Genomic DNA, 118,921 nt, shown 5'->3' on the forward strand with positions numbered 1-118,921 from the left:
GAAGGGAAGGAGATTTCTAGGCTATGGGCCACTGCCCACTCCTTGGTCTTTTAACAGTGCCTTGGAACTGTCATGGCACCTCTGCATGTGCCATTTCACTTGCTGATCGAGGATCAAGGTCTAGTCTTGTCTGCCATCTTGGTCCCATTTGATTCTAATCGGTTTATGTTGGATCACTTGGGCTATGTCATTCTTTCAAAAGTTGTGCCCTGCCCCTTTTCCTCCTGTTATATTATTACTTGTGTTAATAAACACAATATTTTTTTGGAGAGCTAATTGGTTTTATAAGGCAATCATGGCCCACGTAGCAACTAGAAGGATACTCTGATGGGTTGTACAAAAAGGAACTCGAGAAGAAGGGTGGGGCAAGGATGATATTAGCAAAAGAAAAAGATTACTTTAGAGACAGTATCTTGGGGGTGGGATGGGAGGAAGGGAATGGTGGAGGTTTTATCAAGTAGATTGCTCTTCTTCCTGTGGGGGATGGAGAGGGCATTAGTGACAGATTACCTCATGGCTGCCAGCCAGAAAATTCTGGAGTCGTTGATTAAGTTTCTTCAGAAGGCCAAAACTGCACTTAAATCATGGCTTACTGCCATAAGGAGTAAATGACTCTATTTTGGGCCTATTCTTTTTAACATATTCATCTGTATCACCTGAAGTCTTCTTAAAACACTGATACATGGACCTTGCTCCCAAGGTGTCTGAGTGTTGAACTGAGAATTAGCTTTTCTAATGGGTCCTTAAGTGATGCTGATGTACAGAGTGTAAGGTATAGTTCGGGCCAAGGCAGAAAGAGGAAAGACAACCTCAGCAGAAGTCAGTTTAGTTCAGTTCAGTCGCTCAGTCGTGTCCGACTTTTTGCAACCCCATGAATCGCAGCACACCAGGCCTCCCTGTCCATCACCAAATCCCGAGATTCACTCAGACTCACGTCCATCGAGTCAGTGATGTCATCCAGCCATCTCATCCTCTATCATCCCCTTCTCTTCCTGCCCCCAATCCCTCCCAGCATCAGAGTCTTTTCCAATGAGTAAACTCTTTGCATGAGGTGGCCAAAGTACTGGAGTTTCAGCTTTAACATCATTCCTTCCAAAGAAATCCCAGGCTGATCTCCTTCAGAATGGACTGGTTGGATCTCCTTGCAGTCCAAGGGACTCTCAAGAGTCTTCTCCAACACCACAGTTCAAAAGTATAAATTATTCAGTGCTCAGCCTTCTTCACAGTCCAATTCTCACATCCATACATGACCACAGGAAAAACCATAGCCTTGACTAGACGAACCTTTGTTGGCAAAGTAATGTCTCTGCTTTTGAATATGCTATCTAGGTTGGTCATAACTTTCCTTCCAAGGAGTAAGCATCTTTTAATTTCATGGCTGCAGTCATCATCTGCAATGATTTTGGAGCCCCAAAAAACAACGACTGACACTGTTTCCCCATCTATTTCCCATGAAGTGATGGGACCGGATGCCATGATCTTCGTTTTCTGAATGTTGAGCTTGAAGCCAACTTTTTCACTCTCCACTTTCACTGTCATCAAGAGGCTTTTTAGTTCCTCTTCACTTTCTGCCATAAGGGTGGTGTCATCTGCATATCTGACGTTATTGATATTTCTCCCAGCAATCTTGATTCCAGCTTGTGCTTCTTCCAGTCCAGCGTTTCTCATGATGTACTCGGCATATAAGTTAAATAAACAGGGTGACAATATACAGCCTTGACGAACTCCTTTTCCTATGTAGCTCCATGTCCAGTTCTAACTGTTGCTTCCTGACCTGCATACAGATTTCTCAAGAGGCAGGTCAGGTGGTCTGGTATTCCCATCTCTTTCAGAATTTTCCACAGTTTATTGTGATCCACACAGTCAAAGGCTTTGGCATAGTCAATAGAGCAGAAACAGATGTTTTTCTGGAACTCTCTTGCTTTTTCCATGATCCAGTGGATGTTGGCAATTTGATTTCTGGTCCCTCTGCCTTTTCTAAAACCAACTTGAATATCAGGAAGTTCATGGTTCACAAATTGCTGAAGCCTGGCTTGGAGAATTTTGAGCATTACTTTACTAGCATGTGAGATGACAACCCAAGACGGGCGGGTCATGGTGGAGAGGTCTGACAGAATGTGGTCCACTGGAGAAGGGAATGGCAAACCACTTCAGTATTCTTGCCTTGAGAACACTATGAACAGTATGAAAAGGCAAAATGATAGGATACTTGAAAGAGGAACTCCCCAGGTCAGTAGGTGCCCAATATGCTACTGGAGATCAGTGGAGAAATAACTCCAGAAAGAATGAAGGGATGGAGCCAAAGCAGAAACAATACCCAGCTGTGGATGTGACTGGTGATAGAAGCAAGGTCCGATGCTGTAAAGAGCAATATTGCATAGGAACCTGGAATGTCAGGTCCATGAATCAAGGCAAATTGGAAGTGGTCAAACAAGAGATGGCAAGAGTGAATGTCAACATTCTAGGAATCAGCAAACTAAAATGGACTGGAATGGGTGAATTTAACTCAGATGACCATTATATCTACTACTGCGGGCAGGAATCTCTCAGAAGAAATGGAGTAGCCATCATGGTCAACAAAAGAGTCCGAAATGCAGTACTTGGATGCAATCTCAAAAACGACAGGATGATCTCTGTTCGTTTCCAAGGCAAATCATTCAGTATCACAGTAATCCAAGTCTATGCCCCAACCATTAATGCTGAAGAAGCTGAGGTTGAACGGTTCTATGAAGACCTACAAGACCTTTTAGAACTAACACCCAAAAAGGATGTCCTTTTCATTATAGGGGACTGGAATGCAAAAGTAGGAAGTCAAGAAACACCTGGAGTAACAGGCAAATTTGGCCTTGGAATACGGAATGAAGCAGGGCAAAGACTAATAGAGTTTTGCCAAGAAAATGCACTGGTCATAGCAAACACCCTCTTCCAACAACACAAGAGAAGACGCTACACATGGACATCACCAGATGGTCAACACCAAAATCAGATTGATTATATTCTTTGCAGCCAAAGATGGAGAAGCTCTATACAGTCAGCAAAAACAAGACCAGGAGCTGATTGTGCCTCAGATCATGAACTCCCTATTCTCAAATTCAGACTTAAATTGAAGAAAGTAGGGAAAACCACTAGACCATTCAGGTATGGCCTAAATCAAATCCGTTATGATTATACAGTGGAAGTGAGAAATAGATTTAAGGGACTAGATCTGATAGATAGAGTTCCTGATGAACTATAGATGGAGGTTCGTGACATTGTACAGGAGACAGGGATCAAGACCATTCCCATGGAAAAGAAATGTAAAAAAGAAAAATGGCTGTCTGGAGAGGCCTTACAAATAGCTGTGAAAAGAAGAGAAGCGAAAAGCAAAGGAGAAAAGGAAAGATATAAACATCTGAATACAGAGTTCCAAAGAATAGCAAGAAGAGATAAGAAAGCCTTCCTCAGTGATCAATGCAAAGAAATAGAGGAAAACAACAGAATGGGAAAGACTAGAGATCTCTTCAAGAAAATTAGAGATACCAAGGGAATATTTCATGCAAAGATGGGCTCGATAAAGGACAAAAATGGTATGGACCTAACAGAAGCAGAAGATATCAAGAAGAGGTGGCAAGAATACACAGAAGAACTGTACAAAAAAGATCTTCACGACCAAGATAATCATGTTGGTGTGATCACTGACCTATAGCCAGACATCCTGGAATGTGAAGTCAAGTGGGCCTTAGAAAGCATCACTATAAACAAAGCTAGTGGAGGTGATGGAATTCCAGTTGAGCTATTTCAAATTCTGAAAAATGATGCTGTGAAAGTGCTGCACTCAATATGCCAGCAAATTTGGAAAACTCAACAGTGGCCACAGGACTGGAAAAGGTCAGCTTTCATTCGGATCCCAAAGAAAGGCAATGCCAAAGAACGCTCAAACTACCGCACAATTGCACTCATCTCACATGCTAGTAAAGTAATGCTCAACAAAAGTAGGTTACCTTTATTCAGGCAAGGAGGGGCGACAGTCGGTCTAACGACCAGGCTGAGCGCAGAGAGGGATCAGGGAGGCTCCATTTTTGCAGGGAGGCTTGTGGAAGCGATAAGGGAAACGTTAATCAGGTGGGACGTTTTGGGTATTTTTTAGTTGAGATGGCATTTGTAGTTGGGCAGGGGGTGATAAGTCTTCTGGGCAGGTGTAAGGGGTGGAAGGTTTCTGGACAGGGGGTGATAAGTCCCAGATAGATGCAACCGTCCTGGGGCATCAGGTTGGGACCTAAAGTTCTGTTTTGTTTTCTCCGAAGTTAGATGATTCAGCAAGGGCCTTTGAAACTGTTGTTTTCTTTTCTAGGCCCAAAAGACTCCTTCACGGAGAGGAAACTGTGAGAAGGTGTTCAAGGAAAGCCAGGCTGCCTCCTTCCTAGCCCTGGACCATGGGGCTGTTGATCTGCAGACTCAGAGAGCAGCAGAGTTAAGGTTTCTAATGGACAGCCCCTCCTCCACCCCCAGTCTCTGCAGTGATCCAAGCGGGCTCAAGTCTATAAGGACCAGACCTAAAAAAAAAAAAAAAAAAAGGACCAGACCTCTACTGCCAAGGACCACTGTGTGAGCCCCACACACTGAAGCTATGTAGCCATTTGCTTCTTTTGCTTGGAAGTGTAATTAAACAAGAAAGCTATCAGACAGAGTTGGTTCCAATGCTTTAACTGCCTTGTAAGCAAAACAAAACTTGAGCCAGAGTAAATTCTTATAAATGTCTCCAAGGAGAGAAATAGAAACTTAAGAACAACCAATCACAAACACCCCTTTAGACTTTCCCAAATAAGGCTGTCCCTTAAGCTACAACCAATGGAATTATTTCCTTACTTTGCTTCCCTTCCTGTTCTCCAAAATCCTTTCCATTAGTTAGGTTTGGGGCTGTCCAGTTTGAATTGATGTTTGCTCAAATGATCTCTTCAAAATCTTAATGTAGGACACTTATCTTTTAACAGACAACAATGACATAAAAACCCACAGGGCTTATCCTTGCTCAGTGGCGCTCTTATTAAGGAGGACTTACTGTTTCCTGTGCTATTACATCCCATCCCTTCTGCTCAGCAAAATCACCTGTTTCCATTGCACCTACCATATTCTAACATACTATGTAATTTAGTATCTCTTATTTTTTGTTTTTTGTTGTTTTCTTTACGCATAATAGAAGCTGCACCAAAGCAGGGCTCTTTGTTTCTCCTGTGCCTGAATTTCTCCCATGCACCTAGAAAAAGTTCCTGAAACTCAAGTGTGTGCTCAATGATCATTTGTTAGAGCAGTGAATAAACATGATGTGGTGACCCAAGGATGAAAGAGCAGATAACCAAGGAGGGTCTTGGAGTGCAGGAATGGAAAAACCAGACCCTTATTGTCCTTCCCTCCCCCATGTTGTAACTATTAATGGAAAAGTATAACCCGTTTCGGAGAAGGCAATGGCACCCCACTCCAGTACTCCTGCCTAGAAAATCCTATGGATGGAGGAGCCTGGAAGGCGGCAGTCCATGGGGTCGCTGAGGGTCGGACACGACTGAGCGACTTCACTTTCACTTTTCACTTTCATGCATTGGAGAAGGAAATGGCAACCCACTCCAGTGTTCTTGCCTGGAGAATCCCAGGGATGGGGGAGCCTGGTGGGCTGCCGTCTATGGGGTCATACAGAGTCGGACACGACTGAAGTGATTTAGCAGCAGCAGCATAATCCGTTTCCCCTCCTACCCATAGGGAGAAGATATTTGCCTTATTCCCCATTCCTCCCCCCCCAACCAACTCAGTATAAGTGCCTCATCCAATCAGCAAATGACCTGCAAGATCCCTATCCCACTCCTTGTACCCTGGGTATAAAATTGGACTAAGAACGTTCAACGTCGGTTTTCCCTTGACCTGGCCCACTATTCTAACAGCGTCTCCCACTCTAATAAACTATTTTCCTCTCATCCTGTCTCCTGTCTGGAAATTCTTTTCCAACCCGTGCCCAGACCACGACACATGATACCTCAGTTTCCCTCTTATTTTTACTATTCCAAATACTCTTAATGTCCTCTTTAACTCTCACTGCAAAGTAGTATTGCTCCATGTTTTCAGGGATGAAGAAGAATCACGTTTTGGAGACAAAATTTATACATTGAACAAAGTTTAAGACAGTTACATGCTCAGCTTGATTCTGTATTTCCTGACTTCACAGAGCCTCCTCCAAACCTTGAGGTGTTAAGTTTTTTCAGCCTTTACTGATGTGTCCTTAGAGCTATTTCTGCTACTATCTTTGTTGTTGTTTACTAAGTCGTATCTGAGTCTTTTGTGACTCTGTGGACTGTCATCAGGATCCTCTGTTCATGGGATTTCCCAGGCAAGAATACTGGAGTGGGTTGCCACTTCTTTTTCCAGGGTATTTTCCTAAGCCCAGGATCCAACCCAAGTCTCCTGCAGTGGCAGGAGGGCTCTTTACCACTGAGCCAATAGGGAAGCCCCGCTACTATCTTTAAAGAACTACATAAACATTATTAACTACTTTCTGAAATGCATATTTTGTGACAGTTTTTCTGAGATAATCTCAACTTCACATACAAAATGTTACACCAAGGCTTGCAGAAATAATGATCACTACCTAGAAGATGAAATCCATGGGTTCAGAAACCCTTTTATTTCAGGGTTCAGATGCTCCCTTTTGCACATGCACTCCAACTGAAAATCAAAGCTTCTATGTAGTGCCCAAAACAATTTCAGTCTAGTTGATTTTTGTTTGATTGCTCAGAGGAACTGCATGTATCTGGGGATATGAATAGAGAGTATTACAATAGATAAAAGTGTTCCTCAATGAGTGAGAAAATTCCTAATTGTACAGGCAAGAGAGAGGTTTTGTGTAGGATCAGAAGCAGACCTGGTTCTGCTTCAGTGACCCACCATCTGTTCACAAGAAAACCACAGGCTTAATATGAAGTTACTTATGATAGGCCATGACACCAAACCGGGCCTTAATACCTAACCTAATCGACGCTTCAACTTTCTCTGGAAATGTAGCCTTAACTAATCAGTTAAGAATTTTCTGGTTGAAATGAGGACCTATTGTTGCAGGAAGGGGGACCCCTTCCAAGGCCCAAAACTGGGCTCTTGTCTAACACTCGGAAATGAATTGTCCGAGGAGACACATGTGCTAACAAAGCAAGAGATTTTATTGGGAAAGGGCACCCAGGTGAAGAGCAGTAGGGTAAGGGAACCCAGGAGAACTGCTTTGCCACATGGCGCACAGTCTCGAGTTTTATGGTGATGGGATTAGTTTCCAGGTGGTCTTTGGACAATCATTCTAATTCAGTCTTTCCTGGTGGTGCATGCATTGCTCAAGATGGATGCTAGCGAGAGGGATTCTGGGAAGTGGACGGACACGTAGTGTCTCCTTTCAACCTTTCCTGAACTCTTCTGGTTGGTGGTGGCTTATTAGTTCTGTATTCCTTATCAGGATCTCCGGTCATAAAACAACTCATGCAAATGGTTTCTATGGTGCCTGCTCAGGGTGGGTGGTTTCAATCAGTGTGCTTCCCCTAACATAAGTATGGCTGAGTCCCTTTACTGTTCACCTGAAACTCCTACAACATTGTTAATCAGTTATACCCTAAAACAAAATAAAAAGTTTAAAGTTTTAAAAAAAAAATAATTTTCTTGTTATTACCAATGAAGTAATATGTCACATGAGGCCCTCTCCAACACCCTCAAATGAAGATGAGGCAATCTGGCACCTAGACCCCTTCCATTCTCCATAGGTAGGTTATCTAAACCTGAAAGCATCCTATTTATTAATGACTTCCTTTTCCTATTTAAGAAAAAACGTTTTCCTCTCTGTAGCCCTTCAGAATTCCCCCCTGCTCGCTAGAAGGGTTGATGCTTAATTAGTGAACCAATCAATAAAGACAATTAAACTTTTTAAATTTACCCAGTTGATTTTTTTTTTCTTGCCAGTCAGGACCTGAAAGGGATCTTTTCTGTTGTTCCTAGCAATTCACACTGAAACTCCCAAAAGTGACTCTAATGCTTGAGGCTACAAACATTTGAGAGCAATAACCAGTTTTCTGCCAACCCACGGATTCATTTATGCCCAAATGGCTCTATTGAACGATGTCCCTCATACCTCAGTTGTGGATTGAAGCGGAAGACACAACCCAAAAGTTGCAAGTTGTTCTATTCAGGGATGTTACTCACAATTTTAACTCTAGTAACAATCTCTCACACAGCTCTGAGGAACTGCTCCATAGAGGTAAGGGAGAAGCTGGGATATAGAGAAGGTGCTTTTTGTTTTTTGCTTTTTTGCTGGAAAAAACAGGCAGTTGACCATTAAAGGATCACTGATAATCACAAAGAACAGACAACTCAAGTTAATGATTTTAGTGCTTTTCTTCTGTGTGTGAGAGGATGCAAGAATCTGGGCTTCTTAACACTAGTCCTTAGATATGCATCTTAACTATCAAGGCTCATTGTCCCAGGCACAGAATGCTTCCTGCCTGGCTGCATCCTGATTTCCCCTCAGGGAACACCTTTGGGGAACAGCAGCCGTGGCTGTGGCTTTGTTTCTTTTAGAACTGGAATGGGATCAGGAATGTGGGCAACATTGCCTGCCCACAGTAACAGAAGTTGGAAAAGTCTAATAGACTTGTCCTCTGAGAGCAGGATGAGCTTGGGAGGAGTCTAAATGAATGTCTCTTCACATCTTTAAGGAGTAAAGCTCCTCCCTCTGGGGAGGAGAACCATTTCCCCAAATTCTTCGGGTAGCTGACAGGAAATGCTCTGGAAGTTAAGGATGGCAAACACCCTTTCACGGGGTCTCCAGAGCACCCAGAACCACACTACCAGGAAGAGCCTAGGCAGAGCGACATCAGCGTTGAACCAATGAGGGATGAGGATGAAGACTTTCCCCCAGTGAGCATGCGTCAGGGGAGGGATTTCCGGTCTCCTCGCCTAGCGCTCAATCTGCTTAGAGCATCCTTTGGAGGAGGGTAGGCTACCGGGAAACCGTTGTGCTCCGTTGGGTATGGTTGTCCTCATGGAATGGTGAGGAGCGAAGGGGACACCCGCCTAGCCAGCCTGCTTGCCCCTTTTTTTGGCGTCTCTCCTGTTGGCTCGCTGGTCGGGGACGGGAAGGTCTGAGAGAAGGCACTGTCCCGGCTGCACTCGCCAGACCCGGGGTACGGACCAACACTCCCGTCCCTCGCAAGGCAGAGTCCGATGGCTGCGGCGGCGCTGCGGGACCCACCTCAGGTAAACGCTCTTCTCCCGGCCCTCACCGCCCTCGCCCCGTGCGTATGTGCTAAGTCGCTTCAGTCGTGTCCGACTCTTTGCGACCATATGGACCGTAGCCCTCCATGTCCTCTGTCCATGGATTCTCCAAGCAGGAATACTGGAGGGGGTTGTCATTCCCTACTCCCGGGACCCGACACAGGGATTGAACCCGCGTCTCCTGTGTCTCTTGCATTGGCAGGAGGGTTCTTTTTTTGGGGGGTGGGTGTGGATCCCTAATACATAAGTTGTGCATCAGTTCTAGGGAACAAATGGAGAAGGGACACGTGTTCTTCGGGAATTTAGGGGGGAGGAAGGAGGCAAGTGTGTACAGGCGTATGACATTCAAATAGATAATTTCAGGGTAATTTTGTTAATAACTATATATATAAAGGTTGTTAAGATAGCACTGAAAAAGGACATTGTTTTAAAAGTTCAGGACAGTTTTTTTGAGTCAGGTTTAGAAAAAGGAGAAGTATTTTGCCGAGTGAAGTAAGAAAGAAAATACATCCTGAGCAGAGGGGCTGCTGCTGCTAAGTCACTTCAGTCGTGTCCGACTCTGCGACCCCATAGATGGCAGCCCAACAGGCTTCCCTGTCCCTGGGATTCTCCAGGCAAGAACACTGGAGTGGGTTGCCATTTCCTTCACCAATGCATGAAAGTGAAAAGTGAAAGTAAAATCGCTCAGGCTTGTCCGACTCTTTGCGACCCCATGGACTGCAGCCTACCAGGCTCCTCCGTCCATGGGATTTTCCAGGCAAGAGTACTGGAGTTGGGTGCCATCGCCTTCTCCAGAGCAGAGGGACTAGAATATGTAAATAGCAATGATAGTAACAACGGTCACAAAAATAACATAAACACACAGTGCTTACCATGAACTGTTTTAAACCCTCAATATATGTTATTTAATCTTAATAGTAATCGTGTGAAGTAGGTGATAACTGTTTTATAGAGAAGGAAACTTTAGCACTCTCCCCCCTTCCCTCTCTCTTTCCTCTCCTTAACCCTTCCTATCCTTCACCATTTTTCTAGTCTCCTGGTCCTGGACGCAAGAATCTGGTCGAAGGGCCCTCAGCCTGAGCTGAGGATTGGAGACTGATCACCTCCTCTTGGCAGAGAACTCGAATTCTGGTTCTGGTCTGGTCTGATTTGTGGTAGGGCCGAGTTCCAGTCCTCCCATCTCTGGAGGCCCAGGGAAAAGTCCCATAACGCCTGGGTATCTGTAGGTGGCAGGAGACATTTGTAAGGCCACCCCTTTAACTCCCCTCTCCCGCCTCCTCCCTCTTCTTCTTTCAACCTGGCTTCCTTTCCTCCCTTTGAAATCTTTGATGTTAGTACTTGGATCTGAAGTTCTGTGTCTCTATAGGAGGTTTTCTGAGAGACTGTATTCTTGTATTTAAGGGCTTCCTTGGTGGCTCAGAGGTTAAAGCATCTGCCTGCAATGTGGGAGACCTGGGTTCGATCCCTGGGTTGGGAAGATCCCCTGGAGAAGGAAATGGCAACCCACTCCAGTGTTCTTGCCTGGAGAATCCCATGGACAGAGGAGCTTGGTGGGCTACAGTCCATGGGTCGCAAAGAGTCGGACACGACTGAGCGACTTCACTTCACTATTAAGCACGTTGTAGAGACTCATAGCTGGTGTCCAGTACCCTAGAACTTAATCTCAAGCAGTCTGCCTCTTACTCCATGGTGTTGTTCTAAGGAAGGAAAGCAAGAGGCTATATTTAATACATTTTTTTTTTTTTCCAGTTCCAAGCTTCAGACATAGAAAAGGCTTTCTGACTTACAACACATTTTTAAATTTTTATCTATTTATTTTAATTGGAGGCTAATTACTTTACAATATTGTAATGGTTTTTGCCATACATTCACATGAATCAGCCATGGGTGTACATGTGTCCCCCATCCTGAATCCTCCCTCCCACCTACCTCCCCATCCCATCCCTCAGGTCATCCCAGTGCACCAGCCCTGAGCAGGGTGATTCTTTACCACTGTCGCCACGCTGGGAAGGCCATGCTGCACCAGACACTTAAGTCTGGGGCCCATACTCACTTGCCTGCAGCTCAGGCCCCGGGATTCAGGATGGTGAAGCGGTTATCAGGTCATTTCTGACCGCATGGTGGCTAATGGGAGAGCGTGACAGACAGAGGGACCCCGAAATGCAGAGGCTTGTAGGTCAGACTAGCCGGAACCCTGGTACAACTTCTCTGTTTTCCTTTAGAAGCCAGATGTGGTGAGGCCAGAGTCAGGCTTGCAGTGTTGCTGCCTGAGAAATTGGCAATTTGTTATACAAGTAATGAGAGGTTTGAATTGCAGGCAGGAGGTAGTCTTACCGAAATCAAAAGACACTCCAATTAGTTGCAGAGAAGAGAACAGACTATAGAAGTAAATAGGGGGAGGGGTAGCAGGAGGCATGGAATGATTAATTGTGGTAGCCTAACAGTTAGAACTGGACATGGAACAACAGACTGGTTCCAAATAGGAAAAGGAGTACGTCAAGGCTGTATATTGTCATCCTGCTTATTTCACTTATATGCAGAGTACATCATGAGAAACGCTGGACTGGAAGAAGCACAAGCTGGAATCAAGATTGCCGGGAGAAATATCAATAACCTCAGATACGCAGATGACACCACCCTTATGGCAGAAAGTGAAGAGGAACTCAAAAGCCTCTTGATGAAAGTGAAAGTGGAGAGTGAAAAAGTTGGCTTAAAGCTCAACATTCAGAAAACGAAGATCATGGCATTCGGTCCCATCACTTCAAGGGAAATAGATGGGGAAATAGTGGAAACAGTGTCAGACGTTATTTTGGGGGGCTCCAAAATCACTGCAAGTGGTGATTGCAGCCATGAAATTAAAAGACGCTTACTCCTTGGAACGAAAGATATAACCAAGCTAGATAGCATATTCAAAAGCAGAGACATTACTTTACCAACAAAGGTCCGTCTAGTCAAGGCTACGGTTTTTCCTGTGGTTATGTATGGATGTGAGAGTTGGACTGTGAAGAAGGCTGAGCGCTGAAGAATTGATGTTTTTGAACTGTGGTGTTGGAGAAGACTCTTGAGAGTCCCCTGGACTGCAAGGAGATTCAACCAGTCCATTCTGAAGGAGATCAGCCTGGGATTTCTTTGGAAGGAATGATGCTAAAGCTGAAACTCCAGTACTTTGGCCACCTCATGCGAAGAGTTGACTCATTGGAAAAGACTCTGATGCTAGGAGGGATTGTGGGCAGGAGGAGAAGGGGACGACAGAGGATAAGATGGCTGGATGGCATCACTGACTCGATGGACGTGAGTCTCAGTGAACTCCGGGAGTTGGTGATGGACAGGGAGGCCTGGCGTGCTGCGATTCATGGGGTCGCAAAGAGTCGGGCACGACTGAGTGACTGAACTGAACTAAATTGAGTATTCATGGACCAGAGGGACTGCCCTTGATGTCTCAGGAATTCTGGATCCATTTTTGGAGACGGGCCAAGCCAAATTGTGAGTCTTTTTGGTGACAGAAAGGAAGTAGCGATGGATGACCTTCAGGGTTCCTAGTAGATGAAGGGATGGAAGGCCCATCAACTGGATGGGGACCTTAACAGCAGATTAATTTTCCTTGGAAATATTATGTTTGTTTTCGCTCTGTTAAGAGTCTGAGATGTTTCAGAGAAGACTGAGTGTAGGCAACAAGTGGGCAGTTGACTAGGCAGGTCTGGAAAACTGGGAAGGTGTTCAGGAATGGAAATTCTCAAAAGTGATGACTGTTGTGTGGAGAAGCGTGGAGCTGTGGATCACATTTAGCAGGGGAATGCAGGTTATAGTAGGCATGATATTAGTTGGTCAGAAAGACAGGTGTGTCCTGAGAAGTGGTTCTTTTGCTCAGGGCCTGGATATGTTTGTGGGATGAGTGGAGGAAAAATGGCTGAGGAGACCCAGGAGTAATTGAGACAAGAAGGCAGTGAGGCTGGGGCTACTGCTTATTTAATACTATATGGCTTCTTCAGGATTTTGTGATGAATTTTGATGGGATCTGGGATGTTTTAGTCTTGCTAGTGGATAAGGTCTGGGGCAGATGTCATTTATGAGTCACTACGTCTGGCTTAAAACTCAACATTCAGAAAACTAAGATCATGGCATCCAGTCCCATCACTTCATGCCAAATAGATGGGGAAACAATGGAAACAGTGACAGACTTTATTTTCTTGGGCTCCAAAATCACTGCAGATGGTGACTGCAGCCATGAAATTAAAAGATGCTTGCCCCTTGGAAGAAAAGCTATGACCAACCTAGACAGCATATCAAAAAGCAGAGACATTACTTTGCCAACAAAGGTCGATCTAGTCAAGGCTATAGTTTTTCCAGTAGTCATGTATGGATGTGAGAGTTGGGCTATAAAGAAAGATGAGCAGTGAAGAACTGATGCTTTTGAACTGTGGTGTTGGAGAAGACTCTTGAGAGTTCCTTGGATTGCAAGGAGATAAAACCAGTCAATCCTTAAAGAAATCAGTCCTGACTATTCATTGGAGGGACTGATACTGAAAATCCAATGCTTTGGCCACCTGATGCGAAGAACTGACTGACTGGAAAAGACCCTGATGCTGGAAAAGATTGAGGTGGGAGAAGAAGGGGATGACAGAGGATGAGATGGTTGGATGGCATCACCAACTCAAAGGACATGAGTTTGAGTCCACTCTGGGAGTTGGTGATGGACAGTAAAGCCTGGCGTGCTGTAGTCCATGAGGTCGCGAAGAGCTGGACACGACTGAACTGAACTGAAGTGATGTCTTGTGGGGAGATTTTTAGGGCTGGGTTTTTTACAAAGGTTGAGTGGAGAGACAAGTGTTGTGGTGGTTGAAAGGGCAAAGCTGGCAGTAAAGAAGTTGAAGAAAGCTGTGGGGATGTGAAATTCATGTCTGGTTTTAGGGTGGCAAATATGGAAGGAAGGACTGGTGGCAGGTGGTGAGATTGCAGGCCAAGCTCAGAGTTTAGATGGCATCTGTGTGCACCACCACCCCTTCCACCTAGTGACTGCTGAGGGCTGAGCACATTGGTTAATGGGCTGTGAGGAGACAGTGGCACCAGGGCCTGGCATTTTCTCTTAGGTTGGGAGCTCTGGTGGAGAATATCTGGAATAGATTTGTGCAGACGTGGATTGTGGGTTCTCAGAGGGATAATGTTCAAGCTTTCATCTGTCCCCTTCATGACAGGGTGGTGTGACCTTTCCAGATGTTGCTGTGCGCTTCTCCCAGGGGGAATGGAGACTCCTTGATGAGACTCAGAGACTCCTGTATCTGGATGTGATGCTGGAGAACTACATACTTATATCTTCACTGGGTAAGACTCAACTTCCCCAGTGACCTGGGCTGGGCTCTGTATCCTGCCTCATCCCACCTTTCTGAAGGAGGTGCTCTGGCCTCACGTGGTATCGGCACTGCTAGTTTTCCCAGGTTTCTGTATAGTTGTGGTAGGTAGAAGGCTGGGGTGTTGGCACTGCCCTCTTTTCTCTCCAACCCCAATCCTTGCTGTACTGAACTCTCATAGGGCAAGTGATTTGGTTATACATATATATGTATACATCCATGTGTTTTCAGTTCTTTTCCATTAAATAGTTTACTATAAGTTATTGAATAAGGTTCCCTGTGCGGTACAGTACATCATTGTTTATTGTATACATGGTAGTGTGCATCTGTTAATCCCATACTCCCAGTTTATCCCTCCCTCACTTCTGCTTTGGTAACCATGAGTTTGTTTTATCTGAGTCTGTGTCTATTTTGTAAATAAAGTTCATTCGTACTTTTTTTTTTTAGATTCTATATATAAGTGACATCACATATATTTGTTTTTCTCTGACTTACTTCACTTAGTATGATAACGTCTAGGTTCATCCATGTTGCTGCAAATAGCATTATTTCATTCTTTTTATGACTAGTATGTAATACCCGGCCCCACCCCCACCCCCCACCCTCACTCCTCCCCGACCCACCGCTCCCAGACACACCTCACACCTTGAGGCTTTGGGATCTTAGTTCCCTGGCCAGGGATTGAACTTAGGCCCCAGCAGTGAAAGTGCCCAGTCCTAACTACTGGACCTCCAGGGAATTCACTGTAATTGCTTTTTGACCATTTTATTATAATATGCTTCAATGAAGTTTTTGATTGAACCTGTGAGCCTCATGTATCTGGATGTGTACTCTTTTCTCTCTAGTTAGAGAGTTTTCAATCATTGTTTCTTTAAATGTGCTTGCTACCCCTTTCTCTCTGTCTGCTCTTTCCAGGACTCTGAAAATACAAATAGTGTTTTGCTTTTTGTTTCATAATCCGTGTATGCTTTCTTCACTTCATCTTAGTCTCTCTTTTCTCCTCACTGGATAATTAGAACACCTGTTTTCAAGTTCCTAGACTTATTTTGCTTAATAAAATTTGGCTATTGATACTGTCTTCATGTGCTTTATTTCATTGTATTCTTCAGCAGCAGAACTTCTGTTTGGGTCCATTTGTTTGTTTGCTTTCTTTTTTAAAACACATTTTTATTTGGTTAGTTTTGGCTATGTAGGTCTTTGTTGCAATGAGCGGGGACTGCTCTTCCTTGTGGTGTGTAGGTTTCTCATTGCAGTGGTTTCTTTTCTTGTGGAGCACAGATTCTAGGAGCATGGGCTCAGTAGTTGTGCAGGGGCTCAGTTGCTATAGGCCATGTAGAATCTTCCTGGACCAGGGATCTTTGACAGGTGGACTCTTAAAGACTGGACCACCAGGGAAGCTCTTGTTTGTTTCTTTTAAATGAGTGTCATGATTGTATTACTAAGGTAAACATAATCCCCAACAGATGAAGGTAATTTTACCAACTCAGAGTTTTTGCAAGTACGTGAAATTTCCATTTTTATTGTATGGTTTTCTGAGACTAGTCAGAGCATTTCTTAATTATATTCCAGTGTAGCTGCTTTGGAATGATTTTTAATAGCCATAACATAAGAATGTACCAAGGACTTTCAATCTAAACAGAATTCCAAGTGATTGACTTTCAGTTAAACAAGGTAAGAAATAGGGAGGCTCAACAGGGAGGGGATATTCCTATACATATGGCTAATTTACTTTGTTGTACAGCAGAAATTAACACAACATTGGGAAATAATTACTCCCCCCAAAAAGATTGATAATATCATCAGATTATTGATACTACCCCTTTTCAACAGATATTTATACTCTTCTTCTAATACACCAGTTATATGTTTGAACATTCGAAACACAAAGACAGCACAAAAAGACAATAAAAGCTTAAGCCCATAGTCATAATTTTTTGACAGAAATTTAATTATCTTTCCTGCAAATCAACTGGGTCTCCCATATTTCCATCTAGTTTTCACTTAGTTAAAAATAGATGCCCAAGGGATATACATTGCAAAGAAACAAAGGAAAACAATAGAATGGGAAAGACTAGAGATCTCTTCAAGAAAATTAGAGATACCAAGGGAACATTTCATGCAAAGATGGGCTCAATAAAGGACAGAAATGACGTGGACCTAACAGAAGCAGAAGATATTAAGAAAAGGTGGCAAGAATACACAAAAGAACTATATAAGAAAGATCTTCATGACCCAGGTAACCACGATAGTGTGATCACTCACCTAGAGCCAGACATCCTGGAATGTGAAGTCAAGTGGGCCTTAGGAAGCATCACTATGAACAAAGCTAATGGAGGTGATGGAATTCCAGTTGGGCTATTTCAAATTCTGAAAGATGATGCTGTGAAAGTGCTGCATTCAACATGCTAACAAATCTGGAAAACTCAGCAATGGCCACAGGACTGGAAAAGGTCAATTTTCATTCCAGTCCCAAAGAAAGGCAATGCCAAAGAATGTTCAAACTACTGCACAATTGCACTCATCTCACACGCTAGGAAAGTAATGCTCAAAATTCTCCAAGCAAGGCTTGAACAGTACATGAACTTCCAGATGTTCAAGCTGGATTTAGGAAAGGCAGAGGAAGCATAGATCAAATTGCCAACATCTTGGATCATAGAAAAAGCTAGAGAATTCTAGAAAAACATCTACTTTTGCTTCACTGACTATGCCAAAGCCTTTAACTGTGTGGATCACAACAAACTGTGGAAAATTCTTCGAGAGATGGGAACCCAGACCGCCTTACCTGCCTCCTGAGAAATCTGTATGCAGGTCAAGAAGCAACAGTTAAAACCAGACATGGAACAATGGACTGGTTCCAAGTTGGAAAAGGAGCACATCAAGGCTGTATTCTGTCACTCCACTTATTTAACTTGTATGCAGAGTACATCATGCAAAATACCAGGATGGATGAAACACAAGCTGGAATCAAGATTGCTGGGAGAAATATCAGTAACTTCAGATATGCAGATGATTATAGCAGAAAGCGAAGAGGAACTGAGGAGCCTCTTTATGAAAGTGAAAGAGGAGGGTGAAAAGACTGGCTTAAAACTTAGCATTCAAAAAACAAAGATCATAGCATCAGGTCCCATCACTTCATGGCAAATAGATGGGGAAACTGTTTCCAGTGACAGACTTTATTTTTTATGGCTCCAAAATCACTGCAGATGGTGACTGCAGCCATGAAATTAAAAGACGCTTGCGAAGCTTTGACCAACCTAGACAGCATATTAAAAAGCAGAGACCTTACTTTGCTAACAAAGGTGCATCTAGTCAAAGCTATGGTTTTTCCAGGAGTCATGTGTGGATGTGAGAGTTGGACCATAAGGAAAGCTGAGCACTGAAGAATGGATGCTTTTAAACTGTGGTGTTGGAGAAGACTCTTAAAAGAGTCCCTTGGACTGCAAGGGGATCAAACCAGTCAATCCTAAGGGAAATCAGTCCTGAATATTCATTGGAAGGACTGATGCTGAAGCTGAAGCTCCAATACTTTGGCCACCTGGTGCAAAGAACTGACTCACTGGAAAAGACCCTGATTCTGGAAAAGACTGAAGGCAGGAGGAAAAGGGAATGACAGAGGATGGAATAGTTGGATGGCATCACTGACTCGATGGACACGAATTTGAACAGGCTCCGGGAGTTCATGATGGACAGGGAAGCCTGACATGCTGCAGTCTATGGGGTCACAGAGTCAAACATGACTGAGTGACTGAACTGAACTGAAGGTGTATACTTCATATATATACCATCTTGGTTCTCATAACTTTAGTTATTCAAGTTTTTAATACCCATAGAAGTCCAAAGGTGTAAGAATACATAAATTGTTCTGGTAATAGGTAAGAGCAGACTGTAAAAGCATAAGTTGTTTGCGCTATTTCAGCATAGTAGAATGTTTTCTTTTGGAGACCAAGTAGAATAATTCTGCTAAAGGATCAGTGCAATAAGGACAGTCAATGTAAAAACAGCCTTTCCCATGTACTAGTTGACACTCGACTGGTATTAAGAGGATATAGTTGTTCTGTGTCTGCATGAAAGTGTTTGATTATAAATATATGTAATGATCTTGTATTGTTCCATTTCTTATTTTGATATGTCTTCTTAGCTCCCTGTTGTATCATATTAAGAATCCCATCAATGATGTGATAGGGATTTCCCACATATTCATTTATCAATTTATCTGTTGATTCTTCACATCTATGGGCCTTTTTGGAGAGTGGGCATACCAGAACCTCCAATATCACTGGGGGCGATTCTTCAGTCCTGTTCCTCTCAGCCAACCTTCATGAGTTCAGTGAGTGCCGGTATCGTTAGTCACTTAGTCATGTCCGACTCTTTACGACCCCATGAACTGTAGCCGACCAAGCTCCTCTGTCCATGGAATTCTCCAGGCAAGAATACTGGAGTGGGTTGCCATTTCCTTCTCCATGGGATCTTCCCAACCCAGGGACTGAACCCAGGTCTCTCGCATTGGAGGCAGAATCTTTACTGACCGAGCCACCAGTGAAGACCTGCTTTTTCATTTTTGTCTCTTTGTTAAACAACTTGCTTTGTTTATATATTGTTTACCTTACTTTGTTGAATTGTTGCTTTGTTGTTGCTTCACTGAACTGTGGTCAAACAATTATTTTGAACTCTTTGACCCTTTATAGGTCTCCATTTCCTTGAGTGTGGTTTCTGATAAATTATGGTATTTCTGTATTGGTTTCATGTTTCTTTGATTTTTTGTGTGTTTCCTGTAGCCTTGCATTTCTTTACGCTGATTTGATGGTTTAGTCATTTCTTCCAGGCTTCACATTACAGTTTTTGGTGTGGGAAGATCTCAATCTGTGGTGGGTTCAAGTTTGGGCTGTGGCCATTCTGGCTCTGTGGAAGACCCAACTATGTTGTTCTGTGTGCAGCTTCTTCACCTGAAGTCTGTCAGTAAAGATAATCAAGATTCCTCAGTCAGCAAAGCTGAGGGTGTCCAAAGTGGTGGAGAAGGCTGCTAGCGAACTCCTGATCTCTTTTCTCCCAGAGGACTTTGTCACCAAGGGGATCCTTCTTGGTGCCTATCGACTGTTGGGTACCTGATTAGTTGTAGTGGCACTGGTGTCTGAGGTGTGTGCATCTGTTGAGGATCCACAGACCTGGGGTGTTGTATGCAGGCACTTTTGGAGTGACAGTGGTTCTGGGGTCTGGGTGATTGGATAGCCTCAGCAGCCTTGGCTTTTGTTTGAGATATGTGGCTGTGCAGGGAGCAGCCATGGAATCTGCCTGGCTGCACATGTAGACAATGGCTGTGGTTCTGTCAAACTGGCATGTCTATAGCGAAGTTGTTTCTAGTGCCTGAGACACAGGAGTACATGGTGTAGTGGTGGAGTCAGGGTCTGAAATGCTGGCACAGGTTTAGGGGGTGTGGCAGCCCTGCTTCTGGATCAGCACAACAGCTCCTGCCAAGGGTGTTAACCAGTAGCTTCATACTCACCAGGGTATCCACTCTGACCATGAGCGTCAGATAATTCAGTGGCAAAAGTTCCAGTGTCCTCTGTGGAGCAGGCAGCTATGTCTTCTGCAGCAGAGGCCACTGGGACTGCAGTGGCCCCTGCCCTGTGGCTGAGAGAAATAGGTCAGTGGCAGCCCAGCCCTCATTTCCTAGTCATTTCCAGATGTCTCTTTTAAGACACTTTCCAGTGATCCTTTCTGTGTGCTTCTTCCTTCTATGATGTTTCACTGTGGTGGTGGTGGTGGTGGTGGTGGTGGTGGTGGTCAACAGGTAGGTTGTGTCCTACTCTTTACAACCTCCTGGACTGCAGCACTGCAGACTCCTCTGTCTTTCACTGTCTTCCGGAGTTTGCTCAAATTCATGTCCATTGAGCCAGTGATGCTATCTAACCATCTTATCTTCTGCTGCCCCTTTCTCCTTTTGCCTTCAATTTTCCCCATCATCAGGGTCTTTTCCAGTGAGTTGGCTCTTCGTATCAGGTGGCCAAAGTATTAGAACCTCAGCTTTAGCATCAGTCCTTCCAAATGAGTATTCAGGGTTGATATCCTTTAGGATTGACTAGTTGGATCTTCTTGCAGTCCACAGTATTCTCAAGGGTATTCTCCAACACAATTCAAAAGCATCAGTTCTTTGGCACTCAGCCTTCTTTATGGCTCAACTCTCACTTCCATACATGAATATAAGAGTCAGTTCTTCACTGGACTCTTGTGTCTTCCAAGGCTGATTAATGTCCTTCATGGACAGCTGTTTATTTTTCATTGGTGGTGAAGGGTAGTATCTCCTATTCTACTATTTTATTGGTGTCATTCAACTTGTGCTCTTTCCTGGGTCTGCTGTAATGCTGAATTGCTCTGGAACACTACTAGCCTTTCCGTGTTTCTTTTCTTTTTTTTTTTTTTTCCTTCAGTGCTCCATGTACCCAGTAATTGTGGTTATGACTTTCTTAGGGAAAGGAATCCTTTGTGCATAATGGGATGGACATGACTCTAGCCATGGCATGGTGAGCTCAGTGGGCCTGGTCCTGCTGAAGTATAGCTGGGGAGACTGTGACATCAGGGCATTGTTAAAAATATACCAGGAAACTGTCTTTGTTCAGTGAAAACTTTGGTACTATTGCCAGTGACCACACCCCATTTCTGCCTTTACTCCTCCGCTGTTGACTTTTTGCTGACCTGTCATTTCTGTTACTTTGTCATTTCTGCTATGACTTCCAGCACAGGGATCAGCTCCACCTCTCTAGACTCAACATCTTACCTGTTTCTCTTACCATGCTTTCTCTATTACTCTCTGAACTTTGCCCATCATGCATCATGCTGCGAGGTGTGAATATATCCTTAAATTGACCTTGAAAAACAAATGATATGTGATTGTGTTTTCATGGCCGTGATCACACCCTTCTACTGAGCTTCACATCAGTAGTAGAAAAGGTCCTACAGGAAGCTGTGGACAGGGAAACAAGCACTAGACCCTGCTTCTTTTCCTTGTGTCACACTCTATTTTTGTATCCTTTTCTTGTTGAGGTCTCCACCAGTTTCAGTCCCAGTAATGCACAGCAGCTGCTGCTTAAACTGATTTCCAACTCCCTAGTCTTTAAAAGTATCCCATTTCTTTGAAGGTCATTCTTATATGAAATGGCTATACATTTATGGTGAACTAGCTCCCTCCCTATGAAGTCAACGTGCACTTCACTAGTGTTTCTTTGCATTCAGGTTGCTGCTGTGGAGCAGAAGGTGGGGAGACACCCTGTGAAAAAACTGTTCCTATAGGAGTCTCATGGACTGGATCTCCCACAGCAACTCCATTTTCTCAGAAGACCCATCCCTGTGAGAAGTGTAGTACAGTCTTGAGATATGTTTTCCAGTTGGTGGAGCAGCAGGGAACAAAATACAGCCCAAAACTGTTGAGGTGTGGGGCGTGTGCAAAAAAATTTTATATATCTTTGAGAAGCTGTGTACATGAGGCTTTATCTTTTAAGAGCCCCAGATTCCATGTGTCAGGGAAGCCTCTTACTTCTGGGAAAATTCTGGCCAGCATGGGACATCTGCAGGCCACTTATACTGTGGAGAAGCTGAATACAGTCACCCAGTACAGATCAACTTCACCAAGCAGAAATCATACCTCCGGAAATTGCGAGAAAGCCTTCAGCCCTGAACACACACTTGTTCAGGACTGGAGTGTCTACACTGAAAGGCCGTGTTTTGTGTGCAGGGAATGTGGGAAAACATTCAGGTACAAATCAACGTTTATTATCCACCAGAGAGTTCATCCTGGGGAAAGACTTCATTTGTTTATCAAAAGTGGCAAATCTTTTAGACAAAACTCAACTGTCAGTCAGGATCAAAAAATTTATACTCGTTCAGGATCAGAGAAGTGCAGCAAATGTGGGAAATCCTTAAGCCACAAATCAGTCCTCGTTTCTCCCCAAAGATTGCACAATGGAGAGAATAGTTCTGTGTGCAGTGACTGTGCAGAGTCTTTTTACGACAGCTTTGTGTTCATTGGACATAAGAGAGTATTTTCTGGAGAACGTCCTTATAGGTGTAGTGACTGTGTGAAATCTTTTACATGTAGATCTGCCCTCATTTATCATCAGAGATCTCACACAGGAGAAAGACCTTATGACTGCAGTGAATGTGGGAAATCCTTTACCACTAACTGCATCCTCCGATCTCATCAGAGATCTCACACTGGAGAAAGGCCTTATAAATGCAGTGAATGTGGAAAATGCTTCACCTCTAACTTCAAACTCCGTAATCATCAGAGATCTCACACAGGAGAAAAGCCTTATAAATGCTATGAATGTGGGAAATCTTTTACCTCTACCAATTCTTTCCAATGTCATCGGAGATCTCACACAGGAGAAAAGCCTTATAAATGTTATGAATGTGGGAAATCTTTTACCTCTACCAGCGCTCTCCAATATCATCAGAGATCTCATACTGGAGAAAGGCCTTACAAATGCAGTGAATGTGGGAAATCTTTTATGTCTAGATCCTCATTCATTTGTCATAATAGATCTCACACAGGAGAAAGACCTTACAAGTGCAGTGAATGTGAGAAATCTTTTATCTCTAGGCCTTCCCTCAGATATCATCAGAGATCTCATGCAGGAGCAAGGCCTTATAAGTGCAATGAATGTGGGAAATCTTTTATTACTAGTTCCCATCTCCATCGTCATCAGAGAATTCACAGTGAAGAAAGGCCTTATGTGTGTGTTGAGTGTGGAAAATCTTTTACCAGTAGCACTAGGCTCCATTTTCATGAAGGCACTCACACTGAAAGGCCTATTGAGTGCAGTGAATGTGGGAAATCTTTTATTAATCCTGCTGTTTTTCATTACCATCAGAGAATTCATTCTAGTGAATGGCCATATAGGTGCAGTGAGTGTGGGAAATCTTTTACCTCAAAATTCAACTTTCGTTATCATCAGGGGATTCATTCTGGAGACAGGTCTTATGTAAGGTGCAATGAATGCAAGAAATCATTTACTACTATCAGTTCTCTCCGTAATCATCAGAGAGTTCATTCTGGAGAAAGACCTCATGAGTGCAGTGAATGTGGAAAATCTTTCATGTATAGGTCGGTCCTCAAGCGTCATCAGAAATCACATGCAAGGGAAAGGCCTTTTGAGTGTAGTGAATGTGGGAAATCTTTCATGTATAGGTCGGCCCTCGAGCATCATCAGAAATCACATGCAAGGGAAAGGCCTTTTGAGTGTAGTGAATGTGGGAAATCCTTTATCTTTAGGAGTACCTTAATTGAACACCAAAGAGTTCACACAGGGAAAAGTGCTTATGTGTGTACTGAGTGTGGGAAATCTTATAATAGTAAGTGTAGGCTTACTGAACACCAGAGTATTCACAAAGGTGAAAGGCATTATGAATGCAGGGAATGTGGAAAATCTTTTAACTTTAACTCTGCCTTGTACTATCATAAGAAAACTCACGCTGGAGAAAAGCCTTACAAATGCATTGAATGTGGAAAATCTTTTATTACTAATTACCTCCTACGTGTTCATCAGAGAGCCCACACTGGAGAAAAGCCTTTTGAGTGCAGTGAATGTGGGAAATCTTATACCCTTAATTACTACCTTCGTTGTCATCTTAGAGTTCATACTGGAGAAAGGCCTTACAAATGCACCAAATGTGGGAAATCTTTTACCACTAGTTATCAGCTCCGTATACATCTGAGAAGTCACACTGGAGAAAAGCCTTATGAGTGCAGTGAATGTGGGAGATCCTTTAGCAGCAAATCTGGCCTCTGTTATCATCAGAGTGCTCACACTGGAGAAAGGCCTTATGAGTGTGGTGATTGTGGGAAAAGCTTTGTCCAGAGAAATCTTCTCATTATACACCAGAGAGCTCACACTGGAGAAAGGCCTTATAAGTGCAGTGAATGTGGGAAATCTTTCACTCGTGGCAACAGCCTCTATTATCATCAGAAAGTTCACCGTGGAGAAAGGCCTTTTAAATGTAGTGAATGTGGGAAATCTTTTATTAACACCACTAAACTGCACTGTCATAAGAAAGCTCACACTGGAGAAAGGCCTTAGGAATGCACTAAATATAGGAAATCTTTTACGAGCAAATCACTTTGAACATTTGAGAGTTTACCCTACAGGAAGTCATAAATGTGCAGTGAATATGCAATTTCCTTGTTGAGTTTAGGGACACTGGAGGAAATTGAGGGGCCATTGGTCTGAATTGAATCTCATTTCAAGTGTTTCTGAGAGCAGCATGAATCTTTATTCCTTATTCAGATTAGAGATTATAGAGTATTGAGGCACTGTTGAAAAGTAGGTATTCTCCAAGTCTAAAAGAACCTGATGTGTTTCCTGATGTCCACAAATCTTTGAGCTAATCTCATTATTTGTATAATCTCATTATTTGTATGATCACTGGGTCCAAGGGAAACCACAATTGGTACAGAAACTCTGGTTTAATAGGGAGCGGGGGGAAATTGCAGGCAACCTGATGGAATGTGCCTCTCCTAAAAGTGCATCCTGATGTTTATATGACATTGACTGTGCAGTATCAGTTTATATGCTGATTCTAGTGAATTGTACTTTAAGGACCTTACTGCAGAGGCAGGAAAGGAAAAGGGGATGTGACTCTTGTGATCTAGGCAGCATTCCTGCTGACTCAGGCAGAAACCCTAACCCCATCTTCGCTACCACTGATAGAAGACTGATCTCCAGAGAACATGAGGAGTGTGTTGGTGGGTTCAGCATACAGTTGCAGAACCTTTTTTTCCAAAAAGAGTAGGACATAAAGGTTTTTTTCATTTTGAGCCAATCTTTAAAGCTATATCAAAGTATAATTTACATGCACCAAACTTCAGCCATGAAGTCAGACCATTTTTTCTTGGCGGGAAACCAATGACAAATCTAGACGGTGTCCTGAAAAGCAGAGACATTACTCTGCCGACAAAGATTTGTATAGCCAAGGCTATGGTGTCCCCAGTGGTCACTTACGGTTGTGAGAGCTGGACCATAAAGAAGGCAGAATGCCAAGGAATTGATGACTTCAAAATGTGGTGCTAGAGAAGATTCCTGAAAGTCCTTTTCACAGCAAGGAGATCAAACCTTGAATATTAACTGGAAGGACTGATGCTGAAGCAAGTTTTCACCTAGGTATGAACCTCTTGAGTCCTAATAATGCCCATATCTGTTAATGGTATGTTTACTTCTCCTTGCCCTTCCCACCTTTCCAATAACCATTGATGTACTTTCCCTTAGAATAGATAATATGTGCATTTTCTTGAATTTATCTGATTGGAGTCATAAACGGCTTACTATTTTTGTTTTCCTTTGTTTCATAATTGTTTCAGATTCATCCATGATATATACAAGTATCTCATCTCTTTAGTTTTTGGTGAGTAGCGTTCTTATATTTAGATGTACAACTGTTTATCCATTCATCTTTTTCTGAGCGTTTAGGTTATTTCTAGGTTTTCATTCTTGAAAATAAAGCTGCTGTAAACACTTGTGTCAGTTCTTTATGTGGATGTATGTTCCTTTTATTGATAACTCAGGGGAATGTCTGGGTCACTTTGGTAGGTAAATTTTAACACCTGATGAAACTAAGAAACTCATTTAAAATGACTGTTCCCCTTTGCATTTCCATCTGCATTGTAGGAGTTCCAGTTTCTCAACATCTGTACCAGTCATTAATATCAGTCCTCTTAATAAGTGAGTAGTGCTGTCTCAGTGAGGTTTCAATTGGTTTTACTACATTTCCCTAGAGATTCATGATTTTGAGCATTTTTAATGTGCTGTTTACCAGCTGTATATCTTCTGTATAATTGCTGATTGCATCATTTGCCTTTTTTAATATGTATCATCCCTGTTCCCATCACTTAAGTCTAGGCTTTCAGTGAAACAATAAACCTAGCCCTGCTTTGTAGCTTTTGCCAATTTTAAAAATTCTTAGTTTGTGAAAGTGGGATGTACTCAGGGAAGGAGCTGATAAATTCTGCTTGGGTCCTCTGGGTGTTCGGTGGAAAACTAAACTTAGCATCCAGTTTCTTATGTTGTTCAGTCACTCAGTCGTGTCCAACTCTGAAACCCCATGAAGTGCAGGACACTAGGCTTCCCTGTCTCACCATCTCCTGATATGGGCTTCTTACGCTCTGAATGCTCTCTTCAAGGTTCTTGTCATCTTTCTCTGTAATTAATGACTCATGGCATCGGGTATTTTCCCTACGTGAAGTTCACCAACACTTGGGATGTTTTTCAAAGACTCCAGTTGGTTGATGGGGCCACTGTGGGTCTCTCCATCCCTGGTGAGACTTCTCAGGAAATCTAGAGCCCAGGAAGTTCCCCAGCGGAACCTGGTGTGGCCTTTTTGTCCAAGGCCCACATTCTCCAAACCACTGGCCGTGTTTTATTGGAGGTGGCATCTCAGGAGAGGGAAAGGGGTGAGCCAGGTATGGTGCAGAGCAGGAGGTGGCAGGAAGGTAGTGGTGGTAGTGGGGACCCAGGAGAAACCTAGGTGTGTTGGCACCCACCAAGGGAATTTAGGTAGGACCATTCAGGCTGAGTAACCAATTCTCTTGGGGTGAGGTTACCACGGCTCATGCCTAAGGTGATGCACTGCCCAAAGTCACAGATCCCTCTTGCCCTTGGAGGTTCCTGAGCAATGCAGGACAGTGAGGGCAGGATGCAGTCTTGTTGATCTGCTGGCAGGCCCCACCCACCTTGTGCCCAACATGTATGGTGTAAATGCCAATGATTTCCTTGATGAGGCAAAAAAACAAGGCAAGAATCAAGAGTTTCTGTCGTTGGAGCAAAGTGGAGACTCAATCGTGGTATTGATTAGGTTGTCCAAGCTACATCATTAAGGGAGAAATTAATGTCAGACAAGAAAGCACAAATCAAGAACTTTAGTACTAAGCAGGATAAATGGTAATAAAAAACTACATGTAGCCATCAGTTTGAAACTCCAGGAAATTAAGGATTAAAGATTAAAAACTACATGTAGACATCATTTTGAAATTAAAGGAAATAAAATATTTCAGTGACTTCTTGTGGTACAGTGGTTAACAATTCACCAATTTCAGATTGGGTGAAATTGGTCTTACAGTGCAGGTGGCATGGGGTGGATTCCCTGGTCCTGGAAGATCCCATATGCCACGGGGAAACTAAGCCTGTTCTCCAGAACAAGAGAAACTAAGGAGAAGCTCTCTCACCACAAATAGAGAGCAGCCCCTGCTTACTGCAACTTAGAGAAAGCACGAGGCAACAGAGACCGCCACCACAGCCACCACCTCAACAAAAGGGGGGACACTTCCCTGGTGGTCCAGTGTTTGGGAATCTGCCCGTCAATGGAGGGGACATGGGTTCTATCCCTGGTCTGGGAAGATTACACATGCCAGGGGCAGGTAAGTCCACGGGCCACAACTGCTGAAGCCTGAACGCTTTAGAGCTTGTGCTCTGCAACACAAGAAGCCTCCATAATGAGAACGCCCTCCCACAGCAACTAGAGAAGCCCCCACTGGCTTCAACTAGAGAAAGCCTGTGTACAGTAACGAAGACCCACTGTAACCAGTAATAAATAATCTTCAAAAATTGTGCAGGGAAAGCAAAGCCTTTTAAAGACAATCAGCTATACTCCAATGTAAAATAGTTTAAAAAAATAAAGAGAAATAAAAACGGATTTTTTTTTCCCAGTAAGACTACCATCTTGGTTCATTTGGGGTGTTATAACAAAATACCACAGCCTTGTTAGTTGTTTTTGTTTGTTTGTTTTTTGTTTTTAATGAATATTTCTTATTAAGTTGGAGGCTGTGGAGTACCAGATCAAGATACCAGAATGGATGAGTTTTCTGATAGCAACCCACTTCCTGGATCTTAGTTGGTGCTTTCTTGCTGTGTCCACATGTGATAGAGTTAGGGGTCTCTCTGGAGCTTCTTATAAAGGCATTAATACCACTTCCGAGGACTCCATCACCCTATAACGGAAGCATCTCTTAAAGACCCCACTAGCACCTTTGGGACTGTTCTTTCAACACACAACTTTTGGAGGACTAACTCAAACATTCAGACCATAGCATCTGCCTTGCAAGAAATGTGTAAATTTCATTAGAGAGGAGCAAAATTGTATAGGTCAAAAAGTCCAATTAAAGAAGAGCACTGAAGAAGGAATAAAGGTAAAGTTATTTTTCTCATTTTTAATTGATCTGATAACAATTTGTTTGAAATACTAATACCAACACATTCTATTATGTATGCTTATGTGTATGCATATCCTGTATATGTATGCTTCTATGTAATTAGAATTGTTTAGTTGCTCAGTATGTCCAACTCACTGGTCGGATTGCAATATGCCAAGCTTCCCTGTCCTTTACCATCTTCACCAGAGCTTGCTCAAACTCGTCCATTGAGTTGGTGATGCTATCCAATCATCTCATCCTCTCCTCCTGCTATCCCCTTCTTCTGCTATCAATCTTTTCTAGCATCAGGGTTTTTTCTAATGAGTCAGCTTTTTGTATCAGGTGGCCTAAATATTGGAGTTTCAGCTTCAGCACCAGTTCTTCCAGTGAATATTCAGGACTGATTTCCTTTCGGGTGGACTGGTTGGATCTCTTTGCCATCCAAGGGACTCTCAAGAGTCTTCTCCAACACCACAGTTCAAAAGCATCAATTCTTTGTCACTCAGCTTTCTTTATACTCCAACTCTCACATCTATACATGACTAATGGAAAAACCATTGCTTTGACTAGATGGACCTTTGTTGGCAAAGTAATGTCTCTGCTTTTTAATATGCTGTCTAAGTTTGTCATAGCTTTTCTTCTAAGGAGTAAGCATCATTTAATTTCACAGCTGCAGTCACCATCTGTAGTGATTTTGTGGAGTCCAAGAAAATAAAATCTCTCAATATTTCCATTGTTTCCCCATCTAGTTGCCATGAAGTGATGGGACCTGATGCCATGATCTTTGCTTTTTGAGTGTTGAGTTTTAAGCCAGCTTTTTCACTCTCCTCTTTCACCTATGTTGAAAAGCTCTTTAGTTCCTCTTTGCTTTCTGCCATAAGGGTGGTGTCATCTGCATAGCTGAGGTTATTGATATTTCTCCTTGCAATCTTGATTCCAGCTTGTGCTTCAGTCCAGCCCAGCATTTTCCATGATGTACTCTGCATGGAAATTAAATAAGCCAGGTGACAATGCCTTGATGTGCTCCTTTCCCAATTTTGAACCAGTCTGTTCCATGTCCGGTTCTAACTGTTGCTTCTTGACCTGCATACAGATTTCTCAGGAGGCAGGTAAGGTGGTCTAGTATTCCCATCTCTTTAAGAATTTCCCACAATTTGTTGTGATCCATACTGCCAAAGGCTTTAGTGTAGTCAGTGAAGCAGAAGTAGATGTTTTTTTGGAATTCTCTTGCTTTTTCTATGATCCAACTAGATGTTGGCAATTTGATCTCTGGTTCCTCTGCCTTTTCTAAATCCAGCTTGAGCATCTGGAAGTTCTTGGTTCACACAGTGTTGAAGCCTAGCTTGGAGAATTTTGATCATTACTTTGCTAGCATGAGAAATGAATACAGTTGTTCAGTAGCTGAACATTCTTTGGCACTGTCTTTCTTTGGGGTGGGGATGAAAACTGACCTTTTCCAGCCCTGTGGCCACTGGTGAGTTTTCCATATTTATTGGCATATTGAGTGCAGCACTTTCAAAGCATTGTGTTTAAGGACTTGAAATAGCTCAGCTGCTATTCCTTCATCTCCACTAGCTTTGTTTGTAGTGATTCTTTCTAAGGCCCCCTTGACTTCACATTCCAAGATGTCTGGCTCTAGGTTAGTGATCACACCATCATGGTTATCTGGGTCATTAAGATCTTTTTTGTATGGTTTTTCCCTGTATTCTTGCTACCTCTTCTTAATATCTTCTTCTGTTAGGTCCATACCGTTTCTGTCCATTATTGCGCCCATCTTTGCATGAAAATTTCCCCTGGTATTTCTAATTTTCTTGAAGAGTTCTCTATTCTTTCCCATTCTGTTGTTTTTCTCTATTTCTTTGTATTGTTCACTTAAGGTTTTCTTATCTCTTCTTGCTATTCTTTGGAACTCTGCATTCAGATGGGTATATCTTTCCTTTACTCCTTTGCCTTTCACATCTCTTCTTTTCTCAGCTATTTTTAAGGCCTCCTCAGACAACTATTTTGCCTTTTTGTATTTCTTTTTCTTGGGTATGGTTTTGATCACTGCCTCCTATACAGTGTTATAAACCTCCATCCATAGTTCTTCAGGCAGTCTCTCAGATCTAATCCCTTCAATCTATTTGCCACTTCCACTGTATAATCGTAAAGGATTTGATTATAAGTAGAATAAATGACATTAATAATTCAAGGAACTACAGGGAAGAACTGGGATTGTTGTATTATGAGGTACACTATCTGTGAAATGGAGAATATTATTTGAAAGTGGACTTGGTTTAGTTGTCAATGTTTACTTCAAACTCTATTGTCCATGTGCTAAGATGCTTCAGTCGTGTCTGACTTTGCAACTCTATGGAGTGTAGCCCACCAGGCTCCTCTGTCCATGGGATTCCTCAGGCAAGAAGACTGGAATGTATTGCTATGCCCTCCTCCAGGGGATCTTCCTGATCCATGGGTCAAACCCATGTCTCTTGTATCTCCTGAATTGGCAGGCAGGTTCTTTATCAGTGCAAAGAAGTATAACCTGATATGCTAACAAGATAGAATGGAATCATAAAATAATGAAAGCCACAAAAGCAGGAAAAGAGTAGAAAACAAAATTGGAATAAAGGGACTTCCCTGGTAGCTCAGTGGTAAAGAATCTGCCTGCCAATGCAGGAGATCACTGGTCCAGGAGGATCCCTCATGCCACAGAGCAACTAAGCCCGTGTGCCACAACTATGGAGCGTGTGCTGTACAGCCCGGGAACAACAACTACTGAACCTATGCACTTCACATACTTAAGCCTGTGCAACCTAGAGCCTGTGCCCCACAACAAGAGAAGCCACTGCAATGAGAAGCCCACACACTGCAACCAGAAAGTAGCCTCTGCTTGCCATTACTAGAGAAAAAGGTCATGCAGCAACAAAGACCCAGCACAACCAAACATACATTTAAAAAAAGAAAAAATTTACTTTAAACAAAGGAAAAGGGCAATGAATACAAATTAGTAACAAATATGCTACAGTCCATGGGGTCGCAAAGAATTAGACATGACTGAGTGACTGAGCACAACACAGCATGGTAGATATTAATCCAACAATCCAACTATCTCATAGTCACTTTGAACAGCAAAAAACTAAATACAAGAGATTTCCAGGGTAGGTAGAAAACCAAGATCCTAAGTATTATCTACAGAAACGGTCTTAATCTTCTAAATTTGTAACAGTTTGCCACAGGGGCAATAGAATATGAATCATGGAATTCCCTGGCAATCCAGGAGTTAGGACTCCACCTTTCCACTTCTGGGGCCCCGGGTTCAGTCCTTGGTGGGAGAACTAAAATCCTGCATGCCTGTGGCTTGGCCAAAAAAAAAAAAAAAAAAAAGAAAGAAAAAATGCATACTGGGATAGAAGTGAAAGAAATGAAATAATTGAAAAAGACAAATTAGCAAACCAAGACAGGACTTATTTCTGATTTTGTGACATTGGTGTGGTCATGTCACATGGTAAATATGTAGTAAATAAACCTCTTTATTTACTATGGGTTCATTGCTTAACAGTGTCCCTTAGTTATCTGTCATCAGACAAAATAATAATGATATATTAATATTTCATTATACATTAACATTAATAATGTTATATTAATGCTTCCCAGGTGGCATTAGTGGTAAAGAGCCCACCTGCCAATGCAGGAGACATAGGAGATGCGGGTTCAATCCCTAGGTCAGGAAGATCCCCTAACCTAGGGGATCTTAAGTATGACATGACAACCTACTCCAGTATTCTTGCCTGGAGACTCCCATCGACAGAGAAGCTTGGCAGGCTAAAGTCCACAGTGTCACAAAGAGTTGGACACTACTGAAGTGGCTTAGGAGAATGTTTCATCATAAAATTATTCAGTTATGACTGGGTTAGAAATGACTTTATGACAAGTGGGGGCAAAAGTTAGTTGGTGAACTACTTCGCTAGTTGGAAATCATTCAAGTCTTTGTGCTTTACTGAAATATACCCTTGACTCTATTGTAAAGATTCTGTAAATGGAGGAATAGGAAGGACACAGCCTCATTACAGCTTATTGAGAAGTGCCTGGTTGCTTAGTCAGGTCCAACTCTTTGGGGCCTCGTGGACTGTAGCCCACCAGGCTCCTCTGCCCATGGAATTTTTCAGGCAAGACTACTAGAGTGCGGTGCCATTTCCTCCTCCAGGGGGTCTTCCCTACCTAAGGATCCAACCCGAATCTCTTGTATTTCCTGCCTTGACAGGCGGGTTCTTTACCACCTGGAATTTAATCCCAATAAATATTTACAAAGTGTATAGAAGTTTAGAAACACACAGTTATACTCCCAGTATAGTATGTGGGTTTAGAATTAAGCTTTTAAATCCATCATTGGAATAGAGGTAGATATGTAGGCCAATGGAACACAATATATAGCCCAGAGATGAATAGGTCCACATACGGTGAATCTGCTTACATCAAAGCCATCAAGAATAGACAATGAGGAAAGGATTGTCTTTTCTAAAAATGGTTTTGGGGAAAACTGGAGAGACACATACAAAAGAGTGGAACTGGATCCCTATCTTACACCACACACAAAAATCAACTCTGAATGGATGTAAAATTTGAACACATAACCTGGAATTATAAAGCTTCTAGAAGAAAACATAGAGTGAAAGCTCCTTGTTATTTGCCTTGGCATTGATTTTTGGGGGGATTAACACCAAAAGCAACTAATAAAAGAAAAATATTAATAAACAAGTGGGACTACATCAATCTAAAAAAGCATCTGCACAGCACAGAAAACCAAAACTATCAACAAAATGAAAAGGGAATGTACAGAATAGCAGGAAATATTTGCAAATCATACATCTGATAAGTGGTTAATAAGTAAAATATAAGAAGAACTCATACAACTTAATAGCAAAGTAAATAATCCAATTAAAATATGAACAGTGGAACTATATAAACATGTTTTCCAACGAGAGCCTACAAATGGGCAACAAGTACATGGAAATGTGTTCAGTATTACTAAATACACAAAGAAAATTGTAATGAGATATCATCACACACATTAGAAAGGCTATCATCAAACAAAGGATAATAAGTTTTAGAGAGGATGTTGAGAAATGTGAAATTTTTGTGCATCAATTCTGGGAATGTAAATTAGTGCAGCCACTATGGTAAAGAGTCGAGTTTTCACAAAAAAAAAAAAAATAGAACTAACCTAGTATCCAACAATTCCAGATACAGAGCTAGAGAAGACTCTTCAGAGTTCCTTGGACTGCAAGGAGATCAAACCAGTCAACCCTAAAGGAAATCAACCCTCAATATTATTGGATGGACTGATGCTAAGCCTGAAGTTCGAATACTTTGGCCACCTGATGTGAAGAGCAGACTCACTGGGAAAGATCCTGATGCTGGGAAGGATTAAGGGCAGGAGGAGAAGTGGGTGACAGAGGATGGGATGGTTGGATAGCATCACCAACTCAATGGAGATGAGTTTCAGCAACTCTGGGAGATAGTGGAGGACTGGGAAGCCTGCAGTCCATGGGTTTGCAAAGAGTTGAACATGACAGTGACTGAACAACAACCTAGCCATAAGAATGAAGGAACTCTTGCTATTTCTGACAACACCAACAGACCTTTAATGCATTGTGTGAAGTAAAAGAAGTGAAACAGAAAGACGAATACTCTGTGGTATCACTTTTATACAAAATCTTAAAAAGTCAAACTCATAGAAATAAAGAGTATAAATGTTGTTACTGGTGTGAGGCGGAGTGGAAGAAATAGGGAGAGGTTGGTGAAAGGGAGCAAACTTCCAGGTATAAAATGACTAAGGTCTGAGGATCTAATGTAAAACACCATAAGTAATGTTGATAAAACCATACTTTATAATTGATATATGCAAAGAGAGTGTAATATAAATGTTCCCTCTCTCATATACACGATGACTCTATGAGGTGATGATGTATTAATTAACTAGATGAAGGAATGGTTTCACATGGTGTACATATGTCAGATCAGCAAGATGTACACATTGATACATTACAGTTTTATATTATAACTCAATAAATCTTATTAGGAGAAGGCAATGGCAACCCACTCCAGTGCTCTTGCCTGAAAAATCCCATGGGTGGAGGACCCTGGTAGGCTGCAGTCCATGGGGTCGCACAGAAACAGACACGACTGAAGCGACTTAGCAACAGGAGCAGCAAATCTTATTAAAAAATAAATAACAAAATAAAACAATAAGTCAACCTCCTAGACATGTCTTTCTTTATTTAAGGTTTATTTTTAATTGAAGGATAATTGCTTTACAATATTGTGTTGGTTTCTACCATACATCAACATTAATCAGCCATATACATATGCCTGATAGTTATACATATGTCATCTCCCTCTTGAACCTCCCTAAAATGCATGTCTTTCTTGATCAAACTAACAAATACCAAATCTCTTTGATACTTGCTGATACTTGATATCTGACAGATTTGTAGAAAGACCCCGATTCATAGGAAGGGAGTCACATGAATCATTCACTGAAAAGAGGAATCTAAGCTTATTCTAAATCTTACAGAGATTCATGTTCCTCAACTAATTTTATGGTGCTAGAATAACAGTCTCATAAAACTTATTAAATTCAGCTGTGTTTCCAGAATGTAATACAAGTTGAAAGCATCTCAGTAACTCAAGAATGGTTTAGTATTAGAAATACATTAACAGATTCAACATAATACTAATGAATTATAAAACATGTTTATATTAATAAGTGCAGAAAAATAGATCTGTTGCAGGAAGGGGGACCCTTTCCAAGGCCCGAAACTGGGCTCTTGTCTAACACTCGTAAATGAATTGTCTGAGGAGACACATGTGCTGACAAAGCAAGAGATTTTATTGGGAAAGGGCACCTGGGTGGAGAGCAGTAGGGTAAGTGAACCCAGGAGAACTGCTCTGCTGCCTGACTCACAGTCTCCGGTTTTATGGTGATGGGATTAGCTTCTGGGTTGTCCTTAGCTGATCATTCTGACTCAGAGTCCTTCCTGGTGGTGCACCCCTTGTTCAGCCAAGATGGATGCCAGAGAGAAGGATTCTGGGAGGTGATTGGACCTGTGGTGTCTGCTTTTGACCTTTCCTGAACTCTTCTGTTTGGTGGAGGCTTATTTATTTAGTTCTGTGTTCCTTACCAGGACCTCCTGTCAATACAACTCATGCAAATGGATCCTGTGGTGCCTGGCCAGGGTGGGTGGTTTCAATCAGTGTGCTTCCCCTAACAGATCCATTCATGTTAGAAAACAACACAACTATACAGAGAAATATATATATAATTAGTCAAAATGTACCAAAGAAAACACTACAATAAATTAACATTCTAGTAATTAAATAAGAGGGCTTGGTTTAAAATTAGCAAGCAAACAAGGCTCTCATTATTGGTGCTATATCAAAGATACTATACATTCTAACTGGTGCCTTAACACAGACATTAAAGAATTTAAATAATTGAAAACCCACTTGGGCTTCCCTGGTGGCTCAGCTGGGGAATCAAAGAATCCGCTTGCAATGCGGGAGACCTGGTCTCAATCCCTAGGTTGGGAAGATTCCCTAGAGAAGGGAAAGGCTACCCACTCCAGTATTCTGGTCTGGAAAATTCTATGGACAGTATAGTCCATGTGGTCGCAAAAAGTCCGACACGACTGAGCGACTTTCACTTTCTTTCACTTTCAAGCCTATCTGGAAATATGATTATCTACATAGAAGAGTTTCAAAAAATAACATGAGTATCTGGCATATTTACGACACTTTCACAAGTTTGCTATATTTAAGATTAGTATCCAAAAAGAAATTACAATTCCACAAATGAGAATCGTAAGGGCATAAAGGAAACTTTAAAAAAATATTTGCCTTATAACCAAAAACATTTACAGATACTCAAGATAAAATTAACAAAATATTTTGTGCGAATTTGCATTGGCGCCCTTGTAATTCATGGCATGGATTCCTTGGCGCTCAGTTGCAGAACGCATCCCTACCAATTGGTATTTGGCCCCTTTAAAGGCGTCGAGTCACTGCTCCGGCGTGGCTTGGGAGAGGTCATTTCCTGGCGCCTTATGAGGTGGACGCAGGCCTTTTCTCCTGGCACCTGGAAACTACAAGACCCAGAGTGCCCAGCGTCGAAGGCGACGCTGCTGAGGCAATGATGGCGCAGGAAAAAAGCTATTTCCGCTGGGGCACAACACTAAGGGGCGGGACTTCCGGCCCCCTCCTCGGGGCGGACATTTTAACTCCGCTGGTCCTGTTCGGTGTGCGAGGGCTGTCAGGACCCGAGTGACGGGAACAGGAAGGTCCCAGAGGGGGCGCTGTCGTTGCTGCACAGAGACGGGCCTGAACCTCGGCGGCACCGCCCGGGGTCCGCCGCTCCGGGTCTCCCCGCCTCTCCTAGCCCTGCTACCCCCAGAGTCCGATGGCGGCGGCGGTGGCGGCGGCGCTGAGGGAGCAGCCTCAGGTAAACGCTCGTCCTGCGGGCCCGCACCGCCCTCATCCCATCAAACACTGAAGCCCCACGAGGCGGCTGCTCGCGCAGCCCAGGCCCTGGGCTCCAGGATGGTCAGGCGGTGCTGGGTGGAGCCCTGCCTCTCTCAGACAGCGTGATGACGCTTGGGAGATGGGGACAGGCGGAGGGACCGGTAGGTGCAGAGGCTTGGAGGTCGGACTGAGGCGGGGGGATTCCGGAAACCTAACATGAGCCTTCGGCTTGCCGGAAATAAGAGTGTTAGCGCAGTCAGCCCCGGGTTAGTGCATTAACGGGATGTAATCCTCAAGAGCTGTTTAAAGGAAAAACGGGGTGGAGAGGGTTGATGAGGACATTGAGGTCCTGGGAGGTTGAATCTTCCTTCAGGGCCCCACAGCTGGTAAGACGCAGCACTGAGCATTGAGGCCCAGAGGTTAATCAGCCAGCCTGAGGTCAGCTGGCTTCCAGGGCCAGGCAGGAGTACAGACGGTGAATGGTGGAATCCCACACTGGATGCATTCCTATCTCTTCACACAATTCTCAGGGTTAAAGAAGTGCTTATGGAACCTAAACAGGGAAGTAGGGGGTGTCCCATTGCCTCACTGGCCTGCTCTCACCCCCATGTTCCCTGGACTTGTTGTCGCCCCGAGATGCTTAATGGGCTTCCCTGGTGGCTCACCGTAAAGAATCTACCTGCAATGTAGGAGATATAGGAGACACGGGTTTTATCCCTGGGTTGGGAAAATCCCCTGGAGGAGGGCATGGCAACCCACTCGAGTATCCTTGCCTGGAGAATCCCATGGACAGAGGATCCTGTTAGGCTACAGTCCATGGGGTTTCAGAGAGTCAGGTATGACTGAAGCAACTTAACACACATTCACACAGGAAACGCTTAATGTCCTTTATCCCCTCCTTGAGTCTGAGGTTCCTGAAAAACGCCAAACCTACCGTCCTGAGTCCATGATAGAGGTTAAATGGAGAGGTGTTCCCATTTCTGGCAGTCATGGTAAACGTGCGTAAGGTCAACCTAACCCAAGATGTGCAAATGACTAGAGGTAAAACTGAGATCAGGAATATTCAGGACCCACAGGTCTCCTCTCTTTTAGGTAGGACTAAATAGCAGGTGGGTTGGAGTCAGGAGAGGAACAACTGCCTGAGATGTGAATTTTTGTGTTCTAAAGGAAACTAGAAGTTTCGGTTGTGGGATGGAGGTGGTGTGGTTAAGGCTTTATTTGGCTTTAGAGTGGAAAACAAACTGTGAGCTTGAGAGAGGAAGAAGGACCATCATTGTGGAGGGTACTACCATAGTCCAGGTGAGGGTTAATGGAGCAGGGACATGCCTTGGAAAATGTGGCTGTATTCTGGCTGCGTGTTTTAATTTTTATTTTTTGCCATCCCATGCAGCATGTGGGATCTTAGTTCCCCAATCTGTGATCTTGCATGTTCCCCCTGTGCTGGAAGCACAGAGTGTTAATGACTGGACCACCAGGGAAGTCCCTAGCTGCATGTTTTTAGAGGAGGCAGCTAGATTTTGTAAAGTGGGTGGTGAGGGAATGAAACGCAGGTACCAGAGATGACCCCTGGCTTTGCAGCTGTAGATTTGGAAGCTGCATCAGTAGAGATAAGCAGGTTGGTAGTAGGTGTAATATTCATTGTGTTTATTCAGAGCTTTGTTTTAACCATGTTAAGAGTCAGATATTTTAGACACCAATGAGTGGAGGCATCAAATGAACATCTGACATACAAGTTTGGAATTCTTGAGAGTGATTCAGGTTAGAGACATCCAAAATGTAACTACAGTGTAGACCAAACTGAATGACCTGTGTCTCAACATTTGGAAGAGGCAAGCTTCAGGCTGTGGTGGCAGATCTTTTAGGGAAGAGGTATGGAAGAAGGGGGCAGAGGATTGGGTTTCTTACTTGCTTCCATGCGTGATTGTGTCATTTACTTCATAAACATAAGTAAATGGCCAAGAAGTTTTGATGTATGAGACAGGATAGTCTGGCAGGCAGCCAAAGCTTCCAAGAGAAGAGTTAACATGAGGTAGATGAAGAAGCAAGGGGTAATTCATCCATATGACCAGACTCAGGCCAGAACTTGTACTTCTTTACCACTTTATCAGCTCATCAAGTTTTGTGAGAACTTCGGTGGTACCTGGCGTGTTTCATTCAACCTAGTTATATGGCCACGAGCAATAAAGTCATCTGTAAGAATCACTAGGCTTGGGGTAGGCGAGTAATGGGGCTGGAGTTTGAATGAGAGTAAGGGAACAGGGAAAGGTGGTCATTGCTGACTTACATCAAGGACAGTACAGAAGTACCATGAGACTATGCGTATCTGAGATCCACACACGGTTCTGTTGTTTTAAATCTGAGACAAGGATCAGAGTCATGCAGTAAGGCCTTTATAGATGATTTCTGATACTGCCATTGGGAATTGTTGAGAGTTCTGTGGTCATACTGGGTTCTGTTTGACTTTGCCATTTGTATTGTGGATACTGCCTGCCAAGTTGTGGTATAAAGCCTAACTAAGTTCAATGTGATGTGCTTCTTTGACATTTGGTGAAACTTGGGTGCCTTCAAATGACCTGAGTGCAAGTTCCCTTCCTCACAGTGTTCCTATGGATAATGTCTCTTGGCCTAACAACCATTTTTACAAAGGAAACCAGATACTTCTAGGTAGCAGTAGCCCTCAGAATTATTCAAATAAGGTAGTCACATCCTCCTTGGAGCATCCCAACCCCTTCATCCCACAAAGATTCCTTCACACAGACCCTGATTGTGCTGTTTTTTTTTGAGTACTGCTCCCTGTGGGCCCTTGTGGTGAGTGGTGAATTTATGTGATTAATATGTTACCGTCAGTTGCATTTGTCCAGTCTCAGATGTCATGTGTTAGGTCACCATCATAGCCTTATGCTGGGATTAGGAGAAAGTGATTTAAATACAGATAAGGTGTGGGAAGTGTAAGGAGATGTCTATGGTATGGGAGAGTGAGGTTTTGGTGGCCATCGTCATGTATGGCTATGGGATACAGCGACTGAGGATGTGCAACCCAAGGAGTGATGTGTGCTTGAAGAGAGAGCATGTCTGATGGTGCTAGCATGTCCAGGGCAATGCCCATACCAGGGAAAATTGCTTGTCAGCAGGGGGTGGATCCCTCTATGCCAGGCCTATAGTTGAGATATATGTTCATCCAGCTGCCTCTTGTTCCTGGTGGTTATACATAGTGATCAGTGAGCCTGTGGGAAGACAACCACACTAAGGTGCCAGGGTGTGATTGCTTCTCTGAATTGGAAGGGCTGGGTGATAGACAGTCAAAGGGTAGATGTGTGGGGAAATGGACTGCAACTCTTCAGAGGTGTACTCTTTGTTGTTTCATCTGTCACCATCATGGCAGGTCAGTGTGAACTTTGAAGATGTAGCTGTGACCTTTTCCTGGGAGGAATGGGGTCTCCTTGTTGAGACTCAAAGATGCCTGTACCATGATGTGATGCTGGAGAACTTGGCACTTATAACCTCCCTGGGTAAGAACCTCAAACCTTTCCTCATGACCTGAGGTAGTCTCTGTGCTTTCCTTTTCCCCAGAGACAAACTTGTCCTTCTCATGTCAGGACCATGGTCACTGCTTTTTTTTTTTCCCCAGTACTCTAGGTTGGTTCTGTGGTTGGTTGGGCTGAGGTATTTGCACTGCCATCCGTTTTCCTTGAAGAGGCCCCACATATGCTACCTGCAGCCTCCCCTGGAAGGATCCAGGGTCAGGAATCTTCCATTCAGCCTAATATATCCCACCATACTTGCCCTCTTCCTACTGGGTGACATCTAGATGCAAGTAATCTGTGCTCCTCAGGTTCTACTTCTTTCTTCTCATAAACATTTCCTTGTAACTGCTTTTGCTGGGAATTAATTCTATGGTGTAGAGCATGCACTTCTTGCAAGAACCTTTCAAAAGTTCTCTTAATAGTATTTAAATGTTTTCCTCTGGTTTATGATGTGATGAATATGGGTCAACTGAGCAATGTGGTATCTTTCCCCTTGTATTTGCATCATCCAGGTCCCATACACTTGTTCATTTTGGAAGTGGAGTGGGGAGCTCTTATTTGTCCACAAGCTGGATATGAATTCCAACTCAACCAAGTAGGCTCAAAGGGCTGCTGTACAGTAGCACCCTATGGGAGTGCATGATGCTAGTTCAAGTGATACGAGGAATTTGTTCTGTTCGACTTGAATTTTGATGGCTATTTCCAGTGACCACAACTTTTTTCTCCTTTTTTTCCCCCTCCATTCTTAATAGTGCTGACTTAATTCTGCATTGTGGTTCTTCTACTTGTAGTCCAACCTGTGGCTAATCCTTATCTCTGAACTCCCTATATCACCCATTTTCCTCCCTGCTTTATCTGTTCATTCTGTAACATTGGCCCATATATTTTCTATAGTCAAACATACCCATTCTTAAAATGTTCCTGACCAAAATCTACTGTTTTGCAGTTCTTTTCTCTTGGCCCTGGAAATACTCATCTACATTGCAGTCATGTGTTACCAGCAGACACTGTCCTGCTGGCAGTTGTTTGTAACTAATTTATTTATTTATTTTTCCTTTTTTTTTTTTTTTGTTAATGGCTACACTGGGTCTTCATTGTGGCACATGGGCTTCTCTAGGTTGCAGCTCATGGGTTTGGTTGCCTGTGGCTTATGGGATCTTAGTTTTCCAACTAGGGATCAAACCCATGTCCTCTGCATTGTAATGCAGATTCTTTACCACTTGACCACCAAGGAAGTCCCTGTAACTGATATTTTAACTGTCAACAATTAAGTAATTTTTCACCCTGCCTTTCTTCTCTATGACATATCACATGGTTATCTTTTTTCTCATGTGGTCTTCCCCCATCCTGTGGCCTTTATAGCCCAGTATTGCTCATGATAATGTCATCAAGAAGCCAACTCCCTGTTCTTGTAAATAATCACACGGACTCATTCATGAGTTTGTCAGACACACACTGGTGTGTGGGCTCCCCCCTGCCCCACTAAAGTCAACATGTGCTTCACCAACATTTCTTGCTTTTAGGTTGTTGCCATGAAGTGGAGATCAAGAAGACTTCTTTTGAGCAAAATGTTTCTTTTCAAAGAATGTCACAGATCAGGACTCCCAAGGCAGATCTATCCTCCAAAAAGGCCCACCCCTGTGAACTATGTGTCCAAATATTGAGAGACTTTCTGTACTTGGATGAATGTCAAGCAATACATTCAAAGCTGAAATTACATAGGTCTGGGAAACAGTTGTATGTCAGCACAAACCTTCATCAGCATCAGAAGCAGTGCATAGGGGAGAAACTCTTCAGAAGAGATGTGGATAGAACTTCATTTGTGAAGAACTGCAAATTCCATGCGTCAGGAAAGTCATTAGTCTTCAGGGTGGTTGAGAAGGACTTCTTGACCAGGTCTCAATTTCTCCAGCAAAGGGCTACTAACACCTGGGAGAGGTCAAACAGAACTGAGTGTGAGACAGCCTTTCAGAGGGGAAAAACTTATCCTAACTGGGAAGAAGTTACCAAGAAGTCACACCTCATTGTACACCAGAGAGTTCATACCAGGGAAAGGCCATATAAATGCAATGAATGCGGGAAATCATTTAGCCAAAATTCTATGTTCCTTCAACATCAGAGAATCCACACTGGAGAAAGACCTTATGAGTGCAGTGAATGCGGGAAAACTTTCAATCAACGTTCTGCCCTTCATCAGCATCAGAGACTTCACACTGGTTCAAGGCCTTATAAGTGCACTGATTGTGGGAAATCCTTTGCTGATAATTCCACCTTCATTAAACACAGGAGAATTCACACTGGAGAAAGGCCTTATGAGTGCAGTAAATGTGGGAAAGCGTTTTCCCAAAGTTCTTCACTCCTTCGACATTGGAGAATTCACACTGGAGAAAGGCCTTATGAGTGCAGTAAATGTGGGAAAGCATTTTCCCAAAGTTCTTCACTCCTTCAACATTGGAGAGTTCACACTGGAGAAAGGCCTTATGAATGTGGAGAGTGTGGGAAATCATTTAGGCAAAAGCCCAACCTTATTTAACATTGGAGAATTCACACTAGAGAAAGACCTTATAAGTGTAGGAAATTATTTAGCAATAAGTCCCATCTCGACCTCCAAAGAGGTCACACTAGAGAAAGGCCATTTGAGTGTGGGGAATGTAAGAAATTCTTTGGCAAGAAGTCCTACCTCATTATACACCAGAGAGTTCACACCGGGGAAAGGCCATATAAATGCAATGAATGTGGGAAATCATTTAGCCAAAACTCTATGCTCCTTCAACACCAGAGAATCCACACTGGAGAAAGACCTTATGAGTGCAGTGAATGTGGGAAAACTTTCAATGTTCTGCCCTTCATCAGCATCAGAGACTTCACACTGGTTCAAGGCCTTATAAGTGCACTGATTATGGGAAATCCTTTGCTGATAATTCCACCTTCATTAAACACAGGAGAATTCACACTGGAGAAGGGCCTTATGAGTGCAGTAAATGTGGGAAAGCGTTTTCCCAAAGTTCTTCACTCCTTCGACATCAGAGAGTTCACTGGGAAAAAATCTTACAAGTAAAGAAAATTTGAGAAGCTGGTTAGCCCAAGCTGTTTTTCAAAATCAGAGAACTCACATTGGATCAAAGCCGTGTGAGTGCCATGAGTGTCAGAAATACTTTGCAAAAAGCTTCAGGTTCATTAAACACAGGAGTGTTCATACTGCAGAAAGGCATTATATTGTAGGAAATGTTTGAATTCCTTTACCTACAACTCTAGTCTCATAGAACACCATAATGTTCACACTGGATAATAGCCTTGCGGATGTAACTAATGTGGGAAATTGTTTTTTTAGCCAAAACTCTAGCCGACATACTGGAGAGTTCACAGGCTTCACTCTTATTTCATTGAATACCACAAAGTTCAGAAAAAATAGTTGTGCAGGGATGAATTATTGGTCAGTATAACACTGGGGAGATCCCTTATGAGGGTGTTGTCTGCCTCTGTTGACCTCATACATGCAATAAACTGCCGGAGTCCATCTCCAGCAGCCAGGGATTCAACCTGAAGGGGTGAGCGGTGTTGGCGAGAAACTGAGGCAGCCTCTCTTTTTTCTTGGACTGCCTGTTTATTTCAAGCTTGTGATTCTCTTTTATACTTTTACAAAAGCATTAGGTCAGAGGTTTGATATTTTTAGTTCCCATTGACCCAGATTTATTTTTCTCCAAAAATCATTGTTGCCCCTCAAAAGGAGCTCCTTCCTCATTGATTCTCTTATCAACTTCTTCTCATGTGTCCTTGTGAATACACTGTAATTCATGCTAATGTCTGGGCTGCATACCACATTCCTCAGTTTAATTCTTATCTTTCTAAGTCCTGTTTGCCCCTAGTATCCTAAGCTCACTATTTCGTAGAAAGGGCTTCTAGCTAATAATATCTCTAAAGTCCCTAATTTCTATAACCTATAGTAGAATATGCTAACATTACAGCAATCCTTAAATCTTTAGCTTCTAATTATTTTAATTATTCCTAAGCCCTAAATTCGGAGAAGGCAATGGCACCCCACTCCAGTACTCTTGCCTGGAAAATCCATGGACAAAGGAGCCTGGTAGGCTGCAGTCCATTGGGTCGCTGAGAGTCAGGAACAACTGAGCGACTTCACTTTCACTTTTCACTTTCATGCATTGGAGAAGGAAATGGCAACCCACTCCAGTGTTCTTGCCTGGAGAACCCCAGGGATGGGGAAGCCTGGTGGGCTGCCATCTCTGGGGTCGCACAGAGTTGGACACGACTGAAGCGATTTAGCAGCAGCAGCAGCAGCAAGCCCTAAATTCAGCAAACTCCTTTGCCATAAACACTTTTCTCACAAATGGGCTTCAGATAGCAATCCCTCCCATGGCTTCAAGCTGTGGCCTGTGTGCTCACCCTGCAACACTTTTTTGTAAAAGTCCTTGAACAAATGTCAGTGTTTAACTTTATGAATTATTCTTTGAGCACAGCTGCAGAAGGCTTTATGCCTTCTCATGCTCCTCTCAAAAACAATAAGCACCTTAATACTCTCTTCAGTCAACTCAGCCGAGGGAAGGAAAAAACAAGTCAGAATCACAAAGCCTAACTCCTTCATTCCGGGTCCATGCCTACGGAACAAAGGGAAGGGGGTTAGGGCCGTGCCTCCATTTTGTCAGCAATGCCTAACACGGCTCTCGACATCAAACCACTAATATTCCAGGTTTATGGGAGCTTCATTGCATTTCTTAACCTGCCCAGAACCCTTACCAGATTTATGTCATTGCCAGTTCTATAGCAAAAGCCATTTCACCACTGTTGTGTGGCAGGTGTTCATGATGTACATATTTGAATCACCCTGAGTCCAAGGAAGAACATTTTGATGTTGTCCCATTTATGGGAGCCTTCATAATAAATCTGAGCACTCATTCCTTTCTAATTCCTTTGATGGGTTACATCTCTGAGTTGACCAGTTTTTGTCCTAGACTACTCTGCTGGTGACTTGCAAACTGAGCCTACTTTTCTCAGTGTCTGTTGTGACTCCTGTGATGAGATATTCCTCCTCTTCATGCCTCAAGCCCAGGAATAGCCTGCGTCCCATTGTACTGGTTTGTGTGAAAAATGAAGACCTTACTCTTTTTTTTTTTTTTTTTTTTGACAGCTCAGATTTTTATTGAATATGTTACTAAAGAGGTTTAGTCAAAAAGACCAAAGCCCATGTCATCATCAGATTCTTCAGATTCTTCTTTCTTTGCTTCTCTCTCCTCCTCAGCTGGGGCAGCAGTGATGGATGGGGGCAAGACCTCCTGCTGGTGCAGCACCAGCTGCCATGGCAGGTCCACCAGCCCCCACGTTGCAGATGAGGCTCCCGATGTTGACATTGGCCAAAGCCTTTGCAAACAAGCCTGGCCAGAAAGGCTCAACATTTACACTGGCTGCTTTTAATGAGGGCATTGATTTTATCCTCCGTGACCATGCAGAATGAGGGCAGAGTAGATGCAAGTGAGCTCTGAGATTGAGGCCATGGTGAGGGCGAATGCTAGGTGGGGGCTGCCAGGCGCAGTGCTAGTCACCGGATGAAGTGAGGGCCTCATCCCAAAATGGCCTTAGCTTCCTCAGAAGAACCAAGCACCTTAGCAGCAGAGGAGGAAAAAGCAAGACCTTACTCTTTAAGTTCCTTCAATCTTGGGATTTTATTCACTCTGGTGACTTGAAAACAACTGGGTTCTAGCAGCAATCAGGGTTGAAAAGTTTTTTTGTGGAATTGCACACTCTGTGCCTCAGAGGGAACAGTATGCTGTGAATGTACCTCTCTCTAGTTTTGTCCTAGTTGCCATTGCTGCCCAGCGCCTCCAAGAAAAGACTGCAGGGATTTGTGGTTCTTATTTGTAGCCTGGATCCATTGGTATTTTGTTGGTTCAGATCAGTCGTTAGACGGGCAGTTGTAATACCGTTGCTGCTTCCTAAGTCAAGAAAATTTTCTTGTTCCCAGGGATCATGGATTGCGTCCAGTTAGTGAGATAAGTCTGTTCCCTAGGTCCTGCAGTGGAGCCATGTATCCTCATATCTAGAATTCAAGATAGTGGCAGCATAGATTATGCAGTACAGACAGGGGGAATCATCTGTTAAAGGAACACTGGATTTGTAGGGAGGCGGAAGGGCTACCACAAGTTTGTGGAAATGTGTCTATATTGAAGGGCCTCCACAATATTCCAGCTATTAGCTGTGAAGGATGAGCCAGTGCAGAAATTGTCATGGCATTCGGAACTATGTATCTTGTATAGGGAAGCTGTTGTGAGATGAAAATATCAGTGGTTTTGTAGTATCTATGTGATTTCACTTCAGATGTGTTGCTGTGCAGGAAAATGAGGATAGTGAGGATGTGCTGTCCCCACTGAATGCAGTGTAACCCCTGCATTCCTATTAAATTTTGGGGGGATTTCCTAGCAATTCAGTAGTTAGGGCTTGGCACTTTCACTGCTGAGGGCTCAGGTTCAGTCTCTGCTACAAGCTGCAACCACAAGATAATTAAATAATAAATTTTTTTTTGAAGTTTCTGTTTTTTTCCTAACAAAAAAGATAGTGAAACAGCAAAAACTTATGTTGGAATTTTATTTATTTTTCAGTGATGTGACCTCTCTGGCATAAAAAATAATTGTTTTTTTAATGTGGGAGTATTTCATAAACACTTTGTGTACTGTACACAATGCAGTAGCCACATACAGCATATACTTTTAAAGTTTAATCATTAATATTCTTGATCACTTAAAAAAATTTTTATTATAGTATGTGCCAATCTGCTGTACAGCACGGTGACACAGTTATATGCATATATACATTCTTTTTTAAAAAATATTCTTTTCTACTATGATTTATCACACAGTATTCAATATAGTTCCCTGACCTTGTTTCTTGATTCCTAAATCTAGATACTCAACATTTTCAAGCCATGACTTGTAGCTCTGAATAGATAGGCCGTGAGTGCTCTCATTTGGCTGGCCAGCTTTATTTCCCCAAGTGTAAGTGTAGTCAAAATTCTGTGTTATAAATTGATTTGAAATAGGTTTTGACTATGTGATTATACAAGTATTCATTTTATACAGCATTTAGTTTGTTGTATTTCATTTTCCATTTTAGGTTATTGACATTTTAGCAACAAATGGATCTAAGAAGATACCCTTAACTAACATCTTTAAAGGAGGCATTGTTAGTCTAAATTGCATTTGGAAGCCTCATCACACCATGTATGGGAAGTGGTCCATTGGTTAATCAGAATTTTCTTTTCCTTGTGAGTAAACAATACTGTAGGAACCACTTAGGGGGACTTCAGTTCAGTTCAGTCGCTCAGTCGTGTCCGACTCTTTGCGACCCCATGAATCGCAGCACACCAGGCCTCCCTGTCCATCACCAACTCCCGGAGTTCACTGAGACTTAAGTCCATCGAGTCGGTGATGCCATCTAACCATCTCATCCTCTGTCGTCCCCTTCTCTTGCCCCCAATCCCTCCCAGCATCAGAGTCTTTTCCAATGAGTCAACTCTTCGCATGAGGTGGCCAAAGTACTGGAGTTTCAGCTTTAGCATCAGTCCTTCCAAAGAAATCCCAGGGCTGATCTCCTTCAGAATGGACTGGTTGGATCTCCTTGCAGTCCAAGGGACTCTCAAGAGTCTTCTCCAACACCACAGTTCAAAAGCATCAATTCTTAGGCGCTCAGCCTTCTTCACAGCCCAACTCTCACATCCATACATGACCACAGGAAAAACCATAGCCTTGACTAGACGGACCTTTGTTGGCAAAGTAATGTCTCTGCTTTTGAATATGCTATCTACAGATAGTAATCCTCAAACATCTGAGTGCATTCTCTTCAAGAAGGGACGCCCCACCTCAGTCTCTGGACTTAGGTTGTTATTTTAGCAAATCTCACAGTGTAGCTTCGCCTTTTCTCCTGGACGTCAGGGATAATTCAATCGGGACCTTGGTTCGTGTATCTGTGGGAAATACATTACCCAGGCGGCTGTGCGATGGGTGGCTTCGACGATCAGCCAATTAAGACAAAGAGAAGCCGCATTTTCCTGTGAGGCAATAATGTCTGGGCGGGACTTCCGGCTGCGACGCTATGAGCGTCATTTTGAAAGTGCTAGAGCTTTTTCATAATTCAAGCGCTTCGGTTACTCGTGCTGGGAAGCGGGGATGAGACTGAGAAGGTACCCGCTGCAGAGAGGCGGGCGTGAGGCTCGGTAACGCGGCCCAGGGTGCGCCGCGCTAAGACCCGGAGGGGCCGCGCCGGGCGGGGTACTCCAGCTGCTCCCGGCCCCGCTCCGCCCACAGAGTCCGATGGCGGCGGCACTAAGGGACCCGCCTCAGGTAAACGGTGGTCCCCCTGGGCCTTCACCGCCCTCACCCCACCTGACACTAAAGCCCCGAGCGTCGAGGGGGTTGGGGGCGCCTGCTCACGTGCCCACAGCCCAGTCCCTGGGATCCAGGCCGGTGAGGCCGACTTGGGTGGGGCTCTGTGTCTGACAGACTGTGAATGCGCGTGGGAGAGGGTGACGGGCGGAGGACCTGCAGGCGCAGAGATTTGGAGGTGGTACTGACCAGGGGCTGCTGCTGCTGCTAAGTCGCTTCAGTCGTGTCCGACTCTGTGCGACCCCATAAACGGCAGCCCACCAGGTTTCCCCGTCCCTGGGAGTCTCCAGGCAAGAACACTGGAGTGGGTTGCCATTTCCTTCTCCAATGCATGAAAGTGAAAATGAGGTCGCTCAGTCGTGTCCTACTCTTAGCGACCCCATGGACTGCAGCCTACCAGGCTCCTTCCTCCATGGGATTTTCTAGGCAAAAGTACTGGAGTGGGGTGCCGTTGCCTTCTCCAGACAGGGACTAAGGTATAGCAATTCTCCATCCTCCTAGCAGTTTCTGCTAGGAGCAAGTTGCAGCTGGACCAGTCAAGGTTGCAGTGTTGCTGCAAGAAAGGTTGGCCATTTATGGAAATTTCCTGGCAGCCCTGTGGTTAGGATTCCGCCTCTCTTGGCCGAGGGCCCCGGTTCAACCCCTGGTTGGGGAACTAAGATCTCACAAGTCCCACCGTGCGGCCAAAAAAAAAGAAAAGACCATTTATCTCATAGATAATAGAGGGTTTGAATTGCAAGCGGGAAGTGATTGCATGCAGACCAAAATAGGCTCCCTCTGACTGGCAAGAAAAAAAAAAAAAAAAGTAGGAGAGGGAGGAAGGAGACAGGAAGCACAGAGGTATTAATTGTAATAGCCTGGGTGTGTATTGATGGGCCAGAGTGACTACCTTGGATGTGTGAAAAGTGGTTGAATTCTGGATCAATTTTTTGAGAAGGTGTTACCAAAATCGCAAGTCCTTGTGCCCCACACACAGTCAGGCCCATCAATATTAAAACAGAGTTTCGAACAGAGATTTACTACAGATTTGTACAAGGAGATGGGTGGCTTATGCCCTAAGAGCCCCAAAGTTACTGAAAGCTTTCAGCAAGGCCCTTTAAAAGCAAAAGGTGACGTGGGACGTGGTTAGTTGTTGTAAATTTCTCATGTCAGATCCTTTGTTCTTGGGATCAGTTCATGGTCAGGTAAGGATGTTCCTATAAGTCTCTACCAGATGAATGTTATTCTCTGTCCTGACAAGAAAGGGCAAAGTCCCAAGGCACAACTTTCACCCGCCAATGTCTCAGTCCTAGCTAAGAGGAGGCAGATTGCAGTTGGCAGCTCCTTCAAGGCCAGGTTCCCCAGACTCGCCCCACTGTCATCCCTGAGGGAGCCAGGCACCCAACCCAACTGGCCCTCAGTCTCTTCAGTTCAGTTCAGTTACTTAGTCGTATCTGACTCTGCGACCCCATGGATTGCAGCATGCCAGGCTTCTCTGTTCATCACCAACTCCCAGAGCTTACTCAAATTCATGTCCATTGAGTCGGTGATGCCATCCAGCCATCTCATCCTCTGTCGTCCCCTTCTCCCCCTGCCCCCAATCCCTCCCAGCATCAGAGTCTTTTCCAATGAGTCAACTCTTCGCATCAGGTGGCCAAAGTATTGGAGTTTCAGCTTCAGCATCAGTCCTTCCAACGACTATTCAGGACTGATTTCCTTTAGGATTTACTGGTTTGATCTTCTTGCTATCTAAGGGACTCTGAAGAGTCTTCTCCCAACACCACAGGACAAAAGCATCAACTCTTCAGTGCTCAGCTTTCTTTATAATCCAACTCAGGCTCTTCCGACTGCCCAAAGTGGGAAACCAGTTCTCACAGACTGCAAACCATGTAACGGCCACTGCTGTTACATCTCAGAGACAAGGATGGGAGAGAGGTTCACTACTGCCTCACGGCCTGGGCCACGGCTAGTAGAGGGACTTACGAGGGCGCTGAAGCCCTGCAGGACGTAATCCCCAGCCTGTTTCCTGGACTCTCCAGGTGACCCACTGGCCCAAGCCTGGTTGCGCTGGAGGGCCTCCAGAAGAAGGCCTGAATCTGTGTCCTAGCTCACTCGCCAGCTGATGATCACCACACCACTGACCCTTGACTGAATCACTTCCCTAAAGGTCACTCATTGACAGTTGGTTGCTTGTGGGGAGGGTCCTCTGAGGCACTGACCAGTGGCTGAGCAAGACTTGTTGCCTAGTTACAGAGCGCAGAGTAATGAGGCACAGCCATGGCTGCCTGCTAAGGGTTGTTCTCATCCTGCTCTCATACAAAGGGACAAATAAAATTGTGGGTGTTGTTGGTGACAAGAGAAAGGCAGTTGTAAGGGATGACTCTTGGGTTTTGGCCCTAGTGGTAGACCCATCAACTGGATGGGGACCTTAGCAGCAGGTTAATTTTCCTTGGAAATATTATGAGTTTGTTTTGGCTCTCTGAAGAGTCTGAAATGTTTCCGAGAAGACTGAGTGTAGGCAACATGGGCAGTTGACTAGGCAGGTCTGGAAAACTGGGGGACGTATTCAGGAATGGAAATTTTCAGAAGTGATGACCATTGTGTGGACACAAGTGGAGCTGTGGATCACATTTAGGAGGGGAATGCAGGTTATAGTGGCCATGGTATTAGTAGGTCAGAAAGACTAGGGTGTGTGCTAAGGAGTAGTACTTTTGCTCAGGGTTTGTAGGGCATTGCAAACCCAAGTGAAGTGAGAAGTGGCCGTGGGACCCGTGGAAGAGAGGTCAACTTGGCAGGCGGCCAAGGCTTCAGTGGGATGAATGGAGTCTATGATAAGACCCAGAAGTAATTGAGACAAGAAGGCAGTAAGGCTGGGGCTGCTTCTCATTTAGTACTGTATGACTTCTCCAGAATGTTGCAGTGAACTTTGACAGGGACTGGGATGTTTCAGTCTTGCTAGTGGATAAGGTCTGGAGCAGATGTCATTTGTGCGTCACTATGACTGGAGGGGAGATTTTTAGGGCTGGATTTTTTTTTACAAAGGTTGAGTGGAGAGAGGCACGTTGTGGTTGTTGAAAGGGCAAAGCTGTCAGTAAAGAAGTTGAAGAGAGTTATGGGAATGTGAAAATCATATGTGGTTTTAGGGTAGGGAATATTGAAGGAAGGACTGGCAGCAGGTGGCAAGATCTAAGCAGCATGTGTGGCTTAGTCTGGTGTCAGATCCATCAGAGGGCTGGGGTTGTAGTGACTCTTCTTTAAATTCTCAAGCATCCTCTGGATGCCAAGCACCAGGTGTGCGTGTATGTTCAGGAAGAATGCTGTGGTGTGGTGCAGGGAGATGGCAGTGCTGTGGAAGTGCAACTGTAGAGTCTGAAATTGTGAGAGAGTGCTACCTACAGAATGATGTGCCCATTGAGAGGAAGTGTGAACTGATGGCCTCAGGTTCCTGAAGTTGAGTATTTACAGGTGAAGCATGAGCTTATCTTTGGCTGTGTCTGGATTCCCATAATTTGGGAGACTCTAGGGGAATTGCTTGGTTTGGAGGGACAGGACATTGCAGGCCAAACCCAGAGTTTAGATGGCATCTGTGTGCACAAAATTCTGGAGAAGCCTTGTAGTACTGCCCCCCGCCCAGTTACTGCTGAGGGCTGAACACAGTGAGTAAAGCAGTGGTGAAGAGAGAGAAGGCATCAGTGGCACCAGTGGAGGATGGGAATGGCATAGGTGTTTGGAGAGATGTGTTGTGGATTCTTAGAGAATGTTCAAGGTTTCATTTGTCCCCCTTCACCACAGGGTAGTGTGACCTTTCCAGATGTTGCTGTGTACTTCTCCTGGGAGGAATGGAGGCTCCTTGATGAGGCTCAGAGACGCCTGTATCTGGATGTGATGCTGGAGAACTATGCACTTATATCCTCACTGGGTAAGACCTTCAGCCTCCCTACTGACCTGGGCTGGCCTCTGTATCCTGCCTCACGCCCCAGGAGGTGCTCTGTCCTCACATGGTGTAGGCACTGCTTGCTTCCCCAGTGTTCTGGGTAGTTGTGGTTAATAGGGCTGGGGTGTTTGCACTGCCCTTTTTTCTCCCCTACAGCCCTAATACCTGCTATACTCAACTGTCACAGGGAAGGGTTTGTGGTTCATAGTCTTGCAGTAAGGCCTTTGGGTGCAGCTTGCTCGCCCTTTCCCTGAATGGGTCAGTGTGTCCAGATCCATGCGGTTGCTGTGGCCCCTCCTTTAGCTGACAATTCTGTTTCTGCCTGTTTATGGAATTGCAGCCGTTGTCATGGGGACTACTTACGTGAGCATTGGCTACTCTTGATCTCTCTCCTATAAAGTTCTTTTTATGATGTTTAGACCTCTTGTTTCCATTTCGTCCTGTCGTCCCAACTTTATTGAGATATAACTGATAAAATTGTATGTACTTAATATATATAATGTAGTGGTTATATATATATATATATAATGAAACAATTATCACCATGAAATTTATTAACACACGTATCACCAGACATAACTTTTTTTTCTTTTGTGTGTGTGAGAATACTTAGGATTTGTTAGCAAATTTCAATTATACAATACAATATTAATGACTATAGTCACTATTCTGCACATTTGGTTCTTAGAACTTACTCATAACGTAATGTTTTTTACCATCTCCCCGTTTTTCTAGCTCTCAATATTTGGCATTCTACTTTATGCTTCTCTAAGTTTGACTTTTTTAAAGATTCTATATTTAATAAACTATTTGTTCTTCTCTCCGTGGCTTATTTCATTTAGCATAATGTCCTCTAGGCTCATGCTTGTTGCAAGTGACAGTTTTTCCTTTTTCTTGTCTGAATATTCCTGCACACATAATCATGGGAAAGTTGGTACATGTTTGTGTGTGTACCATATTTTATCACTTCATCCAGTAATGAACACTTTAAAATGTTTCTGTATCTTGGCTCTTTTGAATAATCCTGCAAAGAATATGCACATGCACCTGTTTCATGAAGATACTGGTTTTGTTCCTTGGGATATATACCCAGAAGTTGGTGTGTTTGATAATATGGTAGTTCTACTTTCAATATTTTGATGAATATTTGTGGTATTTTCCATGACTACGTTAATGTACATTCTTTGCAACCATGTGCAATGGTTCCCTTTTCTGTGTGTCCTTGCTAGCATGTTACCCCTCATTTTAAAAAGAAATTGTTTTTGGCTGTACTGAGTTTTGTTGCTGAGTGAGGTTTCTCTAGCTGAGATCAGTGGGGGCGACTCCAGTTGTGACGCACGGGCTTCTTTTTTTTAATTGGAGGCTAATTACTTCACAATATTGTAGTGGGTTTTGCCCTACATTGACATGAATCAGCCATGGGTGTACATGGGTTCCCCATCCTGAACACCCCTCCCACCCACCTCCCCATCCCATCCCTCAGGGTCATCCCAGTGCACCAGCCGTGAGTACCCTGTCTCATGCATCAAACCTGGGCTGGCGATCTGTTTCACATATAATATGCATGTTTCAATGCTATTCTCTCAAATCATCCCACCCTCGCCTTCTCCCATAGAGTCCAGCAGTCTGTTCTTTACATCTGTGTCTCTTTTGCTGTCTCGCATATAGGGTCATCGTTACCATCTTTCTAGATTCCATATATATGTGTTAATATACTGTATTTGTGTTTTTCTTTGTGACTTACTTCACTCTGTATAATAGACTCCAGTTTCATCCACCTCATTAGCACTGATTGAAAGACGCATAGGCTCCTTACTACAGTGCCTTCTTCTGTTGGGGAGCACAGGCTCTAGGGCAGGTGGGCTTCACTAGTTGTGGTGCTTGGGCTCAGTTACCCTTCAGCACATGGAATCTTTCTGCACCAGGGGTCAAACTTGTGTCCCATGCATTGGCAGTTGGATTCTTAACCACTGGACCACCCTGTGCGGGGTGAGGGGGGGGGGTGTTAAATTTTTTTTATAGATTCGTTTATTTTTGGCTGTGCTGAGTCTTCATTACTGCATTTGGACTTTCTCTAGTTGAAGCAAGCAGGTCAACTTAGTTCCTTGACCAGGGATTGAACCTGGGTCATTGCAGTGAAAGCGCTGAGTCCTAACCATCAGATCTCTAGGGAATTCCCCTAGCTTTGTTTTCTTGAATTTTTTTGTTTATTTTATAATAATCCTTTGGCTATTTGCTAAGTTTTGTGGTTTTATATATAAATTGTCAGATTTTTTGTTCTATTTCTGTGAAAAATGTCCTTGGGATTTTGATTGAGATTGCATTCAATCTGTAGATTGCGTTAGGTAGTATGGACTTTTTTTTTTTTTTTTTCAAGTTTTTTTTTTTAATTTAAATTTAATAATGTTAATTCATCCAGTCAGTGAGCACGTAATTTCTTTCCATTTGTATCTTTTTCAATGTTTCAACAATGTCTTAGAGTTTTTCATGTATAGGTCTTCATCCTTCTTGGTTAAATATTCCTAGGTATGTTATTCTTTTTGTTGGAATTATAAGTGGTATTGTTTTAATTTTTTTGCTAGCTCACTGTTCAAGTTTAGAAATTGAACTTCTTTTTGTATGTTGATTTTGTACCCTGCAACTTGGTTGGTTATTTCTAATAGATTATTGGTGGAGTCCTTCGAGTTTTCTATGTGTAAAACCATGATATCTGCAAATAGTGAAAGTTTTACTTCTGCCTCTCCGTTTTGGATGCGTTTTTTTCCTTTTTTTTTCCCCTCCCCTTGCCTGACTGCTCTTTGCTAGGACTTTCGATATTACATCGAATAAGAGTGGAGATCGTGGACATCCTTTTCTTGTTCCTGATTTTAGAGGGATAGCTTTTGACATTTCACCATTGAGCTTGATGTCAGCTGAAGGATTTTCCATCTGTGATTTTTATTATGTTGAGGTATGTTCCTTCTTTACCCACTTAATTCAGAGTTAATATTTTGTTCAGGATTTTTGCATCTGTGTTTATCAGAGATGCTGCCCTATAATTTTCTCTGTGTTGTCTTCATCTGGCTTGGTATCTGGTGATGTTGCCATTGTAAAATGAGCTAGGAAGCATTCCTTTCTCCAATATTTTGAAAGTTTGAAAAGGGTAGGTATTTAATCTTTTTTGAATGTTTGGTAGAAGTCACCTGTGAAGCCAAGATTTTTATTTTCCTATATATGCCTACAGTAAGCAGTTATTGCTCTAAGTTTCCCTCTTTGAACTGCTAAGGTATTTTTTGGTTTCTTCTGAGATCCATTATTTTTCCATGATTCTGTTGTTTAATTTCCACATATTTGTGAATTTTCCCAGTTTCCTCCTTGTTACTGATTTTTTGCTTCAATCCATTGTGGTCAGCAAAGATACTTTATATTATTTCAATCTCCTTAAGTTTGTTAGACCTGGTTTTATAACCTATAGCATATGATCTGCTCTGGGCAGTGTTCTGTATGCAGTTGAGGAGAATGTGTATTCTGCTGCAGTTGGACGTTATATTTTGTATATGTCCATTTGATCTAAAGTATATGTTCAAGTGCAAAGTTTGACTGAATTTCTGTCTGGATGATCTACCTATTGTTGAAAGGAGAATATTGAAGTCTCTAGCTCTTTTTTTCCCCCCCTAATTTTATTTATTTATTTGACTGTGTCAGGTCTTAGTTGCAATACACAGGATCTTTTTTGTTTATTCATTTGGAATCTTTTGTTAAGGTACATGGACTCCCTAGTTGCGGCGCATGGGCTTCAGTATTCACAGCACACAGGCCCTCCACTGTGGTGAGCTGGCTCTGGAACTCATGGGCTCAGAAATTGTAGCATGCCAGCTTAGTAGCTCTGCAGCATGTGAGATCTTAATTACCTACTGGGGATCAAACCCCTGTCCCCTGCATGGCAAGGTAAATTCCTAACCACCAGACCACCAGGAAAGTTCTATGAAATCCCTTGTTATTGGGTTGTTATTCCTGCTTTTAGATTGGTTAACATTTGATGCATACATTTTCATGCTACGATGCTCAATGCATATACACTAACTATTGTTATAGACCCTTGATTAACTCTTTTATCATTATATCGTGATATCATTTGTCTTTTGCAGCAGTTTTTCACTTAATGTTTGTTTTGTCTGAAGCTATACAGTATTTATGCTGACTTCCAGTTTTCCATTTGCATGGAGTATCTTTATGTTGCCTTCATTTTGAGCTCTTTGTGTCCTTAGTACTGATGTGTGAGTCTCTTTTTGACAACATAAGATTCGGTCTAATTTGATTGCTGTTTTTGTTTTAAGATTTTGATGTGGACTATTTTTAAAATCTTTATTGAATTTGTTACAGTATTGTTTCTGTTTTCTGTTTTGGTTTTTGACAGAGGCATGTGGGATATTAGCTCCCCTACGAGGGATTGAACCCACACTCCCTGTATTGGAAGGTGAAGTTTTAACCACTGGATCTCCAGGGAAATCGTGGCCACTGTTTATTGTTTTCTGGCTGTTTTGTTGTTGATGCAGATACAAATTTGTGATGAGCTTGACCCTTCCCTGTAGTCAATATGTACTTCAGCTGCATTTCTTTCTGTTCAGGTTGCTGCTGTGGAACAGAGAATGCAGAGGCACCTTCTGAACAGATCACTTCTCTACGAGTGTCACAGGCTAGGACTCCGAAGGCAGCTTTGTCTACTCAGAAGATGAACCCTTGTGAGATTTGTGGTCCAGTTTTCCGCTTGGCTGAGCACCATGAAACACAACACATCCAGAAACTGTTGAGGTGTGGAGCATGTGTGAAACAATTCTGTTTTAGTGCAAACTTTCAGCAGCACCCGGAGCAGCACATGGGAGAGAAAACCCTCAGAAGCAGTGTGGACAAGGCCTCGTTTGTGAAGAGCTGCAGCTTCCATGTGTCACAGAAGCCATTTACCTGCAGGGATTTTGAAAAGGACTCCCTGACCATCATGGTTCACCTGCAGCAACAAGCTGTGAAGAAGCCAAACATAGTCACTCAGTGCGAGTCAACCTCACATGGCAGGAAAAGTCATCACACATGGGAAGAATGCAAGAAAGTCCTTAGTCCCCCACGTACACTTGTTCAGGACGAGGTTGTCCGCACTGGAAGACCTTGTTTTGTGTGCAGTGAATGTGGGAAAGCATTCAGGTACAAATCCTCATTTGTTGTGCACCAGAGAGTCCACGCTGGAGAATGGATTCATGTGTGTGGTGAATCTGGAAAATCCTTCAGGCAAAGCTCAACCCTGTGTCAACATCAAAGCATTCAGACTGGGGCAATGCAGTACAAGTGCAGCAAATGTGGGAAATTCTTAAGCCACAAATCTGTCCTCATTTCTCCCCACACATGGCACAGTGGAGAAAACAGTTATGTGTGTAGTGAATGTTCGAAATCTTTTACCTCTAGCTCAGCCCTCACTTACCATCAGAGATCTCACACAGGAGAAAGGCCTTATGAGTGTAGTGACTGTGAGAAATCTTTTGTCTCTAGGCCTGCCCTCAGGTATCATCAGAGATCTCACACAGGAGAACGGCCTTATGCATGCAGTCAATGTGGGAAGACTTTTACCACTAGCTCTAACCTCCATTATCATCAAAGAGTTCACACTGGAGAAAGGCCTTATGAATGTAGTGAATGTGGAAAATCTTTTAACAATAGGTGGGTTCTCATTCAACATCAGAGAGTTCACACAGGAGAAAGGCCTTATGAGTGTACTGAGTGTGGGAAATTGTTTAAGTATGGATCCCAATTGAATCAACACCAGAAAGCCCACACTGGTGAAAAGCCTTTTAAGTGCACTGAATGTGGGAAGTCTTTTAACAATAGGTGGACACTCATTCAACACTGGAGAGTCCACACCGGAGAAAGGCCTTTTGAGTGCAGTGAATGTGGGAAGTCCTTTAATCGAAGAAATAACCTCATCTTACACCAGCGAATTCACACAGGAGAAAGGCCTTATGTGTGCAATGAATGTGGGAAATCTTTTACCTTTAGCTCTAGCCTTCGTTATCATCAGAGAGCTCACACTGGAGAAAGACCCTATGAGTGCAGTGAATGTGGGAAATCTTTTATCTCTAGGTCTGATCTCCATTATCATCAAAGAGTTCATTCTGGAGAAAGACCATATGAGTGTAGTGAATGTGGGAAATCCTTTATCCAAAGAAATAACCTCATAATACACCAGAGAATTCACACAGGAGAAAGGCCTTATGAGTGCAGTGAATGTGGTAAATCTTTTACTTGTAGTTCCACTCTCCATTATCATCAGAGAGTTCACACTGGAGAAAGGCCTTACGTGTGCAGTGAATGCGGAAAATCTTTTATTACCACATCCAAACTGCGTTGTCATCAGAAAGGTCATATTGGAGAAAGGCCTTAAGAGTGCACTGAATGTGGAATATCTTTTGTAGGAAAAACCTAACCCTTTTCAACATCAGAGTTCACACAAAGGCATAGATATGCAGGAAATGTGGTTTCAGCATTCAGTTTAAGGGCACTGGAGGAAACTTTCTGAGGAGCCATCTGTCTTAATTGACTTTCATCCATTTGCACATAAACAGTGAGAGAATCCCTGGTTATGTGTGAAGCCTGTGTGACTGTGTTGCACTCTCCAACCTATCCAAGGTTCTTCCCACTTATGTCACTGCCATCTCTGTTCAGTTCAGTTGCTCAGTCGTGTCCGACTCACTGTGACCCCATGAATTGCAGCACACCAGGCCTCCCTGTCCATCACCAACTCCCAGAGTCCACCAAAACCCATGTCCATTGAGTCCATGATGCCATCCGGCCATCTCATCCTCTGTCATCCCCTTCTCCTCCTGCCCCCAATCCTCCCAGCATCAGAGTCTTTCCCAATGAATCAACTCTTCGCATGAGGTGGCCAAAGTACTGGAGTTTCAGCTTTAGCATTAGTCCTTCCAAAGAACACCCAGGACTGATCTCCTTCAGAATGGACTGGTTGGATTTCCTTGCAGCCCAAGGGACTCAAGAGTTTTCACCAACACCATAGTTCAGAAGCATCAATTCTTCGGCGCTCAGCCTTCTTCACGGTCCAACTCTCACATCCATACATGACCACTGGAAAAACCATAGCCTTGACTAGACGGACCTTTGTTGGCGAAGTAATGTCTCTGCTTTTGAATATACTATCTAGGTTGGTCATAACTTTCCTTCCAAGGAGTAAGTGTCTTTTAATTTCATGGCTGCAGTCACCATCTGCAGTAATTTGGGAGCCCCAAAAAATAAAGTCTGACACTGTTTCCACTGTTTCCCCATCTATTTCTCATGAAGTGATGGGACCAGATGCCATGATCTTTGTTTTCTGAATGTTGAGCTTTAAGCCAACTTTTTTACTCTCTTCTTTCACTTTCATCAAGAGGCTTTTTAGTTCCTCTTCGCTTTCTGCCATAAGGGTAGTGTCATCTGCATATCTGAGATTATTGATATTTCTCCCATCAATCTTGATTCCAGCGTGTGCTTCTTCCAGCCCAGCCTTTCTCATGATGTCCTCTGCATATAAGTTAAATAAATAGGGTGACAATATACAGCTTTGACGTACTCCTTTTCCTATTTGGAACCAGTCTGTTGATCCATGTCCAGTTCTAACTGTTGCTTCCTGACCTGCATATAGGTTTCTCAACAGGCAGGTCAGGTGGTCTGGTATTCCCATCTCTATCAGAATTTTCCACAGTTTATTGTGATCCACACAGTCAAAGGCTTTGGCATAGTCAAAAAAGCAGAAATAGATGTTTTTCTGGAATTCTCTTCCTTTTTCCATGATCCAGCGGACGTTGGCAATTTGATCTCTGGTTTCTCTGCCTTTTCTAAAACCAGCTTGAACATCTAGAAGTTCACAGTTCACGTATTGCTGAAGCCTGGCTTGGAGAATTTTGAGCATTACTTTACTAGCATGTGAGATGAGTGCAATTGTGCGGTAGTTTGAGCATTCTTTGGCATTGCCTTTCTTTGGGATTGGAATGAAAACTGACCTTTTCCAGTCCTGTGGCCACTGCTGAGTTTTCCAAATTTGCTGGCATATTGAGTGCAGCACTTTCACAGCATCATCTTTCAGGATTTGAAATAGCTCAACTGGAATTCCATCACCTCCACTAGCTTTGTTCATAGTGATGCTTTCTAAGGCCCACTTGACTTCACATTCCAGGATGTCTGGCTCTAGGTGAGTGATCACACCATCATGATTATCTTGGTCGTGAAGATCTTTTTTGTACAATTCTTCTGTGTATTCTTGCACCTTTTCTTAATATCTTCTTCTTCTGTTAGGTCCATACCATTTCTGTCCTTTATCGAGCCCATCTTTGAATGAAATGTTCCCTTGGTATCTCTAATTTTCTTGAAGAGATCTCTAGTCTTCCCCATTCTGTTGTTTTCATCTATTTCTTTGCATTGATCACTGAGGAAGGCTTTCTTATCTCTCCGTGATATTCTTTGGAACTCTGCATTCAGATGTTTATATCTTTCCTTTTCTCCTTTGCTTTTCTCTTCTCTTCTTTTCACAGCAATTTGTAAGGCCTCCCCAGACAGCCATTTTGCTTTTTTGCATTTCTTTTCCATGGGGATGGTCTTGATCCCTGTCTCCTGTACAATGTCACGAACCTCCGTCCATAGTTCATCAGGCACTCTTACCTATCAGATCTAGTCCCTTAAATCTATTTCTCACTTCCACTGTATAATAATAAGGGATTTGATTTAGGTCATACCTGAATGGTCTAGTGGTTTTCCCCACTTTCTTCAATTTAAGCCATCTCTGTGGTCAAGGCCATTTCACACCTACCACCTAGCAGGTCCACATAGTGTGCTCAGGGAAATTTAACTCTGTCCTCCCATATATTGGCCAAATCAGGAGTTACCTGAGCCCTAGGGGGTCTTTCCCTCCTCTACAATGTTGGGCATAGACCTAACCCAATATTGATCCATAGAACATCATTTGAGTTTGCTGGTAGTGCTCCAACAAAGACAATAGTTTTAAGGGACATGTTGGTGTCATGTGATACTTGTGATGAGTGTGTCCAGTTTGCAAGTCATGGACTCCAGAGCTCAGCTACACATTGCTTTGAACGGTAACAAAGGCCTTCCCCTTGAAGTCTTCTTAATCTTGACAGTTCTGTTCCTGTGTAGGGTAGTTTAGAAACTAGTACAGATTTCTAGTCTACAGGCAGGAAGGAGGGGAGAAATTTTTATAGATCTTACATGCTGTACCTGAGGAGGGGCAGCATCATGGCAGGAAATAACTTGGTGGTTTTGACCAAATTTGCATTACTGCCCAGAGCCTCCTAGGAAAGACTGAAGGACTTTCTCTTCATTTGAAGCCTGTATGCTATATTTTTTATGAGTCTCAGATGACTCTTAAGGAAGGGGAGTGGTTCTGAGAACCACATCATTTTTTTCTCTTATTTGGAGTTAAGATCACAGAGATTTCCACCACTGTTGTCAGAATGTCTTCCCCAGGTCTACAAAGATCTACATTCCTTGATGGCCACAATCCACTGGTTGTCATTGGTTGTAAGAGAACTCTGATAGATACAGAACAGTTGTAAGGGGAACCATAATAAGTATGGAAACTCTAGTATATAGTGTAGAAGACTGCAGCCAATTAGATGAAATGTACCTCTTCTAAAAATGTAGCTAGAGGGAATTCCCTGGTGGTCCAGTGGTTGGGACTTACACGATTTCACTGCCAAGGGCCCTGGTTCAATCCCTGGTTGGGGAACTAAAATCCCATAAACCTCAAAGTGTCACCAAAATAAAGCATAAGTGCAGCCAGCAGTGTTTCTGTGACTCTGCAAGATCACAGATCCTGCAAATCTCAGGACTTGTGGGCAGGCCTGTCTTGTGTAGCTAAGGATGCTGTCAGGGAAATTAGTCAGGCTTTGAGGATTGCTGTAGCCTCTCAGTGATGTTCACCTCAAGGCCCTTACCATGCAGGGAGGAAAAAAGGGAAGAGGTTTCATATTCTGAGGATGTGGCTCTTGGCTAGTGCGGCACTCTTCCTGATGGATAGAAATGTTCGTAGCTCCCTGTATTTGCTGCTACTGAGACAAGACTGACCTTCCAGAGGGCATAAGGAGAGAGGTGCTGGAGTCAATACAGGGTTTCTTAGCCTATTTTCCATAAAGAGTGGGACATGAGTTTCGTTTGTTTGTTTGTTTTCTTGAGCCAGTTTTTAAAGCTTTATAAGGATACAATTTTCATGTAATTAACAGCTTATAAGTAAAATATACAGTTTTACAAATTTTGACATATGTACAGACCTCGAAAAACATCATCCTACTCTTGATAATGACCAGATCTGTCATGGTGTATTTACCTCATGTCTTTTTATCATCTCTTCTTGCTTTCCCACCTCTCCAGGTAATCGTTTACTTTCCCTTATAATAGATAACCTTTGCATTTTCTTATGTCATGGGACTAAGCTGTTCTTTTTTTTCCTGGTTTTGTTTGTTTTGTAATTACTTTGAGATACGGCTATCTCTTTTTTTCCCTGAGTAATATTATCTTTGGATATGCCACTGTTGATTTACTTATCCATCTCTTTATGGTTCTTTAGGTTATTTCTAGGTTCTGACTATTGGAAGTAAACCTGTTACAAACATTTGTGTTAGTTTACATGGATTTGTGTTTCTTTGATTTTCTGTCAGTAACTTAAACTGGGATGTCTGAGTTACAGGATAGATCTAAAATGATTGTACTTTTTTTTTTTTTTTGGCATATTAACTAGCAGTATGTTAGAGAGTTCCGCTTCTTCTACATCCCTGCTAATGCTTGATATGATGTATAGCAGCCCTTTTTAAAAACTGAATAGTGCTATCTTGAGGCTTCCCCAGTGGCCTAGTGGTAAAGAATCCACCTGCAATTCAGGAGACACGAGTTTGATCCTTAGGTTGGGAGGATTCCCTGGAGGAGGAAATGGCAACCCATGCCAGTATTCTTGCCTAGAGAATCCCATGGAAAATGGAGATTGGTGGGCTGCAGTCCAGTGGTCACAAAGAGTTGGACATGACTGAGTGAGCATGCACATACAGAGTGCTATCTCAGTGTGATTTTAATTGCATTTTTTAATGATTTGTGGTTTTGAGCACTTTGCAAGTCTTTGCCACCTGTATATCTGTTTCTGTGCTGTTTCACTTCTTATTTGCTATTTTTTAATATGCATTATGACAGTTTCCCGATTCATTTACAAATAAGACACTGAAACAGCAAAGACGTGTGGAATTTTATTCTTTCTTAAATGAGTAACATTTGCCATATGGAATCATTGTTTTTAATACAGGTAGGATATTTCCTCATTTTTCTTCAAATTTTCTGAGTTATGCACAATGTCATGACCACATCCCACACATATTTAAGATCAATCTGCCTTATAAACATGACCTCCATTACTTAAACCCAGGTATTCAATAATACAACAAATGTAGTCTTACTTTATAGTGTTTCCCAATCACCACTAATTTGGAATGTGGTCAGAGAAGGAGCTGAAAATTTCTTTGTATGTGTGTTTGTATTTGGCTGTGCCATGTGGCCTGTGGGATCTTAGTTTCCTAACCAGGGATGGAACCCGCACCCCCTGCATGGAAGCATAGAGTCTTTTTTTTTTTTTTGAACTTTCTATTTTGTAGTAGAGTATAGCTGATTAAGAATGTTGTGATAGTTTCATGTGAACAGTGAAGGGACTCAGCCATACAGTATACATGTATCCACGCTCCCCCAAACTCCCCTCCCATCCAGGCTGCCACATGACATTGAGCAGAGTTCCTTGTGCTATAGAGTAGGGCCTAACTGTCCTGAAAGTGTGAAGCCACTGGACTGCCAGGGAAGTCCTGTGGAGCTGAAAAATTCTACCCAAGTTCCCCCAGGCTTTTGGTGGAAAACTACACATATGCAGGAGGAGACTTTACAAGGCCAGGCAGGCAACAGGTCGGGGCACCATGACCTGACTGGAGGCTCAGAGGCCTCAAAGACATAACTTACTGACCAGAGGGGAGGCATGTCCCTGAACACACTGGGGCATCCCTGGAAACCCTCACTGGCCTCACCTTTTTAGCGTCCGGGTATCTGAGTGGTCATGCTATTCTGAGTTGCCCCGTCTGACTCACTGGTTACTTTGCAAGGGCTTCTTACACCAAGCTCTCCAAAACTCTTTATCTCTCCCTTTCTGTAACTGTTGACTATTTGCAACTGCTTTCACCTTCTGTGGATCTCACCACGTTTGGCTGCTTTTCCAGACACTTGGACTTCAGGGCTACTACTCACTCCTGTTTGGGGCAGTGTCTCATAAGAACTGAGGTGGGAGTGTATAGGGCAGGGGCCTGGGGCATGCACTCTTCGCTCTGTACCTTAGGAGGGACATGTATCAAGTCTGGGGACACCTGTGATCTAAGGTTGTATCTCAGGAGGAGGAATACGGGTACAGTGGTAATGGAGGAGCACAGTAGAGACTGCCAGATCCAAAATGTCAGTTGGGGAGGCTGGGATGGTACAGGGGCCGCAGGAGACACCTAGCATGTGTCTGCCCATTGTGGAGAGGCACAAAGGACCCTCTGTGCTGAATCCTTGCTTCTCCCTCTAAAATCACCAAAGGCTAGGCCCTACCCAGAGTTCCTGGCAGATCTGCCCCTGGAGGCTTCTGAGGGAGGCAGCGCAGTTCATGGGGATCCACAGGCTCTCCAACTTACCCAGTAGTACCCCACATCCGCCACTCATGCATCCAGTGGTGGTTCAGTCGCTCAGTTGTGTCCAACTCTTTGCAACTCTATGGGCTGCGGCATGCCAGGCTTCCCTGTCCTTCCCTTGTCCTGTCAGAGAAACCGTGTCCATAATTTTGGTGCGCCCTGGTAACAGCATGCACAAATTGGGATTCTGCCTCTGAAGTGAAAAAGCAGGATTCAGCCTCTGAGTCAAAAATCCCATATTTGGCCTCTGGAGCCAACTAGGGACTCATTAAGTAACTGGATTATCTAGGATAAATCATATTGTATATTGGTGCTTCCCAGGTGGTGGCGCGAGTGGTAAAGAATCCACCTGCCAATGCAGGTGGTTTGAACCCTGAGACAAGAGTTCGATCCCTGGATCAGGAAGATCCCCTGGAGAAGGGCATGGCTACCCAGTCCAGTATTCTTGCCTGGAGAATGCCATGGACAGAGGAGCCTGGCCGGTTACAGTCCACGGGGTCGCAGAACCGGACACGACGGAAGCGAATGAACACACACATATGAGCTGGCTGTTTCATGGAGTCTGAAATAGTATCTTTTCGCCAACAAGCAAAGCCTCTCCCTCCTTTGAGGTATAAGAACCACTGTCCAGCGTTCCTCCTTAGTCCTTTTAGCTTACGTGTGTGCTCAGTCGCCTCCGACTCTTCGCGACTCCTTGGACTGTAGTCCGCGCCAGGCCCCTCTGTACATGGGATTTCCCAGGCAAGAATAACTGGAGTGGGTTGCCCTTTCCGTCTCCAGGGGATCTTCCCGACCCAGGGATCGAAGCCTGCACTGGTTGGCCGATTGTTTACCACTGTGCCACCTGGGAGTGGATGCCACGGTCCCTCAGGAGGTTGCAAAACCAATGCTTCAGATGAACAATAACTCCCTTCACTGCCCCTCTAGAGCGCAGAAACCCAGAAGAGGGCATGCCGAGAAGCTTCCATTAAGAGGCAAAGACCAATCAGAGCGAGGGATTCCTGCGCCCGCGTATCGCTTTGGGGCGGGACTTCCGGCGTCCTCGTTGGGGCAGTGATTTTTTCGCGCCCGTTGGGTCCTTTCCGGCTGTAGACCGTTGTGTCGGGATCTAGGTGACCGCACCAAGAGGGTCCGAGAGGAGAGCCTGTACCCACTGCACAGAGCCAGATCTGAGACTCGGCGACGCCGCCCGGGGTGACCCGCTCTAGGCCCAGGAGAGGCCCTGCTGTGCCCGAGTTCTCAGGCCGCTTCCGGACCCGCTCCGGCCAGAGTCCGATGGCGGCGGCGGCGGCGGCGGCGCTGAGGGGCCCGCCTCAGGTAAACGCTCGATCTCCGGGCCTGCACCGCCCTCACCCCACCAGACACTAAAGCTCCGAGCGCGAGGCTCCAGCTCAAGCGCCCGCAGCCGCGGGATCGAGGACGGTGGAGCGCTCGTGGGTGGGGCCCTGTGTCTGACAGCGTGATGGCTCGTGGGAGAGGATGACAGGCGGAGGGGACCCCCGGGCGCAGAGGCTTGGAGGTCGGACCGAGGCAGGAGGATGGGGAAACCTGGGTCCGTCTTGGGTGTGCAGTAAACAGGAGTGTGAGGTGAAATCAGGCCTGGCCTGGCAGAGAGAGGTTGTTCCTTTATTCTGAGGGACTTGGGAACCATGGAGAGTTTTGAATGGACAAGGAGCACTGTCAGGGCTTTAAATGTTTTCAAAAACCTACTCCGAGAAGGAACGTACTGGAATGGGGTGACAGAGAAAGACACAGGAAGTTGAGTCTTCGTCTAAGGTCTCAGGATCTGATAAGAGGCAGCACTGAGGACTGAAGCGCAGAGGTTAGTTAGGTTGACGTCACTAGGTTCCAGTGCCAGGTGGGGATACAGGCGAGGTGATACACATTGAGCCCAGCCATGGTTGCCTTCCTTTCCCCCCAGGTCCTGAAGGTTGAAAAGGCACATATGGAACCTACCTAAAGCAGGAGAGGATGTCCCAGCCCCTCTCTGGTTCTGGGTGGCTAATACTGAAACAAAGTTCAGAGAGAAAGTAGGCAGTGCTTCATAACAGCATTCAGGACTTCCCTAGGTATGGGAGCCCTCAGAGTTCTGGGATAATACTAGATCATGTTTGATTTTGTTAAGCATGCTCTGGATGTCATGTTCCAGGTACATAGGTGAGTCCACAGAGATGCCTGTGATGTGGGGCAGGGTGGTGGGAGAGCTGCGAGAGTGCAACTGTGGGGTCTGAAGATGTGAAGGAGTTTTGGTCAGCTGATGTGCACATCAACAGGAAGTGCGAGTTGAGGGCCCACAGGCCCTAGTGCTGGGGACTTAAGGGTAACAATGAGACCATGTTTGGCTGTGTCTTAGAGGCACAATGTGGGAGTCCTCAGGGGAATTACCTGGTGGGAGGGATGGGGCCCTGTAAGCCAGGCCCAGAGTTTAGGTGGAGTTTATCCCTCCTGGGCACCGCCTTTTGTGGCTGAGGGCTCAACCGTGATTAACGGGACAGTGAAGAGAGATCAGGCATCATTGGCACCAGACCCTGAGTGGACGAACTCTGGGGGAGGATGACTGGAATAGATGTGTGAGATGAATTGTGGGTTTTCAGAGAGAGAATGTTTATGGTTTCAGCTATCTCATTCATGACAGGGTGGTGTGACCTTTGAGGACGTTGCCCTGTCCTTTAGTTGGAAGGAATGGAAGCTCCTTGATGCGGCTCAGAGACGCCTGTACCATGATGTGATGCTGGAGAATTATGCACTTATATCCTCACTGGGTAAGACTGTCACCCTCCCCACCTGACTTGGGCTAGGCTCTGTATCTTGCCTCACCCTCCTTTCCTCAAGGGGTGCTCTGTTCAAACCCATGCACCTTGGGCACTGTTTGTTTCCTTGGCTTTCTGGTTAGTTGTTTTGATAGGTAGAGCTGGGTTGTTTGCACTGCCCTTGTCTCGCCTTGTAGCCCCAATTATTATTTCCAAAAAGAAGGAAATAATATTACTGTTTTCCTTTACAGGGTCATTGTAAGAATTAAATGAGATACTGATATAGTTTCAATACTAATAATTGAATAAGTGTAGGGATTTCTGTACTCAATCCTCATATGGATATGTTTGAAGTCAGCAATCTTGCAGTGAGGCTAATGGATTGCATCTTCCTTCCCTTTTCCCTGACCAGGTGGTGTATCCAGATCCATGGCACTTCTGTGTCCCTGGTTTTGTTCCCTTTTATTATCTCACATTTCCTCATGTCTCTGTATGCCAAGAGTTGAAGGCATTGTTATGGTCATAACCTGGATCATGGGCTGTTTTTCAAGGGTATCATTTATGGTTCTGTCTGTAGTGTTTAGATCTCTTTTTTCCTTTTCTCTTATTGAGTTATAATTAACAGTACTGTATACATTTAAAGTGTACAGGGAGTTCCCTGATGGTCCTGTTATTAGGATTAGTTCTTTCATTCCTGTGACCTGGGTTCAATTCCTGTTTGGGGAACTGAGATCCCACAAACCTTGAGGTGGTGAACTCTGGGGGAGGATGACTGGAATAGATGTGAAGATGTGAACTGAATTGTGGGTTCTCAGAGAATGCTTATGGTTTCATCTATTTCATTCATGACAGATGGTGTCATGAATGAAGACAGCCAAAAAATTTAAAAAAAAGTATACAGTGTTATGATTTTATATATATACACACATATTATGAAATGAGGACTATAATAAAGTTAATTAACATATCCGTTTCCTGATATATTTACCTTTTTCATATGTGTGAGAACACTTAGATCTATTCTCTTAGCACAATACAGCATTATTAACTATAGTCTCTGTGCTATATTAGATCCCCAGAGCTTATTCACCTTATAACCAACCACCATTTTCTGTAGACCTGAGCCCCCATTCTTTGTTTCCGTGGTTTCAACTCTCTTTTTCAAGATTCCATATATAAGTGATACCATACAGTATTTGGGCTTCCCTGGTGGCTCAGATGGTAAAGAATCTGTCTGCAATGCAGGAGCCCTGGGTTTGATCCCTGGGTTGGAAAGATTCCCTGGAGAAGGAAATGGCTACCCACTCCAATATTCTTGCCTGGAGAATTCCATGGACAGAGGAGTCTAGTGGGCTGTGGTCCATGGGGTCACAAAGAATCAGACATGACTGAGCGACTTTCATTCATTCAGTCATACAGTATTTGTTTTTCTCTGGCTTATTTTACTTTGTGTTAAGCCCTCCAGGTTCAGCAATGCATGCTTTCCTTTTTTATGGCTGAGTGATAACTCCATTGTGTATAAATACCAGACTATCCATTTATTCGTATACAGATACAGGCAAGGCAAACCTCACAGATACTGCAGGTTTGGTTCCAGACCACCACAATAAAAAGTGAGTATGACCCTAAAGCAAGTGACAAAGCTTTGCTTCCCAGTGAATGTAAGTGTTACGTTCACGCCGTGCAGTAGCCTAAGTGTGCAATAGCATTATATATAAAACGACAACAAATATACTTTAGTTAAAAAGAAGTCTTCATTGCTAGAAAAATGTTAACTGTCATCTGAGCTGTATCTTTTTGCTCATGGAGGGTCTTCCCTTAATTTTGACTGATCAAGGTGCTGATTAATCAGGTTGCGGAAGGCTGGGGTGGCTATGGCAATTTTTTCACATAAGACGATGAAATTTCTCGCATGGATGGACTCTTCCTTTCATGAATGATTCTCTGTAGTATGGAATGCTGTTTGATAGCATTTTACACACAGTAGAAATTGTTTCAAGGATGGAATCAATCTTGTCAAACCCTATTGCTGCTTTATCAACTAAGTTTATGTAATATTCTAAATCCTTTATTATCATTCCAACATTCTTCACAGCATTTTCACCAGTATACTCCATCTCAAGAAGTCATTTTCTTTTCTCATCTGTTAAAGTTTTGTTCTGAGATTGCAGCAATTCAGTTCTCTTCTAGCTCCATTCTAATTCTAGTTCTCTTGTATTTTCCACCACACCTACAGTTACTTCCTTCACTGAAGTCTTGAACCCCTCAAAGTCACCCATGAGAGTGGTCTTCAAACAACTTTTCTCCAGATCCTGTTAGTGTTGATATTTTGATCTTTTCCCATGATTCATAAATATTCTTAATGGCATCTAGAATGATGAATGCTTTCCAGAAGGTTTTCAATTTACTTGACCTGGATATATTAGAGGAATCAGGCCTTCCCAAGTGCTCAGTGGTTAAGATTCCAAGTGCCAACGTAGGAGACATGGGTTTGATCCCTGGATTGGGAAGATCCCCTGGAAAAGGAAATGGCAACGCACTCTAGTATCCTTGCCTGGGAAATCCCATGGAAAGAGGAGCCTGGTAGGCTACAGTCCATGGGGGTCAAAAAAGAGTCAGATGTGACTTAGAGACTAAACAACAAGAACAATTAGAGGAATTCTTATCTATGGTGTCTATAGCCTTATGAAATGTATTTCTTAAGGTTGGCAGTCTAGTCTACTTGATCCATGGGCTACAGAATGGATGTTGTCATACTAGGCATGAAAACAACAAAATGTACATCTCCATCAGAGCTCTTGGGCGACTGGGTACATTTTCAGTGAACAGTAATATTTTGAAAACAATCTTTTTTTCAGAGCAGTAGGTCTCAACAGTAGTCTTAAATTATTCAGTAAACCATGTTATAAATATATGCGCTGTTATCTAGGCTTTGTTGTCCCGTTTATAGAGTATATGAAGAGTAAATCTAGCGTAATGCTTAAGGGCCCAAGATTTTCATAATGATAAAGGAGCATTGGCTTCAACATCTAGTCACCAACTGCATTAGCCCCTAACGAGAGAGTTTAGCTTGTCCTTTGAAACCAGGCATTGACTTCTCTCTCACTGTGAAAGTCCTAGATGACATCTTCTTCCAGCATAAGACTATTTCATCTACATTCAAAATCTGTTGTTTAGTGTCGCAATGTTTATTCATTAGCTTAGCTAGATCTTTTGGATAACTTTGGTACAGCTTCTACATCAGCATTTGCTGCTTCACCTTGTGCTTCTGTGTTATGGAGACAGTTTCTTTCCTTGAACCTCATGAACTAACCTGAGCTAGCATCAAACTTTTTTTTTTTTTTTTTGCAGTTTCTCACTTCTCTCAGTCATCACAGAATTGGAGAGGGTTAGGGATTGACTCCCTTAGGCTTTGGCTTAAGGAACGTTATGCCTGGCTTGATCTTGTATTGTTGTTCAGTCACTAAGTTGTGTCTGACTCTTTGCGACCCAGTGGACCGTAGCACACCAGGCTCCTCTGTCCTCCACGGTCTCCGGGAGTTTGCTCAAACTCATGTCCATTGAGTTGGTGATACCACCCGACTATCTCCTCCTGTGTTGCCTCCTCCTCCTCCTGCCTTCAGCCTTTCCCAACATCAGCGTCTTTTCCAATGAGTCAGCTCTTTGAATCAGATAACCAGAGTATTGGAGCTTCGACATTGGTCTTCCCATTGAATATTCAGGGTTGATTTCCTTTAGGATTGACCAGTTTCCTCTCCTTGCAGTCCATCTGACTCTCAAGAGTCTTCTGCAGCATCACAGTTCCAAAGCATCAATTCTTTGGCACGCAGCCTTCTTTATAGTCCAACTCTCATATCCATACATGACTGCTGCAAAAAATGTAGCTTTGACGATACAGACCTTTGTTGGCAAAGTGATGTCTCTGCTTTTTAATTAATACGCTATCTAGGTTTGTTATAACTTTCCATTCAGGGAACGAGTGTCTTTTAATTTCATGGCTGCAGTCACAATCTGCAGTGATTTTGGAGCCCAAGAAAATAAAATCTGTCACCACTTCCACATTTTCCCCCTTTGATTTGCCATGAAGTGATGGGACCAAATGCCATGATCTTAGTTTTTTGAATGTTGAGTTTTAAGCTAACTTTTCACTTTCCTCTTTGACCCTCATCAAGAGGCTCTTTAGTTCCTCTTCACTTTCTGCCATTAGACTTGGGGCTCACTGTTCTGTTCCATTGATCTATGTGTCTTTTTTTTATGCCAGTACCATAATATGTCAATTACTGTAGCTTTGTACTACTCTGAAATCAGGAAGTATGATGCCTCTCGCTTCGTCCTTCTTTGTCAAGATTGCTTTTGCTATTTGGAATTTTTGTGGTTCCCTATGAATTTTAGGATTGTTTGTTTCTGCGGAAATGTCTTTGGAATTTTGATATGGATTGTTTTCTATCCGTAAATTGCTCTTGGTAAAATTAACAATATTAATTCTTGAAATCCTAGAACACTGGATATCTTTTCATTTATTTATGTCTTCTCCACTTTCTTTCATCATTGTCATATAATTTTCAGAATATAAATTTCTCAACTCCTAGGTTAAATTTATTCCTGAATATTTTGGTTTTGATTCTATTTAAAGTAAGGTTGTTTTCTTAATTTTCTTTTCAGACAGTTTTTACATTCGTGTATATAAATGCAACTGTAACCAATTTGTATATTGGGGTTGTTTTTTGTGTGTTTTTTGGTCCTGCAACTTTACTGAATTCATTTAGTAGGGTAGAACTGTGGGATTTCTACATATAAGACTGCGCTACCTACAAACAGTTTTGCTTCTTCTATTCTTGCTGTTAAAGTGCTGGACTCAATATGCCAGCAAATTTGGAAAGCTCAGCAATGGCCCCAGGACTGGCAAAAGTCAGTTTTTATTCCTATCCTAAAGAAGGACAATGCCAGAGAATGTTCAAACTACTGTACAACTGTGGTTATTTCACACGCTAGCAAGGTAATGGTCAAAATCCTTCAAGCTATGCTTCAACAGTATGTGAACTGAGAATTTACAGATGTACAAGTTGGATTTACAAAAGGCAGAGGAACCAGAGGTCAACTTGCCAACATTCATTGGATCGTAGACAAAGTAAGGGAATTCCAGAAAAACATCTACTTCCGATTCATTGACTATGCTAAAGCCTTTGACTATGTGAATCAGAACAAAGTCTGGGAAATTCTTAAAGAGATGGGAGTACCAGACCACCTTACCTGTCTCCTGAGAAACCTGTATTCCGGTCAAAAAGCAACAGTTAGAACCAGACATACAACAATAGACTGGCTCAAAATTGGGAAAGGAGTATGATGAGGCTGTATACTGTCGCTCTCTTTATTTGACATATATGCAGAGTATCTCATGCAAATTTCCAGGCAAGATGAATCACTGGCTGGAATCAGGATTGCCAGCAGAAATATCAGCGACATCAGATATGCAGATAATACCACCCTAAGGGCAGAAAGTGAAGAGGAACCTCTTGATGAAGGTGAAAGAGGACAATGAAAAAGCTGGCTTAAAACTCAGCAATCAGAAAGCTAAGATCACGGCATCTGGTCCTATCACTTCATGGCAAATAGATGGGAAAACAATGGAAACAGTGACAGACTTTGTTTTCTTGGGCTCCAAAATCACTGCAAATGGTGACTGCGGCCATGAAATTTAAAGACCCTTGCTTCTTGGAAGAACAGCTTTATGACAAACCTAGACAGCATATTAAAAAGTAGAAACATCACTTTGCCGACAAAGGTCCGTACAGTCTAAGCTATGGTTTTTCCAGTAGTCATGTATAGATGTGAGAGTTGGACCGTAAAGAAGGCTGAGCACCGAAGAATTGATGCTTTCAAATTGTGGTGCTGGAGAAGACTCTTGAGAGTCAGTTGGACTGCAAGGAAATCAAACTAGTTTGTCCTAAAAGAAATCAACCCTGGATGTTCATTTGAAGGACTGATGCTGAAGCTGAAGCGCTGGTACTTAGGCTACCTGGTGCAAAGAACCAACCCATTGGAAAAGACCCTGATGCTGGGGAAGATTGAGGGCAAGAGGAGAACGGGGCAACAGAAGATGAGCTGGTTGGATGTCATCACCAACTTTTTGGACATGAGTTTGAGCAAATTCGGGGAGATAGTGAAGGATGGGGAAGCCTGGTGTGTTGAAGTCCCAGGGGTGGCCCAGAGTTGGATGGGACTTAGGAACTGAACAATGATATCAATTCTGGTTTGAATGCCTTTTCTTTCTTTTTTCCCTACTTACTCTGCTAGGGCTTCCTGTACTGTGTTGAATAAAAACAGAAGTGATGGGCATCCTCATCTTGTTCCTGATGATAGAGGAAAACCTTTTTAGCTTTTGAGTGTTGAATATAATGTTGTTGTTGTTGTTTAGTCATTGATTTGTGTCTGACTCTTTTGTGACCCCGTGGACTGTAGCCCACCAGGCTCCTCTGTCCTTGAGATTTCCCAGGAAAGAATACTGGAGTAGGTTGCCATTTCCTTCTTCAGGGACTCTTCCTGATTCAGGCATCAAAACTGTTTCCTGCTTGGCAGGCAGATTCTTTACCACTGGGCCACCTGAGAAGCCCTGAATGTGATGTTAGCTGTAGGCGTATCAGATGTGTTGCGGTACATTCCTTCTATATCTAACTTGTTGAGAGTTTTTATCTTGAAAAGATATTGAATTTTATCAAATGCTTTTTCAGCATGTATAGATAAGATTAGGGTTTTTATCTTCCATTCTGATAATGTGTTTGTCACATTTTTTGATGTTGCACATGATGTTTAACCATCTTAGCATCCCCGGGATACATCCTCCTTAACTGTGATGTATGATCTTTTTAATGTGCTGTTGGATTTGATTTGCAAGTATTTTGTTGAAGAGTTTTGTATGTATATATATCAGGGGTATTGTCCTATAATTTTCTTATCTTGTGTTATGCTTAAGTAGCTTTGATATCAGAGTAATGCTGTTTTCATAAAATGAACTTGGACGTGTTCCTGCTTCAAGTTTTTGGAAGACTTTTGAAGGATTAATGTTAAGTCTTTAAATATTAAGTGGGTTTCTCAGTGATTCTGTCTAGTCCTGAACTTTTCTTTGTTGGAGATTTTTTTATTAGTGATTACATCTCCTTACCAGGTACAGATCTGTTCAGATTTTCTATTTCTTCATGATTTAGTTTTGGTTGGTTTTATGTTTATAGGAATGTTATTCATTTCTTTAGGTTATCTAATTTGTTGGTGAAAAAATGTTCATTGTAATTTCTTCTGATTGATTGTATTCCTGCAGTATCAGTTGTGATATCTCCTCTTTTATTTCTGACTGTGAGTCTTTGCTTTTCATAATCTAACTAAAGGCCTTATGTCTTCTAAGAAACTGACTCGTGGGAATTCCCTGGTGGTCCAGTGGTTAGGACTCTGTACTTTCATTCCAGGAGGCCCGGGTTTGATCCTCGGTCAGGGAACTAAGATTCTTCAAGCCACATGGTGTGGCCCAAAACAAACAAACAAAAAAAAACCCTTTTAGTTTCATTGAAGTTTTCTATCATATTCCTAGTCTCTATTTCATTTTTTTGCTCTGATGTTTGTTATTTGCTTATTTCTGATAATTTTAATCTTAGTTCTTTTTCTCATGTCTTGAGGTATAAGCATACGTTGTTTATTTGAGATCGTTCTTTTATTCTTAATGTAGGCATGTATTGCTCTAAACATTCCTCTTAAAATTGCTTTTCCGCATCCCACAAATTTTGGTGTGTTATGTTTTCATTTTTATTTGTCTAAATATGTTTTTTGGGTTTTTTTGTTTGTTTGTTTTAACTTCTTATTTAACCCATAGGTCATTCAGGAGCGTGTCACTTAAATTCCAATATTTGTGAATTTTCCAGGTTTCTTCCTGTTAATGATTTCTAGTTTCATACCATTGTAGTTTGAAAAGATACTTGATACGATTTTCATCTTTGTGAATTTTTTAGTATTTGATTTTTGACCCAACATGTGATGTCTCCTAGAGAATGATACATGCACTCGAGAAGAATGTGTATTCTGCTATAATTGGATAGCGTCTTTTGTACATGTCTATTAGGTCTGTTTGGTCTTAGGTGCAGTTCAAGTCCAATGTTTTCTTACCCAGAGTGGGATATTGAACCCTTAATATTATTGCAGCTATCTATTTCTACCTTCAGATTTGTTAATATTGGCTTTATATATTTAGGTGCTCCAATATTGGGTACATATGTATTTGTAATTTTTATCCTTTTGATGAATTGCTTGCTTTATCATTACGTAATGACCTCCTTTGTCTCTTGTGACAATTATTTACTTAAAGAGTATCTCATCTGACATAGTATGATTACCCTGCTTGTTTTTTTTAATCCCTGCTTTTGAAAAATATGTATTTTTCTATTTATTTTTGATGTGGTGGATCTGTCTTGCTGCGTGGTCTTTTTCTGTAGTTGTGGTGAGTGGGGGCTGTTCTCATTGCAGTACAAAGGCTTCTCATTGTAGAGTATGAGCTCTAGGTGCATGGGCTTCAGAGGTTGTGGCTCATGGGTTCACCAGTTGCAGCTCCTGGACTCTAGAGCACAGGCTTAGTAGCTGTGGCACCCATGGGCTTAGTTCCTCTGCAGCATGTGGGATCTTCCCAGACCAGGGATCAAACCTGTGTCTCCTGTTTTGGCAGGTGGACTCTTTACTAGTAAGCCACTAAGGAAGCCCCATACGGGGTCTTAATTGTGGCCCATGGGGTCTTCATTGTTACATGCAAGATCTTTTTTTGTTTCATTTGCACGTTTGTGCACAGAGTTGCCCCTTCCAGTAAAGTGAATGTGTACCTCATCAGCATTTCTTTCCATTCAGGCTTCTGGAGTGGAGAGGAGAAAGCTGAGACTTCCTTTGAACAGAGTGTTTCTGTGGCAGTGTCACAGGCCAGGACTTCCAAGGAACCTTCCTCTTCTCAGAAGACTCACCCCTGTGAAGTGTGTGGTCCAGTCTTGAGAGGCATTTTCCATTTGGCTGAGCAGCAGGGAACACAACACAGCAAGAAATTACTGAAGTGTAGGGCATGTGCAAAAGGATTTTCTTTCAGTACAGACCTTCAGCAGCACCAGGAGCAGCACAAGCAAGAAAAACCACCCATAATCAGCGTGGACAGGTCTTCATTTGTGAAGAGCTCCAATTTCCTTGTGTCAGGAGAGCCTCTAACCAGCAAGGAAGTTGGGGATGACTTCAGAAGCACCTCAGAACATCTGAAGCAACAGGCCAGTCACACTAGGGAGAAGCCAAATACAGTCACCCACTGCATGGAAAATTTACAAAGCAAAAAAAGTCATTGTACCAGGGGAGAATGCAAGAAAGCCATCAGTCCCAAACACACACTTGTTCAGGACCACAGTGCCTGCCCTGAAAGACAACGTTTTGTGTGCAGTAAATGTGGGAAAAAATTCAAGTATAAATCCTCATTTATTGTGCACCAGAAAGCCCACACTGGTGACAGGCTTTATGAGTGTGGTGACTGTGGAAAATCTTTCAGAGGAAGCTCAGCCCTCATTCAACATCGAAGAATTCATACTGGGGCAAGGCAGTACAAGTGCAGCAAATGTGGGAAATCCTTTAGCCAAGAATTTGTCCTCATTTATCCTCAGAGGAGTAACACTGGAGAAAATTGCCATGTGTGCTATCATTGTGCACAGTCTTCTGGCCATAGCTCCATCTTTATTCAACAACGGACAGTTCACACTGGAGAAATCAGTTATGAATGCACTGAGTGTAAGAAGTCCTTTAAACGAAAATCTGATGTAATTGAACACTGGAGGGTTCATACAGGAGAAAGGCCTTATGAGTGCAATGAATGTGGGAAATCTTTTACTTCTAACTCTGCCCTCCATTATCATCAGAGAGTTCACACTGGAGAAAAGACTCATAAATGTGGGGAATGTGGAAAGTCTTTTACCTCTAGCTCTGGCCTGCGTTATCATCAGAGAATTCACACAGGAGAAAGGCCATATGAGTGTACTGATTGTGGGAAGTCTTTTACCCAAATAAATCACCTCATTATACACCGAAGAATTCACACAGGAGAAAGGCCTTATGAGTGCAGTGAATGTGGGAAATCCTTTAGCCATAAATCTTACCTGTCTCAACACCAGAGAGTTCACACTGGAGAAAGGCCTTTTGAATGTAATGAATGTGGAAAATCTTTTACCTCTGGTTCTGCCCTCTGTTATCATCAGAGAGTTCACACAGGAGAAAAACCTTATGAGTGCACTGACTGTGGGAAATCCTTTACCAATGGACCAATACTCATCCGACACCGTAGAGTTCACACAGGAGAAAGGCCTTATGAGTGCAATGAGTGTGGGAAATCCTTTACCCAAAGAAATCATCTCAACATACACCAGAGAGTTCACACAGGAGAAAGGCCTTATGAGTGCAGCGAATGTGGAAAATGTTTTACCTCTGGCTCTGCCCTTCGTTATCATCAGAAAATTCACATTGGAGAAAGGCCTTATGAGTGCAGTGAATGTGAGAAGTCTTTTACCTCTAACTCTGCCCTCCGTTGTCATCAGAGAGTTCACACAGGAGAAAGGCCTTTTGACTGCAGTGAATGTGGGAAATCTTTTAGGGATAGTTCCCAGTTGAATCAACACCAGAGGGTTCACACTGGAGAAAAGCCTTATGAATGTACGGATTGTGGGAGATCCTTTAGCCAGAATTCATACCTCTCTAAACACCGGAGAGTTCACACTGGAGAAAGGCCTTATGAGTGCAGTGAATGTGAGAAGTCTTTTACTTCTGTCTCTGCCCTTGGCTATCATCAGAGAGTTCACACTGGAGAACGGCCTTATAAGTGCAGTGACTGTGGGAAATCTTTTACCAATAGCTCGATACTCGTTCGACATCGGAGAGTTCACACAGGAGAAAGGCCTCATGAATGTAGTGACTGTGGGAAATCCTTTACCCAAAGAATTCACCTCATTATTCACCGTCGAGTTCACACAGGAGAAAGGCCTTATGAATGCAGTGAATGTGGGAAATCTTTCACCTCTCGTTCCACCCTTCATTATCATCAGAGAGTTCACACAGGAGAAAAGCCGTATGACTGCCTCAAATGTGGGAAGTCTTTTAGCCGAAAATCTAACCTCTCTCAGCATCAGAGAATTCACACTGGAAAAAGGCCTTAGATGTATAAGAAATATATAGTTTCATTGTTCAGTGTAATGACACTGGACCAAACTGTGAGACACTAATTGCCTCATAAATCCAAACACCAAGAGTAAAGAGAATCTTCATCATAATTTCACTTATATGGGAAGCACATGTAACTGTGTTGCACACTAATCTGCTCTTGATAGATTTACATCACTTCCAGTGTCTGTCACGATATCCATTTCACCTCTAACCTGGCAGGTCTCCATAGTATGCATCAGTCACTACCCCAGCACGCTCAGGGAAGCGTACTCTGTTCTCTGATTTGTTGAAGGAAATTAGGATTAGCCTAAAAAAACCCTTGGAATGTCTTCATTCCCTTTCTGAGCAGCTTGTGCATGGCCCTGATGCAGTATCGGCCCAGAGAACATCAAGAGTTCATCTGGCAGCTTGCAGAGAAGGACCTCCATTTTCAGGGACATGATGTTCTGAATATACTAGTGATGAATTTTTCTAGCTTCTGAGTCACCAATTAAGAATTGCCAGCCACTGCTGGCAGATCTGCCTGACCATTGCTTTGGTTTCTACAATAACAAATACTTTACTGTTTAAGTCCTCCTTAATCTTGGATGTTCCATTTACCATGTCATCTGTTTTATAAACAGAATTGGGCTGTACAAGCATGAAGAGGTGTGCAACCTTCATGGGCATATCAAATTTTCTGTGCATCAGAGTAGATTACAGAGGCAGAAATTAGCTTACTATTTTTTGCCAAATTTGCATTTCTGCCCACAGTCTCCTGTGAAAGACTGCAGGACTTTCTTGTCCTCATTTCAGGCCTGGATGCTATGATGAGTTTCAGGAGACTTAGATCACACTGAGGAGGGGTCATCTGTGACAACATAACTGCTTCTGGCAGCAGCATAAATATTTTCCCTTGTTCACAGGGGATGTCAGCAGAGCTGAGGGGAATTTCTTCCCCAGGTCCTACCAAGAGTGAGGCAGGCAAAAAAGAATAAATATAGAAAAAAGGAGAATCTCATCCACAAATGTATTTGTGACCCAGGCCACTTTCCTATTGACTCAGGTGGAAGGTCATTCATTGCACAATCTATTTGCTGTCTTTGAGGTAAAACTGATCCACAAAGGGCCTGAGAAAGTGGAATGAATATAGGATTGCCAAACCTACTTTCCAGAAAGTTGGACATAGACGTTTGTTTTTTATTGTTGTTGATTTTAATCGTGAGCCATTTCAAAAGCTATTTCTGACATATGTATGGAAGTAAAACCATCATCATAGTCCTGGTAATGACTATGTTACTGTATATTTATCTCATGACCTTTTATACTCTCTTTCCTTGCCCTTCACAAGCCTCCATGTAACCATTGATTTATGTTCCATTATAATAGATAACTTTTGCATTTTCTAGAATTCATATGATGGGAATTTACTCTTTCTCCTGCTTTTATTTAAGTTGCCTAAATACTTGAAGAGTCAACAATAATGTATGAGCAGCTCATACTTTTTTTTTTCTAAAAAATATTCTTGTTTTTGAATATACCACTATTATCCTTTCTTTTGTTTATGAACATTTGAAGTTTTTCTAATTTTTGACTATTGAAAAAGAAAGCTGGTAAAACATTTGTGTATAATTCTTTATGTGGGTATATGTTTCATTTATCTTTACTTCAATAACTCACAGTGCAAAGTGTGAATGATAAGATAGGTGGGTGTTAAACAAATTATCAAATTTTGATCTGAACTAATTATACCTTTTCTTCTGTTTTTGGTCACATTGTATGGCTGTGGGATCGTAATTTCCCAATCAGGGATTGAACCTGGTCCCTGAGCAGTGATCACCTGGAGTCCTAACCACTGGACTGCCTGGGAATTTTTGTGTTTTTCATTCTTAGCAGCAGTGTTTGAAAGGTCCATTTCCTCTTGTATCCTAGTGAATACTTCATTTGGTCAGTCTTTTTTTTTTTTCCTCTTAAGGAAGCTGTCACTTTAATATATTATACATATATATATATATATATATCTTTCTCCATAAATGGGGTAGAGGATAACCTTCCAGGATATTAGTGATTTTATTAGGAATATGTTTATCTTTATTTTTTTAATTGTTATTTTTCTTCTGATCAGTTATTCTTAATTTTAACCCTTTTGGTAAGTTTGTCATACTATCACACTGTTGTTTTGTTTGCATTTCGCTAAGGATTCATGATCATTTTTCAGATATGTATTTGCTATCTCTATATCTTTAGTGGAATGTTCATATTTGCCGCCTAGTCTATGAGTTTTGGCTATTTCCTTCCTTTCACAAAAGAACAGTGAAACAGCCAAGTCATACTGGAATTTCACTCATTTTGTGACTTTTTAATTTATGGAGTATTTTAATAATGGAATAATGTGTTCTAATTTTTTCAGTTTTTCTATGCTATGTGCACTGTAACGGACACGTATATCATTCACTTTTAATCTGTGTTACTAATGTACTCTCCATCACTTTCTAAAGTCCAAGCATTTAATAAAACCACAAACCCTTGCTTAATAGTGTTTGCCCGGTTTCCTGATCTATCATCATGGGGTTTGGGTTGCAGCAGAACTCTAAAGGAAGGGGAACAAGATGGCATCAGAATGAAGAATCTCAGAGCCCAGCTGGGCTGGAAATAGGGCAGTAATCAGACTCCCCAAGCCCTGGCTCAGGCAGCCTGGGTTTGAATCCTGATCACAAAACATCTTTATGACCCACAGACAAATGATTCCCCACCTCTGGGCCTCAGTTTCCCCTTGTAAAACAGGTGTAAGATGTGGCTCTACCCATGAACCGTGGGAGGTTGAGCTGGAGCACCCATCTGCTGCCCCATGACTGTACCCACAATCTCACTGGACCTCCCCACTAGCCTGGCCAGGTACCCCTCATTTCCCCTAAAGTCCCTGAGCCCCACTGGTGCCGAGTGCATTTGAGAAAGAAATGGGGCTTCTCATAAGCCACTGACACACTCACCTGAAGGAGGCAGAGGCTGCAGAGCGCTGGTATCTCAGTATGGGTTTCCCTCCTGGGAATCTCTAGGCAACTCACTAGAGCTTCCTGAGCCTATTTGCTGACTGACCTGGAGGTGATGAAGGTGCTTACCTTGGTCCCTGTGAGAATCAATAGAAGTAACAAAACACTGAGTACTTGAGTGAGTGTCACACTGAGTGCCAAGATTCCAGGGTTTGCTTTACAAACATATTCTCTCTAATTCTCACAACTGAGAAAGTAGGAACTATTGTTTACTGCTGGCAAAATCCAGGGTCGAAATGATGAAGTGGGTTCCCCAAAGTCACACAGTGGAGAAGTACCTGAGTCAAGATGGATTCATACCCCTCAGTCTAGCTCCAAAACTTGAGATGTTTTATCTATTTACCTCGGTACATGAAGCCCTCAGCCTGAGGCAGAGACACAGAGATTTCCAAGGAGTCCCAGCTGCCTTTAGCTTTGTTGGAATCATCAACACAGCAACTTACCCATGTACCATCTGCCCTTGTAGTTCTCACTGTAATACCCTGTCAGTCACCGCCAGTAGCTTCCCCCACTGGAGGCTTTTCTCTCAGCTACAACTGATTATACCCCAAGGCCACGTCTTCCATTTGAGCACAGCAGAGAACTCAACCTTCGAGAATCAGTGAGTCTGAGCTGGGTCTCTCCACCCTCAGCGGCTGAGTGACAGCCTCTGACATCATCTAACAACCAGGTAGGAGGTTTAACTTTCTCAGGTGTTTGTAACCTTCAGCTTGGAAGAGCAGAAACAGTCCAGAGGACCTGGTACCAGTAAATGATAATGGAAATCTGTGCTGTTGGTCTCACTGGGTAGCAGCTTGCCTCTGCTCCATTCATGGGCCTACTGCCTGTTGGAGCAGCTTGAGAAGACGGACTGGTCGAGAAGACCATTGGCACACACCAGCCTTCTTCCCTGCACTCTGCACATGTTCTGAACCCTCATCCTCTCTTTCAACCTCTATGTGTCCACACCAAGAATCTTTTTTTACAAAAACACACTCCTTAACACGAGTCCTCACTGGAGTGTCCAGCAAGCTCTGGCCACGTCTGAGGTCCTTGTTCCAGATTCCACAGAAGAGGAGCTGACTGGCCCAGCCTGCTCGTGTTCCAAGGTTACAGGGCCGTGGATGATAGGTGTGTCAGAGAATAGGGTGATCCAGACAGTACTTCTTGGAAGCCATTTGCTATCAGTTCACCAAGGGCATCTTTCCAAACCATACAGTCCCAGTTAAAATGGGCTCTGCAATGCTACACCATTGTTGCTTATTTCTTAAGGCCTGGACCACAGTCTTGTGCTGCCTGAGGAGATAATTTTTTAGAGTGTGCACAGATACAACAGCAAGTGGCATGACTGGATGCTGAGAAAGCTGCTGATCCTTTTTCCCTGCTCTTTCCCTTGCTGCTGTCTCAAGAAAGTTTTGCTGCAGTATAGTGCTAGATCTCCATTTACCCACTGTTACTAATATCCCCCATTTGGGGGGGGGGGCAGGAATCCAAACACAGACTTGAAACTAATATCCCTTTTTAACAGAGGGAGCAGCCTTGAGCGTACCCCATGAGGTCCCTGGGACTTCATTATTTTGATTTCATTTCTCATGTTAAACTTCCACTTGTTGCAAGTCAAAATGGTTTTCCCAAATAGCAAACAGATACAAATATTCTTTTTAAGATACAGTCTACATAAGAAAATTAAAAGGTAGGTCATTTAAAAGAGATTTACAACAGTGGTCACAGCCAAGTTTCCCTAAGCACAGACAAGCTGTTGGGTTTGTTGCAGGCACTGTTAAAACTGTGTTCCTTGAATTCAAACATCCTGTCCTTAGCACAGTAAGGCTGCATGAAAACACATGTCTTTGGTTGCTGATGTATATAACTCATTATCTAGATGAGCCTCTTAGGCAGATGAGATGTTTAATAAGTGATTACCGATGGAATAAAACATGATGTGGCTTTCTTTCTACTCTTCTACCCCTTTCTGGTCTATTTTTCTTCAAGTTAGTTTTCCTCAGAGATGTCATAAATGGAAAGGATTCACACTTTGTGGAAATAAGAACTTCATGGTAGCCAAGGTTTCCAGCATAATCATGGACTCAATTCTCTCAAATTTAGGACTCAGTGTCCTTCATTTACCACCCATTAAACTTAACCTTTTCTCAGGATTCACAAATCCTTTTTCTCTTCTAGTGATTTCAACAGTGCCCAATGGATGACCCAATTAATCAGCATTAATAACTGTAATTTGCTCACTCTACAGCTATTTTCCTGAGATCCTCTCATGTACCCTTGCAGTCACAATGACTCCTCTTATAGGTAAAATGATAATCCCTCCCAAGCAAGTAGAGGAGATCATGGAATTAACTACTTTTATCTCTTGTTGGGTGCCCACTTTTTACCGCTACACAGATGCTGACCGTTCAGCTATCCTGAGAAGTATAAATTTGGTGAGTAGCCAATATCAACAGATCCATGTCATATTCTTAGAATTAGAGCATGTCTCAGAAAATTCAAAGTGACAGAGAAGGGATGCAGTCTGAGGAACCAAGAGGCATGGTGCCACCTTATCTATCACACTTGCCTTAGGGCTACCTAGTAATTTCCTCAACAAACTGGATTATATTTCCTCTTATTGCTGACCAAACACATTGAACCTCACAATGTCCATTCTAAAGGCTTTGTTCCCCACAAAGAGTAAGAAGACTGTTTTATTCAGTTTTTGAGTGGATATTTATGTCAATTGTTGGATATGCATTGTTTACCTTTTGGGAACATGATTTGAAAATGGAATCTGTAGGAGAGTTTTACTAAGATGCCTCTGATGAGTGCCAGTGTTAAGTCTTCTTGTCAGATTTTTTTTAGTGACAGCAAGTCATGCAACGTGAATAAGATTGTAAGATACAGATAACAGGATAATCAGGGATATAAAGAATCTCAAAGCTAAAGTTTATCTAAGTATGATATCATGTTTTTTATATATATAATATCTTCATATTGTTAATATTTTGCTCTCTTCTCTCTGGAAAGATCTCTGATGATTCAATGGTGAATCAGTAGGTTTCTAGTAGTCATGAGATGGCTTATTCTAACAAATCATACCCTGATCACACACTGATAGGGATCTTTCAATCCATTTGTGGAGAGTGAGATTTCTTTCCTTTTTATACTTCTCTTACTCTAATTTCTTGGCATATTTATAGTACTGCCAATTTCCTAATTTTGTTCAATGTTATAAAATGCTATATAAATCAGAATAATCACTGAGAAAATTTGTACTCAATCATACAGGTATGATTTTTCATGTATAGATTTGATTAAATTATTTTCCAATTCGAGAAAATTTTTTCCATCTCAGTTTTCAATCCACTTTAATATTTATTGCATTATATATTTTATCTCTAAATTGATAATCAAGTTTAATACATGTCAGATCAGATCAGATCAGTCGCTCAGTCGTGTCCGACTCTTTGCGACCCCATGAATCGCAGCACGCCAGGCCTCCCTGTCCATCACAAACTCCCGGAGTTCACTCAGACTCATGTCCATCGAGTCAGTGATGCCATCCAGCCATCTCATCCTCTGTCGTCCCCTTCTCCTCCTGACCCCAATCCCTCCCAGCATCAGAGTCTTTTCCAATGAGTCAACTCTTCTCACGAGGTGGCCAAAGTACTGGAGTTTCTGCTTTAGCATCATTCCTTCCAAAGAAATCCCAGGGCTGATCTCCTTCAGAATGGACTGGTTGGATCTCCTTGCAGTCCAAGGGACTCTCAAGAGTCTTCTCCAACACCACAGTTCAAAAGCATCAATTCTTCAGCGCTCAGCCTTCTTCACAGTCCAACTCTCACATCCATACATAAATTATTAAGCACGTACATGTCAGTAAGGTGTATTCCCAGGCACTCTGCTATGTACTATTAACTCACTATGGTTTTCTCTTCCAGAATAAATTATTGGATATATTTAGTTTATTCTAATAAACATTTCTTTAAGTAAACTTTAACTAATAAGATCTGCAGCAATACTATTTTGTTTCCAATACATAAAGTAAGTGACCTCTCAGTATTTTTATTCATAATAGCCTTCTTATATAGAAACTTGGTTTATATCTATTATCATTTAAAAGTGGTTTTCATAATTTCTGTTTAATTTCAAAAGCTTTGACTTTTTTTCAGTTTTTCCATCACATTTCTTAGTGTCATGTTTTTCAAATTTTTGTTTGTATTTCAGTAACACTGCATTTAAATTATAAAATAGAAGAAAGCATCTTAAAAATTAATATTTATTTTTAATTTTATTGCATATATGCATGCCCATAATTTCTTGTTAATTATAATATTTTAAATGATTTGAAAAGGATTCTTAGTTATATATAGGTCAACTTTGAGAATGAAGATGTACTTCTTCATTTTCTCAAAATATATATATTCCTAATATTATAGCATTGAAAATGCCAGACACATCACCACTCTTATAAATCTTCTGAATATGTCTATAAAGTACAAATTGTCTTTTATTATGACAATTGCATTAACATTTCACACTAACAAATACCAATAACTTAAAATTCAATGTTTCTACTTTTTATAAAATTTATTTTTCATAATCATTATCTTTAAATCATAAGCAACATACTCCCATTTTATATTTACATATGCATCTTAGTTCTCTTTTATTTCAAAGATTTGTCTTACATCCTTGTGTTGTATTTGTCATGTGTGTGTGTGTGTGCTAAGTCACTTCAGTCATGACCGACTCTTTGTGACCCTATGGACAATAGCTGGCCAGGCTCCTCTGTCGATGGGATTTCCCAGGAAAGAACACTGGAGCGGGTTGCCACTTCCTTCTCCAGGGGATCTTCCTCACTCAGGGATCAAACCCGCATCTCTTAACATCTCCTGCACTGGCAGGCGGATTCTTTACCACTAGTGCCACCTGGGAAGCCCCATTTGTCATATATATGATGGTGTAACTGTTAGGGGAAGCACACTGATTGAAACCGCCCACCCTAGCCAGGCACCATAGTAACCATTTGCATGAGTTGTTTTATGACCAGAGATCCTGATAAGGGCTGCAGAACAAATAAGCCACCACCAACCACAAGAGTTGGGGAAAGGTCGAAAGGAGACACCACGTGTCCGTCCACTTCCCAGAATCCCTCTGGCTAGCATCCGTCTTGCTGAGCGATGCGCGCGCCACCAGGCAAGACTCTGAATTACAACGATTGGCCAAAGACCACCCGGAAACTAATGCCATCACCATAAAACCCGAGACTGGGAGGCACGCAGCAGAGCAGTTCTCCTGGGTTCCCTTACCCTACTGCTCTCCATCCCGGTGCCCCTTCCTAATAAAATCTCTTGCTTTGTCAGCACATGTGTACAATTCATTTCCGAGTGTTAGACAAGAGACCAGTTTCAGGCCCTGGAAGGGGTCCCCCTTCCTGCAACAAAACCTTAGTTCCCTCACCATGGGTCGAACCTGCGCTTCCTCCGTTGCAAGCACAGACTCTTATCCCCTGGACTGCCAGGGAAGTGCAGACCCATTAATTTTTCTAGGACACAGTGGGTTCAATTGCTATTAGGGTTTTTTCCATCCAATATATTTTTTCCCCCACTGAACTTTTCTCTTTTGTGCCACTGTCCGCTGCAGCTAATTGGGTTGAAGTAATTGATTGGTGGGGCTTCCCTGGTGGGTCAGTGGTAAAGAATCTGCCTGCCAGTGGAGGAGACTGGGGATTGATCTCTGGGTCAGGAAGATTCCCTTAAGTAGGAAATGGCTACCCATTCCAGTATTCCCGCCTAGAAAATCCCACGGACAGAGCATCCTGGAGGGCTACAGTCCATGGGGCAGCAAAGAGTCAAGTACAACTGAGCACTCTTTCTGCATGAAAGTCAAAGAGTTAGTCGTTCAGCCGTGCCCATGTCTTTGCAACCCCATGGACTGGGGGTTGCCCGCCAGGTTCCTCTGTCCAGGAGATTTCCCAGGCAAGAATGCTAGACTCCGTGCATGGAATTCTCCAGGCAAGAATACTGGAGTGGGTAGCCATTCCTTTCTCCAGGGGATCTTTCCGACCCAGGTCTCCTGCATTGTAGGCAGATTCTTTGCCGTCTGAGCCACCAGAGAAGCCCTTCTGCATATTTGTCAAAGGGAAATGCTTGATACCTTCTCTTTCTTTAGCCTTACATAGTTTGCGCACAATTTCCCCAGCCTTCTCGCAGAGGAGCTCAGCGTTTTCACCTGGAAAAGGAAGCTACATGACTCAGAATTCCTAGTGTCGGTGGCTCAGGGAAATGGAGTTTCCGTTTGGGCACAAAGGGTCGGGGCGGGACCTCCTGACTCCGCCTCCAGGCGGCCATTTAAACTGCCCCAAGCTTGTGCCAGGTCCAGAACGCTAGGTTGGGACGGAGGTGACGCGATTGAGGAGGTCCGGGAGGAGGTGCTGTCTCGGCTGCACAGAGGCGGGCCGAGGTTCAGCGCCTCCCGGGGTGCCCCGCGCCAGGCCCAGGAGCAGGACCGCGGCGCGGGCATCCCCTGCCTCTCCAGCACTCCGGCCCCCCTGCACCTAGAAGTCCGATGGCGGCGGCAGCGTGAGGGACCCGCCTCAGGTAAGCGCTCGTCCTCCGAGCCCGCACCGCCCTCAGCCCACCAGACACTAAAGCCCCGAGCGCCAGACGCCTGTTTCTGCTCCCACAGTCCAGGTTTCCGAGTCCAGGACGGTAAGGCAGTCGTGAGTCGGGCCTTGCATCTGACAGTTTGGTGGCGCTTGAGAGAGGGTGACAGGCAGAGGGACCTGCAAGTGCAGAGGCTTGGACGTGGAACTTAGCTGGGTGGATTCGGGCATCCTGGGGTCCATCTAATGTCTGCAGGGAATAAACAACACGAAGCAGCTGTTAAGCCTGGACTAGTAGAGTGCAAGTTGTTCATTACTGTGAGAACTCTAGAAGCCATGGGGAGTTTTAAGGAAGAAAGTGCAGAATCCACATCGGAGGTCAAAGCTGTTCAAAGGAAAAAGATGCAGAGACATCATATTGATGACTCCGGGGTGCTCTGGCCTGTTTCATTCAGCCCAGAGAGTAAGATCGGGGGAAATGTGGTCATTTGTGAGCATCAGTAGGCCTGAGGTACACCACCAATGGGCTAGGCTTTGAATGAGGGTTAGGTGGACAGAAGAAGGTTGTGACAGGTAAGGGGACAGCAGTTCAGTTCAGTTCAGTTCAGTCGCTCAGTCGTGTCCGACTCTTGCAACCCCATGAATCGCAGCACACCAGGCCTCCCTGTCCATCACCAACTCCCGGAGTTCACTCAAACTCATGTCCATCGAGTCAGTGATGCCATCCAGCCATCTCATCCTCTGTTGTCCCCTTCTCTTCCTGCCCCCAATCCCTCCCAGCATCAGAGTCTTTTCCAATGAGTCAACTCTTCGCATGAGCTGGCCAAAGTACTGGAGTTTCTGCTTTAGCATCATTCCTTCCAAAGAAATCCCAGGGCTGATCTCCTTCAGAATGGACTGGTTGGATCTCCTTGCAGTCCAAGGGACTCTCAAGAGTCTTCTGCAACACCACAGTTCAAAAGTATCAATTCTTCGGCGCTCAGCCATCTTCACAGTCCAACTCTCACATCCATACATGACCACAGGAAAACCATAGCCTTGACTAGTAACGCTGAAGAAGCTGAAGTTGAATGTTCTATGAAGACCTACAAGACCTTTTAAAACTAACACCCCAAAAAGGATGTCCTTTTCATTATAGGGGACTGGAGTGCAAAAGTAGGAAGTCAAGAAACACCTGGAGTAACAGACAAATTTGGCCTTGAAATACAGAATGAAGCAGGGCAAAGACTAATAGAGTTTTGCCAAGAAAATGCACTGGTCATAGCAAACACCCTCTTCCAACAACACAAGAGAAGACTCTACACATGGACATCACCAGATGGTCAACACCAAAATCAGATTGATTGTATTCTTTGCAGCCAAAGATGGAGAAGCTCTATACAGTCAACAAAAACAAGACCAGGGCTGACTGTGGCTCAGATCATGAGCTCCTTGTTGTCAAATTCAGACTTAAATCGAAGAAAGTAGGGAAAACCACTAGACCATTCAGGGGACAGCAAGTACAGCCTCAAAATAGCGTAGGGCCATGGATGTTGGAAATGAACAGACGATTGTGTGCGGTTGAGTCTCAGGTAAGAAATGGATCCTGTCAGGGAGGCCTTCAGTAGAAGATTTGGGCACTGCTACCGCTACTGGGAGCCATGAGAGGTCTACTGGATAGAGGAATTACTGGATCCTGTATGAATTTGCCAAACATGACTCTGGATGCTGTCTGCTAAATTGTGGTATAAGTCCTAAAATCAAGTCCCAGTATTATATGCTGCCTGGACATGTGTTAAAACTGGCAGGACCTCAAATGACCCGAGCACCAGTTCCCCACCTTGCTCTGCTCCAGTGGATAGGGTCTCCTTAACTAAACTACCCTTTTCATAAAGGGGATGAGGTATAGTTCCTGTTTATCCCTTTGTAGTGGGTTTCAGTGCCCTGTCAGCCAGCCCTTTGGGGTTATTTAGAAAAGAAAATTGCATCCTCCTTTGGAGAGCATGGGCACCGTACCTTCTTGGGACTATAAAGCTTACATCCCACAGCTCTTGGTTGTCCACTCTTTCCAGAGTGTAGCACCATGTATCCCTGTGTGGTGTGTGGTGTCCTCCTATTCTAGCCGTGACTATATAGGATTAATAAGATGGTACTGATAGCATCTGTCCAGTGTTAGTTGTCCTATGTTTGGTCATCACTACAACTCTAGGCAGGAAGCCCCTCCTCACCAGTGGAGGGAAAAGGATGTGACCAACATAGTTCAACATCAGGGGAGGCCAAGGAGAGGCTTACAGAGCGGGATGGTGAGGTGGTGCTGGCTGAGGGCACATGACTGTGGTGTCTGGAGATAAGAGGGATGTGCAATCTAGAGAGTGATGTGTACATGGAGAGGGTGTGTGTCTGATGGCCCCAGGTCCCTGGTATTGTGACTTACCTGACCTTGACCATATCAGGGTTATTGCCTGGGAAGAGTGTTGGATTCCTCCATGTCAGGCCCACAGTTTAAGTATCTGTTTGTGCACCTGTCTCTTGTCGCTGATGGCTGGACCTCATAATCAGTGGGCCCGTAGGGAGACAGTGGCACCAGGGCCTAGTTTCTCCTCTGACTGGGGAGATTGGGAGGAGGATGGTCATAGAATAGATGTATGGGGGAATGGATTGTAGGTCCTCTTGAGAGGGGTATGGCCACCATTGTGATTGGCACCTCAAACCTCAAACCCACCCCTGTGACCTGAGCTAGTCTTGGCCCTTTCTCTTTTTCCATTGGCAAGTCTTCCTTGTCATGTCAGGACCCTGGGCACTGCTTCCTTTCTCAGTTCCCTGGGTAGGTGTTGTGGCTGGTAGGACTGAGCATTAAGCACTGCCCTCTTTTCTCCTTGATAGATCCAAGACCTGCTACCCCTTGCCTCGCAGGGATGGATCCAGAGTCAGGAGTCTTTCCACCTTGTTTACCCTCTCCATAGCCAGGTGAATTTTCCAGATCCAAGGTACCAGTGTACCCCAGGCTCTATTTCCTTTCTCTAGCTAACATTTCCTCATTCTTGCTTGTTCCAGAAATTGCCATCATTGATCTGCTCCTTTTATATAGAGCATGGGCTATTCTTGCAAGATACTCCTCTGAAGTTCTTTTTATAATATTTAATTTTATGTCTTGTGCTCTGTCATGTGCTGAGTTATTTTTGGCCAGTGCTGGCTACTTTTCTGTCCTGTCTTTACCATAGTCCTTGAATCATCCAGGTTCTTCATAGTTGCTCATCAAGAGGATGAAGTGGAGAGGTTCACAGAATACAAAGGACTCCAACTACAGCACATGGAACTCGGACATAGTCTGGTCCTGATAAGCGACCCCTGGGAGAGCGTGTAATGTCAGGGCTATATACAGACCATACCAGAGAGCTATTCTCTGACTAGCCTTTGGGTGCAATCACACTGGTGGCCATACCTCATTTCTCCCTGTACTTCCCCAGTCTTCGGTTAGCCACCTTCTCAACGCTGCTACTTGTCATTTCTTATTTCCGACTTAGGGCTAATTCTTACCTCCCTGGACTCCATTCCTCAGTGCTTTTTCACACTGCTTCTTCTGCAGTGCTGTCCAACATCAGCCTATACCTTTTATGTCATAAAGTGTGTACATTTTTAATCCTTCAACACCAGCTGCTCTGTTACAGTTGGATTTTCCTGAGCCTGGATATAACCTACTACATAGTATTCATATGTCACTACTAGTCAAGGTCCTACTGAAAATTGTTTGCAGAATGAGCTGTAGACTCTGCCTCTTCTTGTGTTATTCTCCATGGCTGTGTCCTTTACTTTGTTAGGACTCCCCCATTCTGTAATCTTTAAAAGCCCAATGCTGCTAAGCAGCCCCATCCTTAACTTGAACGTAACCACCTTGTCTTGCAAACAATCCCATTGATTCATTCCTGGGTTTATGATACCCACATTTGTAATGGGCCTTTTTTTTTTTTTTTTTTTTTTGCACAAAGTCAATATGTATGTCACCAGCATTTCTCTGCTTTTGGGTTGTTGGCATGGAGAAGAGGATAAGGAGGCATTTTCTGAACAGAGTATTTTTGATCAAGGATGCTCACAGATCAAGATTGTTAAGGCAGATCTGTCTCCCCCAGAAGGCCAACCTCTATGAGATGTGTGGCCTGATCTCGAGTGACATTTTTCATTTGGCTGAGTACCAGGAAACACAATGTGGGCAGAAACTCCGCGTGAGTGGGGTATGTGAGAAACCACTCTATTTTAGAGTAAACTTTCATCAGCACCAAAAGCAGCATATTGGAGAGAAACCGTTGAGAAGTGATGTGAGGAGAGCCTTGGTTGTGAGCAGCTGCAAATTCTATGTATCAATGAAGCCTTTTACCCTTGGGAATATTGGGAAGGACTTCCTGGGCAACTCAGGATTTCTTCACCAACAGGCCACACACACCTGGCAAAAGTCACATAGTGAAACCGAGTGTGAGGCTCCCTTTCTAAGGGGAAAAAATCTTTATAATTGGGGAGACTACACAAAAACTTTCAGTGGCAAACATGCAGTTGTTCAGCACCAGAGAGTCCTCACTAGAGAAAGATGTTACGTGTTCACTGAATGTGGAAAATCATTTAGCAAAATTCCCATTTCATTAGACATCAGAGCATTCACACTGGAGAAAGGCCTTATGAGTGCAACAAATGTGGCAAATCTTTTAGCCAAAGCTCAAACCTCATTCAGCATCGGAGAGTTCACACTGGAGAAAGGCCTTATGAGTGCAGTGAATGTGGGAAAGCCTTTATCCAAAGATCACATCTCATTCAGCACCAGAGAGTTCACACTGGAGAAAGGTCTTATGAGTGTAAAAATGTGGGAAATCTTTTAGCAAAAGCTACAGCCTCATTCACCATCAGAGTGTTCATACTGGGAAAAGGCCTTATGAATGTCGTGAATGTGGGAAATCATTTTCCCAAAACTCTGTGCTCCTTCAACATCAGAGGGTTCACACTGGAGAAAGTCCTTATGAGTGCAGCGAATGTAGGAAGTCTTTTCAGCAAAGCTTTGCACTTCTTCAGCATCGGAGAGTTCATAGTGGAGAAAGGCCTTATGAATGTGGTGAATGTGGGAAATCCTTTAGATATCTCCAACCTCATGACACACCAGAGATTTCACGCAGGAGAAATGGCTTATGACTGCAGTGAATGTGGGAAGTCCTTTAAGAAAAGCTCCTCACTCCATCAGCATTGGAGAGTTCACACTGGGAAAAAGACCTTATGAGTGCAGTGAATGTGGGGAATCATTTCACCAAAATGTTGTCCTCCTTCAACATCAGAGAGTTCACACTGGAGAAAGGCCTTACAAGTGCAATCAGTGTGAGAAATCCTTTAGATGTATGTCCAACCTCACTACTCATCGGAGAGTGCATACTGGAGAAAGGCCTTATAAATGCAGTGAATGTGAGAAATCGTTTAGCCAAAGCTCTAACCTCATCACACATCGGAGAATTCACACTGGGAAAAGGCCTTACAATTTGGGGAATCTGCTGAGTTCTTTACCTACAACTCCACTCGCTTAAAACACTGGATCAAGGCCTTATGAATGCAATGAAAGTGATAAGGCCATTAACCCAAAGTCTTGACTCTTTGGAGCCACAGATTTCAGAAGGAAAAAACACCTTACATGTGTAGGATTGTATAGTTTCCTTTTTCAGTGGATCTACACTCAAGATCCCTCCTGGTGGTACTATCTGAATCGAACATCATACATCCAAACATCTGCAAACATCCCAGGTGTGTGGGAGCTATATTGTACTTTTTAACCTGGCCTCTTGCCAGACTTCTGTTGCTGACAGTTTCTGTAGCCAAAGCCATTTCATTTCTCCCACCTGGCAGGTATTCACAGTGTACAGCATTCAGCCACCCCAGGGTGTTCAGGGAAGGAACCTTGATTTTTCCCATTCATGGGAGGGATTGTGAGAACCCTGAGAAGCACTCATTTCCTTCTTGTTGCTTTGATGAGTTAAGTCACTGGCATGACCCATTTTGGGCCCAGAGGACTCTGCTTGTTGCCCAAGGCTTCCAAGGAAAGACTGCAGAGCTTTCTGGTTCTAATCGGTGGCCTGAATATGTATTTTCTGGGTTCAGAGGTCAATCTAAGGAAGGAGTAGTCACTGTGGCAACCTTCAGTGCTTCTGAAAATGGCATGAAGTTGTCTTGTTCACAGGGGATATTGCCTTGTGTGTGCGCACTGGTGAGGAACATACTCTCAGGCCCTGCAGTGGAGACATGTGCTCTCACATGCAGAATTCTGTAGGTAGTATCACTGGTTGTAAGATGATAGTGGGGATGGTAATTGTTACAGAAAGCACTAAATTAATAGTGGGAGCAGGACACTATTACAGACTGGTTGGATGTGCCCATTTAAAAGAGCCTTCACGGTATCCCAGGCATTGTGGCTGTGAAGGATGAATATGTACAGAAATTCTCAGGCCTCCTAAAGTGTGCATCTTGTATTAGCAGAGAGCATTACAGGAGAAAATAATCTGAAAGTTTTGTGGTTTCTGTAATCTTTCTGAGCTATCCTCCTCAAGGCCATTTCTGTCCAGATAGAAAAATGAGGATAGAGAGAAGGGATATCTTTCAGTGAGTAACAGACATTGTGACAATATTCCTGTTGAGTCACGCTGGGAACAGTCTTCGTTGCTTATATTTTTGACCACTGAGGCCAACTGCCCCTCCCAAAGCATGAGGCAGAAAGTGGTGAAGTCAATATCGGGGATTTTATTTAAACAGTAAGAAATCCAGATTTGTATTTTGAATATATTTTTAAGTTTTAATAACCTAAAAATACTTGCAGTAAAATGCACATAGTTAAAATACACACTTTGATAAGTTTTGACAATTATATAAATCCATGAAACCATCATCATATCCATAAAAAACCAATCTACTTTCATTTTTACCTTGTTTCCTTTTTTGATGTTACTCTGACCTCTAGTCAACCATTGATTTGTTTTTCTTTAGATAAGTTTTAATTGTCTAAAATTTTATATGATTAGAATCATGAAGTGTTTATGCTTTTCCTCTCAGGTACCCTTATGTGAAATATTTATCAGTGAGTAGTTTGTTTTTTTATATCGATGAGAAATATATTCTGTGGATATACTATTTGTCCATTCATCTGTTTATCCACATTTGAGTTCCCAGTTTTTGACTGTTACAAGTAAAACTGCTGCAGACATTTGAATACAGTAAAAGTTCTTCACATGGTTATGTTTCACTTTTCCTGTATTTTCCTATACTTCGGGCTGCAATGCCTGAGTTACAGGCTTAGTGAATGTATGACTTTTTAAAGAACATTATACTATGTTAAGATAGGAGAGGTTACACAAGAAAAAGATGAAAACCCAGCAGTCTTCCTGAGCTAGGTGATGAGAGGCATTAAGGAATTATATCTGTACAGACCCTGAGTCCACAGAGGGGAGAACACTATTTGCCATGCATTTTATCATGCAGGCTACTCCTGATATCTGTAGAAAATTAAAAAAGCTTGAGCTGGGCCCCAAACCCTATCATCAACCTTGGTAAAGGAGGCCTTCAAGGTCTGTAACTATCAAGACTTGATGGAGGAGGCCAATAAGGATAAGAGACTAATAAAGAAAATGCAGCTCTTGGCTGTTTTGATTCAGCCACAACCTCGAGGGGACCTTGAAGGACTGAGAAGGCTGGGCAGACCCCCAAGATGCCACTTGGGCCTTAACCAATGTGCTTTTGTCAGAAAGGGGGACACTGGAAGGGGGGATGTCTTGAGAGCCCTCCTGGGGGACACCCAAGGGGTAACCCCGACCAACCCCAGTTCTTTGTGAATAAGTTGGATGAGAGAGCCCACACTCTGACTGATGAGTCCTGAGTGCCTGCCTGGATATAGATCCCTCTTGATCCATTTTCATTACCCCAGCAGAGCCTTGGGTCACCCTTGATGTAGCAGGTAAAACTGAATTCCTTGTAGACACTGGAGCTGCCTGCTCTGCTCTGACTTGGCCAGCTGGCCCTCTCTCCATCTGTGGACTGTACTGTGACTGGAGTTGGTGGACAGCCAAATAGAGGGTGATTTAATCTCTCTGTGGCTTCCCAGGTGGCACAGTGATAAAGAATCTGCCTGCAATGCAGGAGCCTTGGGTTCAGTTCCTGGGTCAGGAAGATCCCCTGGAGAAGAAAAGGCAGCCCACCCCAATATTCTTGCCTGGAGAATTCCACGGTCAGAGGAACCTGGTGGGCTTCAGTCCATGGAGTCACAAAGAGTCAGCAACGACTGAGCACATCAGCACATACTGTAATCTAATATGATTGTTTCATTTTGTATTCTTACAGAAGAGTTTGAACCTTCCAGTTCTTCCATATCCTTGCCAATATGTTTAGTCTTTTTAAACTTTTGACTTTTACAATAGATGTGTAATGTTATCTCACTGTTGTTTTAATTGCATTCCTCAGATGTTTTATGATGTGGAGCATTTTCTCATTTTTTAAATTTCCCACTAGTGTATGTCCTCTTGGTAACTTTCATCCATTTTTATAGAAATAATTTTGACTGTTTCTTTTTTTATTAGCAAGATAGTGAAACAACAAAGACTTAATTTGAAACTTCATTCTTTAGGGATGTAATTCCTAGCCATAAGAAATAATTATTTTTGAATTCTGAAATACTATTTTCTAATTTTTTTTTCTGCTGTATATAGTGCAGTGGCCCCATACAGCATATTTTAAGTTTAATCTGTATTACTAACATATTCCCCATAATCAAGCCAAGAATTACATTGTTTGCAGTTTCCCCAATATGAATATTCCCACGGCTGTCAATTGAAAACTTCCAATGTGATATCATTGAACATGGAGTTTGAGAATTGACAGCACACCAGTATATTGTGTTTCCTCTGTGCTGATGTTTTCTGGGCTTCCTAGGTGGCACAGTGCTAAAGAACCCCCCTGCCAGTTCAGGAGACACAAGAGACATGGGTTTGATCCCCTGGAGGAGGAAATGGCAACCTACTCCAGCATTCTTGCCTGGAAAATTCCATGGACAGAGGAGCTCTGATTCCTTATCCTAAAACGTTGAAGTAGGTCTACTTGAAAGGTAAGAAATAGGCTCAGAAAACAAACCAAAAAAAAAAAAGAAAGTCAAGAATTTGGCAGCACCACTTGTCACACGTGGTTCTTCCTAAATTTATTCAGCCATTGGGGTTACTATTGTGAAAGGAAAATCAAAACGGAGTCTATATTGAGCAGGGCTTTCGAAAATGGCGTGCAGAGACTATTACGGAAGTGTGATTTATGCACCTCTCAGCCTGGATGGAATCTGATCTTTTGACTACTTATTGTCCTAATGAAGCCACCTAGAACATCTGCCAGGAACTCAGGATGCTTATCAAACCCTTACCCTAAAGTAACTCATGATCGCCTATCTACCTTTTGGATCCCAACCCTAAAAAACTCCTAATTGCTTAAGGACAAATATTTCCTAAATTGCATCAGACTCAGTCACAGTTCTCACAAGGCAACTTGAAGAAACTCATGGCTTTCTGTCTTTGTAAGCCCCCGAGTCTCTTCTCCCGGAACACTCTTTTGGAATTACCTGATTCTGTGTCTCCTGAATTGCAGTTCTTAAAACTCCAAATAAACTCTTTTCTTACTTGCAGCCTCCTGTGTTGTTTTTTTGGTTGGCATTACGTGGTGTCAGAAGCAGGATACAGGATGCAGACCTGCATAAGCCCTCACCGCCTCTAACACTGCCTTGGATTCAAGTCAGGTGCCTAGAAGAGCCCATTGAGCTTTTCATCTCCTTGGTGATCCCAGATCATGGTGGTGAGTCTTCCTGTACTTAAGCCACCTACCTTGGTAGAAGTTCTAGTTTCAGCAAAGGGTGTCCTTTGTTGCTGACTTCTGTCCTCTAGGATTTCGTTTCTGGTTTTGTTTGAGTGGCCTCCACTATTTTTTTAAATATTTTATTGAAGTAAAGTTGATTACAATGTCGTGTTTATTTCTTTTGTACAGCAAAGTGGCTCAGTAATACATACACTCTTTTTCACTTTCCTTTCCATTATGGTTTGTCTGAGGATATTCAGTATAGTTCCCTGTGCTATACAGTAGTACCTTGTTTATATATCCTATATATAATAGATGGCCTCTGCTAATGCCATATTCCCAGTCCTTCCCTCTCCTACCCCTACTCCGCCCTGGCAATCTCAGGTCTATTCTATATATCTGTGAGTCTGTTGTTATTTTATAGTGGTTCCATTCCACAGACAGGGAAAGTGAGGCTCCGGAACAAGCAGGCAGCCTTGCTGCTGGGACGAGGCAGAGCAGAGACCTGAACCCCTAGGCAGAAGAGTCTCAGCTGGGCAGCTATCTGTCTGCTGAAAACGCAGGTGCAGCCTCCAAGTCGGACCCACAGTAGGGACCCCAGCTACTTTGGGAAGAGCTCCCTGACTGGCCGGAGCCCCTTGGCTCCTGGAGCTCTCTGCTGTCCCTGTAGCCTCCCTGTGGGCCCCACCCCCTCTCTGCAGGCTCTCGACTCACAGCTGCCCCCTTGGGGGCCTCCTTCTAGGCCCGGCCCTATCTGTCCTCTAAGAGCCCCCAAGGCAGCCCCATCACTAGCCCCCTTTTGCACTGGGAAAACGTCATGAGTGAGACTAGAGGGGCATCTCTTGCTGTGAGCCTGGTGGAGGAGGGGGTGCAGACATCAATCCCAGGCTCACCCACTGTAACCCCCTCTGACCGGGTTCCATCCCAAGAAACCTCTCCTCCTTGTTCCCTCGGGCCCCTCTTAGGGTCCCTCTCAGCCTCCCCTGGGGCCCTGTAGATTCTCTCCAGATGCTGCTGGTCCCTGGGGTGATGTGCTCAGGTTGCCTAAACAAGGCCCCATGGTCTGGGAGTTTTAAACACCAGATTACTTCCTCACATTTCTGGAGGGTCAAAGTGTGAGATCAAGGGGTTAACCCTGGTTTTTTTTGGAGGCTTGCAAATGGCTGTCCTCCTCCTCTGTCTTTATGTGGTCTTTCCTCCCACATGGTCTGCATCCCACAGGCCCAGAGCATCTTCCCCAGGTGTCACCCCAAACACATGACTGGCCCTTGCTGCCGCATGTGAGTCATCCCAAGGTTGTTGGTCTTCCTCCTCACGTCGCCTCAGGGTGTCTCCTCCAATCAGTGCCCCGCTACTCAGCTGTCACCCAGTGATCACTATCGCTGTTGTGGACCCTGGAAGAGAGGCTCAGGACTAAGAATGTCCACTGTAACCTTCACCAGTCCCTGTCCCCATGGCACTTCTCTCACCCCCTCCAACTGGTGAATTTAGTTCTCACCACCTTCTAGGTAAAAAGCAAACCAGTGACTGACAATGAACATTCCTTAAGAACATTCCTATTCCCTCCTAGGGAACTAAAGTTGACCACCGTCCCTGAATGGGCTAGATGAGGTCTGGCCCATCTTGTACATCTTGCACCTTTCACATGCAATAGGATGACAGTGTCCCACACCGTCACACTGTCCCTAGATACATGGAGGCAGGTCATATCTAGTACGTGAAATGTTTGTATCCAAGCTGTGTCATGGTGTGGTACCAAAACACAATCACACTGTTTGTGTTTCCAGATGGTCACATACAAATTATTTTATTCCACAGATACACACTTAAAAAGACAAGAGATTGAACTTCCCTGGTGGCTCAGTGGTAAAGAATCTATCTGCCAATGCAGGAGACCCTGGTTTTACCCCTACTCCAAGAAATCCCACATGCTGAGGAGCAGCTAAGCCCATGTGCCGCAACTGCTGAACCCACACACCACAGCTACTGAAGCCCACATGCCCTAGAGCCCAGGCTTCGCAATAAGAGAAGTACACTGCAGTGAAGAATAGCCCCGGTTTGGTGCAACTTGAGAAAAGTCCTCGCAGCAACGAAGACCCAGCCCAGCCAAAAATAAATAAATAAAAAACAAGAGATTTACTTCTTGTTGAAAATGGGGAATGAGATTTCCTTCCTCTCAGAACATTTACCTTAGAAAATTTGTAGGAACTGTCTCATCTTTTTAAAATTCATGTCTTTGAAGACTTATAAGAAGGCCTTTTCTTTTTTTTCCCCCCCCCCCCCCAGTTTTAGGACTCAGATGTCTTTCTCAAGAACCTGGGACCCATCTCCTCCCACTGCAGACAGGGAAATAGCTCACCAGTCAGTTCTGGTAGGAGGATAGAAGTCTCATCTTAGTGGATGCTGTGCCCCAACTTTAAAAACTACCTTCAGTTACAGAGATGAGAAGTCTGTGTTTCCTCTGGATAAAACCAGTAAACTACACAGTCACCCCATTACCAGGTAAAATTAGGGCACTGTGTGACAAACGGTATTGTCAGCTCCTCTTTCTTGAGGATTAGGGGAGTTAGATTTTTTTCCCGTCTTTACAATTCCCTAGTGGATTGCCTGTGATGCACTGTAATCCTTTAATACTTATTTTAACAATAAAATTTATTTTGTCTCTTTATTACCTTGTGGAAAAGATTTCTCGATTGGGAGAAATTTTGTTTTCATTTCCCTAGCAGTCATCATCATGCACCTCTCCACAGGGATCAAACCTCATCACCCATCTTATCAGCATCTAGTGTACAGGATATATGGGGGAAGGGTGGTCAGTTCACCATCTAGATGTGTCTCAGAGACACATCTAGAATATGCCAAATTCAGATGAACTAATGACAACAAACTGTAAGAAACGAGAATTTTACAAGGTAACCCCATGTGTTAAGAGATCTGTGAGAGACAGCTAATGAACGCTTTTGGAATACATTTTGGATTCTGATTGCAACTAATCTGAGTTAAGAAACATTTTTGAGACAATTCAGCATTGATAAAATACTTATATTTTTATGATTATTGAGTTATAAAAATACCTTTTTAAAAAGTCAGTTCTGTAGAGATTATGCATTAGATGATGCTGTATGCGGAACTAGTACTTGGCCCCCCTTATCTGCAGCAGATAACATCCCAAGACCTCCACGTGGATGCCTGAAACCAAGCCCTACATGTACTATGTCTTCCCTTATACATATGTACCTGTGATAAAGATTAATTTTAACAATAGCTGTAATAAAAGTTAGTGTGGGACTTCCCTGGTGGTCCAGTGGCTGGAACCCCTAGATCCCAATGCAGGGGTGCTGGGTTTGATCTCTGGTCAGGAAACTAGATCTCAAGTGCCGCAACTAAGACCCAGCACAGCCAAATAATTATGTATTTGTTAAGTGAATGTGGTCTCTCAAAATATATACCACTGTACTCACCTCTTCTGTGATGCTGTGAGATGATAGAATGCCTGTGTGGATTACTAGACAAATGTATATTCATGTGGGAGAGATGAAGAGGGTGGTGAAAGGTTGCTTATGCAGAAAGGCTTGCAATTTAAAATTCATGAATTGTTTCATTTCTGGAATTTTCCATTTGATATTTTCAGACTTCTGTTGATGATGGGTCTCTGAAACCCCTAAAAAGCAAGTTTGTGAATAGGTAAGAAACTGGTAAACTAGACCGCTGGTGTAGATGGGATAGATGAAATAAGAATGGCCATGAAGGCCTCCCTGGAGGCTCAGTGGTGAGGAATCCTGCTGTCAATGCAGGAGACACAGGTTCTAGTCTTGATCCAGAAGGATCCCACATGCCACGGAGCAAATAAGCCCATTTAAAAAAGCAAAGAATGGCCACGAAATGATGGATGATTGGTTCATCTGGCTTCATAATAGTCTCTTTTTGGTATATATTTGAAAGTAGTCATAACAAAATATACAATATGTCATTGTATCATTAATTTTATATGTTGAGTAGGATAAATTTTAAAAAGGAGGAAAACTGGTTTGGGGATTTTGAACGTGCATCAGTGCATCAAAAATTACTTATTAATAAGTGTGTGTAACTTGTCAATTATACCTATACATTCAACTTTTAAAATCAAATATTAAAACTTCCAACTCCTTAATCATATTAAATTCTATTACTGTGTTCTTGAGGTTAATTGCAGCTATACTAACTCTAAGGTGGAAATAGAATATATTGTTGGGCTCCTGGTAACTTTCCAACTCCCATCAACAGTGAAATCACACTGACTGTTTTTTTTAAATTGAAGTTTAGTTGATGTATATTATAGAAATTACAGGTGTATAGTAATTAACACTCTTAAGATTATACTTCATTTACTTATTACAAAATATATGCTGTATTTACCATGTACAATGTATCCTTCTAGCTTATTTTATGGGCTTATTTTATGGACTTTCCAGGCGGTGCAGTGGTAAAGAATCCATCCAATGCAGGTTTGATCCCAGCCAATGCAGGGTTTGATCCCTGGGTCAAGAAGTTCCCCTGGAGTAGGAAATGGCAATCTGCTCCAGTATTCTTGCCTGGAAAATCCAATGGACAGGAGAGCCACAGAGTCGGACACAAATGGATGACTAAGCACACAGCTTTATTTTATATTTAATAGTCTCTGCCTCTTGATCTGCTACCGCTATAGTCTCTTCCCCACTTTTCTTACCCCTCCTCCCTCTCCCCACTGCTAACCACTAGTTTGTTCTCTATATCTGTGAATCTGCTTCTTCTTAAAAATTCATTCACTATCATTTGTTGTATTTTTTAGATTCCACATATAAGTGATATCATACAGTATTCGTCTTTCTCTAGTTGACTTGTTTCACTTAGCGTAAACCCTCTGAGTTCATCCGTGTTGCTCTAAATGGCAAAATTTCATCGATTTTTTTTATGACTGAGTAGAATTCCATTTTCCTTGTGTGTGTGTGAATATATATCAGTTCATCTGTTGATGGACACTTTATCTTAGTAATTATAAATAAATGTTGCTATGAACATTGCGGTGCATGTGTTTTTTCAATGTATACAGGTTTTTTCAAAGTGGTGTTTTGTTTTGGTTTTTTTGCACATATACCCAGGAGTGGAATGCTGAGTCACATAGTAGCTCTAGTGTTAGTTTTTGAGGAAGCTGCGTGCTTTTCCCTCAGGGTATGCACCTGTTTACATTCCTAACAACAGTGCACAAGAGTTCCCTCTTCTCTACATCCTCTCCAATGTTTGTTATTTGTGTTCTTTTGGATGATAATCATTCTGACAGGCATGCATTTCCCTGATGATTAGTGATGTTAAGCATCTTTTCTTGTGCATGTTAACCATATGCATTTCCTTTGGGAAAAAAAAAATGTGTATTCAATTCCCTGCCCATTTTTTATTTGGACTATTCCATTGACATTGAGTTATATGAGCTGTTTATGTTGGCTATTAACCCCTTATTTTGGTGGTTCAGATGGTAAAGCGTCTGCTTGCAATGTGGGATACCTGGGTTCGATCCCTAGTTTGGGAAGATCCCCTGGAGAAGGAAATGGCAACCCACTCCAGTACTCTTGCCTGGAAAATTCCATGGATGGAGGAGCCTGGTAGGCTACAGTCCATGGGATCACAAAGAGTTGGACATGACTGAACGACTACTATATATATAACCCCTTAACAGTCACATCATTTGCATATATTTTTTCCATTCAGTCTTTTTTTTTTTTTTTTTGCTTTCTTTGCTGTGCAGACATTTTTTAATTAAGTCCGTTAGTTTTTACTTTTATTTCATTTGTTTTAGGGACAGATCCAAAAAATATCACAATGATTTATGTCAAAGAATGTTCTGCCTATGTGTTCCTCTGGGAGTTTTATGGTTTCTGGTCTTACACTTAGGTTTTTAATGCATTTTGAGTTTATTTTTGTATATAGTCATAGAGAATGTCCTAATTTCATTCTTTTACATGTAGCTGTCCAGTTTTTGCTGCACCATTTATTGAAGAATTTCTCCATTGTATATTCTTGTTTCTTCTGTTGTAGATTAATTAATCATAAGTACATGGATTTATTTCTGGGTTCTCTATTCTGTGTCAAAATCAGGGAGTGTGTAACTTCAGATCTTTTTAGAATAAGGTAAAATTTAAGTCATAAGGAAGCACACTCATGTATTGTTTCCTTTTAAGGTTGATAGACATCATTGTATTTCATCAAAAGCAAGATTTCATCCCATTTTCAGAAGAATCATGATTATATGTACCACTGAAAAAATACACAGCCAACTAAATCATGTTACACATTCAATTAAAAACATGCTGATTTCAGAGATGTGAAAACAAATGTGTGTCTTAAACTTGATGAGATGTGATATATAAAACTGGGTTGGCTAGAATGGTCAGGAGTCAGCATTCAGGCAAGCAAAAGTGTATTCCAACAGGGCTTTCACACCATGTCTGACACTTGTCATTGAACTGTGTGTTGTCTCTGTGCACCTGTTTTGTAGGCTGACTCCCTCCGAGGTGCTAGGTGGTGCAGTGTTAAGTCCATTTGCCTCAGCCAGAAATCTGAATATCATATGGGTTGCCTTCCCTCCTATAGCTGACTCCTGTTCCTTGATTCTGCCTCTTCAATTCCTGTAGCTGCCTCTTCCAAATTGCCGAGAGTCACAACAATTCCACTGGAACAGGCCTCCGCCATCTGTTACAGGACTCTGTGTCCAGACTTGACCCTTCCACTTGATTCTCTCCACGACAGCCAGCTGAAACATGTTACTGCCTGGTGGGTGCCCGATTGTGCTCTTCACTGTCTGAGAATGCTGGCCAGGCACTGGAGCCAGTTCCCTGAACTTATTTCAATCCAAGGCATGAATGCCACAGGCTCTTTCACACCTGCCAAACAGTCTTCTTCCCAGGTGGTGCTAGTGGTAAAGAACCCACCTGCCAATGCAGGAGACTTACGAGACGTGGGTTCAATCCCTGGGTCAGGAAGATCCCCTGGAGAAGGAAATGGTAACCGACTCTAGTATTCTCGCCTGTAGAATCCCATGGACAGAGGAGCCTGGCAGGCTACAGTCTGTGGGTTCACAAAGAATCGACACAACTGAAGCACCTTAGCAAACAGGCTGAAGGCTTCATCACTACCAACTGCACAGAACACAAAACCCACAGACAGACAAAATCAGGCCCACTCACCTGGCCAGAATCCTGGCTGTAGATCGTTAATCATTTGAATGTAGCTGTTTGGTTTTTACCTCTTTATCTAATGTGAGTAAAATTTTCTTATCTGGTGTGTGTTTAGCCAATATTTTTTCTTCCCACTTTGTGGCTTAACTTTTGGCCTTCAGAAGGAGGTTTTTTACCCAAGAGGATTTTGACTTTATTTTTTGCCCCCGTGACCCAGGTCCTGTGGACGCACGCGGCGCCCCGCCCCCCGCGCGGCGCCGGAGCAGCGGGGAGGGTCTCCGCCCGCGTCCACGCCAGCCCGGGGCGGCCTTCGGTGGATGGTTCTCCTGCCGGCGATGGAGGGCGTGCGCTGGGCCTTTCCCCAAAATCACATTGCATTTGATAAAAAAAAAAAAAAAAAAAAAAAAATAGAAATCGATGGCAGAGTCTTAAAGGGATAAAACGGAATACACAAAATAGAGAATGTTCAAATTTTCAGAGATAACTATTTTAGAGGTACCTATCCTTAAAACATGGAGTATCTTCCCAGATCTTTTTCTTGGTGAATTATTCCCTATTAATATACTTGCTCTTTTTTTTTTTAATAGAACATACTATATTTAATTTTTCTCTGCAGCCATGAAATTAAAAGACGCTTATTCCTTGGAAGGAAAGTTATGACCAACCTAGAAAAGACATTACTGTGCCAACAAAGGTCCGTCTAGTCAAGGCTATGGTTTTTCCTGTGGTCATGTATGGCTGTGAGAGTTGGACTGTGAAGAAGGCTGAGCGCCGAAGAATTGATGCTTTTGAACTGTGGTGTTGGCGAAGACTCTTGAGAGTCCCTTGGACTGCAAGGAGATCCAACCAGTCCATTCTAAAGGAGATCAGCCCTGGGATTTCTTTGGAAGGAATGATGCTAAAGCTGAAACTCCAGTACTTTGGCCACCTCATGCGAAGAGTTGACTCATTGGAAAAGACTCTGATGCTGGGAGGGATTGGGGGCAGGAGGAGAAGGGGACGACAGAGGATGAGATGGCTGGATGGCATCACTGACTCGATGGATGTGAGTCTGAGTGAACTCCGGGAGTTGGTGATGGACAGGGAGGCCTGGTGTGCTGTGATTCATGGGGTCGCAAAGAGTCGGACATGACTGAGCGACTGAACTGAACTGAACTATATTTAATTTTTCTCTTGACTCTACATCTGAGGTCCATAACTCTGCTGGTGTAGCATAACTTTTAGTGCTGCTTAAGTATTCTGTTTTCCAGCTACTATCATGATGCAATCGACCAGAGGTAATACAGTTCAACTCTAATTGACTTAGTAACCAAGGACATTTATTGTGTCACATAACAAACAATTTAAAGTTGTCATTAGGGCCTTTTTTTTTTTTTTTTTTTGCCTCCATCTTAGCTTATTTGTTTTGCTCTAGGCTGGTCTCCCTCATGCATCTGAAAGGCAGAAAAGGCTGTTTTGCCTCTCACATCTCAGTTTTGTTAGTGAGGAAGGTTTTTTCCTCTTAAGAGCCCCCAGAAAATTCCCACAAAGTTTCTGGTGACCCCGGTCAGGTCACTGAGAAAGCTGAACTTGACACTCTTGGCTTCTGTGGAAAGGGAACTACTCTTGGTAAGGAAGAAGCCTAAGGCAGAGTCTGGGGGAGTGATACCTAGGGGAGGCCCACTGCCCGCCATGAGGAAGCTGTGCCGCAGCTGACTCATTCTGTCCTGTCTGCTAGGCATTTTGAATGTCTGCAGTTTTTACCGTAAGCAGTGGTTTATTGAATATCCTTGTAGCCACATTTTGAACTACATGTTTAATTATGTCCAAAGGAATTAAATATATTTAGAGCCTCAATAAGTATTGCCAAATTTTTCTCCAAAAAGGCTGCATAATTTATATTTCCAGTTAGTGTTATATGTTTGATCATTCTCTCACCACTCCCACCCCCCGTCAACCTACAGATTTGTCATCTGTAGATAGGATCTTTAAAAAAAAAAAATTTAATCTTTGCCAGTATAGGTTAAAAATGGTACCTTATATTTTAAAAGTGTGTTTCTTTCATTACAAACGAGGCTGCTAGGGCAGTGTTATCGGCTGTTTGTGTTCTTTTTGTATGAACCGCCTGTTCATTATCTTAACCTGTTTTTATTTTGGTAAATAAGACTTAAAGTACAAACATATGTAAGATGCAAGACCATCATATTGATGACAGAATCTATTCTGTGGTTGTAGTGCATGTCTTGGGGAGTTTGAAGTCTTATATTAATAATTGTTAAATGTCAGAAGTGAAATAGTTTCATTGTTTCTATTACTAAAGTGAAAAGTTGTGTTTAAATTGTATAGAATTAGGTATTTCGCTTAAGTACAAGAAAAATTTTGAACATTTTATTTTTCACTTCATTAAGCATGCACAGATATTCCAAGCATTGAGTAAATAATTTGTTTTAAAAGAATCAAGTAGCATTTGTAGCAGAGGAAGCATTGTTATCCGTAGCATGAGTGTAATGGTGATATGAAAACGCCGCCGTCTGTCTTGTTATAACATTTCTGAACTTTTATGGATCAGGCACCATGCTGCGTTTCCGGGGGTGGGGCGGGGGCGGGCAGTGGGTGGAGATCTGTTGTCTTAAGGTTTCACATAGTCAGAATCAAATAAATACACATAGTTTAGACTCAAGTAGGTCTATAAAAATCGTTTTTTCTAATAAAAATTACCATTCCCTTGATCGCCTCCTATTTCCTGTCCCCAGAGTGAGCTGTTTCACTGATTTTTTTGTTGTTGTTATTTATTACTGTATCTCTAAATAGCATGCTTATATTGCTTTACCTGTTTCTAGTTTGAGGCATTTCTTTAATTTCTAATATAAAACTTTGTTCTGCTGCTTCCCAGCCATTACACTTTCCCTTCCTACTCCCCTTTCCCCAGTGTATGTAATTCAGTGTTTTCATTATTGACTGTGATTAAGAATGTATGCACGACTGAGCTTATGTAACACTGTACAGCTAAGTGATGTGTTACTCTTACCCTGTTCTGCCTTTTTATTTCCTTGACTTAATAATTAATTTTGTTTGTGTAGGTTTCTGTGTACTTATTGCTAATTAAACCCAAAACTCTACATTCAGACATAAATATATATATATATATAATAAAAAGAGGTTTCTTAACCTACAGGAATTTTTTTTTTCCTGTTTAAAAAATTGTGTGTTATTTTATTTTCCCTCTGGGAAGGCTTTTGGTGATGTGTGTTTCCAATCAGAGCTTGTAATGTCCCTGACCAGACCCATGGCTGCATGGATGTTCCTTTGAGTGACATAATTTATTATATACTGCTGTGGTTTGGAAAATTGCTTGGAGACAACCAGGAGTGCCTTTGGGTATGAGCCCTGAAGTAAGCACCTACATTGGTTTGGAGGCATGTTTTCAATCATTGCCCTGTAGTTAGGACTATAGAAGTCCTGGGATAGTGACCTCGACCTGTTTGAGTTTCCAGAGTGTAGTGCCTTGAGCCAGACTAGCAGGAGCGACTCCGGCCTGCTCTGCAGTGGGAGTGTGTGCGGCTTGCATTCTCTCAGTTGGCCTGAAGTTCAGTTCAGTCGCTCAGTCGTGTCTGACTCTTGGTGACCCCATGGACTGTAGCACACCAGGCTTCCCTGTCCATCACGAACTCCTGAAGCTTGCTCAAACTCATATTCAACAAGTCGGTGATGCCATCCAACCATTTCATTCTCTGTTGTCCCCTTCTCCTGCCTTTAATCTTTCCCAGCATCAGGGTCTTTTCAAATGAGTCAGCTCTTTGCATCAGCTGGCCAAAGTATTGGACTTTCAGCTTCAATATCAGTCCTTGCAATGAATATTCAGGACTGATTTCCTTTAGGATTGACTGGCTGGATCTCCTTGCAGTCCAAGGGCCTCTCAAAGTCTGTTACTGTTTCCCTATGTATTTGCCATGAAGTGATGGGACCAGATACTATGATCTTAGTTTTCTGAATGTTGAATTTTAAGCCAACTTTTTCACTCTCCTCTTTCACTTTCATCAAGAGACTCTTTAGTTCTTCTTCACTTTCTGCCATGAGGGTGGTGTCATCTGCATATCTGAGGTTATTGATATTTCTCCCAGCAATCTTGATTCCAGCTTGTGCTTCATCCAGTCCAGCATTTCGCATGATGTACTCTGCATGTAAGTTAAATAAGCAGGGTTACAATATACAACCTTGATGTACTCCTTTGCCTATTTGGAACAAATCTGTTGTTCCATGTCCAGTTCTAACTGTTGCTTCTTGACCTGCAAACACATTTCATAGGAAGCAGGTAAGGTGGTCTGGTATTCCCATCTCTTGAAGAATTTTTCACAGTTTGTTGTGATCTACACAGTCAAAGGCTTTGGCATAGTCAATAAAGCAGAATTAGATGTTTTTATAGAACTCTCTTGCTTTTTCTATGATCCAACAGATGTTGGCAATTTGATCTCTGGTTCCTCTGCCTTTTCTAAAACCAGCTTGAACATCTGGAAGTTTTTGGTTCACGTACTGTTGAAGCCTGGCTTGGAGAATTTTGAGCATTACTTTGCTAGCGTGTGAGATGAGTGCAATTGTGCAGTAGTTTGAACATTCTTTGGCATTGCCTTTCTTTGGGACTGGAATGAAAACTAACCTTTTCCAGTCCTGTGGCCATTGCTGACTTTTCCAAATGTGCTGGCATATTGAGTGCAGCACTTTACAGCATTATCTTTTAGGGTTTGAAATAGCTCAACTGGAATTCCATCACCTCCACTAGCTTTGTTCATAATGATACTTCCTAAGGCCCACTTGACTTCACACACCATCGTGATTACCTGGGTCATAAAGATCTTTTTTGTACAGTTCTTCTGTGTATTCTTGCCACCTCTTCTTATTATCTTCTGCCTCTGTTAGGTCCATACCATTCTGTCCTTTATTTTGCCCATCTTTGCATGAAAAGTTCCCTTGGTATCTCTGATTTTCTCTAGTCTTTCCCATTCTGTTGTTTTCCTCTATTTCTTTGCATTGATCGCTGAGGAAGGCTTTCTTATCTCTCCTTGCTATTCTTTGGAACTCTGCATTCAAATGGGTATGTCTTTCCTTTTTTTCCTTTGCCTTTCGCATCTCTTCTTTTCACAGCTATTTGTAAGGTCTCCTCAGACAGCCATTTTGCCTTTTTGCATTTCTTTTTCTTGGGGATGGTCTTGATCACAGCCTCCTATACAATGTCACAAACCTCTGTCCATAGTTCCTCAAGCACTCCATCTATCAGATCTAATCTCTTGAATTTATTTGTCACTTCCACTGTATAATTATAAGGGATTTGATTTAGGTCATACCTGAATGGTCTAGTGGTTTTCCCTACTTTCCTTAAGTCTGAATTTGGCAATAAGGAGTTCGTGAGTCGGCCCGCAGAGGGCGACAACCCTCCTCTCTTCCCAGGCTGGGACCTGTGTGTTCTGGCCTTAGGTTTGGCCCAGGGCACAGGCGACAGGCCTTAGGTCTCCTCAGCACCAGCCAGTGCTTTGGCGCAGGGGCCACCCTGGGAGGAAAACTTGAGGAAACTGCGGAGTGGGGGGAGGAAATACTGCCTGCTGGGGGCTGCCGACAGGAGAAAGGGAGGAGGTTTGAATGCCCATCCCCAGCACAGGAAAGCTGGGGGAGAAAATTCTGATTTTGCGTTAGTCTTGTGTGGAAGGAGCCTGGTTTTTTTTTTTTTTGGGGGGAGGGGGTGATGTTCAGCTTTTGGGGTTTTATCTTTGGGTGATGGTGTTTTATCTAAGCAGGTCCCTGGCAGCTTGGTATTAAAGGAATAGACCACATATGTGTCTGATGCTTCCTGGGCTGTCTCCACACCTGTTTTTTACCCCATGGGCATAATTCTGGGATGCCCTTTATATTCCAGTTATCTCCAGAGAGGCACATCCTCATGCCAGTATCACAGCGTTTTAATTACTGTGAATGCGGGATGCACACTTGAAATTGCAGGAGCCTTCAAATGTGACTATTTTACAATTGCTTTAGAGAGATGGGTGTGTTGGAGTTACATATTGTGGGGTGTCATCATCTGATCCCTATTCATCGGGATATACCATTCGCTCCTCCCCTTCTCTGATGCACCCAAGCACTGAAGACCTCCTGAACTTTTTAAGGTTCAGAAAGTATGGGTAGAGCCTTCGTGCAAAAGAGCACTCTTGTTTTTCTTAGGATACAGATTGGGAAAGCAATGGTGTGAATGCCTGGTGGCCTGATGGCTGGTCTGCAGGGTTCGGTTTGTTTGGTTTTGGAAAATGCTGCTAAAAGGTATCTCGAGGGGCTGTTAGGGGTGTCCCAGCAGCAAGAAAGGAGAGGTGCTTGCTGTTGCCCTGTAATCGGAACCACCCTTTCTGGAGGAGGGAGGCAGTTGTAAGAGGTGTGTGATGCTGTTCATTTCCCTCTCCCTCGGGTGATACCATGTGGATCATTTTTCTGTCCACTTACTAGTTACCTGTTTATCTTTGGAGGCCAAAGGCCTCTTCAGATTGGTACTCATTTTGAATGTAACTCTTTCCTTCATGGTTCTTAGTCTAATATGAATAAAAATTCCTCATTCTTTAAACAAAAAAGGAGCTTTATTTTCATGACTAGTTTTTTTATTTTGGGCTGTGCTGGGTCTTCACTGCCGGTGGCTTCGGATAATTGTAGCAAGTGGGGGCCACACTCTAGTTGCCCTGCCCAGCTCTCAGAGCAGTGACTTTTCTTGTCACGGAACGGGGCTCTAGGGCAAATGGGCTTAAGTCATTTCAGCACATGGGTTCAGTATTTGCGGCTCCCAAGCTCTGGAGCACAGGTTCAATAGTGTGGCGCTCAGGCTTAGTTGTTCCTTGGCATGTGGGATCTCCCTGGACCGGGGATCAAACCCCTGTCTCCTGCATTGGCAGGTCTATTCTTTACAACTGAACCACAGCGGAAGCCCTGCACTCATTTCTAATGTAGATTTGCCTTGTGGTTCTTAGTATAATGTCAGTAAAAATTCCTTATGTAGTGTGTTGGGGAGTACTTTTTCCTCCCACTTTGTGGCTTTTGTGCTCAGTTGCTCAGTTGTGTCAGACTCTGCAGCCTCATCAACTGTAGCCCCCTAGGCCCCTCTGTCCAGCTTTGCACCTCGGATTGGAAAATAGGTTTTTTTGACCTGCAGGATTTATGTATGTGTGTTTAATAAAGTGTGCGCTATTAAGTTTTGTTTCCCACGTGTGAAAGGAGTTGGTGATGTGTGTTGCCAATCAGAGCCTATGATCTGCCTGACCAGGCCCATGGCCTTGTGGATGTTTCTCTAGGTGATCATGTCTGATTTTTTTTCCATACTGCTGTAGATTTCAAAGTTGCCTTGGGGAAATCTGGAATGCCTTTTGGTGTGGGCCTTGAAGTGTGCGCCTAGGTTGGTTTGGGGGGACATGTTTGCTCATTGCCCTGTAGTTAGGGTTACCAAAGTCCTGGGATAGTGGCCTCGACCCGTTTGAATTTCCAGAATGTAGCACCCAGCAGGACTGACGGGAGAGATGTCTGCCTGCACGGCTGACATGTGGCCGCAGCCTGCATTCTCCCAGTTGGCCCGCAGAGGGCGAAAACCCCGCCTCCCCATCCCACCCACCCAATGAAGCTGGACCTGGGCGTTCTGGCCTCAGCCTTTGCCCGGGGCCCAGCTGTCAGACATTAGTTCTCCTCAGGACCGGCCAGTGCTTTGGCTCCGGGAAAATGCAGGGCTCTGTCCACTCGGAGGGTGGCTGGGTGTCCTCAGGTCCTGCTGGGAGGGGCCCCCAGGGAGAAAAGAGATGAGGAAACAGTGCGGGGGCTGCTGCCTGCAGGAGAAGGGAGGTCCGTCCTGGAGGACCCAGCAGAGGAAGAGCTGGGGGAGCAAAGTTCTGACTTGGAGTTAGTCCCGTGCATGGCGTGGACGGAGCCCTGTTCTGGTTTAGGTTTACACGGTTGTGATGTCCCGTTTCCAGGTTTTTTCTTAGGGTGACGGCCATTTCACGGCCACAGATCCATGGAGCTTGGTCAGAAATAGAGGAACCACATACGTCCGTGTCTGTGTTGCTTTCTGGGCACTCTAAATGCCTCTTTTTCTCTCTCTCTCTCTCATTTTGGCACACGAGTTTAGTTCCTCAAAGGCATGTGGGATCTCCCCGGACCAGAAATTGAACACGTCTCCTGCGTTGGCGGGTGGATTCTTTACCACTGAGCCACCAAGGAAGCCCGGTACCCATTTTGAATGTAGGTGTTTGCTTTCTGGTTCTCAGTCTCATGTGAGTCAAAATTCCTCATCAGGTGTGTGGTGGGAATACTTTTTCCTTCCACCTCTGGCTTAGCTCCTGGAATTCAGGAGCTAAGTTTTCTTACCCTGCAGGATTTTTATTTTTATTGTTTTTTTCTGTTTACTAAATTGCATGTTTTTTGTTTCCCCTCTGGGAGGGCTTTTCGTGATGCATAGCTCGGTGATGTACCTGGCTGGACCCAGGGCTGCATGGATGTTCCTCTGAGTGATTATGGGGGTTTCGCACTGGGTAATTCTCACAAACACAAAGGATTGCTTGCAGAGAAGCAACTCCACGAGAAAATGCTGAGTGCATATTTATTGGTAACCTATCTTGTCATCTTTAACTAAGAGCAGCAAGACAGAAACCAGAACTCTGGGATTAAGAAGCTTCCTCCTGGAGGTCTGGAGGTAATCACATGAGAGTCATAAAGAAAGGTCTTTGAAGATAAGGGGGTTTGTTCTGCGTGCAGAACAGCATCTAACTAATGCTGATGTGTCAGCCAGAACGTCTAACTTAAGGGTAGGGGGGAGCAAGCAAGGAAGAGGGAATGAATAAGATTAAATTCCAGGAGATATTTCTGCGAAAGCAATAAAACATGGTTCCCACAAGTGATCTAATTTTTTATGTATTTCTGTGGTTTGGAAAACTGCCTGGAGCCAATCGGGAGTGCCTTTGGATATGAGCCCTGAAGTGAATGCCTACATTGGTTTGGGGGCACATTTTCTATCATTTCCCTGTAGTTAGGGTTACAGAAGTCCTGGGATAGTGGCCTCGACTCTCTTGAATTTCCAGTGCTGTGCCTTGAGCAGGACTGGCAGGACTCGGCCTGCTCTGCGTGGGGGCGGGTGCGGCCTGCATTCTCCCAGTTGGCCCGCAGAGGGCGACAAGCCGCCTCTCTTCCCAGGGCGGGACCCGTGTGTATTGGCCACAGGCTTGGTCCAGGGCACAGCTGACGGGCAGTAGGTCTCCTGGGGCAGGCCAGTGCTTTGGCTTTGGGAAAATGCAGGATTCTGTCCTTTGGGAAGGCAGCTAAGTTTCCTCAGGACCTGCTGGGAGGCGCCTCCCTGGGAGGAAAACTTGAGGAAACTGTGGGGAGATGCTGCTGGCTGGGGGCTGCCGGCAGGAGAAGGGAGGAGGTCCAAATGCCCACAACCAGCACAAGAATGCTAGGGGAGAAAATTCTGACTTTGAGTTAGCTTTGTGTGTGGTGCGGAAGGAGGTGTGTTTTGGTGGTGTGTTGTTTTTTTTTGGCGGGGGGTGGGTTGTGATGTTTCGCTTTCTGGGTTTCATCTTAGAGTGATGGTGCTTTAATGGAGCAGGTCTCTCCAGTTTGCTGTTAAAGGAATGGACCACCTGTCTGTTGCTTCCTCGAGCGTCTTGATGCCTCTTTTTCGACCCATGAGTATATTCCTGGAATATCCTTTCAATTCCAATCATCTTCAAAAGGTACATCTTCATGCCAATATCATGGTGTTTTATTCTTGTGGGTGTGGGATGCATATTTGAAATTTCAAGGTGTCAGTCTTCAAATGTGACTTTTTTTTCCAGTTGCTTTAGAGGAGTGGACTGTGTTGTAGTTTCATATTGTGGGGTGTGATTTTCTGCTTTCCTTCAGTGCATGTACTCTCATCCCATGCCCCTGACTGAAGCACAAGCGCTGAGGACCTCCTCAATTTTTTTAAGGTTTAGAGGAGGAGTAGAGCCTCCAGGCCGGAGAAGGCAATGGCACCCCACTCCAGTACTCTTGCCTGGAAAATCCCATGGACAGAGGAGCCTGGTGGGCTGCAGTCCATGGTGTCTCTAGGAGTCGGACACGACTAAGCGACTTCACTTTCACTTTTCACTTTCATGCATTGGAGAAGGAAATGGCAACCCACTCCAGTGTTCTTGCCTGGAGAATCCCAGGGACGAGAGAGCCTGGTGGGCTGCCGTCTATGGGGTCGCACAGAGTCGGACACGACTGAAGTGACTTAGCAGTAGCAGCAGCAGAGCCTCCACGCAAAAGAGCGCTCTTGTTTTTCTTTGGACACTGATTGGGAATACAATTGTGTGAATGCTTGTTGGCCTGATGGCTGGTCTGCAGGGGTGAGACTTGTTTGGCTTTGAAAAGGCTGCCTGTGGTTGACTGGAGGACCCTTTACAGGTGTCCCGGACTCGAGAAAGTAGATTTCCTGCTACTTCTCATGCTCCAGTAATCCGAACTGACCTTTCCCGAGGAGGTAGGCACTTGTAAGTGGTGTGTAATGCTGTCTTCTTTATGTAATTTGCCATTCCCTTGGCTAATACCATGTGGATCATATTCCTGTCCACTTTCTTGTTACCTTTTTATCTTTTGAGGAGAGGGCTCTCTTCAGATCAGTACTCATTTTGAATGTAGTTGTTTGTTTTCTGGTTCTTAGCCTAATGTGAGTAAAAATTCATCTGGTGTGATGGGGAATACATTTTTTCCCCACTTTGTGGCTTAGCTCTTGGTCTTTGGAAGGTTTTTCACCATGCAGGACTCTTTGTGTGTGTAATAAATTATGTGTGTGTTCCCAACCAGAACTCATGATCTACCTGACCTGTGGCTCTGTCGATCTTCATCCTGTCCAAATTTTTCTTTAGTGATGTAGATTTTAAAATCACCTGGGGACAACCTGGATATCCGCCTTTTGGTGTGAGCCCTGAAGTGTGTTCCTAGATAGGTTTTGGGCCACGTGTTTGCTCATTGTCCTGAAGTTAGGGCTGTAGAAGTGCTGGGATCCTGGCTTCGACGCATTTGAATTTCCATAGTGTAGTGCTTTGAGCAGGACTGGCAGGAGAGACCTCAGCCTGCTCTGCAGTGGGAGTGGGTGCGGCCTGCATTCTCCCAGTTGGCCCGCAGAGGGCGACAAGCCCCTTCCCTTCCCAGGGCGGGACCTGTGTGTTCAGGCCACAGGCTTGGCTCTGAGCGCTGCTGACAGGCATTAGGTCTCCGCAGGGCAGGCCAGTTTTTAGCTTTGGGAAAATGCAGGGCTGTATACATGTGGAGGATAGCTAGTAACTAGATTTCCTCAGGACCTGCTGGGAGGGGCCCTTGGGAGAAAAACTTGAGGCTCTGTCCTCAGTGAGACTTGGCTCTGCTCCTCGCTTCTCACTGAAGTTCCCTTCTCCTCATCCCTCATCCCTTCTCCTCATCCTTTACTATTCTGAGTCCCGGCTCCAGTCTGCACAGAGGCCCAGCCCCAGAGCTCACTGAGGCTCGGGTCTGCTTCACACTAAGACATGGTTCTGCTCCCCACTAGGGCCTAAGTCCAGTCTTCAGCGGGGCCCCGCACTGAGGCCTGGCTCCATGCCACACTGGGGTCCAGCTCACTTCTCACTGATGCTCCATTCTCCACCTCTCTGAGGCCTGACTTTGCTACTCTGAGTCCCGGTTCCGGTACTCATAAGTCCGGGCTCTGGTCCACACAGAGGCCTGGCTCCGGACCTCAACACTGAGAGCTGGCTCTGCCCCTCACTGAAGTCCAGCTGCACCCCTGCCTGAGTCTCGGCTCAGCTCAGCAATCCGGGTCCTCTCTGCACTGAGAGCTGGCAAGGCTCTCCCCTCACTGGGCCTGGCTGTGGTCCTCAGTGAGGCTTGGCCCCACGGCGCAGTCAGCTGTGCCTCCCTTTCTCACTGAGGTCCGGCTCCCTCCTCAGTGAGGCCTGGCTCTGCCCCTCACTGGGCCTGGCTCTGCCCCTCACTGGGCCTGGCTCTGCCCCTCACTGGGCCTGGCTGTAGTCCTCACTGGGCCTGGCTCTGCCCTCACTGGGCCTGGCTGTGGTCCTCACTGGGCCTGGCTCTGCCCCTCACTGGGCCTGGCTGTGGTTCTCACTGGGCCTGGCTGTGGTCCTCAGTGAGGCCTGGCTCTGCCCCTCACTGGGCCTGGCTGTGGTTCTCACTGGGCCTGGCTGTGGTCCTCACTGGGCCTGGCTGTGGTCCTCACTGGGCCTGGCTGTGGTCCTCAGTGAGGCCTGGCTCTGCCCTCACTGGGCCTGGCTGTGGTCCTCACTGGGCCTGGCTGTGGTCCTCACTGGGCCTGGCTCTGCCCTCACTGGGCCTGGCTGTGGTCCTCAGTGAGGCCTGGCCCCACTGCGCAACCAGCTGTGCCTCCCTTTCTCACTGAGGTCCGCTCCCTCCTCAGTGAGGACAGCTCTCCACACGGGCCTGGTTACGGTCCTCACAGAGGCCAGGCTCTCTTCTCACTGCAGTTCAGCTCTGCTCCTCCTTGAGGCCTGACTTTGCTCCTCTGAGGCCTG

The 118,921-nt window shown here is 43.5% G+C and overlaps 5 protein-coding genes, 1 long non-coding RNA gene, 1 other non-coding gene and 1 pseudogene across 13 annotated transcripts; 7 read left to right on the forward strand and 1 right to left on the reverse strand.

The window, feature by feature from the left end:
- The first annotated feature begins 8,945 nt into the window (after nucleotides 1–8,945).
- On the forward strand, nucleotides 8,946–26,130 carry LOC102414381 (zinc finger protein 850-like). 3 transcript variants are annotated; one of them, XM_006067251.4, is made up of 3 exons: nucleotides 8,946–9,249; nucleotides 14,460–14,586; nucleotides 21,840–26,130. In XM_006067251.4, exons 1-3 carry the CDS (start codon nucleotides 9,217–9,219, stop codon nucleotides 24,680–24,682), a joined length of 3,003 nt encoding a protein of 1,000 aa, XP_006067313.2. In that variant the 5' UTR covers nucleotides 8,946–9,216; the 3' UTR covers nucleotides 24,683–26,130. The 3 variants fall into 3 exon arrangements, with proteins under 3 accessions (XP_006067313.2, XP_044787723.2, XP_044787722.2); XM_044931788.2 differs by having other exon boundaries at nucleotides 14,479–14,586; XM_044931787.2 differs by lacking the exon at nucleotides 8,946–9,249 and adding an exon at nucleotides 12,523–12,558.
- A 10,850-nt stretch (nucleotides 26,131–36,980) lies between these two features.
- LOC123464542 (zinc finger protein 418-like) lies at nucleotides 36,981–44,855 on the forward strand. Its single transcript, XM_045163406.1, is given in 3 exon segments — nucleotides 36,981–37,261; nucleotides 42,329–43,639; nucleotides 43,642–44,855. Coding segments are annotated over 2 exon segments (1,482 nt in total). The 5' UTR covers nucleotides 36,981–37,261; nucleotides 42,329–42,390; the 3' UTR covers nucleotides 43,875–44,855.
- On the forward strand, nucleotides 37,130–59,706 carry LOC102415609 (zinc finger protein 256). Its single transcript, XM_025269768.3, has 3 exons — nucleotides 37,130–37,261; nucleotides 52,964–53,090; nucleotides 57,713–59,706. Exons 1-3 carry the CDS (start codon nucleotides 37,220–37,222, stop codon nucleotides 59,509–59,511), a joined length of 1,968 nt encoding a protein of 655 aa, XP_025125553.2. The 5' UTR covers nucleotides 37,130–37,219; the 3' UTR covers nucleotides 59,512–59,706.
- On the reverse strand, nucleotides 45,945–46,312 carry LOC112580362 (annotated as a pseudogene).
- On the forward strand, nucleotides 48,505–82,289 carry LOC102390908 (zinc finger protein 345). 5 transcript variants are annotated; one of them, XM_045163403.1, is made up of 4 exons: nucleotides 48,505–49,127; nucleotides 67,107–67,135; nucleotides 68,454–68,580; nucleotides 77,446–82,289. In XM_045163403.1, exons 1-4 carry the CDS (start codon nucleotides 49,121–49,123, stop codon nucleotides 79,767–79,769), a joined length of 2,487 nt encoding a protein of 828 aa, XP_045019338.1. In that variant the 5' UTR covers nucleotides 48,505–49,120; the 3' UTR covers nucleotides 79,770–82,289. The 5 variants fall into 5 exon arrangements, with proteins under 5 accessions (XP_045019338.1, XP_045019339.1, XP_044787724.2 ...); XM_044931789.2 differs by lacking the exons at nucleotides 48,505–49,127; nucleotides 67,107–67,135 and adding exons at nucleotides 49,136–49,150; nucleotides 70,121–70,181; XM_025270392.3 differs by lacking the exon at nucleotides 48,505–49,127 and adding an exon at nucleotides 70,121–70,181 and having other exon boundaries at nucleotides 66,633–67,135.
- On the forward strand, nucleotides 75,983–76,055 carry TRNAE-UUC. Its single transcript has one exon. It is a non-coding gene; the product is annotated as a tRNA-Glu (tRNA).
- Nucleotides 82,290–85,096: 2,807 nt separating the features above from the next.
- Nucleotides 85,097–97,465, forward strand: LOC123465090 (zinc finger protein 436-like). Its single transcript, XM_045163244.1, is given in 5 exon segments — nucleotides 85,097–85,222; nucleotides 88,960–89,499; nucleotides 93,489–93,581; nucleotides 93,977–94,600; nucleotides 94,602–97,465. Coding segments are annotated over 5 exon segments (1,698 nt in total). The 3' UTR covers nucleotides 94,917–97,465.
- Nucleotides 97,466–97,519: 54 nt separating this feature from the next.
- LOC123465136 lies at nucleotides 97,520–101,864 on the forward strand. Its single transcript, XR_006640242.1, has 2 exons — nucleotides 97,520–99,198; nucleotides 101,017–101,864. It is a non-coding gene; the product is annotated as an uncharacterized LOC123465136 (long non-coding RNA).
- The last annotated feature ends 17,057 nt before the right edge of the window (nucleotides 101,865–118,921 follow it).

Source organism: Bubalus bubalis, chromosome 18, assembly GCF_019923935.1.
Source record: "Bubalus bubalis isolate 160015118507 breed Murrah chromosome 18, NDDB_SH_1, whole genome shotgun sequence".
Classification (NCBI taxonomy): Eukaryota; Metazoa; Chordata; class Mammalia; order Artiodactyla; family Bovidae; genus Bubalus; species Bubalus bubalis.

Coding starts and splice junctions, on each gene's coding strand:
- LOC102414381 (XM_006067251.4), top strand. CDS start 9,217: ATGGCTGCGGCGGCGCTGCGGGACCCACCTCAG. Junction 9,250..14,459: donor CGCTGCGGGACCCACCTCAG/GTAAACGCTCTT, acceptor CCTTCATGACAG/GGTGGTGTGACCTTTCCAGA. Junction 14,587..21,839: donor CATACTTATATCTTCACTGG/GTAAGACTCAAC, acceptor CTTTGCATTCAG/GTTGCTGCTGTGGAGCAGAA.
- LOC102415609 (XM_025269768.3), top strand. CDS start 37,220: ATGGCGGCGGCGGTGGCGGCGGCGCTGAGGGAGCAGCCTCAG. Junction 37,262..52,963: donor CGCTGAGGGAGCAGCCTCAG/GTAAACGCTCGT, acceptor CCTTCACCACAG/GGTAGTGTGACCTTTCCAGA. Junction 53,091..57,712: donor TGCACTTATATCCTCACTGG/GTAAGACCTTCA, acceptor CTTTCTGTTCAG/GTTGCTGCTGTGGAACAGAG.
- LOC102390908 (XM_006067262.4), top strand. CDS start 67,094: ATGGCGGCGGCGGCGGCGGCGGCGCTGAGGGGCCCGCCTCAG. Junction 67,136..68,453: donor CGCTGAGGGGCCCGCCTCAG/GTAAACGCTCGA, acceptor CATTCATGACAG/GGTGGTGTGACCTTTGAGGA. Junction 68,581..77,445: donor TGCACTTATATCCTCACTGG/GTAAGACTGTCA, acceptor CTTTCCATTCAG/GCTTCTGGAGTGGAGAGGAG.